The sequence below is a fragment of the Seriola aureovittata genome, chromosome 6, assembly GCF_021018895.1.
Source record: "Seriola aureovittata isolate HTS-2021-v1 ecotype China chromosome 6, ASM2101889v1, whole genome shotgun sequence".
NCBI classification, from domain to species: domain Eukaryota; kingdom Metazoa; phylum Chordata; class Actinopteri; order Carangiformes; family Carangidae; genus Seriola; species Seriola aureovittata.
This window is the reverse complement of record NC_079369.1, coordinates 20,215,460-20,321,837: the sequence shown is the minus strand read 5'-3', so window position 1 is coordinate 20,321,837 and position 106,378 is coordinate 20,215,460. Positions and strand designations below refer to the sequence as shown.

At 40.9% G+C, this 106,378-nt stretch overlaps 1 protein-coding gene across 2 annotated transcripts; it reads left to right on the top strand.

The window, feature by feature from the left end:
* The first annotated feature begins 15,869 nt into the window (after positions 1–15,869).
* cachd1 (cache domain containing 1) lies at positions 15,870–102,768 on the top strand. 2 transcript variants are annotated; one of them, XM_056378744.1, is made up of 27 exons: positions 15,870–17,057; positions 48,483–48,545; positions 56,361–56,509; positions 65,373–65,479; positions 71,232–71,358; positions 72,969–73,113; positions 73,271–73,487; positions 73,639–73,788; positions 76,107–76,385; positions 77,124–77,273; positions 80,280–80,403; positions 80,486–80,603; positions 82,124–82,292; positions 82,436–82,578; positions 83,516–83,697; positions 84,352–84,462; positions 85,540–85,662; positions 86,354–86,453; positions 86,645–86,761; positions 87,327–87,487; positions 87,737–87,823; positions 89,008–89,124; positions 89,624–89,775; positions 90,373–90,534; positions 92,238–92,315; positions 92,470–92,571; positions 98,983–102,768. In XM_056378744.1, the coding sequence occupies exons 1-27, from the start codon at positions 16,809–16,811 to the stop codon at positions 99,225–99,227; spliced, it is 3,927 nt and encodes a 1,308-aa protein (XP_056234719.1). In that variant the 5' UTR covers positions 15,870–16,808; the 3' UTR covers positions 99,228–102,768. The 2 variants fall into 2 exon arrangements, with proteins under 2 accessions (XP_056234719.1, XP_056234718.1); XM_056378743.1 differs by having other exon boundaries at positions 15,871–17,057; positions 90,370–90,534.
* Positions 102,769–106,378: the final 3,610 nt, after the last annotated feature.

The window sequence follows — 106,378 nt, the reverse complement described above, 5'->3', positions numbered from 1 at the left end:
CTTTGAGGATGGAACACTGTATTATAATCATGGACTGTGCATTTATAGAACCCACCCCTTTTTTAGAATTCACATTTCTTGTTCCTGTGCTCCAGGGCAGTTTGGTGAATATTTGTGAACAAGCAGCACTCTCCTATGAAGTTAGAAACCAAAGGGAGAGGCTTAAAATGTGAAATGTCATCCAAGTTTGCTCTATAACAATGAATAGGGCTCTGATGCTGTGAGGCCATAAAATATTTTTGTAATTTCTTACACTAAAATGAATGTTTCACATCTTAAGCTTTATATCCAATTCAAAATCTGGATGAGTCCTGTTGGGGGGTAAACTACACATCCACTGTAGATTATGGGGTTAGTGAGGTAACTTGGGCCCCTGGGAAAACATCCGGGGCTGGCACTAGCTGTGGATCTCTGGAGTACCTTGAAACTGGTGGAAGGGAATTGTAATGCACTTGCTCATGTGAATATATTTGCCAACGTGCATATTTGCCTCATAGCACTGTTAGTGGTTTAAAAAACTCCACAAGGTAGCTTAAAGACCACATAGCTGAGTGTGGTCTTTCCAATTGTGACCACACCCAGGTGTGATGCTGGGTAATATGAGGTTCAAGAGACTTTTACCTTTCAGCCTGTAGATCTATGTGTGCAGCTATGTTTTTTCCTCCATTCAAAAAATCTAGTCTGGAGCTGGCCTGTTTGACTGGTTTATGAAAACCAACAATAAAATATAATTCAACAATGCATAATGCAGTAACCCTCATCTCATCAGTACATTATATTAAGTCGGAGAGTCCCTAGTATGTTTCACATTGATTCTTCTCATGTATTAACAAGATACTCCTGGCTGTGGCAAATATGAAGGCTTCTGCTTTTGACGATAAAATGACTGAGAGCATGGGCTGCAGAAACATGGTGACGGGGTGAGTAGAAGAGAGAGGGATACAGTTTCACTGCCATCTCACTCTGTCATGATGGCGCTGGAAGCCGCCAACAAGCCCCTGATTGTTGGGGAACATGAGCTGTTTTTGTTGAGAGGCTGACAGGCGCTTGACCTCCGCCGTCCGTGCTGCCGCATACTGACCTTGGAGAGGGGAAGTGAAGTGAAGCCTTTGAACGCTGTCAAGTGAACTATCAGAGTCTGGTTTAATTTCCCCGGGGGCCTTGACAGAGTTAAGATGGGTCATGTGGACTGTATATGCCTGGTTCATGCAAATTATTTTCTATGGCGATACATTCAAGTCTGTTTTCTTTATGAACCAAAACTGTTGGTTTGTGTGAAGATTATTTGCAAATTACTGACCTAAAGAGTTTATATAAAATGGCTTATAAAACTGAAAAGAAGTGACTTTTGACATCTGCTCAGGGTGATTTGAAACTTTCTTAATCTCACTTTGACACCTATTTTTTTTTTCTCACTTGGACAAATGCTTAAAAGAATAGAAATCATAATATAGATGTTATCACCAAGATGTTGGAAGTCTCTATGAATGTCACCATTGATTGTGTATAAAGATGAACGTAGTCTCCTTGACGAACCCCTCAATTATGCATAATTTTAAGTCTTTAAGTCAAATTTAAATGGGTGTTACATAAAAATTCACCCCCCGTACAGTTGTCATGAAGGAGACACGAAGGAAAATATCAGTAGCCTAACTGTGCTGTGTATTGATAAATCCATGGTGCTGTCTGTGGTGCTGAAGTAGCAGACGGGTTTGCAATTGTGCCTTTTTCTCTCGCCCTTCTTAAAGGTTAGTCTTGGATCTATAATATTCTCATAACTACATATACTATTAATACACTAAGTCATACTACATTGTGGCTGTACTCTCTGCACTCTAGAGATAAGTGTCATCTTCCTGATCAAAGTGACAAGTAGCCATCTGTAGTCTCAGAGGAGCAAAAGAGTCAAAGAGACCCACTGCTGCCTGTAGTATTCCTTTACTATTTCTATGATTGCACCTCTATAACAGAATATTTTAGGGGAGACAGAACTACAGATATAGTTTTTATTACATCAGTCCTCATGTACCTGGTGATGTGACTGAGGAAATTAACCTGCACTGGCCACACTGCACTCAACTGCTACAGTTGCACTTATACTGTCAAAACTGTGGTGTCTTTTGGAAAATAAGTGATTAAAATGCTTTATGTCCACATCCTGTAAGAGAATAGGCTCATGTAAAATACTTATTTAGCTTAATAGCAGCTATTAAACTGAATTTATAATCACAATTATATGATCAAGAATTAGGCTAGGCCTATGCGTGGGTGTGTTGGTTGGTGGTGTGGGAGCAGAGGTGTGCTCTCATTGGGCCATGCCCCTGGTTCAAAACAAACAAATCATATATTGAGTATAGGTATTTTAAAGCTAGCAATATAGTGCTTCATAAACGAGGTGGCTGCAAGGTGACAAATTATAACATCATAAATCATCATTATGCTGTGTCCATGTTTCCACAACGTGTCAAAGTTGTTTCTAATGCTGGTTATGAATGCTTTTATCTTTCAGACCAAAATGGCCCTTCAGGTACAGGAGGTATATGGACACAGTATCACTTTAAAAATCAAAAAGAAACTGTAATAAGGTAAGTGGACAGCCACACTTGTTGCCCAGTCACTGAAATCAAATCCTTGACTAAGACCACCGACCGAATAAACTCCCATCAAATATAAAACCAGTCACAACACTGCATACATGCATAATACTAAATCCTTAAACTTCCTGTCAGTAATATTATCTGGCGAAGTGCTGAAGCACGGCCGTGTGCTAGCTGTGTCTTTGACAGCTGAAACTCATTGTTCAGCTCAAAAGCATTCAGCTGTTTTAAACATTAACAGTCCCCTTCATTGTCAGACAGATATTCATATGGCTGCAGAGTCAGACAGACGAGTGGAGAACAATAGATTGAAAGATGGATCCACATTCCTTCGCTCTATTCATGCCTCACAGGTCTGAGATCACATGATCCGTCTCAGAAATGGTTAGTATACTATAACATTTGCCACATCAGCTTAACTTGAAAATGAATCTTTTCTGAAGAGTGTTGGAGTGGGAAGCAAAGGATCAGATATTTCATATGACCACTATGGTTCTCCTTTCAGGCTCTCCCCTGATGGAGTGAATAATTTGGGAAGGGCACAAAAGTTCTCCATTGTGAATAAACTAACCGTTTCATCATTTCTTTTAACATGTACTGTACATCATGTAATTAATTAGAAAAACTCTACTGTATCAATCCAATAGACTAGAGAAACACATTTCATGCAGGTGTTTATTCATTAATTTATTCCAGTAACATTATAATAATCATCCCCACTTGGCCTGTAATGGCACTAATTTGACCTTAAACTTTAAATGTTTTGAGTGTGACTTGTTTAGTCAACTAAATAGAGAGCGGACCAGTCTTTGCAGCCTGAAGCCTAAAAACACTGCAGCACAGCTTAATGAGATTTAAATGACTAGAGAGACCACTTTGATTGTTAAATTGGGTGTGTGTTAAGTGCTGCCCTCCAGATTTGGTGAACAAACCTCTGGTAGAGGATAAGAGATGGATATCTTAAGACATGGTGCATTTGATAGTAAAGTGAGAGTCTGTATTTTTGTACAGAGAAGTTGTGTATAAATAGTTCTGGGATTAAGGACATAAATAGCCCACAGCAAGTACCACACCTTTAAATGGTGCATGTACACAAAGAGGGATTTGTGCATATATTTCTCCACAAGATTATTAAATCAAATATCACTGCATGCTCTCAACAATGTGCATATACTCTACCTGCCATCAAGAGGAGCTTGCTGCAGTTGAGCACTAAATGATGTAGAAATTAGAAGAATTAGTCAATTAATCAACTGAATCAGAAAATTAATCAGCAACATCATAATGAAAGAATAATTTTCCTCCTATGAAATTATTCACTTTTTTGTGGCATTTTTATAAACTAAAAGGATTAATCGCAAAAAAAAAAGTAATTGCAAGGATTTTCAGTAATGAAAATAAAACAGCTTTTTGGACATTCAGTATCAGTGAAGAAGCACGCTGACCCCATTGGTTCTCTCAGCCATTACTTCTGTTTGGCCGCTGATGAAGGCATAAGTGGAAATGATGGACTTTGATTAAGCATAATGCTCAGCCCTCCTCCTCCAAACACAGTGTCTCTTAAATATTCTTGGGTACAGTTTATCCAATATGTATTTTTAGTTGTTACATGTGAATATGTATTCACATATACTCCTTCCCTCTATTCTTTTTATTCTCCCCCTCTTCACTCTCCCCTTTCATGCCTTCCTTTCTACACTTCTCTCGATCTCTTACCCTACAGTCCTTCCACTTTCTCCTTTTCTCCCTCTCCTCCCACTCCACTCAGACTCTCTATCTAATAATCCATCCATCTTTGTGCTGGAATGGAGGTCTAATGCTTTCCATCTGTGTGTGTTACTGGTGGGGCTCCAAGGGCAAGGCCTGCCACTCTTTATTCACTCCCCTCTCTCCACTTCAACTCCTTTCCAACAAAACCCAGAGTCTGGTTCCACTCAGCTCTAAAGTCTAAGATCTCTCTCCACGCTGGGGCCCCTCCTGGCCTGAGGCGGCAGAAGGTCGTCACTTGGGCCCCTGGATCCGTGCACCCTGGATCCTGGAGATTCTGGGTCATGATTAAATGAATGAATGAGCCAATTAATCCCATGCCTTAAGTTTCACGAACCAGAATAATTTACCAGACACCAAATATTCCAAATAGAAACAACATGAATGGAAATATCTACAGATTAGAAGCCACATACAGTATTTTAGACCCATAACTCTCTTCATTCTCTCTTCTAACTCTCTTCTTTCACTTTTTCTCACTTCAATAACATAGAAGTTCACCCTCTGTACATGGCTGCACAGGGTTCCCATATTTATAATATAATTGTGGACAGTTCTCAGGTTTCTTCAGAAAATTAAAGTCTTGCATGGGGTTTAATGTTGAGATTACTGGAGAATTGGAAAGATGTCTGTTTAAGTGTTGATTCTAAATCCTAAAATTTAATAAAATGATGAATTAGTTGATTAGAAATGCAATACTTCAGTCATTGACCTTTTGTCAGGTTACAGTTACAAAAGGCGCATGGGAGATCAGACAATAAGCAGTCTAGATTTCAGTGTATTTGAATGTATGTGATGTCAGTATAAATGACCTTTTGTATTAAAAGTGAAGCACAGAACAGAAGGCTACATTAATTAATTTTATTCAAAACTACTCATTCATCTAAGGTTTCTCTACAGATGTTTTTTATATTCTATGTTAAAGATAAAACGAAGACAAAGGGGGCAAAAGAATGGATTTCCAGAAAATGTATGATCCAAAAACAAAATAGGCTCTTTTTATATTATATTATATCATTTATATAGAAGCTTGTATTGATCTGACATAAGTAACAAATCAGTTGAGAGATAGATTTAGCATTTCATTTTCATTCTCATCCAGATCACACACAAGACACTTTGTCTCGTTTCTGCCAGATCTTATTCGGACACAAATTGTACTCTGGTTATACTTGTGAAAGTTCCACTTGTGAATTTTGTTTTTTATATTTCTTATGTTTTAGATATACTATGTTTGTTGCTTGAATCTCATGCAGCTGTCTGATAAGCTAATTGTCCTTTCATTATCTTTTAGCATTTATAAGTAAACTATCATTAATTATTTATTTCTCGAATAGAAGCCAACATTTTGACAAATGTCATCTGTTTTCAGCTTCTCAGATAAGAAAATTTGCATATCATAGTTAATTCAATACATAAAATAAGCAATCGGAAAATGTCAGCTTAGACCTTGGGAAATCATGGTGGATATGTATTGCTGAGTATAAACATTTAAAGGGGCTATATGTAAATTTGTGTGTGATTGAATGCTCAAAAACTTAGCACTAAATGCTAAAAAATATTCTTATAGCTGTGTACAAATACATTATAGTGCATTATAAACAATTTATTAAATGTTTATACACTACTTATGATTGCTAAAATGATCATAATTATGTGACTATGATAGGGACCACCCAGTGTGGCTACATGCAGCATGTGGATTATGACAGTGATGTTTAAAGAAGAACTAATTGTATAGAGCAGCCCAAACTCTGCAGGAGATTTTACAGTATAATGACATCTTGTCATGGTGGAGGAATGCACTTGTGCCAAAAGAGAAGGTCCACCCTAAAAGTGAACACAGCCTCATCTTGTCCTTCTGATCTCGGGACATTTTAATCAGAGCTCGTGAACATGATATGAGCTTACCTGAGAGTATGAGTCCAGAGAAGCAAAAACTTGAGACTGATCATGATGAAACTACAGCTGCACTCCAACATTAGCCCCAACACCACATGAATTCTTGTTTAGGGTGGAATTCTGCTGGAATTCTGCGGCAACAGAAGTCATTCATTTTAGCAAATTAATGTCAGAAATGGTTTGAGGGAGATTTTGCTTTGTGTGGCTGGCAGTGAGACATTCATACAGCTCTGTGCTCTAAGAAATGCTCCTGCTTTTATCTTCCCTCTTACATTGTGACCAAGGCAATACTGCAGCCTCAACAAAACTGCCTTTGTGGAAAAGTCCTGAATTGGATTAAAAGCAGTGAGTGAGTTGTGCAAATTATTTCCTCCGCGCTGTGCAGAATCACTGTTGAGATCAGATGTGTGATTATGATCACTCTCCTGTTTCCTGGTGATAAAGGTGTAAGTGGATGCCTTTGCAGTATAAAGAGACTGGAGAAGGACTTTTCTGTGTATTCTAAAAGAAATAATTTGAGATTTTGGAAAATACACTTATTTGCTCTCTCACTAAGAGTTAGATGAGAAGATTGATAGCTCATATGTAGTGTACAGACATGAGAGAGGTAATACCAGCAGTTGGTTAGATAAAGCATAAAGACTGGAAACAGGCAAACAACTAGCCTGGCTAACACCTACCTTGTACCGTGTACGGTGTGTAGTTAGCTTCAGTACCCTGCAAAAAAGCCTGTATAATTAATCTAATGGTTTAAACTTTAGGAATATCTTTGGAAAATACATGTATTCACTTCTATGAAGCTTTAAGAAACCAAAGATCTGTAGGTAGAGTTTGGTGTGAGCTGTATGTGGATGTTCTAATTAATATTTCATCTTTACCTGTGTGAGACACAAAAATTGGAAACATGATGACACAACAGGCCATGTTGCAGTGCTCCTCTCCTCTTTTCTTTACCTCCTTCCATCTACCTCTCACTGTCTCTCTCCTCTTCCTCACCTTCCACCTCTTCTCCTTTCATCTCCTCGCCTCTTCCTCTGCTCCTGCCGTCGTTCTCTTTTCATCTCCTCCTCTCTCCCCTCCTTCTGGTTTTGATTTTTTTTTTTTTTTTTTTTTTTTTTTTTTTTTTAAAGGTCTGTGTCTGTACTTGCATGCAGCGCACACTCATACACGCAAATTTGCTCACATTCACACACACTTAAAGACATGAAACAACATTTCTCATTATCAGTCCCAGCCAGCAGGCAGCTTTGTAATCACGCTGTTTGTTTATGTTTGTTATGCTGCAAACACACACGTACATATACCTATCTCTTCTGGTTTTCTACACACATCTTTCATACACACACAAGCACACTGAGTCATATTTTTTTTCTCTCTCTCTTTCACACACACACACACACACACACACACAGATGTCAAACACAGCACTGCAACAAAGCCACAGCCCCAGTCTTGAATAGAGCCAGAAATAGCATTGGGTTTGACTTGGAATCGGCTTAAGTCTTCAAAGAGAAAATTTTTGATGTAGCAAAGGGAGCGAGAGGGTGAGAGGGAGATGGGGGGGGATGAAAGAGGGAGATGGGGGAGTATACTGGGGGAGAACAGAGCAGATCTGGTTGTTATATCCAGCTGTAAAAAGGGGGCAAAAAACTTCAAAGACTCACGTTGCCATGGTAACTGTATGGTGCCTGCTTTAAAGCCCCACCCCACCCCACCCGCTCAGACACACATGTAGAAAATGTATTCATAAAAATTGATGGTGGCAGTAGTGTATTGGGTGCACACTTACTCCCTATTACTTTTCTTCTTCTTTTTCTCCCATCTCCATCCATCTCTGTTTTATAGATACTGTTGCTCTCCCTGTCCAGCATAGGATCATATTGATGTGTGTAGTGATGGGTGCTCCTGCAGCTAATTAAAACCCAATAGGGTTAGCAGTCTTATCTGGCAGCACTGAGGTCGCTTCTTCATGTTTTTCTGTATTGATGTTTGGGGCTTGTTCTCTGTAATTATGACATGCTATCACTTCATAGCCAGTGGAACTAAATTCCATTTGTAATCAGATCCATCTCCCAGTCTTTTTCTTCTCAGTGATGGTACAGACCACCCTTTGTATGTGTTGCTGCCCTTTTATTGACTTTTAAATTGATTTTCAAGCACCAGTTAAACTTTCATCCTTTCACAGATACACAGTGGTAGAAGAAGTACTTTCTTATCTTTACCTGGATAAAAGCAGAAATGCCACCATGTAGAAATATAAAGTAAAAGTCCGGCATTTAAAATTTGACCTTACTGAAAGTGCATGCAAGTATGTGGTCCAATTCTTGAATGTTGCCGCTGATAAATGTGGGGCTAATTACGATGGGTATGGGTGGCTTAATCTATAATAGATAGATCGTAATTTATTATCTGATTTATATTTTGTATGAAAAATTTGACTCAGTAAAGTAACCAGAACTGTAAATATAGTGGAGAGAAAAAGTACAGTACATGTCTCCAAAATGTGGTGAAGAAGTATTAAAAAAAATGGCATTCAAGTACATCAAATCTGTAGGTAGGCTACAGCACTTGAGTTAATGTGCTAATTTACCTACCTGATATTCCCATCAGCCTCAGAGACACAACTTTTTTTTTTTTGACAAACAAGCGACATGGGTGGTTCAGTCATGTTATGCTGATAGGTTATACTTACTTTCAGTCATGCTTAGATTATTATTGACATGTGCAGTATTATGACAAAAAAGCTCACCTTACACACCTGTAGGTATACTGACTTTGTAACCAATTTAATTCTTTGTTTTCACCTTTTGCTTCATGCCTCTTTTCATTCTAACTGTTGGTGAATTCTTGCTATCTGTATAAATCTAGTTGTGCTATACTCTTTATTATCATGTTGTTTTTAAAGGCAGGAGAGACGTAGTGGGAGAAATATTCAAATATAAAAAACCAGAGGTCAAAAATGTGAATGGCATGAACATTTTAACAGCCTGCAAATTGAATTTTACTTTACTTTTTAGTAGGATCATAATTTATATTGGTTGAACAAACACATACTTGCTTGAACACAGTAATCATTTTTGCAGTGTAGAGGACAGTAAAGAATGAAGGAAATAATGCTATATAATGTTCTCCAAGCAAACCTTATAAATGATCACATGGTAACTATACATTATGTTGAGAAACAAGGGCTTAAATATATTTATAAAACATATTTAGTATCATAGGTTTTATTTTATATTTTTATTGTACTTGCATATCTTAATGAAGTAAAGAAGTAAACTGATGTGTATATGAATGAGGCCCAGATTTCTGTGCTACACCGCTGGTTACGGGTCCGATAGAACTTTTTTCATTATTCGTCTTATAAAACGCATTGGTAATTATGTAATAAGGGGTTTCAAGGTCACTCGGGTCAATAAATATTATGTCCAGCTGCGTCTCCGTGTTTGTCTGTGACCCCTGAACAATGTGAGCCTCTCTGTCTTCCATCCATTTCTCATCTCTTTTTTTCTTTTCTTTTTCTTTTTCTTTTTTTTTTCGCCTGGCTCTGTCCTTCTTTCATGGCCATGTGAAGCGCAGGGGTCTGTCATGCATTAAGAAGAACTGGGCCCAGCTAGTTTGTCCCCGGAGCGTTTCCTGTCTGCAGATGGATGGCTGCCCAGAGACTCTGAAGCTGAAGCTCTGAAGCTGCCAGTGAGTTCACGTCAGCTGGGAACTGGGAGGTTGTTTACGTCTAAAGCGATTTCTGTTTTTACCACGGGGTGATCACCGAGGCGCCATGGTCATCAAGAGAGAAAATCAGGTTAGTCAGTCAGTATCCCTCCTCTGTACTTGTATGCTATCTGATGTAATTGGTGTTTAGAGTACTTGAGAGGGTAATTTTCTACATATCATGTTTGATGTTTTTACAATGGTTCTGTTGGACTAATGTGTTCATTATGTTAACATATATCTACTGGAATGACATGAATGATTATGGATGGATGAGAGCAACAAAACAGCAACTTTTTTTTTGCATGTTGAACCATCTTTCATTCTCCTCCCTTCATCTTTCTGATGGGCTCACTGATTAGACATGAACAGAAAATGAATGATGATTTTCCTTGTCATGATGATGCTGGTGTCTAAACCAGAGAGGGTATTAGGAGCAGCTGTACCCAGAACATTTCCTCTGAGTGGTTTTGAGGCTGACCCAGGACCAGCTGGGGGGAAAAGATGGCAAGAGCTGTGGTGAGGACACTTAGGCAATGTATTTTGACCGTTGTCATGCAACCTCATACCTCAACGTATCCATAATTCATGAAAGCAGGTTGATTTCCATGTCTATATATTTTATCTTGTACTTTGTCATTTTTACTTCTAAGCGTGATCTGTGTTATTCATCTGTTTTTAACATGAAAAGTGACCAGACTCCTCTCATCAAAGGCATATTTGTGGATCTCTAATCCACCATTGCATGCAGTACACGCAACAAGAAACAGAACTACATCTGCAAGATCCACAGAGCAACAAACAACAGTCAGCACAGAGTGAAACTATAATGTGATGCCAGCAAAGTTAATCCCTGGTTTACCACAACAATGTCCTCCTGTACATCTAAGGACAACACGGTTTAATTTTGCTCAGCTAAGCACAATTTTCACTAAAGGACCCCATCTCATCCCTTTAAAGAAAACATTTATTTAATCAACAGAAAAAAACAGTAAAATGAGAGTTAATGCAATTTTGACCCAGCCAAAATGAACCTTAAAAATCAGACAGATCCACTTTTACTGTACATTAGCAGCTTGTTGTGGCTGTGCTTTGACCTAAACGCTCTATGTTCACAGTGACAAAGCCAATCTGCTGAAGTTTATCAGGTACACTGTCTACTGTTTATTTGCTAACATTTGCTAATTCGCAGTAAACATCAACAACAAGTACAAGTGAGGATATTTGGCCATAATCCAAAGTGTTGTACTGAATAACTGAATTAAAATCCTGACCTGGTGATGGTGCTGGATTAAAGGTTAAGGTATTACCAAAGTTTTCCTGAGAGGAACAGGAAACAAAAGATCAGAAGATGTGATCAAACAAGCTGCTTTCCGCTGCGTGCCTGTCCCATAGGTAAAGAAAGGGCTGATTTAAAACTGCCAACTAACAATTTAAATGACAACAAAAAATGAATGCGTAAGAAAAATGCTGCAGCAGCTGTATAGACAGTATATTTTGTTTTCATTCTCTCGCTGTGCATCTTCGAGTGAAGGAGTTCATTTAAGAGACTTTCTCCAGCAGATGCTCTGTGTGCCGCTAGTGTTTCCGTGGTCATTTCCACCTATTATTTCTCACTTGCATACCATACCTCCTATGTTATGTAAGGCCCTTGTTTGTCGGGAAGAGTGTTGCTGTACAAGTCTAACAAGCCTCCACATGTCAGTATCAACCCCAGTGTTTACTGATTATTGCAGTGGGAAATTGTCATGCTCTGTCAGTTGCATTTGCTTTTGGCTTCATTTACACGGCATGAGAAAATCCAGTTGTAGCACACAAAGATACCAACCCTAACTCAACTGTATTTTTATACTAAGAGTTGTGTAACCTCACATAATCTAGCATTGGTGCACCACTTCCGCAGGTAACTAAAGTAATACTAGATCCTGAGCCAAATATATCCTGTTTACATGTCAAAAGAAATCTCAGTCACAGTCTTTGAAGCCAGATGTGAAATGCCAGTCTTCCTGTCATGCTTTGAAGAGGACCTCCACGCATCTCAGCCCAGATCTCATTTAATATATTCACAAATCCTGAATCCTGGACTAATCAGCCGCACTTTCTCTTCTTCTACCATTTATCTTCCCAAACCAGGTGGCTCTGTGGGTTTATGTTGTAATTAAAAAAAATAAAAAGGCTAAAAAGGCTAATCCTGTAAAACAAAATCCTTCTGTCTCCGTTAATGAAGACCCCTAACCGTTTTCTCGTGTAATGACATATTTGTCTCTGAATAAACCAGCAGTGCTCTCTCCACAGAGATACGCCAGTCAGGATTAGTCATTTCACAGACAGACGCAGCGTTTTGGCTGAGCTGCAGTCTGACAATGATCCAAGAGCTAAAGTGAAAAAACAATAAGTGCAACTCAAACTGGTGCTGCGGTTTCTATTTGTGGCCTAGACTCACACCTGTGTTAGCTCATATGTAGTGGCATGGTTTACTGCTGTACAAGCCTGCCTAAGATCTCTGCAATTAAAGGACCAGTTTGGTGACATTGTTTCCTCATGATGCTTTTCTTAGAAGTCAAGCATGAGCTATTTGGTGCTCTTGATGAGATGAATGCTCCATATCTGAAAGATCTGTTTTCTTCATGTCACTGACCTTAAACTAAAATGGTACTCGGAGAGCACCGACCTCTGCTAAGGCCAATGTCAAACAACACAGACCCTTAACGGGTTCTTCTCTGGCTCATGCCTCATCCCTCCACCGCGTTTGGTGCAAATCGGTTCAGTACTTTTTGCATAATTCTGAGAACAAACAAACCGACCAACAAGCAGACGCACATGAGAACATAACCTGGTGGAGGTGACAAACAGTCTTTTGTATTAATGGAAATCTAGAATGCAAAACATGTCAAATCTTTTCCTCTGAACATCTCTTTGCCTGCGCTGTGAACAGGGTGCACCTGCTGTAGCACGACACACATTCATGTACAAGAACACAAACACATTCATACACATACACACATTAACAGGTGTGGCGCAGAGTGAGTTGAGTATGTTTTTAAAAATCCTGCAGACTCATAAACACTTCTCTCACTTAGCTTTGATGAGGTCAGCTCTTCCTCTGTGGCTGGGAGGAGAGAAATTGACCATGTGATTTTAAAAACTTGTGGTGTTAAAATTATACTTTGAGTTATTTTGGTGTGCTTTAAATTATGTTAATTTATACATTCTTTCAAATGTTTGCACAAGGATCTTTAGCAATTTTCTCCTGCACAAATATCTCAACTAATTCAGGAAATGAGTTCCCTTCAAAAAACTTATCATTTCTGCCCTCATAAATAAAGAACACCTAACACAATGTGCAAATAAACTACAGGTTTGAGAGCTGAAGGTGAAACAACACAATCCCTAGAAAACAGGGATCTTCCAGGGAACTGATAATGTATGTGGTGCACACACTACATCTAACCACTTAACAAACATCCTTGTGTTTGCAAGTGTCTAAAAGCATCTGACGGCCGTGCAAACATCTGATGGAGTCGGCAGCCAAAGACCCAGACAAGTGACCCATTCAGGAACATAGCAAAGTCTGAAGTCAGGGACTCTCTTCCTGCTGCAGAGCACAGTCTGGAAAGCTGTGTGTTCTCCGACTGCATCAATCACACTTGCCTTTTATAAGCAGAGCAATCCATTTGTATTAAGTCATGAGAGGACAATTGGAAGCAGCAAAAGAAAAAAAAGAGTTCAGTAAAATAAAATAAAAAATCTTATGAGAGGTACAGCCTGAAAAAGCAGTTTCAATAAATTCAGCATTCAATAAAATGACTGTTTACAGATCTCACAATGAATTTCACTGCAGGCCATGTAACAAATGCAAGTTTTTCAACTTGATTTTTCCTTCTCTAAATACCACACACCAAAACTATTTCTCTATTTGACAGATGATATTTCACTCAAGAGGCATTGAAGTTATTTTGGCTCCAGTGTGAAACAATCGTGGTGGGCAGGCTGCTCTATCCTCACTATGATCAAAACCATGACTAAACCTGGTTGACTGGCTGACTAAAACATAGAAATTATGCATTAATTATATATTTATATAAGCCAACTCTCCAGCAATTGATGTATCATGAATATGAAAAATAATCATCACACAGTTAATGGTAAAAGGACATAGCGTACTGCTGTTATACGTAGCTGCTTTAGACCAAACATTTACTGTGCAAAGACTTGTGTAACAGAGTCGTGTACAGTTACTGCGGCTCAAACACTTCACAACTACATTTGTTTCTTCAGTAGACTCCCATGACTGTCATGACGATATATATTGACCATTGATATGAGCTGATGGATTAAAAACCGAGAGGACGCTACTTTCAGGTCTGGTGTGATTGACACATAAAGCAAGCAGTACAATGCCACCAGGGGCCTCATTACATGACTAACAGTGTTGGGCAGAAGGTGTGTTTTTGATCTCAGTCCATCTGTGTATCGCGTGCCTCTGCAGGCAATCCTTAAAAGTTAAGGATAGATCTGGCACAGAGTAACATATGTAATTACTTCTGGCAAATATGTGAAATGTGAATAAGCATGAATAGACACTGAGCTGCACAGTGGTATCAGGTTTTATGATACATCAAAAACAGCAATATCATATTCTGTAAATCATTTGTGATCAGGTGCCACTGATAATCTCACCCCTGAACAAACTCAGTCATTTAGTCATTTCCAGAAAGCTACAGTGTCCTGTGATTCAATCTGACAGTCACACAGCAAACATAAGTTTCAAGCTCAGTATCTGGCAACCCTGGAGTTACATGTTGCGACAGCAGGCGTTCAGAAGAGTGTATGTATCCTAAGGCGCCTTCAGTAAGAGGTTACCAAACCAAACCTCATGAGATGTTACTCAACTGATAGTAAAGTCTTCCTTTAGTGAAATTGAATGTTTGCATATCACCAAAAAGTCATAAAATGTCCTAAATCCAAATTTACAAAAGAAAATGTAAAACCTGGCGTTTGAAATAAGCCCACAAAGTGAACCTGGATAATACACTTTATGACAGTTTGTAAGATGATGTTTTTTGTGTGTTTGTGATTCGATATTTCCCTGTTCCAGCAGCCATGGAACAGGCCTTTTGTGCCCTAAATGAAATGTTGGTTGACCATAAAGAATCTCCCCAAAAAGAAAAAGAAAAAGAGAAGCAGTGAGATGGCTGAGAAGAGACCAGCTGTGCAGCTGCAAATCAAATACACTCAACACGACGAAGTGAAGGAGAGAGCAAGGGAGGGAGAGCAGCGATTAGAGGTCAGCTGTTGGATGGGCTGAAGTGCTGTTATGCTTCAGAACTTCACGACATCGGACTTGACTACAAGACTCTTTACCAAATGAGCTATCTGTCACTGGTTTTTATTTTGCAGCCAGCAATCACAATGTGGATCGCCCAAACACACACACACGCACACACACACACACGCGCACACACACACACACACACACACACACACACACACACACACACACACACACACACACACACACAAGCCTCTGCTCCGCCAAAGTCAAAGTGAAGCTGTAGTAAAACCATGAAGTGGATTATTACAGGAGCGGAGTCTCTGACGGTTACTACACCCTTTCTACTACTGCTTTCATTCATGTTCTTACAAATGCTGCACTTTGTTTTCCCACGCATCGGTTTCACGTACAGAGCCACAGTGGTACATGTATCACCAGCACAGCTTTCTATACGTACCTGTGTGGACCTTTACATCATCTGCTCTCCCGGATGGAAATAAAGAAAAAGTGTCTCTTTATTCATTTTATTCTATTTTTTTGGAATTTGAATGACAACTGTTGTTTTACAACTCTCTGTCACACAGAGACAGTGCTGTTTTCAAAAAACATCCAATGATCCTGCAGCCTAAACAAAAGGAAATGTGTAAGAGGCTGTAAGTAACGCCACATCTAGGGCTCATAAACGGCACTGCCGTGAATAGAATATTTTGAGGACTCATTCATCACAAAATGGACCCCATGACAAAAGAGTGAGTAATGCATGCAGTTGATATGTTAATGAATCCACCCCCCATTACAAGTTGGAGTGGAGTTAACAGTTAAAAGGGTTTGATGTTGCAAAAAAAAAAAGGCTGAACAAAATGTTAAAGAATGAAATGCTGAGGGGTCAGTCACTGATATGGTCTCATGTCCTTAAGGGTTTTTTTTTTAATCAGCCAAGGGGTTGTGGACGTTTTTAAAAACCTTGCAACGGATGATTCATCTGTAACTTAATCATAAAGATAAAAAAAAATCCCTGGCTGTTTATGGAGGCTACTTTGTGGGTTACGCCTCAAATGCAGGTTTTTATTACGATGGCTCCTTTCCCAGCAGTAGCCCGGTTGAAGGCATAATGAAACCCTGATCCATTGATCCAGAGATCCAGGCTCCGGTAGGACTCTTGTGTTTTCCACGCCTCCCACTTTCACCCCCACTGTGGTGATTCTCCGGCTCACACATACACACACACGCACACACACACACACTTTGCCAGACTTCCAGGAGTTGGAGCGACTGATCGAAGACGGAACACCGACAGCGTTTTAAAAAAAAAGAAAAGAAAAGAAAAGCCATATCCTCTTTCACGCATGGATATGTTTTCTTCTCTTGCGGGATTTCAAGGAGGTGCGATGGTTTGCGCGGCCAGAAATGTTTTTGGAGACTCGCACAGGAGAGAAAGAGCACACGTCCTCAACGCTGCAAAGTTGTAAAAGTAGTTTCCCTTGAAGTTTTTTTTTTCTCCCTCCGCCACCAGTTCAGACTCCCGTGTTTCTCCAGCCTGCAGAACCACAGCCATCATGGCGAGGCGGACAGGGGGGAGATCCGTGGTTTTGACGCCGAATACGCGCGCTGCTTTCCGGGATAAACACCTTCGGTTTAACACGGGCTTGTTGGCTTTTTCGTGGAGCTTCGTTTTAATCTGCTCAGCTCTTTCTTGTGGATATTGCGGAGCTGAGTCGGAGTTTTCCATCCTGGAAGAAGCGCAAGTTTTGGCCGATCAAATGAAAAAGCTGTCCTCTCAGGAGCTGGGAGTCTTTACTATGCAGGTAAAAGAGAATTGCCGTTGAATTTGTTTTTGTGTGAAACTGTGAGGTATTCATGTGGCACTTCGAGCTGTAGCCGGTTTGAAATCCCCCCCCCCCCCCCCCAAAAAAGTGGCTCAAACAGTTGGTGAAATACAGCTACACACTAAAACAATGTAATAATCACAGGGGGAAACTTTGTTGAAAGAAACGTTGCAGTGTTACGAAACAATAAGCTCTTTAGTTGCCAGTGTTGCTCCGCTCTGTGTTGCAGTGCAACAACAGGCGCTTTGAAGTTAGGACGCGTTTATCTGGGACATCAACACGCTGGAGGTTCGGTGTTCCTGGGCAGCTTGTGTTTCACCTTTCTTATTTCCTTCCTCATCTGGTTCCTTTTTTTTCTAATCAAAGATCACATGTATTTTGACACATTGGATGTGTGCGCGTTTGCCTGTGTCCGCTGGACAGGAAAATGAAACACGAGGATAAACTGTCACCCACAATGATCATCATGAGCAGTCAGCCATGAAGCAGCATTTCATTGTACTTTCTATGAAAGGATCGGCCTCTATCCTTCCTAAATAGCACCAGCTTGATACAGTTAACTGTGAGGTGGAGGTCAGATGATTTATGCCTCGTTATAAAGACTGACACATGCCATTGTACGGGTAAAAAAAAAGAAGCAAGTGATAATTCAGCTGGGTAGTCTGCATGAGGATCAGAGAAAATATAGGTCTCCTGTACATCGGTTTATGCGGTTAAATCCCTTTTTATTTGATTGCAGCCTGAAGTCCATTCAGAAAACCAGCGTTCGGACACAATGAGAACTGATGCTGTTTATGAATAAATGCAGACAATTAATCAGATCGAGTTTGCACAGCATGTGAACAGAGACATCAGCTGGGGTTTGATCAGATTTCATTACAACTAGCTGCAGCCAGCGTTTCCTTTGGTTAAATGTTAAGTTGGTAAAATGTCAGAAAATGCCCTTCAGAAGTTCCCAGTTCTCACAAGGACACACCTTCAAATTGCTTGTCATGTCCATCCATCAGTTTAAAACCCAAATATATTCAGTTTACAAGTATGTCTATATAAAGGAGAAAAGGAGCAGATTTTTGATCTGAGAAGATGGGGCCATTCTTTTTTTTTGTCTTTGGCATTTTGTGCCTAACACATTAATTAATCATCAAATTATAGATTAATTTAGTTCATACTTTCAGCTTCTACTGACATGATTTGTGTTTTTTATTTTGAAGTAACATGGTTCGTGGTTGTGTCATTTTTCTGCCTTGTTGGAGTCATGACCAGTTTCTATGACCAGAAACCCCACATTTTGAAGAGCATATTCATATATTAAACACTGATTGATTATGGAGTGTTGAACTGAGATGTTTAGTTCATTAATTGATTAGTTGATCCACAAAAAGTGTCAGCAACAATTTAGTGAAGATACCAAAAAATACCACCTTTTTGTAGCTTCTGAAAATATTTCCTTTATACATGCACTATGAAAACCTAGCAGAAACACCTCTCTGCCACGTCCGTCTGTGTCGAGCTGCACCGAGTCACCAAATGGCAGAAGGCGCAGGGTGCAGCAGTGCTGGGTGTGAGGGTTTTTTTTTTTTTTTTTTTTGCACTTCAGAGGCAGAGGAGCTCACAGGCCCTGAACACAGAGGCGAGGCAGCAGGGGGGCCCCAGCCCCAAATGGTGTTTCATCTTCTCTGCTTCCACACAGAGCCGCCTTCATCCCAGCTCTGGGAGGCGGCTTTGAGGGCTTCCTCTGATCCCCATGGATCCGCCTTTGTCACCACTCGTGACCTGAGCTTCGGTTTATCCTCAATTTCTGTCTTTTTCCTCCTCTCCCCATTTTGTTGCTGTTGTTGTATGCACAAAACATTGATCACTCCCCTTTAAATTTCAGTGTTCTTCTTTTCCTCCCATCTCTGCCATTTTTTCTTTTTCTTTTCTCTCCTCAGAGAAAAATTCTTCTATTAGCTTCAAAGATGCAATTAATGCAAAACAATTACGGCTTTTGTCACTCTCACTTAATATTTCATGACTCATTTAAATTTTATATTGCCCTGTCAAATCATCATGAAAAAACACGCATTCGGCATCATTCCTCTGTATCGTGGGAAAACAGGTTTGAGACGATCGTGTTGTACAAACTGTGAAAATCTGACTTGGCAAGAAGCTAATGAGAGTTTGATAGAAACGGTGCATTTCATGGATTTGTGAAGGCGGTTTTCCTCGAATGTAAGAGACGTGCATCCAGTAAAAACAGCCTGCATCTGCCCGTGAAAACAACTGCAGGAATCTGTCCTCCATGCTGGCTGTGCGGACACCTGCTCTGCTGCTCATATGTGGCCTGACTCTCAGACTGCAGGTGTGTCAGTTGAACTGGATTTCACTTTATCTTTCTGTCTCTTTGGCATTTCCATTTTTTCCCTGTGCAGTGCTGGAGGCTGATTTTTCCACTGTGTTTTTTTTTTTTTTTTCCTCCACATGTTTTTATCCAAACTGAATCATTGACTTTCAGCTGACATTCTTTATCTCTTAGTGCTGTACTGTTTCAGATGAGATCTGAAGGTTTTTCCTATCAAGTGAACATCCCAGCATCTCCATTTAAACTGTAATTCTAACCCTCTCCACTCCACCCCTCATTCTCTGGCAGATGTGTAATTTGAGGCTCGCCTTGTCAGTGCTTCACTGAGTCACTGGGTCAGCCTTGTTCAATCTGTCATTGAGTTACTCAATTATCAGGGGACATAAGGGTGTACAGTTGACACTTTGTTTAAGTTGATGGGTCAACTTTTCAAAGCTTTCAGCGTAGTATGTGTTTTCTCAGCTTAATATTTTAAAATCTTTTTTTTTTTTTAAAGACACACTTCTGCTACAGTTGTCTACAATTCATTTAAATCTGATCATGGATTAACTGTAAAGGGTACAGGTTCATAACAGTAACACAGCATACATATTTCAGAGCTGATTAGTCAATCAACATAAAAATAACTGGCTACCATGTTGATATCGGATTGGAGTCATTTTTAAGCATCGATGCCAAACATTTGCAGGTTCCAGCCTCTAGAATATGATGATTCGGTGCTTTTCTTTGTGTGGTATGAAAGTAAACGCTCATATCTGTGGGTGTGTGTATGCTGTTGGTCAGGCAAAACAATGGTTAGTTGCAGCCCTTTCTTTTACAGTTGGTGTCTTTATCAGTGTATTCTGTTGCCTCTAGAACAATTATTTCAGCTGTTTACTACAGTGGTGATGTCAGTTCTATTTCCATTATTCCATTATGTGGAAATATTCTACTTTCACATTATTTACAAATCACAATGTCCTTGTGTTTGATGTGTTATCTACTTGAAAAGGCTTCAGTGTAGCTTTTGTTGAGCTGCTGCTAATTCACACTATTTGTTGTATCTTTGATTCGTCGGTGTCCCGCTTTCTCTCTCAGACCTCTCTCTGTTTAATCTCCCACTCCCGGAAACTATATCTTATCTTTCAGAAAGATTTATGACAATGATTTCTTGTGTGCGACTCCTCTGTCTGGTTGTTGTGAAAGTAGACTTCTCTGATATGTAACTAATGAGCGTTCCATGACAGATTTTCTGTGGCTTAAAGCAGGAGGTTTTACATGGCAATCTGGATTTAGGATTGGGACTAAATATGAAATTCAACCTCCTTTCCCTTTTCCGTGTTATTAAAAAAAAAAAAAACGTGGTGCCTGGTGCTACTCTTGTCACGTGGGCGCCCGCCAGAGCCAGGACCACGGTACATGTTCCCACCTACAGCTACAGCAACAGGGGCTCCATCACTGTTGGAAACTTCATCGTAAAGGCATGCATAGATTGTGAAGCCAAGGAGAGATCACTCATCACTGTGTCAAAAGTCCAAGACCCAATTGCTTTTACTGAGAGGGTATTTACGCCTTATTGGCTGATTTATTTATGCAGGAAATTTCACTGTGTTAGTTTTAAGGGTCATAATCCACAGAGAAGTGTGGTTTGTTATTGAGGCCAGCTCGTCCTGTATCCCCGGCCCCCTAATTGAATATTGATAGTAATTTGAGGGCAGTGGAGGTTTGTGCAGGAAAAGGGAAAATTGGGGGCAGCTCTGGCGCTGTCATTAGCCTGTGATTTTCTGGTTTGGGTTTGGTCCAAGGGCAACAGAGCCCAGATTCCTGCTTTGTTGTTTTCTTTCACTTGGACCAGACAATTTGATTAGGTTTGTTTTACCATGTATGAATGTCTTCCTTCGTTCCACCTGCCTTTTATTTGAATCTCTCTCCTTTGTCTGTCTCTGGGGTGCGTTCGCTGCGTTTCTTCTCTTTTCCTCGCTTTATGTTGAATCCGTTGCAGAGACGGGCGGATAGGGAGGAGGGGGGTTTGAGGATGTACAGCGGGACATCAGGATTCCTGCTAGGTTCTCTGCAGCACAGCTTCAAAGTCTTCTTGCCTCTTACTGCATTGCCTACATGGCTGTGTGCTCAAACAGTCAAGGTTACTCTGAGCCTCGCAGGCCCTCTGCTACATGTGGGACTATAACTATCTCTCTCTCATCCTCTCTTTTCACTTAGAGTCTGTGTTTCTCTTTGTTTTGCGCCATTGCAAATGTCCAATTATTTTCAATTCATAATTATAAGCTAAATGTATGTATGAACCACAGCACATCTAATCTGCCATGTTATAGCACTCCATGCAGGGCTGGTAGATGTTGACTGCATGTTCAATTGAATATGTAATAGTATATATAACACAGGCTTTATGAAAGAAGAGGACATGTATAACATTTTTTCTTCACAAAAACAGTCATCCAAAGGGCAAACGAACACTTGTGTCAAATATATCTCTAAGCACATTCTTGAACTTGTCTTGTTGAGGATATAATGGAGCTCTTTTTGTTCCCCTCCCCTCAGGGCACAGAGGTTACATAATATAACCAACTATTCCCAGTTGGTGCCCTGTTGCAAATGACAGAATATGGGAACTTACCAATGGCAGAGGATGGATACTGCTCCTTGTTATTTGTTACAATCCATGTATAAAGTGGGATACTGAGCTAAACTCTAAGGTTGCTGGTGAAGTACCTCTTTATTCCCTTTCACAACTTCACACAAGACCCTGAAGATCTTATCACAGCTAAACCACAGAATCTAGGTTTTATAACATTTTGTGTTTTGTGGTCACATTCATTTAATAACGTTGCATTCAAGCGTCTTTGTAGCCAAGAAGGGTTTTTTCTGCTGAAAGGGATACTGTAGTTTTCCTGTCTGATTCTAGTAACCCGTGTTCACCTTTTAATACCTATGGTAGGTGTTTCGAAAGACTGTACGAAAAGTTATAGAGGTAATTGTGTGGAAGAAGAGCTTGATAAGTTCAAACGCTGCATAGTCTCTCACCTCCACACACCTGGCCGATGGCTGCGTGACGTGGGCATGGCATCATCGTTTGATTGACTCTTTCAGAAAGTAAAAGAAAAAAAAAAAGTTGCTGATTGACGCAGTTTTGATATTGGGAAGTTTTCGGACACTGTTAGACAGTCTGACAAACACTTAGTTTAAAGCATACTGATGTCTTTCAATGAGTAGTGAACCTTGTTTGGGATCAGACTTAGGAGCCATATTAGATACTATGCTTTAGCCGTTCATGCCAATGGCAAAATATTTTCCTCCTTCTCCACTAGCTGTCTGTGGAGTCTGAGATTGCCGCTTGGATACGACCCGTCGTCATGGTAACAATAATACGAACTTGATAAAGGTTGATGAACAGTCGCGGTTTGGTTAGGTTTAGGCTAAGATCATGGTTTGAATTAAAAAAAGCAAAGTACGTATTTCCTTACGGGGGAAAAAAACAACGGTCTTCCATGCGAAAGTCCTGTGTTTTGTCGACCCATCGATACACTCAAACTTCCTCCTACAGGTGTTTTGCATTTGTTGGTTTTGAGTCCAGCCATATATCTTGACGTACCTCAGTGGTTTATGAGCCCTTTGTGGCTGTGCTCAACTCTCTGCACCTTTTTCTATTTTAACTGTTGCTTTTGGTCCAAACTGGTATTAGCAGGAGACTTTTATAAAAACATTTTTTTTTTACACTTACTTGCTTTCTTGCTCAGTTATTGGATTCTTCGTCCCAAGTTGCTGCTGATACATGAAGAATTTATAACTCCATGTTTTTCTGTTCTGTTTGCGTGTGTCCTTTTTAGAGTTATGTCTTTTTGTTTCTTGTTTTTATCCGAGCTGAATTAAAAATGAACGTGATAACTGGGGTGATAAGTTGTTTGTATGTGACCTCCTTTCCAAACTAAACTTTTCTGTATTTTAAATGTTGCATTGTTAGACTGAAATTAAGGATCTTATTTATTCATAAAAAAAAAAAAGGCTCTCTGCCAACAGCTGCAAAGTCCCACAGCAACGTCTGCAGAGTTTTAAAACTTGGCATGACTTTCATATCAGTCTTTAAAATTCTTGGCCTGTTCAAAACCCAGGGAAACAGCCCAGTTCTGTCGACTGTTACCTTTATCTTCCCATCACAATGGAGGGGAGAACAGAGCAAAGGGCCACGTTTTCATTAAATGTAGGGCTGCTTGTATGTCTTGGCCTGAGTCCAACCGCCTTGCACCGCAGTGTCTCCAACCTCCAAACCGTACACACACCAGACACGGTGAAGTCCCCACACTTGTTGGACGAGACAGGGAATCAAGTGCTGCTGGCAGACAGAAACCTTGTTGCTTCTTAACTGAAGAAAGACAGCCTTATTTCCAATTTTTTTAGTCTTAAATACTTGTGTGAATGAATGAAATGAATTCTTGCATGAGATCACTGGTTGGTTTCATGGGCTTTGCTATTATAAAGTGTTGTATGAAGTCTTATAATCATAATTGGTCAGTTTTTCACTCTTGTCTTATAGCTGCCCTATTAGTTCAACTTGTACATCGGGATGACTGAAGAATCCAGTAGAAAATTTTGTAATTTTGTAAAATTACACCTACTCCTCATCCCTCGTTAAAAAACCAAAATCAATCAATGTGCCTTTATTTTCCGTTTCAAAACTTGGCCATACTCATTTTTAAAATTTGCCAAATTGCCTCCACAGAGACCTGAACAGACGTCATGTATCATCTTTCTTTGAATATACCGACAGCCAACTGTTTCAGTTAACTTTGTGCTAGAACTTTGCTGGAAGAAAGATATGGGGGGAGAAACATTTTGAGGGATATGTTGTTTTTTTTTTTCTCTTCAGAGCTTTTGGACGACACGACTCCCATTCATTTCAATCAGATCCTTTTTAATTTTTTTGCCAGTGTAAGTACAGCCTAGTGCACCGTCTCTTGGCTGCTGCTGGACTGCGGTCGCGATGGAGCATGAAACTGATGTTCTTCCCCTTCTGCACCAGCTGTTGTGGTTTAAATCTGTCTGTACTGTCGTGGCCAGATCATTTATCTGACCGCTTTTTGATCTGTTTCCCACATTTCTCAGTTGAAGTAGGCCTCCTCTCTGTTTGGCCTTGACTTAAATTGGTTTTGCAGTGTTTTTGCAGCTTCCTCAGCCTTTGCCTTTTTGTCTGCTTTTCCTTGCTCTCTATCTTTCCCTGCTCGTATCTCATACTGACCTGCCCTGAAATGCCAGGCTCCTCAGATGTTAGGAATCTAGACGGAACATTGCTATCTTAGTGCAATATAGTTAAACATGGTCTGATTAGGGAAAGTACTTTTTCTTTTTTTTTTTCCAGCTGCAAACATCCTGTCGTTATCAGTTTTACCTGAGATAAACATCAGGATGACACTTGCATGTGCGCATACATGCACGTGTCTACATCTGTGTATTGTATCATAATCATGCATAGAGCTGAATAATTGATTAGTTAGTAGTATTAATCAGTGCAACCGTTTGTGTGTTTCATAGCATTGTAAACTGAATATCTTTGAGTTGGAGAGTGTTGGTCAGACAAAATAAGCAATTTGCAGACGGCTTGGGCTGACAAACCACATCATTACCGATTAATCACAAGTTGTAATTATCTGTTTTGTGTCAAAAAATTGTGAAACATACCATCACATATTGAGATAGATATTCATTAAGATATACACTTTATGGTGACATAAGAACTGTTTAATCTTTCCAGCACTAATATTCTGTGTATTGAACTGAGCCTCGTTTATCTTCATACAGCTGAGCCCTCCAGGTTTTCAGTGAAAGTAGCTAACTCCGTCCTCTGCGTATTAAAGAGGAGAACTAATTAACTGGCAGTGTTTAATCAGCTCATTCTCCATTTTTAAAATGAATGATTCCCTCTTTCTCTATTACCTCTCTCACTCTTTATCTCCCTTTCACTATCACCCACTCTGCCTTGTCTTTCTTCACACAGGCTCACACTCTACTTCTTGCACACACTGGCACAGACACACACACAGACACACACACACACACACACACACACACACACACACACACACACACACACACACACACACACACACACACAAAGTGATAACAAATGCACTCAATGAGAGAGAGAAAAGGATCTTTATTAGTGATCCAGGCTTTGTGTTCTTCTTCTTTTTTGTTTCTCTCCAGATTCCTGCCAGTGTTACTTAGTTAGCTCCAACAGGGCTGACCTGGCAGTGTGAGCCAGGGGACCTCAGGCCACCCCTTAGCAAGTCAGTCCCTTCACTCGCCACAATGGGCCAGACTCAAAATGAACTTTCCCTGAAAGAGAGGGAGAGAGGGAGAGAGGGAAAGGAAAAGGGGGGGGGTGCTTGTGGTGAAGGCAAGGGGGCAGTGAGCAAAATACCCATTTGGGAGGGCAAGGAGAGTCGAGGGACCAGCTCCCTCCCCCAGACACTATGCATTTGTAAGGCCCCCATCCCCCTCAGTATGCACACACACTCGTGCAGAAGAGGCTTTGCATTCTCGATGAGGAGAGAGTTGGAGCTCCTACTGTGGAGAAGCAGATCAGACAGTTTTTCATGCCTCTTTTCTCTTTTCTCTCTCTGTTTATGCCTCTCTCCCAGAGCTCCGTGTTGCATACATAAACTCACAGTAAACCCAACCTTCAGTTACTGAGAAGCAATGTCTCGAATTTCCATCCAAGTTTATTTGCCTGTTTGCAGATTTTTTTTATTTGGATAGGTGCAGCCGTTTGGGTGAAGACCTGACTGTGCATATGTAACAGTAGGCTTTGGGGTTCTTCCTTGAGGCAAAGGGTGCTTAAGGGTGCAGGGAAAAATGCTAAATTTGGTGCAGGGGGTGGGAAGGACGGAAGAGTGGAAGAGACAATGTGCAGCGAGGGAAGCCAAGAAATGGCAGGTTCTCAAACTGTGGAGTCTTGTACACACAAACACAAAACACAGCTACTGTCACAGCAGTTTGCATCTTTGTCTCTGATGGTGAGGACTTATATGATGCTTCTCTCACACTGGGGTCACATGGTTGTGAGGGTCGGCTCAGTTAGCCAGTCACAAACATGAACTGCTTCAACACAGAAACCCTGTATCTCCAGAAGGTTGAATGTGAGTAGGAAATATTTGCACAAACTTCTCCTTCACTCTTCTGTCACCTCAGTGGCTGCTGAGATTTCAAGCTTTCTCAATAGGCAGTGGGGTCTGGCTCTGAGTATTTGCTGGGAAATACCCTCAGGTGCTTCTCTAGTTCTTTTTACTTTCTGTGCTCTTTGAATTGTTGATTGGTTTCTCACAAACCAATGTGTGCACCGGTTTAAAGGTGCAGAGCTCTGGCAGTATGAATACTTATGAATGAGTCGGTGTGTTTGTTGGGCAGGTAGGTCTAAGTAATCTATGATGTAGCTAACATTAGCCACATAAGCTAGGAAGTGTAGTGTTGCAATTGTTTGCTCCCAATGCGGGCTTTTAGGGTATTACCTATAACCCCTTTACTAATGGTTTCATTACTGACTGTGGTTTCATTGAGCTGCTTCCGGCTAATATTGTATGTAAACCATTTAACTTCAAGGAAGCTAAACAAAATTTTGGGTGAAGGAATAGTTTAACATTTTGGAAAATAAGCTTATTCGCTTTCTTGCCCAGACTTGGATGAGAAAATTGATCACCGGAGGCAGTTAGCCTTAGCGCTTAGCTTAGCATAGACTGTAAGCAGGGGGAAAAATTAGCCAGGCTTTGTTCAAAGGTCAAAAATACACCTAAACGCAAAACAATAATGGTAACAGTGTGTGGTTTTATGGAGGATTGCTTGCTTAAATTATTTCTCCCTCCCATACTTATCACTCTGCTCCTCCAGTTAAGCTAAGCTAAGCTAACTGTCTTCCGACTCCAGCTTCATTCTTTAACACAGGGAGGGGGGTGTCAGTCTTTTAACTCTCAGCTAGAGAGCAAACTGCTATTTCCTTAAATGTCAAAGAATACCTTACGCATTGTGGTTGTAGTTCTATTTTTGTTGCAGCTGCAGCTCTTTTACTGTCTTGGTCTGATATTATAACTTTCATGTATGGTTTTTGTTGGATTCAACATTGCTGGAATAGTTGAATTGAGAAATAAGTGAAGGCTTAAAACCCTGCTCCAATGGGGTTTGCAAGTTCTGTGGTTTATATGCTTTCATATTAAGATGATCTTACGGTATTGAAAGGGAGAAAAAAAGTGTCACAATGTGTTTTTCTTTTTCTTTTGTTTTCCTTCATGCCTTTAGGTCTCTTGAGCGGTCTGACAAGATGGTGTCTGCACTTTTGTTCGTAGTTTCTCCTTTGTCTGTCTTCTCCACCAGTGTCGTCTTCTCATCTCCTCTGCTACCCATTCCTATTTCTCGGTGTAACTGTGTCTGTGGGTGGTGGTATATGAAACTGTGTCCTGTGCCTTTTGTCTTCTGCTGTTTCGCCACCTTTGAAGATGAGTCAGGAAGTGACCGGGGCTAATGAGATGAACTTTGGACTTTCTGCCTCTGTCTCCGTAAGACAAGGCTGGTCGGAAGATGAAAAGAGATGCAGTGTTTTTATTCTCGCAGAGAAAATGGCAAGGGGGGAAAAAATGATACAGCTTGCTAATTAGGAGGCAAGGAGGAGTGTAAGAGCTTTGAGTGGTAGATGAAAAATGGGAAGACACTGAAATGACATTTTCGGCGCTTCAAACACATGTAAACACATAAAGTCACACTCTTACGCCATCTCTGTCTCTACCTATACACACACACACACACACCTCACATAAACACAGACACATATAAAGCTACATGCATGGAGTGGCTGCAGCTGTGTTTAGCTATCAGTGTCTCTGGGCTCAGTTATGTGTCTGCCAAATGAGTGGCTTATTTGATCTGGACTGACTCACAAGTAATGGAAGACGAGCCTTAGGACAAACCAAACAGGCTTTGTGTGTAACATGGAGACGGACGGTTTCTCCTGTTGGCATGTCAACATTAACCCAGATCACCAAAGAAAACAAAGAAAATCTGCTCTCTGTGTTTATTCAGAACTCCAGTATGTTTTTTTTCACATAGTTATTTCAGTGCAGAGATTCACCTGCACCTCCAGTTTGTGGACATGGTGGATTTTTTTTTTTTTTTTACAACAGCTAAGCATTCGGCACTGTAGTGGAGATTTCCTTCTGACTGTGATGTCAGCCCAGCAGAGAACAGAGCTCATTTATGTAAGGCACAATAAACGAGCCCTCAGGTTTTTAACTTATTCAGCTCAGTGCCCGAATGATAACCATAATGTCTCACACTGGGTCCAGGACTCATAAAAACATATTGCTCTTGTTGCGAAGGGACCATCTTGAAATCATCTTGCAGCACATTTTACCTCTTGGCCACTTGTTTAAGAAACCTGCCAGTTTTCCTCTGATTTTTCTTTCTGGCTGCCTCTGTCGGTGTTCAGGTTCTCTTTGTGGCGTCTCCAGTTTAGTTTCTCTGCCAAGATACAAAAAAAAAAAAAAATCGGTTGTTTGGTGACTGAGGCGGGTGGATTACCTTCTCTAAAACCAGTTGTCGTTAACATTTATTGATGCAATCTCAGTGGTTTTGCTTGAATCCCATGTCCATTTAAAATCAGATTTTCAGGAAAAAATCTTTCACACCAAGGACATTATGTGGGTTTTTTGGTTTCTGGCAGCAGCATCGGTTTGATTCGAACAATAAGACACCTGGGGAGTTAGCATTTACTGCTCTAGACAGACATCTGGTTGAAACAACCAATGGAAGAAAGCACCTAAAGAAACTTCATGAACACACAGTTGAAGGAAAAACCCACAAGACAAACTGTTTTACTCCTCTGGTTCAGGAGATCATCGTAAGACATACTCTGGCAAACATTCATTCAACATCTGCTTAACCAACAGCATCTGCTCTCGACTCTTTTAGACTGACTCTTGACCCGAGTTCAAATTTCATCAGTTTCTGTCAGAAAAAAAGTGTTTGATTTTCTTGCAATGCAGAAACACCACAGAGAGACAAAATATGTGGAGAACCATTCCAAAGAACTTCATTTTTTTTGGGTGAGGATGACTTCCCTGTTGACCTGGTGTTGAATATCACCAGATCCTCCCTTTAATGTTTTTCTTCTGCAGACTCGGTAGGCTATGGAAAACAGAACTTCATGGAAGAACTATCAAGAAGAAAACCCCTTTGACAGTCTGTCTTTGTGTTTGTGTGCATCTAAATTGACATCAGTACTTGCTTTCTACAAGAAACCTACATTATCATTCTCTCCAGTCTTATCCAGTCCGCTCCTATCATTCCAAACTTCTATCTCCCAGAATTTTTTTTTTTTTTCCAGACGGCCCGCTTGTTGCCAGGTTTGGCTGGCTGGTGCCATGCCAGCTTTTCTCAGTCTGTCTAGTCCAGGCGCTGGCACCATCAGCCAGCCAGGGTTTCTGCTGGCATCTCTTGGCAGCTGGCCAGGAGACAAACCCATCTACAGATGCAACCTTTTTCTGTGCATTTATTGGAACTTTTTTTGGGGAGTTTTAATATTTAAGTAAATGTTACAGTCAGATTTGCAGTAAATGAGCTTTGGCGATGCTCCACATTAGGAGTTGGACAAAATTTTCCAGTGAAGATCCTGACTGAAAAAAAAAAGACAGTATAATCGTTTTCATAAATGGAAGCTCCTGTGTCAGATTGTTGTGTTAACGTTTCAGTCAGTGCTACTAACTTTAAGTTCATGCCTTTTATAAATGAGACAATGGTGCAAAGTAAGTAAGACAATGCTTATATCACTGAAGATGTGACTTCTTATGTAAGATAAAAAGTAGCATATACAAGCCATTTACAGGCAGTTTTGAGCATTTTTCCACACTCGGTAGCTCCAAACAAATATCCCCCGTGGAAATCTTACAAATTTGATTTCACTGAAGCATCAAAAAGTATGATTTGTGCGGGTTTAGTGAGGTCCTGAGGGAAGAGGTTCTTGGATCAGTACTCTGCACTATTATCTCTGGCTCTTCCTCACATAACTACAGGAAGAACTTTGGACCATGCTGCATGTGTTATGGAGTCATTAAATTAATAATAATCACAAAAACACACTAAGCATTAATCACTTGGTTGATAGAAAAATAGGACTTTAACTGTATTTGGAGGCAGACTCCTAAATCTGGTGGTATTTCAGGCTATGTCACATTCTGAGCAGTTCTTGAAGTGAAGCAGGCAGCAGCCTTAAATCTGCTCTGTTTTCAAGACTGCCAGTCAGAGGGGTGCAACTGTTGATTGTGTGAACAAGGCAGATCTCTTACCTTTTCCGGACACGTTAATCCGTCAGTGTTACTTGGTCTATGTGTGAAAGGGCTCTCAGACCGATACTGAGCTCTGTGGGAACAGGAACCTTTGTGAATGTGATCATTTTTTGTGTTGTGTGTGCCCACTTGTGTACAGGCAGGAGTGTGTTGATTTTCATTTCATTGCCTGTGTGTGTGTGTATATGTGTGTGTGTGTCAAATCAGGACTTTATGGTACCACTGGATTTTTGAATCCATGTGATATCTGCTATTTAATTGACTGAATTAGCCAAAAGAAAATTTATTCTGATTGTATTAATAAATGATTTATTAGTTTTTCATCAAAATCACAAAAAAACTATGACAATGGAGAAATGAATGAATGAAGTATTGATTATTGTGTTATGCATTCTGTTATGCCCATCATAAATTCATATAAGCCAGAATTGTGGCACGGTGGTGCAGTGATTAGTATTGTTCCCTCACAGCTAAAAGGTTCTGGGTTCGGGGGCCTTTCTTTGTGGAGTCTGCATGTTCTCTTCATGCCTGCATGCGTGGGTTTCCTGCGGCTATTCCCACATCTTCCCACCACAGAGGTTAATTGGCGACTCTCAATTGCCCGTAGGTGTGAATGTGAGCGTTAATGGTTGTTTATGTAATATGTCAGCCTTGTAATAGACTGGCAACCTGTGTACCCCACCTCTCGCCCCAACGTAAACTGGGATTGGCTCCATCCCAAAGAATAAGTGGTATAGCTAATGGATGGATGGATAGATAAGCCAGAACTCAAAGTATACTATGGAAAAAAGTCCAAAAATGGGAGACCAACATTAACAACTTTCACAATCAAATCTGCAGACCTTCATTATGATCTAGAACAAATCTCATAAATCACTGATAAAAAATATGATCTATGTAATGCTGGAGAAACACGAGTAAAGAGATTTAAACAGGTAAACAATCTTATCTTATTTTCCAGGAATTTCAGAGAATGTTAGCAAACTAAAACACTTTAAAAAAAAAAAAAAAAAAAAGGGACGAACACTGTCTGTACACTGAAATATTGTTGGGTTATGTTGAGCCATGGAAAGTGAAACTCTCTTAAATCATCATAGTTTGTATACTACAAAAGAAAATGGGCAATTATATGAATATACTATATATATATATATATAAAAATGACATGCTGTCACATCACCCTCCCTTAGAATGTGAATATGTGAATATTATTTTGGTGTTTAATGAGGTCCCAAACCAGGTGTTTTGTTTGTCAGTTATAGCAGGAAAACCAACTGGAATATTCTTTGAGAGGAGCTGTCATATGTCTCCTGCATACATCATAACAGAAACACGGCTCTCCCTCTCCACACATTCAGAACAGCAAAGCCACTCATCATTTACATACCAGAAACTTGTGACTGTCCTTGGGGAACACTCCCTCTCTCTCCTTCCTCAGTCTCTGTTGCTCTCTCTCCCTTTTGAAAGCATTCACACGTTAGCTTCTGCACACAGCAATGATCGACTCATGAATCTGAATAGGAGAGGTTTCCGAGGTTTAGACAGCATAAGAAAAAAAGAGACTGATGCATATTCAGCTGACATCCCCCATAGGCCTGCCTGCTGTCTAAGAGCTCGATTTGACACGTCTGTGAAATGCAAACACTGTGTGTGTGTGTTTGCCTGTGGTTTGCTTTAGTGTTGATGAATGTAAACTATATATTTAACTACATATTGTGTAGATATGAGATATGTGTAAATCATGCCTTAGATTTGAATCCTAATCCCTTGTTAGTAAATATTTTTTTAGCTCGTCTAGTAACGAAAGTTCTTATATGACTCCATGCTTAGACCCTGCACTTCATGCTGTGGTGCTTAATGAGGAAGGGAGATGACACTTACAACCAGGAGAATTTAAATTCAGCCTCTCAGCTGTTGGACTTTACTATAGACCTGTAGTTCCAGTGTTGTTGACAAGATTAACCCGGTTCATTCTTTTTCTTTCAATGTGCTGTGCGCGGGCTGTGTATATGCACCCACCGCAGAATAATCTGACCTTGCCATTTATGTATCTCAAATTATCATATGGACAACATCCTTGAAAACTCATGTTTTTTGGGTGCAGTGGGAAAACGTGGGGCTCTATAGCCTTGACAAGAAACAGGAATCTGCCAGTGGCTTCAGTTTCTCTTATATGATCCAGGTTGGAGTATTTTTTTTTCCTTGCGGGTGCTTGTGTTTTCCTTCTGAGTGCAGTAGCCCTTGCAGGGCAGTTGGGCTTACTCACATATGGCTCCACCCGCTCTCCAGGGATTTATTTTAACATATGTCACTTCGTAGTGTAACTTTGATTTAAAGAGACCTGAAATGTGCCTATATATTTAAAACATTCCTTCTAGCAGCGTTGTGCATCATATGGCTTCCCATAAGAGGTACACGAGGGAGAAAAGTAAAGTAACCAACCTTGTCTCTTCAGTTAGCTAGCTTTCAAGGTAGTTAGCTGCCATCTACAGTCACTAGACTTGTAGTTAATTAGACTGTAAATTCTGAGATAATTTTATTTACCTCAAATGAAGAGTGAATCAGGGTTTTATTCGAGACGGGACATTTTTAAAGACAAGCTTTTGGTTCTATTTCTCCTATTGCTAAGTGTATTTCATCATATTTAAAAGGCTGAAAGTCTTTTTATCCTTACTTTTGTTGTTGCTTGTTGACTGAAATACTGATTGTACCTCACCTCAGACAAAACCGAAAACAGATTTGGATACAGATAGTGATCTCTCTTTGTTTGCACTTCTGTTTTCTCCTCTCTTTTTTCCCCCCTGCCTTTCATCTCTCTAGAGACCGTCAACCCCCAAGTACTTTTCTCAAACATGTCTCCAAATTTAGGCCTATCTGTTGGAGAAGTTTTGAGCAAGGAAGTTTATGAAAAGTCTCAGTCAGTATCCTCCTTTCCTTCATTCTTTATTTACCTTCCCACTTTTTTTTTGTTCCTTTGCACCTCTTCCTTCTCTATATGTGTCTCTTGACTTCTGATACAGATTGTATTTGTGAGTTACTCAACTGCATCTGCAGGATAGCACAGAGAAAAAGGAGATTTGTGTTTGTGCATGTATTTTATGTGTGTACTTTGGCATTGTGGTTTCCTGCCGCAAGTTAGGGTCACAACTCATAAACTGTCCTCCTTTTAAATCACTTGTGAGAGAGAGAGAGAGAGAGAGAGAGAGAGAGAGTATAGTTGCAGAGCACTGGTGATGTTGACAGGTCAGGTGTCAAATTAGATGGAAAAACTTTTCAGTGTGTGATGTCTCAAGCTGTGTTATTTGACTTTGAATGCATGATGCACTTCATGTAAATTCGTCATTTTTATGCACGAGTCTATATGGAGCTGTGCATGTGTGCAAAGGAAGGGCTGATGTTTTCCTCCCTCACCACAGTTCCCAGGTTGCCTCCCTCAGCACGTTGACCGGCCAACACAAATCCTGCATCTAGTTAATCATCATGTCATAATGCTGTGCTGTACTGCACTGTGTTACGCTTTGGCCTGCATTACTCCACTCAGTAATGACATTTTAGTAATGGTCACTAGTGTATTTTGAGAATTTGTTTTGCCATGTTGTCATTTAGGCTAAGTGTTATGGTAAAAACTTTTTGCCCTGATCATATGTCTGGTTATATTTGTGAGTTTTGTGCCTTTCTGCATTTCTGTCGACCGGCACAGAATCTTTGGGAGACCTTAGTATGAACTATTTTCTTCCCAATTAAAAGATTTTAATGGCGAAGTCTCTAGATTATCCTGATTTACTGGATTCAGTTCACTTCCAGTATATGGAGGTGACTAAAGTTGTCTCATATCTTAAGAACTTTAACTGAATCCGCAAAAGTGTTAGATCATATAGGATGCACTTTTACTGTAACTAAGCAACTGCAAAATCAGCTGTTTTCATTGCTTACCTAGCCTACTAGATGACATTAATTAATACTGTTAGCTGGGTAAATAGAAAACTTGTCCATTCAGATATGACACTCAAAGCCTGGTGTTGATATTAATATTGTCTGGTGTTGAAACAGGAAGGGAAAAAACAGTAACAAAGTGCATTTTTCTTCTTGGGGTTTAATAATTTTTACCTTTGGCCACTCGGGGTTTGTTCAAAAAAAAAAAAAAAAAAAAAAAAAAGAAGCATCTGATGCAGGAGCTGATACAAGTATGATGTAACAAATGTAGCACCTGCAATGCCTGCAAACTCTTTTTGGATATCATTTTAAAATAGTAGGTTACGTAGATTCTAGACATTTTTGAATTCATACTCAGTTCAGTGGAAATCATTTGTGTTCATGGTACAGAAGCCTTATATAACAGTGCTGCATACTGAATTAGTTTTAGTTACCTGTACCCAATAAACTGGCAACTGAGCATATGTGTAAGTAGTACCACTTTCACACACAAACCATATGCAACATGGATAATGAACATGAATTACTGTTGTTTCAGGCTGATTTCTCGTGATTAGTGTAGGTGTAGTTCATTAGCTACGCATTATCACATCATTAGCTACATTAGCTGAACAATAGTGTTCACTGCCATATTAACTCTGAGATTTGACACGGGTTGGGTTAATGTGTAATGTTGCATTGGGTATTTATTCCTCATTTAGGCGTCTTATGAAAGTTACTACAATCTAATCTTACTCGCATATCCCTGAGATATTTTCTTGTGTGTACGCTTGCCAACAAGGGTCAGCAGGACCACTCCGGGCTACGTTTAACTTGGCAGAGGGAAAACCAGTATCATATGTAGCGTAAGCCTCTGTGCAGAGCGACCCATGCCTTTATTAATCAGTGCGTGTAACTGGCCTAAGAGTACATGGAGTAGAACAAAGCACCCTGTCTATAGAGAGACCTTATAACAGTGTCCAGACATGATCTCACATCATGCTCAGAAACCTGAGAAGGAGACCACCCCGGGAACACCCCCCCTCCCCTCTTGTCCTGTGTCCTTTCTCTTCTTTATCTCTAACCCCATCTCTCCGTTCTGGTCGTCTGTCTGTTTTTTTTTTTTTTTTCTGCTTCTCCCTCACGTTTACCTGTGTATAATATGCACACATGATATTGTTGTTCTATCCATTACTGTCTTTTCCATCTTGATCTTTTTCCTCTGTGCCTCTGTATCCTTCAGTCTCCCCATTCCTTCCGCAACCCACGTTTAAAAACTTCTTTGAACTGTTTGAAACTCAACTTTTATCTTTTTTTTTTTTTTAAATGGCTGTTCAGAGAAGTATTTGAGTTAGAACTGGTATAAATTCAGCAAAACTGTGATCTGTAGGGTGCCTCTTGTATACACATATAGTGATGCTTGTAAACTGCAAGTAAAAGCCTTACAGATGAGTGCACAGCATAGGAATGTGAAGATAATCCAGGATAGTTTGTGCAGACAGAGCAGGCGCCCCATCTGAACATCTTTTCACTTGGCTGAGTGGGGGGCTGTCTTGGCAGGAAACGTATATCAAAGTTATAAATTTATTGGCACTGGGTGACGAGCCCTTTGTGCCGTGTCTCTCTTCCTCTGCGTTTTCTTTGACCCTGACTTACAGTTTATCAGTCTCAGTTCTTTCATACGCTCTTTCTGATCCTTTTGACATCTCTCAATCCAGCAAATGTAGGAGTATGAAGTTTTTTGCCTTGGCAGGGCGTACCACCAGGGTGTGACTGGGACTCTTGGTGCCAGAGGCTGCTGCCAGACTGGCATTGCGCCCTAGGGTGACTGAAGGTTAAGTGTTTTGGAGAATTTTGCTTGGTTTCCACCGCTGTGCTGCCTGTTTGCTTTAGTCGTGCCGTTTGTCATTCCACTCTAAGCATTTGGTCCTAAAAGGGGCAATCCTGACGAGTTTATTTTTATTTTGGTATATACTCCAGCTGTAAGACGAAACATAGAGAAGACGTTATCCCAACATGTTTTTGTAATTAAGTAATTTTCCGTTTCTCAGTTCTCTTACTCTCTGCTTTCTTTGAGTAAGAAGGAGCAAAGTACTGCATTTAAAAATTCATCCAGAAACAAAGTAGTGTCAGTATCCATTCCTATAGGGTATCCACTTTAAATAGACCTATGACCCAACTATAGGTCTCAACCAGTAGTTAAAGGAATGAGTGGCATACATTAGCCAACCAGGAGAGGCTGTTTTTTTTTTTTAGTTTTTTTTTTTAGTTTTTTACGAACTCCCTCACCCCGATCCCCACCGCAATTTACTAGCATTTGTGTCATGAAGTTGTTCATATGAAAAGAGCACAGCACTTGGATCCTGACTAACTGCCTTAGTCCCCAGTTATTTATGAGATTTTACACATCATCAGCTACGTTTTGTGCATGCCTGCATGGTGCTCAGTGGTTTAACTACGATCATTCTTTGGCCAGTCTCAGTCATGTTACGTGAACACAAACACCATCATTTATGGGCCTTTTGATATGGAGAAACATTTCAAAGCCCCTATAAAAACACAGCGTTTTCTCATTATCCCACATTCTTTTGTTGAACTAATTTGACCGCAATGTGTGAGGTTTTGTTTTCGTCCTCTTTCACTCCTAGATTTTATCAGTTTAATGGAGGTGCTCAGGTATGCAGCTTTGATCTGTCTTTTGGAACGTTTTCACATTGGCTCCACTTTAACGGCAAGTTATTAGTCCCATAATGCACTGCTGGCCTGCTGGTACTGCTGCTACGGAGTGTGTGTGTTACTGCTTTCAGACTAAAACCTTATCCAAGATCAGTATGATTTCCTATTAGAACCTTGTGCTGTATATATTAATATATTCAGTAGGTAATCCAGTCCCTAAAATCACAAGTTTTTCAAGGAGTTCAGAAAGATGTGTAAACTACCACAAAAGTTTTTGTACGTCTAATTAGTCAAGTATTATTAGTGCATGTTACTGTGGCCTGAGGCCTTGTTTTAATGACTCAACTGCTTTGACATTAAGGGCCTTGTGTGGAGAGGTAATAAGTTGGGCCCAATGCCTCTTACCACATTTACTTGACATATGTTCTTGCAGACACACCTCATAGGAACGAGGATAATCAGAGGTGTGACCTTTTGAAGCATGCATGCTAGGATATCACATTTATTTTTAAATTAAAACATTTAAGACAATTTAAGGCACATTGTCTTGGCCGTCTCCCTGTTTGCCTGCCCCCCTCCTTTTCCATCGTTTGATGCCGAGCGCTCATAACACTTATGCCATTGTTTCTTAACACTCAGGGGTAGAGAGAGAGAGAAACCTCATTTACATTCACTAAACTGCTAGATTATGTGTCTCAATTTATTCCAAATGCTTCGTTTTTGGACTGAAGCTAAGGCACGATTCAGATGGTTCATTACCATCCTTTGTCCCAGCAGGAGGGCTAAATGGGGAAACAATAAAACATGTTTTGAGTAAGTTTGATTCCATATAGTCGCCTTACTTAAAGGGGACCTCTTGTGCTTTTCCTTATTTTTGGTCATAAAAATGATGTTACAATGTTGATGTCCATAGTAAATGTGCCCGAAGTTTCAAATAATGAGCTAAATATATGCCAAAGCAATCTCTGTGAGACAAACACAGTCTGCTCTAAACACTTGGTTTTTCAATGGTTTTTCCTACTTCTGTATGACATCTGACGTCAGCAGATTTACTAATATGGCCATGTGCTTCAAGCACAACTCGTTCTCCGAAAAACATGAGTACTTTTAAAGGTATTTAATGTACTGTTGGCCATTGGCCTACACCATTGGTTATGCAAATAACCAATGGTCTAGGTTTACTATACAGGTGTTTGGCGGCAGCAGAAAAACATTTTCCTAGCAACGTTACCTTTTGTATCTCCTGACAGCAGATGTTTTCCACATCAGTCAGCTTTTTAGCGCATTTCCCACACGTACTAAGATAACTGAGATAAATAACGATTTTTAAAAAAAATTGTTAATAATGCAAAGCTACTCTAGTGAAGTACCAGAATAACCATGTAGTGTAGAGCTAGAAATGAACATAATGGGTCCCCTTGAAGTTTTTTGCCAATCTGTGTCTAGCGTTGGCCGCAGAACAGACTTTTTGAACTTACAATTGCAAATTAATTAAAAATGGAAACAAAATGAAACAAAAGTACAAAATGAAAATCTTTGCTTTTGCCAGAGAAAAGCTGTTTAGTTGCAACAATCAAATTAAATTTATGTGTTATCCATGCCACCAGTACCTCTGATTGTACCATGTCTCTTTATTACTGTCAAATAAAGGCTGAAATGCCATTAGATATTCCAATTTTACATCATTATTCATAGTCATAGCTTCAAATAAACATGAATCCTGGCTTTGCTGTGGAGACGTTACTATCAGACCCTGGTTCCTCTATCTGTCTCCTCTCTTTACTACTCTTGTCTGACCCCACCCCACTTTTCCAACCCCCCACCCCCTTTGCTCCCATATTCTCTCCTCCACCCTCCATTCCCTCCTTTTTTTCTCTCTCACATGTGGAAAGCATTATATGCTGTCTGGTGGAGAGGGAGAGCAAACATCCCAGGCCGAGACTTGAGAGCCTCTCGGGTAGGTGTAGGGGGCGGCGGGGAGGTTGTTGGGATCTGCGTGGTGGTGACTCTCTCTCTTTCTCTCTCTTGGCCCTGACGCTGTTTGGACAAAAGGGGGTCTTGTTATTTCAGAACCACAGCACCCGATAGTTGACTGGCTTCTCTCTCCCGCTGCACTGGACTGGATGAGACCTTGGTTGAAATGAGGGAGAGGGAGATAAAGAGACTCCAGTCGGAGCTCCTTGCTGACTGGTACATTTTGTGTGAATGATATTTATGGCATTTGTAGATGTGAGTTTGAAACACTTGCTGATCACAGTTGGTCACATATGGTCATACAACTTGCTCCATGGGATTGTGATGTGTTTTTGATGTATGTTTTTTGTTGGAGGATCTGTTTTGTTGAACCTTTTTTGAACAGTCTTGCCAACTCAATAAATCCAACAAAAAAAAAACTAAGAAATTGATTTTAACACTAAAATATGTGGAACCAATGAAAAAAAAACATGCAACCTCCCACTGTTTGGGATAGACTTGCAAGACAAATACTGATTAGGTGATCAAAAGAAAAGGAATAACCAGCTATTTTGATAATCAATTAATTGTTAAGTATGACAGTTTCAGTGACAGTGTGATAATCTCATGCTTTTCTTGGTCTTTTATACACTCTATTTTATAGTAAATTTTAAATTTTTGGATTCTGGCTGTTTGATGACATGGACTTGTTCTGTAGGATGTTGTGATGGACATTAAACAAAAACATTTTCTGATGTTTTATAGACCAAAGTATTATTTGAGAAAATAATCAGCAGATTTATCAACAGGAAAAATAATTGTTATTTGCAACTTTAACACAGAGCAAGAAGATCAAAGAGGAATTACTCAAAAGCCATACAGCTGCTGAACAAATCTTTCCATTGAACATTTGTGTTGTGTGTTCTTTAATCAAAGGATGTTGTTTTTATGGAATATTTCTGAAAACAGATTAATTTGCAACTCTCTTTCCGTGTTGCCTTTTCTAGCAGCATTATCCAAACACATTGCTTTAATACACTGTTGAATATATTGTTGTTCTTAGTGACGTTAACTAACTCCAGGTAAGGGTTAAATGAATGCTTCAAGTACTTCATCAGTAAGATGTCAAACCATTTTAGGAGCTGACTGGAATTGGACTGAAGGACTCTGGTGGAAAATGTTTAAAAACCATTGTTCTGTGTTGCTTTTTTTAGAAGTCCACACTGAAAAGCTATTATATGTGGTCAGTGTGACACATTTGTCCAGAGTCTTGGACAGATGTTGAACAGGTTCCCAGGCTTTACTTTATGTCCCGGAGCTGGATATCCTGACAGCAAGCTGAAACCACCACCACACCCTTGCTGCTTGGACCAAGACTCACTAAACTGCTATGCTGTGTCCACTTATTCAAAATTTCAGGCAGTCTTTTAGTGCGGCATTGATTTCCTCTTATTGATTATACTAGCACAAAAATCTAGTCCGTTATAAAGCTCTGACAAATCAGTGTGTATACATCGGAATATGATATTACTACACCAGATTGTGTGATTGCTCACAGAAGAGTTAATGAGTGAATTTCAGCTCATTCACAGTATGAGAGTGACAAAGGGAAAGTGCGGTGTCATGATGGACATCAGGCTTAAATGTATGATCATTCAGTGTTTCTGTGAAGCACCCAGTGCACCCTGGGATTTAGACTTTGACCTAAAAAAAGGGATGAAATGTTTTATCCATTACAGCATTAAGTCAAATTACTATGACAACCAAGTTATATTTTTATGAAGACATAAAGGCTAAGAGTCATTCATGCATGTGGCAGCAATCCTCCACATTTTTGCCTCCTTTTTTTTTTTTTCCAAGTGCACATAAATGTCCATGAGCACACAAATGCATGTAGAGAAGATTGAAAATGGAGCACAGTGAACCAGAGCTAACCAGGTTTTTTCTTTTTTCAATCCTTTGAGTAGAAGGCTGTACACAAACACACACTCCTTACTCTGACACAGTGTGTGGGCTGAGGCTTTGGAGCTATTGCCTCAGGTTGTCCGTTAGTTAGATTCAAGCAAATTAAATTGACCTGCAGCACCCTCTAAATGCAGCAGCAAGCAGTTGGCAGACACTGACGGCCAGTCATTTAATTAGCCAACCTGCTTCACTGGGTTGAAACGGAGACGCACTTAATTAGCAAGGGTTTGGCTTCTCTATGGCCATTATAGTGACATTTAGAGATTCAGATTTGACATGTCTCTTCCTGCTCAACCCCTCTTTCTTTTATTCCTTCTTTTTAATAGAGCCAAGGTCACGACCTCGATACGTTTTGATACATTTCATAGAACTAAAGTATGCTTCTGAAATCTGCACAGAATTGTCCATACTTTGTGCATTAATGTATCGTCAGACTTTGTTGAGGTTGTCTAGAATTAATGGGAAGGCTAGCTATTGATTTTCTTATACTATCAGTGAAATCAGTCGTTAAATGAAGATATGTCGAAAGCCCCCCCACCCCCCCCGTGAGTTCTAGTTCATGATTGAAGTGTTTCTCTGTGTTGGAACTGCTGTGGTAACACACACCTGCTTTCTATCCAATGGATGTGAAGTTGGAACAGACAATAAGGTGAAAACCAGGACACTAACTGGCACTCTTTTAGTTGTCATTTGGTTTTGATGTTCACCATTTTTAAGCTCAGACCATTGTTAAAATGTATAACACATGTTCACAAAATGTTCACACAACAAGCTGTAAACATGAACAGTTAGCTATTTCCAGCTGAAACAATTAGTCGATGAATTGACAGAACAATAAGGGGCAACTATTATGATAATCAATTCATTGTTTCAGTCCTTTTTCAAGCAGAAATTGTGAAAAATATCAAATATTTGCAGATTTCAGACTGTTCTTTGTCATCATTGCAAACTGAATATTTTAGGGGTTTGGGGATTTTGGGGCGTTTGGTGGAAAACAACAAGACATCTGAGGCTGCAAAGTTAATAGAACTGCCCAGTGAGAAGACTGGGGAGAATTGCATCTGTTATCTGCTTCAAAACTGAGCTGGGGTTGTTATTAATGAGGTTGTTGTTATAATTGATAGGAAACACAGTGAAACCTTTTTAAAGTAGATGTGAGTTTTTACATTAGTGCACCAGGTTTATCCCCACATAGAAAAAAGACTGAATCCAGATGCTGTTTTTCTTCTGTTGCTCTGGACTGTATGTCATGGAGCTCTAAACTGCAGGTGCAATTATTTCAGACTTTTTTTTTTGTTGTTGTATTCTGAAAATACAAAAACTGTATATGTACACACACACACACACACATACTCACTCTTTCTCTCTCTCCCCTTGCTTTTCCACTCCCAGGTGCCTGTTTCCTGACTCTGCTTTGTAGCGAGAAAAAAATTGAGATGGGAGGGTAAAGCAAAGGATGGAGACATGGCGATGGGTCTAGGAAAAAGCACGCACACACACACACACACACACCCCCGTCAGAGGTGAAGCTCTGATGTGCGTATCCCTGAGTCCAGCCTTTTGTAGTGCAATGAGCGAAGAGTTGGCTGGGAGCAGGGTAGGGAGGGAGGGGGAGAGAAGGGGGGGGTATTGCACTGATGGAAGGAGAGAGGCTGAGCTGTATACCAGCAGCATGGAGGAAGCAGCAGTTACTGTCCCTTGGGCTTTAGGCTTTTATCTGTCAGTTGTATTGAAACCAATCTCTCAGGCTCTACAGCTCCAAAACACCTACGCTGCAGCCCTGTGTGTGTGTGTGTGTGTGTGTGTGTGTGTGTGTGTGTGTGTGTGTGTGTGTGTGTGTGTGTGTGTGTGTGTGTGTGTGTGTGTGTGTGTGTGTGTGTGTGTGTGTGTGTGTGTGTGTGTGTGTATTTTAGAGAGGGACAGAGAGACACTCACATTCATTGAAATTTCCTACAATGAGATCAGCAGTGTGTGAACTACATACACTTGTAATAGGCCTGTGCATGTTTCCTTATGCATAGCCCACATACTTATTTGATTCGCAGTTGGCACATCGCTTTGACATGCTCATATACTCTCTCTCTCTCTCTCTCTCTCTTTCTTTCTCTCTCTCTCTCTCTCTCTCTCTCTCTCTCTCTCTCTCTTTCTCTTTTGAAGCGATGTGCCCTCCAGTGTGTTCACAGATAATACCTTGGACCACTGATCAACAAGCCCTAAAGACAGGATTAATGTGTGTGTGTGTGTGTGTATGTACACGTTTTGTGTGCATGCTCTCCAGTCCAATTACAAGTTAGTGTTGCTCATGTCTCCACTGTGGCCTTTGAAGATGGGTGAATTGCTTATATGTGTATTCCCAATTCAGCCCTACCACTGCAGTTGGCCTCCACTTCCTCTCTTCCTCTTTCCTACCCTCCCCTTTTTCTTTTCTGTCTCACTCGTACCTCTTCTTTCCCTTCTTCCCTCACTGCACATTTCTGTGCTGTGCTTAGTGGTCTCTCATTTCTCCATGTGCTTCCCCTCAAAGCATACTCGGGTGACTCTCAGTATCTCTGTCCTTGGGCTGGTCTGGGTCTGGATTTTATTCAATGCTCCACTGAGAACAAAAGAGTCACTTAAAAGGAGAAGAGCCTCTTGGGGTAGTTTATGGTATCCCCAAGAGAGCCTGACAGAAGAACTGAAGAGGCAGGTCCAATTAAATAGATGCCATATATATTGGGCAAGTTCCCATGGTTTAACCATTGCTATAAGCTGCTATAACAGGGTGCTGTTGTTAAAGGGAAACAACCGTTTTGTGTGGGATTCAACACATCAACAGTGCAACCTTAACAGCAGGTTCTGAAACTCATGGTATGCTCTTTTCTTGTGATTGGCAAATCTGCTCAATGTTAATCCTTCTCTTTTCCTATAATTGAGAGGAAAGCAGGTTTATTCATAAGTCTGGATAAAGCTGGGGAAGAGTTTAAAAGATAAGGCAGTTTTAATGTATGCAGCCAAATTTCTCTACAACAAATAAAAACACTGTATAATTACAATAGAATAAAATACTGCGGGATTAAAAAAACCACAGGTTCTGGTAGTTATCTTTGTAACTTGCAGTTTGAGCTTCCACTGAGGTTTAGCCATTCCTGTGAACCACTCATCTGTGGTTAGGATTAACCCCAAGGTGGGTGGATTTAAAAACTGGCCTAATGAGACAAAGACTGGTGCTCTGTGATCACTGGACAGGAGTTTGAATGCAGTTCTTGTGAGCTTAGCTCCTATTTGGCTGAAGTAGCTGTAAAATGTGTACTTTACGGTGCTCCCTTCGACATGGGAACAAAACAAATTTAGGATATTATTAAAGAGCTGTTATTAGTGATCCAAAAATATTGCTACTACATGTGCACTCCACATGCTGTTGCTGCAGAATGATTTTATTCCTCAGCTTGATAAATTAAGCCAATGGTTCATGAAGTCGCTGTTGAGTGTCTGTGTATCAGCGAAATGAGAGCATTTCCTGCTGCTTAATGAGCATCTGCAGAACATACATATGTACGTATATTTATGTTGTTTATTGTCTATCATTATCACTTTTGGTGGGATTCAATTTATAGTTGTGAATCACACTTCTTTTTTGCAAGAAGTTAAAGGAGGTTTTTGTAAGTTTTGCTATTGTCACATAGCGTGTGTTAGCATTTACACTTAGCAAGAGCTTCTGCCATTGTTGCGTTTACAGGATGAAGGGTTATAATCTGCCCTCCGAGCAGCGCTGCTTCTTCGGGGCAGCCTGGACACTACAATCTGACCCGTCCGGAGCTAGCTGGTTAGCATGCTAGCTTCAATACAAAAAAGAAGTGATAGAAAGGGAAACAAAAGGGTGGCTTTCCACTACTGGAGACAGGTCTTGCCGAGTTAAAGAATTAAGTTTGATGCTGAACTCGCAATGTTTCTTATCGACTGCTAAGTAAACAGCTGTTAATGCTAACGTCCTTTGTAGCAATAGTAAAACAAGCAAGTAGCTTCTTTAAACCTACCACATCTTGGATTAAAAAAAAAAAAAGGTTCCCATTTGTGTGCTGTACATCTGCTGAACAATTCAAATGTTTGTTGTTTTTGTCATCTTTTGGTGTTTGTGATATCTATTTTTTCTATACTACCCTGCCCGGAGGAGGAAGCTTGAGTACTTTTCTGACACTGTGTAACAGTCAGTATGTGTCTGTGTACATTTCAGTGTTTGGTTATGGGTCAGGGGAGGCCACAAGCCCACGGTGGCCCAGCCTGCCTCAGGCCTCTCAGGTTTCAGAGTCGAGCATTCCTCCCTGGCCTCTCCATAGCTGTGAAAACCACAAAGCAGCTCCAACAACAAACACTCAAGGCACTGGGGGAAAGACAGCTAACCTGTGGCTAATCAACAACAGGAGTTTTCTCTCTCTTCAGAATTTGTTCCCCGTTTTTCAGAATTGCTGGCTTAATGGAGACGAAGTATTTCTCCATTCGAGTGCCTATTTTTCCCCCCTTCTTCCCTCTTTTGTTAGTGTGGTGTTTTGAGAACACATGATTCCTGCTAAGTAGTGGCAGCTCTGTTTGTGTGTGCTTGTTCGTGTTTATTTGACAGTTCCACATCTTGGACCTGCTGTTTTTCCACTAGAAGGGCGTGGAACAGTAGACTGTCTAGGCTTGGTTTTGCACTTTGCGAATAACTCGGTAGTAAAATATGCAGCTCTCTGTGTGTGTGTGTGTGTGTGTGTGTGTGTGTGTGTGTGTGTGTGTGTGTGTGTAATGATAACATTATGCAATTGTTTGTATAGCACTCTACTGTTACTCTACTGTCCCATAGTCTGTAAAAGCAAAGCAACATGCACAAAAACAGTCATAACAAGGACTGCTGACTCCACTGAGACAATCCGGATTAAAACTGAGCTCTTTGAGATGCAACAATGCCAACTTATTTCTGGCTTTTAGGACTCATTTCTGCAGCATTCTATAGGCCACATTAGACATAATTGAATTCTTAGAAATAACATTTGATACTTCATCTGAAAGAGTGGAAGCTGAATGGTCTAGTTACCCAGAAGGGGGCGTTGTAAAGCGATATGAGTGACCAGTTGCATCTGTCACTGCCTGACTGTGTGTCTGTGTTTGCCTTTACGCTATGAAGATATATTTCAATTCGAGCTGCAAAGATTAGTCAGTTTAGTTGATCGAAGGAAAAGTCATCATCTATTTTGATAATCAATTAACCATTTAAGTCAACTTTCAAGCAAAATTGGCAATCATTTTCTGATTTTAGCTTCCCAGATTTGCTCCATGTCTAACTTTATAGTAATCTGAACATATTGGGACTTCTGCTCAGACATGAGGATGGACACTTTCTGTTGTTCTCTGGTGAATTACAGACCAAAAGATTAAGCAGTTACTCAGGAACGTATCTGGCAGGTTCATCAGTAAGGAAATGAATCCTTTGTTGCAACTCTGCCTTCAATACAAAGCCAATAAACTACATTTCTATGCAAAAGTAGATATGAAAAAGAGTCTTATCAGGAATAACTCAGGTTTCTGATGTTTAAGAATCCACTGCATCTTGAAAGACCTGCTCATTTTGCCCTTTGACAGCGCGAAACCGATGAAACTTTGCTTTGTTTTGTCAGCCTTTGTAGAGACCCGTTGAAGGGTGAGAAAGTGTACGTATGTGAGCAGGCAGTAACAGTCTGAAGTGAATCGGCTCCCAGGTTAGTTGGATGTGGTGCATTCTGGGTAATTGGTGTCCTCTGGAATGTGTGTAACAAAAGGTGTGGACAGGCAGCAGGAAACGGTTGTAGCGTGGAACCAGGCAATTTAAGGCTTTGTGAGCGGTGGGGCGGCTTACAGTGAACCACCTGCCTACCTGCTGCCTCAACACAAACATTAGTTTTACTCTGTTTGTAGCTGCCACATAGTACCGCTGCCTGTGTTTTAGGAAGTGTGTGTGTGTGTGTTTTTTTTTTTTTCTCTTGTGCATGTAAGAAAGCGAATATTTAGCTGATGGGACCCCAGAGACCATCTGAATAAATGCCTGTGTGTTAGTGTGTGTGTGTCAGGACCGTATTCAAGCCCGCTCTTAAAATGTTTTTTCTGCTGCTCTCTGAGCGCTGAGGTCACACCAGGACTCATTTTCTCCATGCCTTAATGTACTGCTCTGCTTCATATTCACTTAACAATATAAATCAATGACTATTAAAATGCTTCAGTTTGGAAGGTGAACGGGGAAATTTAGCATCACGCTGTGATTCTTGCTCATGAAAAACCATCATTTTGTGTTATGGCTGATCTCCATACTTAGACAGACGACGCATTTTCCTCCCCAACCTAGAAACTGATGGAAATGACAGGGCCATACTGTCTGGGTCTATGGGCTGGTTGTTTGGGAGATAAACAGGTTTATCATTCTCTCAGGACCAGTAATAAAAATGGCTCTGCAGAAATGCATCAGTGCTAATGCTAATGTCCACCTTACTTCAGAGAGCCAGAGTCAAGACGGTAACTTAGATTCAGTGAAGTCAGTTTGTTTGATGTTAATTATCTGTAGTTACACAACAGCTTGTAAGGCACTGTCTTAATACAACACCGCCCACAACACTGTCAACCTCCAAGTACATCACAAAACAGATATTTATACTTTATATCCTGTGTGTATTGTTATCATGTTGGAAATTATATGATTGATGACTTAATTAAACCTTTTCCGCTTTTGACTTGTCGTAGCAGGAGAAGCACAGGTTTAATTAATGACCTGTGACATGTGACTAATGCATCACATTTAGATGTGCCAATAAGGCCAGTGAGCCTAAATACACAATGCCAGAGCCCTGACAGAAGAACACCTGCATGAATGTAGCTACTATTATTATTATTATTGTTAGCTACACTTGTGCATGATAGATAAAAATATCTGCCATTGTAAAAGTCCATTAATGTGGTTTTTAGTGGTCATTTGAATGTTTTACACTAGTTACACTCAGTGGCGATCCTAGACTATGGGTGTTCCTGTTCATTACCTGTGTCATAATAATGCAATAGTTTGTAAATCCCCCTTTTTATAGGATGTCTCGCAGATAATATTTCAGGGTGTTAATAACAAAGCTCTCTGCTCAACAACGCCTGAAACCAAAATCGACCTGTATAAACCAATACTCGTCCTCAGCTGATTGTTTTCAGTTATTGGATGTACATGTTCAGCATTCCTCACTGTCTCTGCTTCGTTCCCTCTCTGTCTCTCTACAGAGGATTTTCAACTCGTTTGTGTACACCGAGAAGACATCAAACGGAGAGACAGAAGTGCAGCAGGTGAGTAACAAAGGCTTCACACTTCCCTCTGTGTGCGTGCGTGCGTGCGTGCGTGCGTGCGTGCGTACGTGCGTACGTGCGTACGGTGTGCGTGTGTGCCTGTGTGCATGCATGTGACATGGCTGGTGTCTGTTTGTGCTGTTGTCTTGTGTAGATTTCAATTCAGCCACAATAAACACACACACACACACACACACACACACACACACACACACTTGCCATCAGAGGAAAAATGGGGTTTATTAAAATTCTACGGCTGCTGTCTCATTGGCTTTGAAGTTCTGTTTTTCCACTCATCTGTGGTCTGTATCTCTTTCCCCCTTCGCTCATAATATGAGTGCAGAGCTGCAGTTGGACAGAATAAGACGGATTCAAGGAGAGAATGGTATCTTTTTGGAAACAAACATAGCAGCACCAGAATCGGGAGATTTGTTTTAAATGACTCAGAATTATGAGTCAGAATTTATGTGTAGCATTTTGGTCCTAGATCGGAAAACTATGTAGGGAATTTCTGGCGTCTGGTGTCAAGTCAATCATGATTGTGTGCAGACATAGCATGTTGCGTGCGTGCGCGTGTGTGTGCGTGTGTGTGTGTGCATGCGTGCGTGCGTGCGTTTGCACTCGTGTCAGGGATATTGGAGGAATCACAGTAAACAACAGACTGGTAAACAGCCACCAGCAAGAACAGACAGGTTGATGTTTGTTTGCATGTCTCCTGTGACTGTGTGCACCAGTGTATCCATCTGTGTCGGTGTATGCATGTATGTGCGTGTGTGTGAGGCATATATAGTGTCTCTCACCTTGCAACTATTCACTATTCCTGAGGCAGCTCAAATTGGCCTTGAAGCATTGCTGATTCGATAGAAATGTGGCCTTTTTCTTGACTTACCTGCGCAAAAATAATTTTCACAGAACTCCATGTGTTTCCAGGCTACAGAGTGAGACTCATCGTGATCATCATAACCTTTAGTGCAAGTCTCAATAATCGGCCTAGTCTAAAGATAATTCCTTTCACAGGAACCTCAGCTACAATAGCTAGTCAAAACTTTTGAATAACACTCCAATGGATGTGGTGTATTTTAATAAGTCCCAATCCAATCCAAGGGCAGTGCTGACTTCATTTATTCTGGATCTGTGCTGGAGGAGTTTAACTATTTTATATCCATGGGCAGGCAACTCATAGAGTGCCCATACATTCAGCCCATAACCCTTCTGAGGCAGGTGCCAACTCATTCAGATGACAGCTCTGGCAGAGTTGACTTGCTTGTTCTCTCTGGGCAGAGGGGCTGTGTGTCCCTGAGCCAAGGCGAGGTTCAATTAGGAGTGTATCTGCAGAGGAAGAGAGGGCTGGGACCGAGCAGGGAGAGAAGCCAAGGAGCTACGGAGAGAAGCCACTGGCTTCTCGGACGAGTTTCTCCTCTGGAAATTCATTATTCAGTCAGACGCTCAGACATCTCACCCTCTCTAATGACTGGAGCCCTCCCTCTCTCTGCCCGTCTTTGAGTCTGTTCCTGACTGTTTTATGAATGTATTCTGCTTGCTTCACTCACTCTGACATGTGCCATCAGAGTGCAGATCGTTAATTAAAACTGCTGCCTGCATTCCTGTTTTCATGTTGGTTCATGGTTTGCATGCAGACAGCTCTCCATCGTTTAAAAGCACAGTGAGGTGTTTTCATAGTTGCTCTGTATGTGGAGAACCCTGGAGTAGAACTATGAAAAGACTGTTTAATAGATCAAGCTTTATTTCTCTAATATAATCCATTAAAATGTCATGATTGGACCCAAGCACTGTAGCAGATTGATTCTGGAAATCCCTATCATTGTTATAATTTAAAATTGACTGCTCACATAAAGACATTGTTTATAAGTCAATGTAAATTTCACAAAAAAAACCCCAAAACAATTTAAGGACAGTGGATACTTTCCAAACTATGTATGATCTTTTAGAAAAACTGAATTTATCTTTATTAGCATTCTTCACAAGAACTTTAAGATTTAAAAAAATTTTAGAGAACCAAAGCTGCAAACACACACATTTACATATATATACAGTGGGTACAGAAAGTATTCAGACCCCTTTAAATTTTTCACTCTTTGTTTCATTGCAGCCATTTGCAAAAATCAAAAAAGTTCATTTTATTTCTTATTAATGTACACTCAGCACCCTATCTTGACAGATTAAAACAGAAATGTAGAAATTTTTGCAAATTTATTAAAAAAGAAAAACTGAAATATCACATGGTCATAAGTATTCAGACCCTTTGCTCAGTATTTAGTAGAAGCACCCTTTTGAGCTAGTACAGCCCTGAGTCTTCTTGGGAATGATGCAACAAGTTTTTCACACCTGGATTTGGGGATCCTCTGCCATTCTTCCTTGCAGATCCTCTCCAGTTCTGTCAGGTTGGATGGTGAACGTTGGTGGACAGCCATTTTCAGGTCTCTCCAGAGATGCTCAATTGGGTTTAGGTCAGGGCTCTGGCTGGGCCAGTCAAGAATGGTCACAGAGTTGTTCCGAAGCCACTCCTTTGTTATTTTAGCTGTGTGCTTAGGGTCATTGTCTTGTTGGAAGGTGAACCTTCGGCCCAGTCTGAGGTCCCGAGCACTCTGGAAGAGGTTTTCTTCCAGGATATCTCTGTACTTGGCCGCATTCATCTTTTCTTCAGTTGCAACCAGTCGTCCGTCCCTGCAGCTGAAAAACACCCCCATAGCATGATGCTGCCACCACCATGTTTCACTGTTGGGATTGTATTGGGCAGGTGATGAGCAGCGCCTGGTTTTCTCCATACATACCGCTTAGAATTAACACCAAAAAGTTAAATCTTGGTCTCATCAGACCAGAGAATCTTTTTTCTCATAGTCTGGGAGTCCTTCATGTGTTTTTTGGCAAACTCTATGCGGGCTGTCATATGTCTTGCACTGAGGAGAGGCTTCCGTCGGGCCACTCTGCCATAAAGCCCCGACTGGTGGAGGGCTGCAATGATAGTTGACTTTGTGGAACTTTCTCCCATCTCCCTACTGTATCTCTGGAGCTCAGCCACAGTGATTTTTGGGTTCTTCTTTACCTCTTTCACCAAGGCTCTTCTCCCACGATTGCTCAGTTTGGCTGGACGGCCAGGTCTAGGAAGAGTTCTCGTCGTCCCAAACTTCTTCCATTTAAGGATTATGGAGGCCACTGTGCTCTTAGGAACCTTGAGTGCTGCAGAAAGTCTTTTGTAACCTTGGCCAGATCTGTGCCTTGCCACAATTGTGTCTCTGAGCTCCTTGGGCCGTTCCTTCGACCTCATGATTCTCATTTGCTCTGACATGCACTGTGAGCTGTAAGGTCTTATATAGACAGGTGTGTGCCTTTCCTAATCAAGTCCAATCAGTTTAATTAAACACAGCTGGACTCCAATGAAGGAGTAGAACCATCTCAAGGAGCATCAGAAGAAATGGACAGCATGTGAGTTAAATATGAGTGTCACAGCAAAGGGTCTGAATGCTTATGACCATGTGATATTTCAGTTTTTCTTTTTTAATAAATTTGCAAAAATTTCTACATTTCTGTTTTTTTCTGTCAAGATGGGGTGCTGAGTGTACATTAATGAGAAATAAAATGAACTTTTTTGATTTTAGCAAATGGCTGCAATGAAACAGAGTGAAAAATTTAAAGGGGTCTGAATACTTTCCATACCCACTGTATATATTATATGGGAAAAATGGTAGATGGAAGGTATTAAAATTAGAATTGCATCTCAGTATACCACCCTGTCAGCTGCAGCTCTGGTGGATGCGTCTTTCACAAGATGACATTTAAGAAATGGAAGGAAAAGGACAACCAGAAATGGTTCTATTCAACCCAAAAATTTGATTTTGATTATTTCACCATTTTTCACTGCTGATATGTTGCTGTTGCTGCATTGAGGATATCAATTAGAGATGATAACTTTATTCATTATTCATATCTACAGGTTTATCTACAGGCTTAGCTTGATATCAGTCAAATACTTTATGGTGTATGTGTAGCTGCAATATCTGAAACATTTTTTATTCCCTTCCACAATCTAGTATTATCACATGATGACGCATTTCCATCATGCATTTACTGTGGTGCTTCCTCCATTGTAAACTGATACTGTTTTCCTTGACAGACCTGTAAGGAGGAGGTGTTTCCATTTGTGTGTAGAAAGACATTTTGTTACTTTATCAAATCATGCCAAATATTTACATCACCATCTGTACAGTGAACAAAGTCTGCAGTGTAAAAGCTTGATGAACCTTTTGACCATCATTGGAAGCAACCCGAGGGAAATGCTTTAATTCAATAAAAAAATCAGTTCATCCAAGGAGAAGCAAGACATGAACAGTCCAATTTCTTCCATGCCAGAGCTTCTTAAGCGTGCAGAACAGACCTGTGTCCGTTCCTCACTCGTTCATGCATTAACTTCAACCCCACGATCCAAAGTAAGACTCGCCATAAACACTACTGCCAGTGATTGTGGTTGAAGACTGCCCGTCCTGGTGAACCTTTAAAACTCCAGCACCCATTCCACCCACTCCTGCTCTGCGGCTGAACCAACCCCACTGGGTGTTGCAAACCCTCCAAACTGGTTGGATGGGTCAGAGAGTGGAGAGAGGAGCCCCGTGTGTTGGAGAATGTGGTTAATCTGCAGAGCACAGGTTGGCTTTGGCTGGACTGTGGCAGACCGTAACCCAAGCTTTAACTTGCATAGCTTAATGTTTCTGGTTTCTCTTAAGTCACTGTTAAAAGTTTGAGTCTTATTTTCTCCCTCCGTCTGACTCTCCCTCCCCCCAGCTATGGAAACACTGCTCAGCTGAACACTGGCCCTTTTTCCTCTTTTTAATACAAAGTCCACTGCAACTAATTGCCATGCTGCCGTGCATGGACAGTACTGTGTGTCGGGGTGTACAAAGTTTGTGTGTTTAAGTTGAAGTCTGTGTGTAAGAGTGCATATGTTAGTGTCTCGGTGTGTGTGTGTGTGTGTGTGTTCCTTGTGGTGGAGTAGCAGTAATTGTGGGGTGTGCCTCAGGCCTCTGTTAAACCCCTAATAGGAATAGCGGGCGGCTGATTAGGTGTACAAGCGGTCAGTGGGTCGCGGTACATTTCCCTGTTCCTGGCTTAAATCGCAGCCCTTTTACAGACACCGGTAATTATGGGATGTGAACAAAGGGGGTCCAGTTACTGTGGAAATAAGACTTTTTCTGCATTCAACAAGGCTGAGTACGTAACTTAAAATGGCTCTGGAAAGTATTCAGAAGACTGCTGTGAGAAATCACCTGCAGTTTTTGTTTTTTGTTTGATTTTTAATCTGAGATAGAATTTACACATGTATTAAAAATTCAGATCAGGTGCCTCCATTTTTCTTAAATCATTAAGTTGGGTGGACCCCACCTCTTTTGATTTACCTACAAACATAGGTATATTTTTCAAAGGTCAAAAAGATTTTGGCTTATATCCTAAAAAGATATTAAATTAACCTTTGCGGAACAAAAGCTACTGTGGCTCAAACATATAAGATAATGTCGTGAAAAGAAAAGTATAACGTATCAGTACACAAAAAGAAAATATTACTCCTTTTAGTGTGGATTGGTGTCAAGGTATTCCATGCGCATTACGAATCAAATCAAAATGGCGACATCCATGCAAGAAGAAGAAGAAGAGCTGCTTTGTCTGCTGTACAGTGCTGTTAAAGATGAACTGTAGAGATGAGGGTAGTGGCAGACCACCTCACACAGCCTCTCTTCAAACTCAGTGTCCTTTTTTTTTTTCTCCAGCTCATGCACTGTTTGTACCCTTTAACAGATCTAGGCACGTGGATGTCCGCACCACAGCCTCACATACACCCAAATTTAGGCAGGAAGATGGATTCACAAAAGTATACACGCTATAACTATATACACAAGTAATTTAAAGCTAAAATCAAATAAGAATGTCTGTTGTTTTAAGAGAAGACAGTTGGTGTCACTCTGAATTCAGCAGGTGGTATGTTCAATGCTATAGGTGCATAAACACTGACAACTCCAGATCCAGACAGAAACAGCTGTCCTGTGGCCTGAGAAATCTGTTGGGTTGAGAAACTGTGAGCATGTCGGATATGTAATGTGGAACCAGGCAAACCGGTGCAGGACCAGAACAGGAGCAAACCCTTAAAGTCAGTCCTAGCTAGTGACATTGAAGGAGCATTTGAAAAGGGACATCTTAATGGCCTGTATTAGAAAGAGGAATGATTACGACAAACAAAGCCTGTTTCGATGTTCGTATGTTTAAATGAATACTGTTTTAAGACAGACTTAAAAAATTTTGAATCTATCCTTTCAGTATTTCAGAGATGTTGGATGAAAATGTAATCCAAAAGTAACTTCAAGTGATTAGTTCTTTAACAGATCTTTAGTAAACCAGGGGAACATGTGACAGCTTTTAAATTAAGAGGATAATCTGTAACAGATTACATACATGTGAAGTCTCAGATTGAGTGGGTGTAAATTCCTCACAATCCCTCATAACATCCTTTTAAGGCATTTTGGCAAACAAAAAAGCAAGAACAGGGATCTGTTGTGAAGAGCTGCTGGTGCGCTGGTTATTAATGTTCCCCAGGGGGCTGCTACAGCGCTGGTTATTAGTTTCCCCAGAGAAGCTGGAGCCCCATTTTGAAAGAGCACTGTGAGATGTGTGCTCAACCAGAACCTAGTCCTTCAGAGGAAGAAAGACAAAGCATAATGTATGCATGTTCAGGGGCTTGCATTAAGGGTCCCAGTAAACACAGCTGAATTAGCTGCTCTGCCTTTGTTTAGAAACTCCATTTCCCCCTCCCTGCTTCCTGGTTTCCAAGCCTTGTAGAGGTAAACTACACTCTAAAACAGAGTTTCTCACTCACTGGAGACTTCTAGGAATCTTGTTTCTCTTTTTTAATGAAATGAATGATTAGAAAAATTACTTGCGAACAGGATGAAAAGTTGACTGTACTCTATTGTGCAAGATAATCACCAAATAAAATGTACATGAATGCACCACACAAGAGAGAAAGTAGTGGAATCCAGCACATGTTATTATAAGAGCTGTGTGATGTCTCTTTTTTTTCCCACATATGTTTACAATGCTTCAGCTCCCCAACTTCCACTTCTGGCTGGCACTCTGTTGTGTTTTTTGGGTGGATTTTCTTATCAAATGATGAAGGGTTTGCTGTGTGGAAGCGGAGAGCAGTTAATGTCCTCCAGCCTCAGACATCCATCATTCTGCTCTGTTTTTAACAGTGATGGATTTCACACTTAGCGCAGCCTGAGGTCTGGGCATCTTTGATGTTGTTTAGCATCACTTTTCAATATCAACTTGCAAATGTATGCAAGGACTGTGATGATTTTAGTTTCCACGGATGTTCATTCACAACTGACTGTGTGTTCTTTCACATGGACACCTGTCTATGTAACGTTGTGTAGCCACTCCTTTAAACCAGAATTGCTAGATTTATGTTCCTCTGACCATATTGTGATAAATTGGAAAAACAGCCATGGGTAAAAATAATGATGTGGGCTGAGGTTTGTAGAGTTAAATCCTGGCAATTCTGTCAATACCAGATGAGAAGTGTTTGAACTCAGGCTTATTAAAGTATCAGTAGTGTCTGTCTGACCGTGTGTGTGTGTGTGTGTGTGTGTGTGTGTATTTTAGGCAGACTGTGGGCGAAATAATGTTCCATACAGCCTTGAAAGTAAAAGTTTTCTTGGTCCATCTTGCAGATGTAAAACTGTTTTATAAGGTCAAACTCGGTGTCATCACTAATCATGGTCTAACATGTCTGTGTGTCTGTGCCTTGTGCAGTTGGCCAAGAAGATTCGGGAGAAGTTTAACCGCTACCTGGATGTGGTGAACAGGAACAAACAGGTGGTGGAAGCCTCATACACTGCCCACCTCACCTCTCCACTCACTGCCATACAGGACTGTTGCTCCATACCAGCATCTATGATGGAGTAAGTAATAACCCCACACACACAAAGACATGCTCTTGTCTTTCTCTTTCATACACTCTTTCACTTCAAATCTCTGCAGGAGCTTCATTCTCTGTGTGCAAACCCACCTCCCACTGTTAGCACCTGCACTCAGCTCTCTATACATTGCTTTATTCTCCAGCTACACATGCAAAACCCCCGTTTCTCCCTTGTTTAAACATGTTTTGATAATCCTTGGATTAGTTATAGCTGTGTTTAGATCAAATCATTTAGGGACTTGAGCAGTGCTGCTCTGGCCTGATACTTGGCACTGTGTTTAAACCTCTTTCAGAACCTATTTGATAGTTTGTGGTTGTGCCAGTTGATGCTTTGCTGCAGTGTAAGTCAACAATAATGAGTTTTATGGAACTTGGAGGCCCAGGAAGGCAGGGAGATGTTGGGTTTTCATAGGTAATGACGTTTTTTAATAGCCTGGAGATTTGATGGCTGTGTCGGTATCAACTCGTATTCACTAGTTTTTTAAAAATCATCATGAAATTGCAGAACTTCCAAACATATTGCAACACAAATGTCAATGTTAATGATGACAAAATGACACAAAATTCAATTTCAGCACATTATTTTCATTGTGTTCTTACGAACGTAATTTTGGGATCAAATCTAGGCATTGTGCTCGGCGAAGAGGGTGCCGACATGACGAGAGCGTTAGTCTATTTTTATGAAATTGGGTGTGAGACTTAATATGTCAGATTTAAATCCTGTGCTGAGAGAATTGCCCCAGTCTGCAGTATAAACTCAGCCTTTCAGCCAATCACTAACTCCAGCAGGCAAAAACACAGTTCAAAGCCAAGTGCAGAGAGAGAGAGAGAGAAAGAGAGAGCGAGAGAGAGAGAGAGCTGCTTTCAGTTCTAATCTCTAGAGCCGCAGCTGTCTCTACCCCTCATCCCCTTTCTCCATTTCTGTCTATCTCCCTCCCCTTTATCAGCCGATGTAACCAGTCATTGCTCTCTGAAGTTTTTGCACTGCAGACTTCACAGGCTGCAAGGTCATCTATGCAGAGGGGGGAGGCTGTCTGGCTGAGGGCCACTGGCCACCTGTAGCCGAATCATGCACACGACATACTGTAGATGCTGTATGTTCAACACTTGTTCACACGCAAACATGCTGTATTTATGTGTCAACATGTGCAGTCTAAAACAAGTCTAAAAGCATGGATGCACAGCTTTGGGAGACAGTTTGAGGCAGAAGTTGCAGAGAAAATGATTATATAAGGTCTCAGTAGGAGGGATGGAATGATGCAGAGGGAGTCACATGGGGGGAGGGTTGTGGTGGTGCAGGTGGTGGTGGTGGTGGTGGTGGTGGTGGTGGTGGTGGTGGGGTTGGACATACCAAACTGAAGCTGCGTTTGATAGATCCCCGAACTTCAAAGGATCTTCCTCAAGGGGGGAAAAGGCAGAGCTCTCTTGCTTTCATTTTTTTGGGTTTATGTAGGATCGTGAGATACTTTCAGGAGCTGTATGTAGAATAATTTAGCTCTGCCTTCATGTGCACTCTGCACCAGGGAAGCTTCTTAAGTTTGTCGAATGTTGCAATATTGCCTTTAATGCCTTAGCATTAAAATAAAGTTCTGATAACTTGCCTACAGTATATCTAAAACTCTAACACTAAGTATTTGTTGAATGTAAACAAAATTGTTGTTTTTCATCTTGTAAGGAATAAATGGTCAAACTTAAAGTAACAGTTAATCATTGTGGGAAATACGATTATTTGCTTTCTTGCAGAGAGTTAGATGAAAAGATGTATACCACTGATATGTCTTAATGGTAAATAATGTCACTGGAGTCTGCAGCTGTTTAGCTTAGCTTACCATAAAGACTGAAAACAGGGGGGAACAGCTAAGCTAGCTCTGCCCCAAAAGTAACAAATCCACAACTGTAAGAGTGGTATCAATTGTGAATGAGCATATTTCACAAAATGTCTAGTCCAGAGCTGGAGCCAGGAGGCAGTTAGCTTAGCATAAAGACTGGACACAGGGAGCCCCAGCTAGCCTGGCTCTTTCCAGCTGACTTATAAACAGGAGAGGGTCACGAAAGTAACTGCAACCCTACTAAGCTTTAAAGGTGCAGGTAGGTGTATTTTATGACTTTGAAAGAATCTTAGAAATTTGAAGAATCAAATCTAATCTTTATGCTAAGCTATTTTCTTCTTTGCTGTTCCTTCTTGCTTGGCTCATGAGAGTGGTATCAATTCTGTCATCTAACTCTTGGCAAGAAAACAAATGAACGTGTCAAAGTGAAATGTCATACTGTTAGCCGACCTACTTACCAAGGAATATTAAAAAAACACACACACACACAATAAATAAATAAATAAATAAATAAATAAATATATATATATACCATGTTGGCAAGAAACACTGTGCATTGCAAGCAGTTTGAATCAGGACGGGACTTTATCCTTCTGTAGTCCACTTCAGAGTGTCCTTCATTAGTCTTGGGCATCAGCTGCTTCTGGGGGTCCCAGTCAGGTCAGTCAGTTTAGAGGCGGATCAGGTGATTCACAGGGTGTCCATGTCTGTTAGCCATCAGGCTAGCAGGCTATCATTTCACAGGGAGGCCACAGAGGGCAGTGCTAAGCGTGCGCTGGTATGCTTTAATCACTGCTCGGTCTCAACAACAGGCTGTACCTGAAAATAGCAAAAGTATGTAACTGATGGAGTTGGTGTATGTATGTTTATATTTTTAACACACAATCCGAAGGCGCTCATTTCAACAGTTCCACTGATATGCAGTTGTAAAAGTGAGAAGTGTGCTTGGGAGCAGGCCAGATGGCATTTGATGGTCTCGTTTCACCAGTAGTTCGTGAAGAGATAAGCTGTGAATGGACTGTGGAAGAAAAACGCCGTTCATATGATCCTGAGGAGTTCTTTTAAGAGGGGAAAAAAAACAGCAATCTCGCCGAAATAAAAGAAGAGAAAATGTAGTGGGAGACAAGACATGGAAAACTTTGGCATAAACCACAGCATTAAGTTGAAGTAAAAAATTTGAGGTGATAATGGTGCCAGGTTAAAAGTAAAGGCACCACAGTAATCACAGTTCACCTTGAGGGAAACAAATTTCATGACAATCCATCCAGTTGTTGTGGAGATATTTCACTTCCTGCGTATCATAAAGTCTGTGCCATCGCTACCTCCACTGCTCTGTTTACAACATCTTCAAGAAATACTGTACTTTTTGCAACCTTGCTCCAATCTGTGACAAATACTGATCCATCCCCATGACTCAGGATTTTACTTGCCAGTACTGCAGACATAATATCTGTAACTTCTGTGTTTGGGAACAGTTTTCTTTCAATGGGAAGATCAAAAAATATAGTTGGAATCACCTTTGTTCAATCCTGACAACTGTTTTGTTTTTAACCTTATGACAAAAATATGTTTTTATTCTTTTATATGGTGATTTTTAAGCTTTGAGAGAACAACACATGAGTGAGACTGTAACAATGACTTCAACTCATATCATGGTATATCTGACAATTGTCGTTGTGACTGAAAACCTTCTTTACACCAAATCGAGTGGATGATGTTTTTTTGTATCCAGTAGCTTTTTGTTTTTTTATAATGTGCAGCGGTTTTGGGAAAGTTCATACAATTTTTTTATCCATCAAATGCAAGTTGCTCAACTAAAGGTATTACAGTTTACACATATGAGTTGCAGCCTTGTTTGTGCTCTGTTCCCACATGACAAAATCAATATTTCTATCATGGTTCTTGGTTGCTGAACACCACATGCCTAACTTTATCTCACCTCCATTGATCACAGCATTCCTATACAGTATGTAGTAATACCATATACGAGGGATGATATTGCAGTACCATCGCTCATAAATTAAACATAGAGATTAAAGACACCATAGTGCTAATTCTTAGCTCCTGTTTCTAAAGAAGAATTCTCACTATCTGAGCTGCTGGCAGATTTACAGTCTAGATCAAGAGTATATGCGGCAGCAGTGAGCAGCTACTCAGACTTAGTGCTTCAGATCAAACTGATCTTCTGGTAAAAATATCGTCATCGTCAGCATGATGATGATAGCTCTGTTTTCATATTAGAGCAGGACATGGCAACACACCAGGCAGGTTGGGAGGTGGTTTTGTTTAAGTGATCATAACAGGTGTAAATGCTTTGCCACCATCAGAACTTTTTTTTCTCTCTCTGTCCACATGCCACCGTTAATGTCACCCTGTTCCTCTTTCGCTCTCCTCTTCTTTGTTCCCCTCTCTTTGCCTCCCTTAAACTTGTCCCTTCCTTCCATGCTTCCATTTGTTTATTCCTCATTCCAGTCTCTGATATACTCCCTTCCTCTCCCTTGGCTTTTCAATCCCTTCTTTTTTTTATCATGACTTCCACCTTGGTTAATGTTCAAGGACAGATGAAGCAGTGAGTGCTCCGGGTCTCCTCTGTCTGGCCTGTTTACACTCCCTTTCTTAACCCAGTCGAACTTGAATCTGCAGAATCTCAGTCATCATTTAACATCCCAGCGAACAGAATAAACTTTTGATAATGGTAAATAGCTTTGTGTTTTGTCCAACACATGTTAAAAGTCAGATCCACATTCTAAATACATTATAAGTATGGTGCTTATTTAGGAGCTTTTTATTCCTTGTTTCCCTTCTTTTGAGAGGACTTCTCGCTTTAAGCCCCAGATGCCCTCTGAAGAGCTGCTGGACACCGTACAGGCCTCCAAAATCCACTCTACATATTGATATCACAATGAAATCTGTTTGGATAGAGCCAGGTTTATGAAAGGCTTCCTTTAAGCACTCTCCATTCTCCAGCTAGCATGTTGCCGGCTTCACTGCTGCTATTCACTGAGGGATTGCAAACACATTAGAAATGGTATTACTCTTGACACTGGAGCTTGCACAACAGCAAGCCTCTTCAAGGTAATTGTTCTCAATGGGCTTTTTGAATGGTGTATGATTGCCTCCTTTGTGGATATACATGGTTCCTGCAGCAGGGTGCAGCTTAATGTAATAGATTTTATATAAACAGTGAATGGCTGGTGTTGAACATGGCAGGTGCTGCCTTATTTAGAGGTGCCTGCCCATTTCACTCTGTACTATAAGACACAGGACTTCATGTCTTTTCTCTAGTGTAACTGAAGATTTATATTTCCAAAATTGGAAAAAGTTTTTCTCCTCTAGCAAAAGACCCCCTGTGGTTTTTCAGAATGAATGAATTGTACATATTTGTTTCTTTCTGGGTTAAAAGCATAGAAAAAAAAATGTCAATTTTAAGTCAATATTCAAAGGAACATGAATAAATTTGAGTTTGAATGTTTCTTAAGGACAGTCACAGGTCTGGGCTGTTAAATTGTCTCCAGGATCATTTTTAATTACTGCCTGGAGAACACCCCCCTTCTTGGAAATATGGTAATACAGCAAGCATTCCTACAATACATTATTAATATGCACATTCAATAAAGGAATTATTTAAAGCGTTGCGCATGGTGTTTGTAACATTCATGGATAAGAGTTTGTGTTAATACAATTATTTTTTTATTTTGTAAATCAAATCCAGTTTGTATTTGTGTTAGCTCTTGTGTGTTATGGGTCCAGTCTTTTTTGCGAAGCAGATTTTTCTGCCCTCATTAAGATGCCTGATCAGAATGGGAGCCCTCCCCTCGCTCTCTCTCTCTCTCTCTCTCGCTCTTTCTCTCCCTCGTTCTAGTATGTTTTTTTGATGTGGAATTCAAAGTGCCTGCAAATGTATTTTTTATCTGGCACACATTTTGCTGAGCGTCCTGCCCAACCCTTCTATGCAAAGTGGGTTGAAGGAGAATAGTAATGACTTTGGCCTTATGGGGCTCTAAACGAGTGAAGTTCAAACGCAGCCTGTACATCACAGCACCTGTCAATCAAACCGAGCGAATGCCAGGTCTGCAAGCAGACGGAGCCAAAAGAGGGGATGTAGCGTGTGTGTCCGTGTGTGTGGTTTTGTCTTAATATATTCGCGGGGTCCGAAAACCAGGAGTCTACTATACTTGCGGGTTCTGACGGCTTTGCCCCACAAGTTAAAATGGCCAGTTGAGGGTTAAGACTTAGGGTTAGGGTTGTGATGTTTAAGGTTAACGTAATGGGGGCTAGGGAATGCATTATGTCAGTGACGCCTCCCCACAAAGATAAGTGTACAATGACGTGCGTGTGTGGTTATGTTCGCTCACGTGTGTCTGTGTGTTGCTAAGCCAGAGAGGTGGTGGTAGTGGAGGGGTGGGGCGGCGGTGGGGGCAGGGGGTGGCGGGACTAGTTGGAGAGATGGAAGGATCAAAGCACCCAGGGTTGGTGCAGTGCAGAACAGGCTGCTCCTCTGCATACCTCCCCTTTTGTCAGCTCTTAACTCCAGAGATGAAGGCTCTGGAAACCGTGCCTTACCATCTCCACCGACACACACGAGAGGCATTTTAAAATAGCACTGCTTATTATGTCGCTTAACACTGAAACTGATCACTGAAAAAGGATAAGTCATGTGTGCGGATGTTTGTAGAAACTCAATGTGTTAAAGATGTGCTGATTGCAGCGCAGATCTCATTGCTCGGCACCTCTTTAACACTTTTGGGCGTGTACATGCTGAAGGACAACACTGTATTTTTCACGCTACGCCACAGTTCCTTGCAGGGACCAATTACAGTTCAGGCAAGCAGCTCTGCTGGGACTAGCATGACATTTTAACCGTTACATTTGTTCGTTATGAGCTCATTCGGATTGCCGATAAAGGCAATATTTCTGATCCTCTTTTTGTCAAAGCTTTGCAAGTGTATAACAGACATCAAAGACATATCCTCAGCCCTGTCAGGAATCATTATTATCTAATACATGAGAGAAAGAGCATGTTAGAAGATATTGCTGTTTAGGGCCCAATTTAAACAGATAATCGCACCAAAGAGACAGGACAGCAGTGTCTTTAGGTAATTGTGTGATTGTCCCAGATTATTACCCACAATCCCTGATAGGCTAAACATCCAATGTAATATTCTTCTAACAAATGCAGTATAATAGAATATAATACAGAATGTGATGTAGGACAGTCAACTCGATTTGCCTCAGGGGGCTTTACAATTCAAGGATCTCAGCCCTTAGACCCTTGAATCAGATGAAGAACATGACAACATTACAGATACACGTGAATGTGAGGAACATGACTTGAGATAACGTGATGTGATGCCAAACCGATAATATGCCACACATGAAGAAAGAACAACTCTAATTTGTATGAATTTAATTTCACTATTACTGTGTACAGTGATGCAAACATTAATAACTGAGTAGAATGACTCATATCCTGTCCTGAAATAGCCTTTTATTGCAGTGAAAATTTTCGCAGGGCAGTGCATTATAGCTACATCCAAATCCTGCCAACATCAAAAGTGGGCCGTCCTTATTTTTCTTGCAAGTGTGTTGATGCCTCCTTTTTAATTTATTTTTTATGCTCTTATGCGTCACATATCAATTGGAAACCACACTCCTCCCTACTTTTTTCTCTCTGTGTCCATCTATCTCTCTGGCTTCTTTCAGACCCTTAACAGATAGTGATTAGAGAGTACGTCTATATCAAATGCTGTGACCCACATAAGAATATCTGCTTTCTGGAGCTGTTGAATTGCATCTCCATATAACCGGCTGCTTTAAGCCTGGTTGAAGGGTAGTGTGGAAGGCTTGAATCTGTGGCTTATTAAATGTTAAGAAATAAATGAAAATTGCTCACAAGCTGAAGCAGAAAAAGCAGTTAGATTTTGGATCAGCCCTGTATTGTATTAATTGTGCGGCTGACTTGGATGACGTAAATGTTTGAAGCAGTTATTTTCAGTTTTTCTCTGATCATAAAATCCAGCCTTCTTCTGCTTTCATCTCCACAAATGCCATAGAACATAGCTCTGAATTTGTACAGTGCCTCACATTTCAGTTTTTTTTTTGTTTTTTTTTGAGCCAAAAAAGATTTGCTTAAGCAGAGACCTTTCACATGCTGAGCCTCCTCTCATCTCTCACGGTAAAACCCCAACATCGTCTCAGCCTCATCATTGTCTTTTCATTAGCGTTGTGCTGAGGCAGGGAACAACCAGAGGGAATATTAATATAACGATCAAGATTTGCCAGCTTTGCTAATAATCACCATAACCTTTGGGAAAACAGTGACTCACCAGCAAACAATCATTTGACTACAAATCGTCTGCTGTCAGTGTAACGTTCTGTCGAGAATGGCACTTGGGGAATGAGTGGGGAAAATTTGACAGAGACGTGACAATACAAGTTGAGGCTGCGTGACAGATGATTTCAATCACTGAATTAAGCAGGCAGCCATTCCTTCAATCACATTCAGATGTATTCAGGGAACTGGGTATGAGCTTTGTTGGGAGAAAAGCAGAATTCAGGCAGTTTTCCATGGAAAATATTATTCACCAGCCATAACTTTGACTTTAATATGAGGTCTGGGCAACAGATGATATAGGCAGTGATACAGTTTAGCTCAAATGAAATGAGCAGGGTCTGTTCGTTTCAACAGATGTTTGGTCTAATTGGATTAACGTCATGGTTTCATATACATTTCTTTACTATTTGTGTAAATCTTAGTCAAAGGGTTTTTTTGTTTTGTTTTGTTTTTTTTAGTTGAACATAAACATTACCATTAAGATATAAAGCCATAAAGTAAACCATAAAGTCAGAGGTATTTGTAAACCTGTGAGTTTGGTTTTATTGGACATAAAGCAGAGAAGTAGTAAATGTGTTGGTGCTGAGAGAAAAGCCAAAAAAAAAGAAAACGCTGCTCCACCAACAAATGAGTTGGACACGCTCTATAAATTTCTCAAATCTCGCCTGTTTGTGTGTGTTTAGGTTTGATGGAAACTTCAATACCAACGTCTCCAAGACCATCTGCTGTGATAGACTTTCCCCCACCGTTAACAGCCGAGCTTTCAACCCTGGACGAGACCTCAACTCAGGTTTGTCTCACACACACACACACACACACACACACACACACACACACACACACACACACACACACACACACACACACATCAAATGTAGCACAAATAATTTTCTATTATCTGAATTGACCTACTTTAACAAATGAAACATGGATACACTGTTTACACCATTCAAACTTTAGAATCATTTCTTTTTCTCTTTTCTTTTTTACAATGGTCTCTGCACCAAATACGTATAATTTAACAGCAATTGCCTTAGCAACCAGGTTTGATGAAGTAGTATTATCTCTTCTATCTATCTCCCTCTTATCTTCTTAAATGTTAAAAAGGAAAGGACAAAGATCTAAGATGGAAATAATGAGCTGTGCTGTGCTCCCACACTCTCACTGTCTCTTCCATTCCATTTCCTTTCTCTCCCCGTTCCTCCTCCTTTTTTTTCACCCTTTGATTTAAGATATTTTTTTATAGCCTGAGATCAAATTCACTCTCGTTTGACTTTGAACTCATGTCTGTGGTTGCAATCAAGTAATGTATGTTTTTAACATCCTGTTGTGAAGGGCTTGGTTAGTTCTGTATCTCAGTCTTCACTTTACTTCAAGCAGACACTGCATCAGTTGTCACAATCACCGTACATATATGTAACCTCAACACACTCCTAACAAATCACTTGAGTAAGAGCAATGGAAAACAGTTTGATGGTGTTCTCACTGCTCCCGCAATCCATTTTATTGAGACTCCAGGTTGTACAAGCACATAGCAGAATATAACCATGTAAAAAACCCACATGTGTCTGCACCACATATGTCAGTCTGCATTTGATTAAGAAGAAAATGTACTGAACTGACTAAAGACCAGGCAAAGGCCAACTTTCCCCTGCTGCTTTTTTTGTTCTTTTGCCATCGCTTGGTTAGCAGTGTGCTCCTCCTGCTTCCAGGAAAGAAATGTCAAGCTGTACTGAATGCACACGCTCATGATGCGCAGAGTGTTTTAGCCCAGCATGCATTGTGCAATCACCTCCGGTTTTCTCCAGGAATTTGCATTTGTATCATTGAATGAATTGAAACTAATTCTACCAAAATCCTTGTCTGATTTCTGAAGTTATGTTTTCAACCCCCCTTTTCTTTAAAAAATGGTCAGATTGAAAGAATGTTGCCAAGAACTGCATAAAAATAATCAAGTTTCATTACCATGTTTACCACTCAGAGTCAGATAAAAATCTAGCTTCACACTCCACTAACACATTTCTTTTTTAAGTACATGAGGGAGAACTTTGCTCCAACCAGAGTTCTCCCAATTTAAGTCACCAAACTTATTCATGTTTATTCTAATATCTTATTCTGACCATTTGGTTTGCAGAATTTTTGGACAGTGCTGTATGACATAGTAGGAAGCCCTATGGTTACCTTATAGACTGAACTCAAACATGTCCAAATTCCAGGCTAGATCTTTGAGGGACTACCTAAAGGTGTCAGTATGCTTCAAAATGAATGCTCGTTGGATTGTTCAGCAGAATTTTGGATGTCAGATTTTTTGGGGGGTGGGGCTGCATCAGAATATTTGTAACTTCTGAAATCCGACAGTCACACCTACTTTACGCAGCGGTTGGCTAAGTGCAATGTCAGGAATGTACCTGAAAAGAGACTGGCCCAGGGTGTCCACCGTCATCCTCGTTTGTATGAATCTTTAAGTCTTGCTCCTGTCTCTCACCACCCTCGAGTAAGGCCCTGCAGAACAGATAGAGATGCCAGGGTTGCACGATTGGACGAATATATCGGTCCTGGATGTTTGTTTTTTGGGGGGGGTCCTTTTGGAGCAATTTCTCTAATTTTATTTTTGCTAATTTAATGCTGTGCCTCCTTACCAAATTCAACTTGGTAAATTATTAACCTCTACAGCGCAGTTCAAAGCGTGCGCTAATAGGAACAAGCAGTTGGGAGTTGGGCACATTCCTGTTGCACTGATTGCTGTCTTTCAAAAAACAGGGCAGTGATGAAGGGACAATTGACAGAGGACACGGTGAAGGTGCAGGCGCAGCACTCACCTGTGCAAATATATATCGGCAATAGCCGGTTGTTGGACCGACGGTGGTTGTTTGGGAAAATTTCAACATACTGCCCGACCCTAATAGATGCTTTTGCTTTTAGACGACTTTGTACTACTTCCTGCTGGATCTCTGTGCTCGTTCATTCTGTACTTGATATTGTGATCACCCCACCACCACCACCACCACCACCACCACCACCTTCCCCTTTATACGGGAAACCTCCATCGGCATTTGTTCTTCCTCTGTCATACCATCGCTTGCCCCCACCACCACCACCACCACCACCACCACCACCACCATCTCCAACTCCTATTTCTTCCAGATATCCCAGCCTGCTCGTCTCTTTGCTAACCATTCATAATGACTGCCATTCATAACATGTCACCATCGGCGGGGTTTTATTTTCCTTACAAGCCAGTCACGGCGAGTTCAAGTTACCCCTCCGCCTCCCCTCTCCTCCCCCTGCCCCTCACACTCAGCCCTCCTTGACCCCCACGCTCCCAGCGTATTCATTCTCTCCCATTTGTCTCGGCCCAGTCTAAACAAGCAGCCACATAGGGGAGGGAGGGAGCGAGCGGGTGAGAGAGTGAGGGATAATTAAGAGGGAGAGAATGATGAATGAAGGGGAAGAAAGGAAGGGTGAGAGCTGATTGAAATGGAGTAATTGTATCAAGACAGCATTGTATTCCTTCCATCTTCTCTCCTCTCATCTTCCATTTTGCTTTTTATTTTTGGGAGGAAGGGGAAGATAGGAGAGAGATGGTGGATGTGGGAGTCATCAGTAGTGATACCAGCAGGTGGGAGTGAAAAGACAGGTAGATGAGAGATGAGTGGGGTGGAGTGCTGTGTGATTAGATGAGCAGTTTGATCCATCTTCTCTCCTCCTTCCATTTTCCCTCTTTCATTTCCCAATCGGTTTCTCTTACTTGTTGTGGTTTTGTGACCTCCTGTTTGCTGTTCTTCATCCAGTATTCTCTCCGTCAAACCCTCATCTTCAAGCCTCACATGTCTTGAATTGTTCTTGAAGGATGCATTGCCTCACACACTGAACTCTATGTCTGTGCATATATGTACAAAAATTTTCCAACTTCTCCATCAATTTCAGCTCCAACGTCAAAATGAAGATACACTTTGGCGGCTCTTTGAGTGCATTTTTCTTATGTTTCTGCATCATGGTAACGATCTTCTACTAGCATGCGATAGTTAAAGCGGCACATTAATGTATGGATATAAATACAGATGTATAGAGTGGGTCATTTGCGGATAGCCATGAGTAGTGAGGCTGTAGGAAATTTGGGTCCTATTTCTTGGCTTGTCCATCTGTTTCTGGGAAGATTTAAACATTGGTGGCAGAGTGGAGCACCGTGGCCTGACAGATGTATACAGAGCCCTTCTTCCACTGTCAACACAACTGAGTGGTTCCTGTTTATGTGAGCCCCAGAGATGGATGGAGTGACTGGGCAGGGAAAAATATATGATGAGCGAGCTCAGTTCATGTGCAAGAACCTGCCGTGTCTCAAAAAAAGTAGTTCTTTGCCAAGTACATGTAGCCAGTGGTGCTTTTTTTTGGTGCTGTTTATAATTTTTGGCAGTTGGATGATTTCACGGTTGTTCTGTAATTTATCTATATGCTTGTGTACGGTATATGCTTCATTTCTTTCAGATTTTAACGTTACTTGAATATTTGACTTTCAATTTCTTTTGGCTGGTAATATTGTTAGTAGGCTGGAAAAGGTGATTAATTCAATGTGATCATAAGCCAAGAACCACATTTTGGGATTATTTATAAGCAGCTGACATGCAAGAATGGCAAATCAAGCGTGTCAGGTAAAGACTGTAGACTTAATTAACAAGATATTTGATATCCAATTCCAGGTCATGAAAATCCCCATCTGACTCATATCAAATAGTCATCTAATTAGCAAAAGGCTTTGAATGCATACTACTGCTAATGAACTCCAGAAACCGCAAAGGATGGTTTATTAGAAGTGAGATTTTAAATGTTGGAACATGTGGCTACATCAAACCAAAACCTTCTCTTTGAAAATATTATATTGGGCGGAATACAAGACCAGATTCATTTCTAACCAAAAAGGGGAAATGGTAGTCCTATGTGGCTAATAGGATTTAAGTTATGACACTAAACGGACAAGTGTTTGAAATTTCAATTTGTATTATAGCTAGATTTTCTTAACTCTTTGCCTTTCATATCTAATGTGCATCCTAACAGAATGTCTGATCGACTGTCAAGTGAAAAGTTATTTTAACAGCTGCATTGCTGTTTATTTTAATGAAGCCTACTGTGATGGCTACAGTCTGCTTATTCCCTCTCTGTCTCTCTTTTAGCCTGGTTAAAGGCCCGAAGTTTCTATTTGTGTCTCCCTAACTCACCCCCCCCCCCCCCACCCCCCCCACCCCCTCCATCTCTTTGTGAAAGGCCGTTTTGTGTTGCAGTGAGCGGAAAGGAAGTTGCTGGCTTTGTGATGGGATCTCTGTGAAGATACTGTTTACTCTGTGACCCAGTAAAAAATCTGCCTGTTAGTGTTGAGCAAATACTTAGGCTCGGTGTCTCAGCAGAGAGTTTGTATTATAAGGCTGTTATTTCAGCTTTCCCCCGCAGTCACAGTTATGCCACGCGGATCAAAATCCGGTATCCAAATGAATGAAATGTACTGTACGCTTCCCAGTAGCCGAGTAGTTCAAACTTCTTTTTCCTCTTGAAGTTAATTTATTCTGCGAGAGGTGTGAGAGGGGAAATGCATTTACATGTGTATACTTTATGTCTAGCCAGAAAGGGATGTTTTTAATTCCTTGTCATGTCTGAATGGTCAGACTTGTATACACCTGCACTAGGTTTGAAAAGGCCAGAAACGGAAAACAATACACAAATGTTTGAGCGGGAAAGGAACGTTTGTGTGCAGCAGCTCACAAGATATTCTTTCTACTAAAACATGTTTTAATCCTGAAATGATTTACCTGTTTGTTCAGACAAAACAAAAAGCAAATTTTAGAGGCAGCACTATTGCATACACAGTCAGCTGAGAGACCTGTTTCGGCACGAATGCAACTTACTTTTTGTGTGGCGGAAATTTGCTTTCTGTCTGAATATGCTTTGAGCATGACATGTTGATACCTACTTTACTGCATGTTTCCACACTCGACATAATACTGGCATTTTAACTGAAGATACCCAACATCACGTCCACCGGTTCACCAATGTGTAATATATTATTCCCAAATGTATATTTAGGTCAAGTTAAGTCAAGTCAGATTTATTTGTAAAGCCTAGTCTTATTCATAGTGTCTCAAAAGGCTTCACAATGTGCCTTCCAAACCCAGCCCAAACTATCTAAAAGGCATTAAGACAGTAAATAATACCAATTTTTTATCATGATATTAATCAAGTGTTCAGCATGAACACATAGTGTGTTTGTTTTTCACATATAGCCATGTGAGTGCTTTCTGTCACACACTCTTTATTCACACAGGATTCACAGTTGACCCCTGAACTTGAGAGGTCTCCTTCCCTGAGGAGGTTAAATCTGAGCCAAAGAAAGATTCAGTTACTCGTCTGTTTTCTGTCCTTCTCTTCTGACCGTCCCGTTTCCCATTTTATCTTCCCTGATCCTTATGCTCCCTTTTTCCTCGATCCATGTCCAATACGTTCTGCTCACTTATTTTTAATTGTCCCTGTTCTCCCTGTGTCTCTTCCTTCTGCAGTGTTGGCAGACAACCTCAAGTCCAACCCGGGGATAAAGTGGCAGTACTTCAGCTCAGAGGAGGGCATCTTCACCGTCTTCCCCGCCCACAAGTTCCACTGTAAAGGAAGCTACGAACATCGCAGCAGGTCTCCAACAACCTCTCCTCTCTTCAAATCATTTGTTTTTTTCTTTTTTTTCTTTTTATGTCATTCAGATGAGTAAAGAGACATGATAATGAAGCTTCTGCCAACTTCCTGCCAGACATATCATCTGTCAGCAGGTATCACTCACTTAGACTCCTAGAGCAGACTGGCTGAGGTTAAAGCCACAACTACTCATTCCTGCCTCTTCCTCTCCCTCTTCCCTCTTCTTCCTCCTCCTCCTCCTCCTCCTCCTCCTCCTCCTCCTCCTCCTCCTCTGTCAGTTGCTGTGGGGAGGCCCAGAGGGCATGTCGATGGCATGCAGCCCCCACACACCCTGACACACATGCCCTTGGCAGGAATGTGGCTCTATACCACTAAAGCCGACTGGAATTTCACACCTTCAGTGTTGTGGGTTTCTTTTTTTTTTTTTTTTTTTTTTTTCATGGCCGTGGCTGAAAGATGTCTCTTTCTCTCTTGTTTTTTTTAAATATATCTTTGCCTCTCTGTTGCCTTTTTTTCCCCCCAATCATTTCCATTGGACTTTTTTTTTTTCTTGCTGTTCGAGTCAGTGAGCTGGCATACGGCCATGAGAGAAATTACGTTGCCTGGCTTGGTTCAAGTGTGAATGAGGCTTTGTGAATATAGTGTTCCCCTTCTCCACCCTGTGTTACTGTCTCCTTGTCCAGCGGACCACACACACAGAGCCGCTGACCCCCCCACCCCTCTGTACCCCACCATGCTGATAATACATGTACAAACAGTAACAGACACCAAACATAAAAATAAAAATCTTTAATAATCTTAATAATATTTTACTACCTCAACACTACTATTGTAATTACCTCAGAATAATAGATTTAGACCTATCATTATGCCGACGGTGAGCCACATATTCTGCTTTTTGTAAATCGGTTGTGTTGCCTTCAGAGGGTCATTCACTTTTTGTCATGAAAAGATAAGAGGTATCTGGGTTTTTTTTTATATTATTACAGTTTTCAATGTAACAATGAGCCTATAGGGAAATCTTATTTTATTGTTCAAAAAGACATGGGCAGAAAGTGAAAAGTAAAATTCCCTTTTGAGCCTTGAAGACGTCCCATATAATTGCTGGAAGTTGTGCACACATGGTGCTGGATACGTAAGTGAGCAATGACAACGTGAAACGCAGTAGGCATTGAATCTCCACCTAAAATGACAGTAAAGGGAGGAGAACCTCTTGTGAAAAGTGTAGCAGAGTGCAGGCCAGACAGGGAAAGACAACTCAGACAAAAGAGATCAGGGGAAGAAGATGAGGAGCGAGGAAAGAGAAGAAGAGGAAAAGACGAAGACGTTCTGTTTTATCAGCAGATTCACGAGACAGTTGCAGAGTCACGTTGCTGCTTTCGGTAAACATTCATTCCAGCTTATAGAAGACTACACTGTTTGTTTCCGTTGTTAATGCACTTAACTCTGTTTGTGATTCCTGTTAATTTCAGCATTTTATTATCACTGCACACTGTCACAGTCTGTGTTAATATTATCTTCAGTTTGAGGATTGTGTCTATATTTCTTTCTACTCCAGTATCTGATCTGGACACCAACCTCCGTGTGTATACATGTGTGTATTCCTGCAGGCCTGTGTACGTGGCTGCAGTTCGCCCCCAGTCTAAACACATCGTGGTGATGGTCGACCATGGAGCGTCTGTTACGGACACCCAGCTTCAGATTGCCCGAGACTCTGCACTCGTCATCCTTAACGCCATAGATGAACACGACAAGGTTAGTGGAAGGAAAGACACCTCATCGTGCTTACCTTGCTTTATTTATTTCCTTCTTTATTTACCGCGCACCATATCTGCTGAAATGCTTTGGGAAACGTTCAGCGGTACCAGTGGTAATCCCACTGCCTTGTCCTCTCGTCATCACTCCTCTCCAGATCTCCATTCTCTCAGTGGCGGAGACGGTGCGTTCCTGCTCTCTGGACCAGTGCTACAAGAGTCTGCTGTCTCCAGCCACCAGTGAGACCAAAAGGAAGATGAGCACCTTCATCTCCAACATCAAGGCTTCCGATGGCGCCACACAGCACGCGGCGGGCTTCCAGAAGGCGTTCCAGCTACTCCGAAACACCACCAGCCTCAGCAAGCAGGGCACCAGTAAGAGCCCTCCTAAACGATATTGTTAAACCGTGGTTGATCGTGCATGTCGTGCGTGCTGGTACAGGTTTTATTGCCTCTCACAGCTTTATCAACTCTCTTTGTCATCTCATTTGGTGTGAACTAATATGTGCGGTGTGTGCTCCTTCAGCGACAGACATGGTGATCATCTACCTGTCGTCCGGTATCACGTCTCGAGAGTCGTCGGAGCAGGAGAAGAGAGCGACGCTCAGCGTGGTCAGAGAGGAGAACCGACACCTTAACAACTCAGTCATGATCCTCACCTACGCCCTCATGAACGGTAGGTCACTCCTATTTAAGAAAGAGGGTGGTTTTTCGATTGAGGTTCACCTGGATTTGACGTCCACACCTTAAAAAATGGTTGTTTTCTGCTGCAAGACACGACTCACAACAGGTAACATTTTCTCCTGAGGCTGCTGATTTCATTTCTTGCTCTGCACATATCTAGAGCTTCGTTTTCTCTTTACTTCTGCTGGGAGCTGTTTGTGTTTGTTCGATATCCTTTCTCTCGGGTACAATGTGCTCCAGAGAAGACTGAAGGTTGTAGAGAGGTGCTCAGAAACCTCAAAGGCTTTTTGTTTCCATCGTGTGTGTGTGTGTGTGTGTGTGTGTGTTGGTGTGTGTGTTGGTGTGCCTGTGTGTTGGTGTGTATGCTTCCTCTTCCTCTTTCATTGTGCTTGTCCATGCATCTGCCTCCTCTAATTCCCACCTCCCTCTGCAACACACACACACACACACGCACACACGCACGTCTGCTGTGCATGCATTAGTCCACCATTAATACAAATAATTTTTGCATTGGAGAATGGAAATGAGGGACATCTAAGAGAGGAGAGAGTGAGACTTCAAAGGGCGTGCTGCTCACTGTGTGTGACTGACAGAGGACCTTGGCTGTTTTTAAAGAGCTCCATGATGAAAAGGATGCAGAAATCTGTCGCCCTCCGAGTTTATTAGCATTGCATATCCAAAAAAACATTTGTTTTGTTGCTAACGCTGTTGCACACAGCTGAAAGGCCCACTGTGGGTTGTGTGCGTCTTAGTCCCTGCATCCCTTGCCAAATGTGAAGTGCTGATTGTTGAAGGAGATCGGTGGTCTCCTGGCAGGAGAATACAGAGTTGTTTGTGTGTACATTGATGAGGTGCCTGCCCCCCCCTCACCACAACAGTGTATGTTAGCCTGACTAAAATGCTGCCTTGTACCTTACAGTATGTTTTCTATTAGGTTCTCCTCCTCATGTGGTCTACCTGCTTACTCTTTGCATTTAGAACATACCTGTGTCTTTCTATTGATGATATAGTGTATAAAATGTGATTTTAAAAAAAATTGAAAAATGCTCACCACCAGACCCCAAAATGATGTTTTCACTTTTGTTTTATCTGAAAAAAACAAAACACTTTCACATTTGAAAAAGCTTGAGCCAGTTATTGGTGTATTTATCTGGTAAAATGACTTCTGCCAATTTCTTCTTTCAGCACTTTTTGAGATTTTGATGAGTTGATCTGATTGTTGGACCCTTCATCAGAGATCTCCGAAGGCAGCAGGTTTCACTGCAGTCAATTTCTCTTCAGTCCGGTTTACTTAAAGGTAACCTGTGGAGGTTTTGACCAGCAGTGGGAAAGGCTACTCCCGCAGATATGAAAGTGAACAGAAACCCGTGCTGTCAGCAGCTTTCCCCTTTGTGTTCGTTTGACATTGCCACCCATGACGACATGGCACCCGTCAGTCGCCCACAGCATGATGATCAGCAGAGCAGAGCCTTGGCATTAGAAAGGGATTCTGCTGTAATCCAGTCAATGATTGGATACTGGCAAACATTCTATGCTCTATCCGTCCTAATAGGTTGTGGGATGCCAAATGTTCCAGGTGACAGCTGTAGGGGCCAGCCGTAGTCATCCGTTCTCCCCTAAATGACCTTATGAAGCTTGGAAAGTTAAAGTCTCCACCATATACAGTATTTTCTTTCAAGTGAGGAGGGATTTATTCCTGTTGTGATTTCTCAGCGTGACAGATGAGAGTTGGGTCTGGCAGATGCATGGGATTGTATGAATAAAGCCTATAGAGACACAGGATGACAAGTCAGAGCCTGCGTGCGTGAAATATCTCTGCTGCTGACGTCATATCAATGTGGGAAATCCATGTGGCAACGTGTAGTATGTGCCTTGATTAATGATCCCTTTTAATGCGAGCGTCTTGCTGCTTGACCATGTGAACTGCATGAGTTTAATTGTTCTCAAAAACACACCTCTCCTCTCAAAGATTCTCCATGAGTTCAGCCTGAGTGTGATTTCTCTTTCTCTAGCTCCTTGAAGGAATTGTTTTTTACAGCTAGAGGGGAAAGAGAACTGTGGGTTTCCTTTTATAACAGGAATTTGAGTCATGCGCTCTTTAGTGAAGAGCTGTTCCCTCTTTTTACCTCCCTGTCAACCACTCCCTCCTCTTTTCATTTGCACAATTACCCCATTCAATAGCCCTTTAGCTATGCCATCAGTTACGGATTTGCTTTCAATATCCCCGCTTGATTAAATCAAACAAATTCCGTCGTCGTCTCTCCCTCCCCATCCTGAACTCATTCTCTATCCCATTCCCTCCTTCCTAAGAGGGAGTAACGGGCCTGAAGGAGTTGGCCTTCCTCAGGGACCTCGCAGAGCAGAATTCGGTGAAGTACGGCGTCGACAGAACGGCAGACAGATCCTCTTTGGTGTCGTCATCTGGATCAGTGGGAGCCTCGGTGATGCCGGTGGTGAAGGGAAGCATGATGGTGCTGAACCAGCTGAGCAACCTGGAGACAACAGTGGGCCGCTTCTACATCAACCTGCCCAACCGCATGATCGACCTGGCCCGCTTTAGCCTGCCCTACGCTGACCCCATGGGAGACGGTGAGTAGTCTGGACCCAGCTCGACCGCAGTTACTTGGGGCTGTTAACTCAACATTTGTCACGTCAGTCAAAGAAACACACAAAATTTAAGAGCCATACATGTGTAACTGTGTCAGTTGCATACTGACTTGTTGCCATTTTTATTCAGTTTTTACAATATTGTGCTAAACGTTTTAGGCACTTAAAGTAAAGTGAGAATGCTTTTAAAAATAAATAAAATTAATTAAATTTGTGTGATCACCCTTTGCCTTTAAAACAACACCACTTCTCTTTGGTACGTTTGTGCAGACTTTTGTTGAGATCAGGGCTCTGCGGAGGCTGTACCATCAGGAGAGTTTCGGGCTAGATGTCTGTAGAATTAATTTTGGACCGATCATTCACCTCCATGATAGTATTATGTGATGGTGGATAAGAATCTAAACATCTAAAGTGCCTAAAACATTTGCACATTACTGTATTTTTAAATTTTCACTGCTCTGGCAGCAGAAGAAGATGTTGGTATTCTAAATCCAAAACTATGGTTGGCATGGTGTCTTTTCGGGAGCTGTCATCACACATGCGGGAGGCGATTCTAAAGTCTGGAACAAAGCTAATAAACACTTTTACTCGACTGAGTTTGATTGAACTACACAGATATAAATGAAATTAACCCTATAAAATAAAATGGTTAACACAAGATGAGTTTGTATAATCAATGTGAGCTATTGTATGAACTGAAGTTAGATTCTTCTTCTCCAGGATTTATTATGACTGTGAGCCGGCCGTGTTACTTTGGTAACCTGCTGCTGGGCGTGGTCGGGGTGGATGTGAACCTGGCCTACATCTTAGAGGATGTCACCTACTACCAAGACTCACTGGCTTCATACACCTTCCTCATTGACAACAAAGGTCAGTCGCATGAAAACGGAAAGTGGTTGTAACCATCTCCGTTGTTGTCGGGCTCCATGACACGCACGCTCGTCATCACAGAAGAATTGGCAGGATTATCTACCGCCGCCATTTTTTTTTTTCAACTTGTGGTCAGCGGCACTAACAGCAGGTGTTAGTAGATGTATTAGCAAGCAAAGCTTTAAATTGTTACAGCCTGTTCTCTACAAAAAAGTTTTCCCTAGGTTATACAAACAGCAGAATAAATCAAAGTCACTCATTGCCTGTTGCTGAGATTGCCTAAGCCAGTAACCAAACAAACATGAGGAAAAATCAGTGCAGACTACAGCTCCGACAGACTCCAGTGGTATCAATCTTCATTAGTCACGGACTTGCAGAAACACTCCAAATAGTTGGAAAAGAGCGCGTTTTGGCGTTCTTGTTTCACATACAAGGGGAATTACACTTTATTTTGTCCTTCTCAACTTCCTCCACGTCCATTATCCCTTATTAGACTTAATTGACGTCTTCTTGGTAGCACTGGCACTTCTTTGGCATTTCATTCTCGGTTGAGCCATGCCTCAGCGCGTTGCCACAGTGCAGGGCGGTAGTGCTCATGTCCGGTCTGGGTTTGTCTTGGCCCCAGCTGAGGGGGTCTTGACAGAACCGCCGGTGCTGTACACTGGTGCTCTGTGGGCCTGTAGACAAGTGTCATTAATGGACAGATAGTTGTAGGAAAAAAAAGGTGACACTGCTCTTGGTGACATTGTCTTCCTGCCCGGTTGACGGGATAGCTGCAGCAAACTAAAAATCAAAACTAGAAATAAAGCTGTAACTTTTTTGAAAGCTGTGAACTGGATTTTTAATGCATTTGCAGCTAACACACACCTACACTTTTATACGTTTAATAGCAGTTGTTTTCAATCCAAAAGTGTAAAGGGAGAGCCAATGCAGAACTATTTGCTCCAGCCTGTTGTTCAGAAACATGATCCAAATTTCAGTTGCAGTATTTCTCTGTCTTTCCGGAACACACTCTGCATCTGCTGCTGCCAACACACAGGTGAAAATGTACGGTGTCGTAAGGAGGAATGTCAGTAATGTGAAGGGCAGAGTTTGTGGAGTGCTCGCAGGGCGTCTGATTTTCACACCTTTGTGGATAAATGTGCCTCTCACCTTGTATTTTCTACCTTTTTAAATGCCACCCCTTTTGAAAACTGTAAAATAAATAACCCTAACTAACTTGAAATGTTACGCAGGGGACACATTTTTACTGGAAACTAAAACTGCAATAACCAGGCTTGATTTGTAAATGGTTTGGAGCCTGGGAGGCTGAACTGTGGTGATTAAATGCAAGAAGGAGGAAGGAATAAAAAAAAATTAAAAAAAATGCATAAGCTGAAGAGAATGGCGGCAGAAGTTTCTGAGGAGCTTAGAGGAAGGCTAAGGTGAAGATTAAGGACAGGTGGGAGACGTTTAGAGGTGAGGTAAAATGTGGTAGAGGAAAGTCATAAAACATTCAGAATAAATGACATGTACTCTCCTGGACCTGGAGTGTGTTCATCATCAGAATTTTTCAGAATTAAAGTTAATTATTGCGAGTGAATTTTTGCAGCTGCGCGAGTTTTGTTCCTCTGCTGCGCTCATTCAGTGAGTCTCTTTTTTTCCCCTTTAAAATGTTTATTATTGTAATAAATATGCCATCAAATTATAGCTTATTACTGCACCGTGCTTATTAGTGCAGCAACTTGGTGAACACTGACAAATGACTACCATTAAAGTTATTAGCTGGCATTTAAATTGGCTGCTGCCAATTAGAGTTTACGTAAATATAATTAGGTAAATATGCCGCTGACAAGTGGCTTCTGAGGCTAAAAATAGTGGATGAGTATTAGACATATATTTGCATTTAGTTGATCTTATTCATCGACTTCATGAGACTGTATGTGCATTAAACAAGCCGCTACCTGAACAGAATTACGTAGAGATTTATGTATGACAAGCACTGCAGTCAGCTGTATTCATTAAGAACAGAGATGCCTTATACAGCAGATTAAGAGTGTGATTCACCACACCTGCTGCTACTTTGTTAAATACACACACACTCTCTTTTTCACTAGACAAACACAGTGTATTAGAACTGTGTAAAAAAAAAAAAAATGTTGTTTGTTGACTCCCTTCAAAACAGATGGGCTTTTTATCCAGTTTTTCTCGAGGGCTTTTTGGCTCCCAAAATGATTCCTGCTGCTGTTAGGAGCTGTGTTTATCACAGCACTACCCTCCTCAGCACTGTGTTGGAGCTCCATTAGAACAGGTTAAATGTTGTTGTTTTTTTTACTCAGTGAAATTTTAGATTTTGGAGATTAAAACAGAGCATTGTCCACTTTGATTTATGCTGTGACATTGTAGCATCAACAGCTTTATATTATTAGATTCAAATATCAAGTGTTGTAATGGTCATGGCCTATACATTGACATGCCTAACTAACACTTACTATGCTCTTTCAGTGCAGTTCTACTTGATCTCCTTGCACCTATTAAAAAGATGTAGTTGTTGGTACTTAGGCCAGCGCTTAGTGTTGTCCCTCACTTGTAGGTCACTTTGGATAAAAGCATCTGCCAAGTGAGGAAATGTAATGTAATAATGTAATGTGTATACTGCCTAAAGTAAATTTCTTTGCGATTGTGATCCATCTACCACCCACAGCTGGTTTTTGGGAGAGCCGGCAAATGTCTAAATTTATCAGGTGCTACAAACAAATAAGAGTTTGTAATTCCACACTCCAAAATAGGAAGAAGCAGGAGATTTTTCCTCCCTTTGAAATGTTTCACACTTCATTCAGAAAGTCTTCAGACCCCTTCAAATTTTTATTTTTTACATTTTGTTATGTTGCTGGTTCATAACAGTTTGTTGTTTTCATGAATTATGAAGATCCAGTTTTTCTTTTACCGGCATGTTTTTGTTTCTGTCTCAGTATGCGTGAGCGGTATTTAACGATGCTGCTGGTGCGAACTTGTTTGATTTCCCAGGTTACACCCTGATGCACCCATCGCTGACACGGCCTTACCTGATGACAGAGCCTCCCCTGCACACTGACATTATCCACTACGAGAACATCCCAGGATTCCCTGCTGTCCGACAGAACATCCTCAGGTAGGAAATTATCACTGAATTAAAGCTATTGATACAAATATAATATATTTCGTGACTGATACATGCTGTGTGTTTCTTGCAGCCTCCCCCTGGGCAGTCAGGTCATCGCTGTTCCAGTCAACTCCTCTCTGTCCTGGCACACCAACCGGCTCAGGGACAACAGCAAAGAGGCATACAATGTCAGCTACGCCTGGAAACTGGTACGCGATGGTGTAGACAGCTGAGACAACATTTAGTTTCACTGTCTCAACATTTTGCCTTCAGCCCAGATTGGACCACAAACTCTTTCCTCTGTATTTTCTGCTCGCAAAAACACACACGTAAGAAAACTTGCATACATTTAAAAGCTATTTGCAATAAGAAGTCCTTACATACAGTAGTACACGCAACATCATCTTGTTCTTATAGCAAGAGCATGCCTGTAGAGGAGTCAAACAAATGATGCAGTAGGATACAGTATTTTCTTGCCAGAGAGTAATTGTAAATTGACACATGTGAAGATGGAAATTATAAACTGGCAGTTGCTTATTTTTTTCTTAATTTGTCCCAAAAGGATCATATCTGTGAAGCAGAACACACTCAATACCAGAAACAAATGATCATCTTTGGCTCAGGGCCAGTGAGGCTTTATCATGCTGGGATCATAACTCACTCATATACTTTCTCTCCAACTCTTCCATTTCTGTCCATAGCTCTTTGTTATTACTGTACCGCTGTCTAAAAGCGGTATAGAGATTTATGTTCCCAGCCTTTGTGTCTCCACTAAACCCCCCCCCCGCCAACTTAAATCAGTTGGTGTAATAAAGACCAAGTGCTCCCACACCCAGAAACTGTCTATCCCTCCGATCTGCTTTTCCTCTCAGGGCTTGAAGTGTCGTGTTTTAGGAACAAATGGCATCAGGACAGCAATAACATCACGCCATATTGACTCTTTTTGCTTTCTGACATTTAAACTTTTGGCAGGAGCAGAAATATCACACTTAATTCAGGCATTTCACTTTTAGCCTTTTTTAAAAAGCTTTTGACATTTTGTTTCTTTTTTTTCCCACACAGGCGAGTTCAAACGCGTCACCTTTGCCATGAGTTTGGCAGCTGTCTCGGTTTTTTAAAATGAACTTTCCAGAGCCAGTAAAATAGTAAATTGCCTGAGAGAGCATCAATCCAAAAGAGTTTGTTGTTTCCCACACCATTCTGTCCTTTTGTTGGCCCGATGATATCAGGTCATTCATTTATGAGTAGTTAATATTAGTTAACATTCTTGTGATTGTGACCAGAATTAAGATTTGAAGCTAAGGCCATTTTCCCCTGTTTCCTGTTCAGGGACCAGAAGCTCCTGGATCTTTCTGAAAGCTGCATGGTTTATTTAGAATCAGTTGGGTGAAAGCAGTTGTTAAACTGGACACATTTATCTCCTCTGGAAGACGCCTGCAGCCTATAAAACACCAGCTCTGATGTCTGACACTAAACACTGGAAAAAAAAAAGAAGAGAAGACACATAGGGATGGAGAGTGTGTGTAATGTCACGGTCTCCCTGGCGTCTAGTTTGGACAAAATATGTTGGAGTGGATCCTATAAATTACATTAACAGCCTGTATTTTATTCGTAGGCTCGCCATGGACACGGAGCATGTTCTTGGGGTGAAAGTTGTTTTTTATCATGAAAATGAACATACTTACAGTCAGGGAGGGTAACTGTCCTCCGGTCCTGTCTTGTCCTCTAGGTTCAGGACACGTCGTTCATCCTGTGCATTGTGTACGTGCAGCCTGAGATCCCAGTAAAGCAGCTGAAGAACCTGAACACAGCTCCCAGTTCAAAGCTGCTCTACCACCGTTTAGACCTGCTGGGTCAACCCAGTTCCTGTCTGCACTTCAAACAGCTTGCCACTGTTGGTAAGAAAAGCACCACATCCAGAGACCTGGACTAATGTACAATAACTTCAACTAATAACTTTATTTCCAAACTTTTTTTCCCCCCGTAACCAGCTTTAAAACATTGATTCAATTGAACACCTCTCACTGTCTCTCTTTCCCAGAGTCCCCCACAGTGATGTTGGCAGCTGGTAGCTTCTCCTCTCCCTATGAGCACCTCAGTCAGCCAGAAACAAAGCGTATGGTGGAGCACTACACCGCCTACCTGAGTGATAACACCCGGCTCATAGCCAACCCAGGCCTCAAGGTACACAAGCACCCAAGCCTGGAAACTTACATATGAGTCGTGACGAAAACCAGCCTGGCAGCACACACACTCAAAAGCAAGAATTAATGTTGTTTACCTGACAAACATATGGCACACAGCCATCCCAGCGGTCAGGTTACAGGCATGTACACAAATATTCCCGCATGCAAATATGTACAAACACTATTAAGCACAATTTATTTGCCCCAAGACAGTTTTTTTTTATGTATGAGTTCTTTTAATGCACCTTTTACTTCTGTTCCATCTGACAAGCATATCTAGATTTTTTTAGGCTGCTTAAAATTCACAAATCTTAAACGAAGTTCTGCATCTTTAAGTCAGGGATAAACACCCACGTGGTTTTGGCAGTCTGTGTGCATTCCTGTCCTGGGGGGAGAAGGGGGTTAGAGTTTAAACTCTAAGCTTCAGTCCCAGCTCTGATTCCCAGGCTGGTCTTAAAGGCCCCCTCCAGTGACCTGATCACCTCTTTCAAACTTTGAAGCTTCTATGAAAATGGTACTGAGATGTGATTTTTCAGGGTGTTTTTCAGGGCTTTAGGACTTATGAAGTCCAAATTTATTCCTGAATACTGGTTGCCTAAGGCTTGTTATTTGTGATTTCTTGATCAGAATGATCGTATATCTTACAATGCAGTACAATAAGTTCAAGTTTAGATGCAGCATCATTGTGCCTGTTTCAAAACAGGATGAACTTTTTTCTCATATTGTTTGTGGTTTGACTGGAAGCCAGAAAGTTTCCCAGAGTTTAAGCAGACTTACATCTCAAGCTAACCCGAGATTAAATCTCTTACTTCTCCTCTCCTCCTCCCTCCTTACCTCTTCCTCCCCTCCTTATCTCCTCTCACCTTTCTTTCTACCCTCAACGCCTCTCTCCTCCCTCTGTCTGCCTCCATCCCTCCATCCCCGCTCCTCTGCAGTCTTCTGTCAGGAACGAGGTTATGGCGACCAGTCACGTCACGGATGAGTGGATGACACTAATGGAAATGAGTAGCCTCAACTGCTACATTGTGCGCCGTTACATAGCAACCCCCAGTGGGGTGCTCCGGATTTACCCAGGATCGCTGATGGACAAAGCCTTCGACCCGACCCGCAGACAATGGTGAGGCTTACTTTGGAGGGTGTGAAGAGGGGGAGAAAAAGAGTGAAGGGGTGTGTGTGTGTGTGTGTGTGTGTGTGTGTGTGTGTGTGTGTGTGTGTGTGTGTGTGTGTGTGTGTGTGTGTGTGTGTGTGTGTGTGTGTGTGTGTGTGTGTGTGTGTGTGTGTGTGTGTGTGTGTGTGTGTGTGTGTTTTAGGGAAGCAAAAGGATTTATGAAAGAGTGTTGGGTAGGAAGGAGTTAAAGGGAATGAGTATGTGTCCAAACTGCAGGTGCATGTTTGTGCTTAATGATCTACTGCCTTTACTGAGTTCAATCCGGTTAAGGTTCCTCATCAAACTGTTGAATTGTAAGGGGCTTTTATAGTTCAGCCTACAGTATAATACATTTTTTTCAAAGTAAAGTAAATTGAAGTCAATTAAGATCATCAATAAATGACAGTTTGTGTGCAGTCAAAACCAAAACTAATGCACCAGCAATGCTCGGATTTCCCCTCAAAAAGTACAGTTCACATTCTCAAATGTCTCGGGGTTGAATGAATGAAAACCTGTGAAGCATCTTAAAAAATGACCTCATTGACCTCTTGTTAGTCAGGGAAAGGGTATGAGATGGTTTTAACTATGTGAGATAACCCCCTGCCTGTGTGATGTGTTGTGCAGGTACCAGCATGCTGTGGCTAACCCTGGCCTCATCACCTTCACGGGGCCATACCTGGATGTGGGTGGGGCGGGATACGTTGTCACAATCAGCCACACCATCCACGCCTCCAGGTATGTGTGCTTTCCCCACAATAAACTTCTCCGCCATGAAACCGTTTGACCGGTCTCTTCCTGAAGTTTCTGTTTAATGGAAGTATACACTTAAGCATTTTCATGGTTGAATTTGGGTGATTTTTTTTTTTTACACTTAGGCAATAAAATGATCAGCTCTCCTTATTAGATAATTGCTCATCAACAGATTCATTGTTGTTATGAGCCCAGACATCATTGTGGGCAGTTAGGATCTCAGCCCGGAAATCACTTCAGCCAGATCTCACCATCTCTGAAGAGAGGAAATAATTTGAGGGAAACTAAAGGAGACCATTGACCAGTTTTGCTTGGGGGCTGTGTAGTGAGTGACATAATATTCTTCATCCGAATGGTCTGGGTTCAGTCACAGTTATCTTCAAGTATGTGCTCTTCCAAAGTCCCCTCGGGCGAGTCATTGTATTCCTACCAACTGAAGGAAGAAGAGCCAAATAACAAATTGAGTGTCACACCGCGTCCCTTCGGCCAGTTTTAAAAGTTATAGTATAAGTTATAGCAGTGATGTTTTCTACACAGCCGGTGCGAATGGGAGGATTGGAAAAGTCTGTGACTGTCGCTGAGATTAGCATGTTTATGTTTCTAGCTCAGTGACCTTAAAGTGCAACTCACCACAATGGCCAGCGTCACTGTTTGCATCCGCACAATAAGAACTGTTTACCATGGTCCATGCAAATGTTCAGTGTACACACAAACAGTCAGTATCAGCATGTGATAAACCAGGATTAGTGTGCTGTTGTGTGCTGGCTCAGTGAGCATACAATCACGCAGCCTGTAATCTGTAAACACAGATTTACAGACCGTGCAGGTGTATGTGTGTGTAGTGTGTATTTTGTGTTTGAGTTTAGGCGGGATTTTCATTCATGTTATCCTAAAGGTCTGCAGAGTAATGAGCCATACAGTTTCAACATGCAGCTCACCACACAATCACAGCAAACAGTGTCACAGATTTTTTATTTTATTTTTTTTTAATAATTTCTTCTGTCTGTTACTTTTCTCTGGACGTCTTCTGCTCTGTCCTCTCTGCTCTTTCTCTCTCTCCAGCTCTCAGATGGCTCCTGGTTATGCAGTCGCAGTGATGGGCATCGACTTCACCCTTCGCTACTTCTATAAAGTCTTGCTCGACCTGCTGCCCATCTGCAACCAGGACAAAGGCAACAAGATCAGGTAAAAGAATGAATGGATGTGATGATCGGACGACCGTCTCTTGTTCTGTTCTTCTCGCTTCTTTTCGCGATATCATTGCTTCTTTTTCAGTTTCTTCTTCTTGATTTCCCCCCTGATTGTCTTTTGGGGTGGCAACATTTCTGTTTTACTGAGCAAGAATTCAGCTTCCAGAGAGATCAAGAAGAAAAAAAGAGAGAGGGGGAAAAAGAGATAAGCTGATTATCACAGCATTCCTGCTGGAGATGTGGCGTTGCTGCTGCCTCAGTCCTACATACTTTCTCCAGCTTTAATGTCTCCCTTTTTAATTTTTTCTTCATCTTTTCTTTTCCACCCCCTCCACTTCCAGTCCCCTCTCTCTCTCTCTCTCTCTCTCTCTCTCTCTCTCTCTCTCTCTCTCTCTCTCCTTCTCCTTGATATGCTCTCTCTGTTGGTGTTCTGAGGCCATATAAGACAGGATTAGCTCAAAGGGGGTGTGGGGCGGAGAGGAGCAATATTTGGCAGGAACAGAGGGAAGCAGAATGGAGCTGTATTATACATATGATTTAAGCTGAATTTAGCACTGGGAAAAAAAAAAATTAAGGATCCAAACAAATAATCGACATATATTCTTTGAATTGATCCAAACTGTTCTTCTCCCGTTAAACCTTAAAGAATTAAGAATCACATTTACATTTGTGTGTGTATATTGCAGGTGCTTCATAATGGAGGACAGAGGCTACTTGGTAGCACATCCCACTCTCATTGACCCCAAAGGTCATGCCCCTGCAGAGCAACAGCACATCACACACAAGGTAAAGCACCCAGAGACAATTACACAGATGTAACACAACCACACACAGTGTATCAGTCACATCAGATATAAATAAACCATTCAACGTTCCTTTCATTCTAAACATGTCCTTTACCGATGGCCAAACATTAGAAACTGTCGCCTTCTTAATATTTCATTCCTCAATTTGTCCTTCTGTTTTCCTGATGGCAGGAGCCTCTGGTGGCTAACGACATCCTTAACCATCCCAATTTTGTCAAGAAGAACCTGTGCAACAGCTTCAGCGACCGCACCGTGCAGCGCTTCTACAAGTTCAACACCAGCATCGTGGTAAGTCAGAGACGCACAGAGAGACTGGATGTATGGATGGCAACACAGGAGACATACAGACACACACAGGCTCCTCACTCCTCAAGGCCTTTGTAAGCAGTATGTTAATATTTGATAGTATAACACTGCTTCCTAGTGGTGACCATTGGTGTCGCAACCATGAATTATTCCTACACTATTAAAACTGCAGTGTAGTGTGCAGTGTGTAGTTAAGGAGTCTGAGAGTATGCTGTATATCCCAATTTAAAAGGTGTACTTTTATTGTTTTTCAGCACGTCTTCATTTCCCACTTTTAGGTTAACAAGGAGCAGCTTTAATATAATGTCACAAATTCAAATCTGAGTTTGTCTAAATACCTCATGTTGCTTACTGGTTACTATACTGATTCCTTGTTTATTTATATGCTCATAGATTGTTTTGTTCCTAGATAGATCCTAATGTTTTGAATTTTTGGTGAACTGGGTTTTAAATAGGATTATAAAGTACTATAAATTTCCAGTTCCCCCATGGGATGATGTGTTGATCTCTCTCTCTCTCTCTCTCTCTCTCTCTACCTCTACTCCAGGGGGACCTCACCAATCTGGTCCATGGCAGCCACTGTTCAAAATACCGTCTGACCAGAATCCCTGGTACCAACGCCTTCGCCGGTATCGTCAACGAGACGTGTGACTCTCTGGCGTTCTGCGCCTGCAGCACCGTGGACCGGCTCTGCCTCAACTGCCACAGGTCTCTGCTTTACCCACACACCAGTGAGGGATTTACTGTTAGATGATAGCACTTGGGAAATATTAAAGAACAAGTCTGATTTTGTGCACATTTGTTAAGTAAAGCTCCAGATATGACAGTATACTGCAGCTGCAGAGTCATCACAGATTGTGTGAATTGTATTTACAGTCACATCATGCAACCAAACAAAAACTCTGCTAATGAAGCGTTACATATGTGGACAGAGCTCATGGTATATGTGTCTTTCAGGATGGAGCAGAATGAGTGTGAGTGTCCATGTGAGTGCCCTCTAGAGGTCAACGAGTGCACAGGCAACCTCACCAACGCTGAAAACAGGTCCGTACTGAACCGCATAGACACTACATTTATATCCGCTAATATTGCTTTGCTCATGAGTTATGCTTAATGATGTAATAGGGAGAAAAAAAAATGAAAGGTAATTTGGAGCAGGCAGCATAGAAAAGTGTTCACCTTTCAGATGATGCCTGTGGACTGTAGCAGTAATGTAGCCCTGAGGTGTAGTCACATCCACATTGTCTCTTAAGTGCTTGAAGGGTGTCTAGCTGACTTCCAAAAAGCAGGGCACATAATAACAGAGGCCAATGGGAACTAACAGTTTTAAATACTAGCATTTACTTTCTATTAAAATCTTTGTTATTCGTGTTAATTTTACTATTTTGTTTGATTTGTTTGAAACCCCTTCACTGGGGATACTGATTAAGGCTACAAAGAGTTAGCATGCTTGGTGTGAATGTTGGAGCATACCAGGTTATGCTGAGTTGCAGTACTCTATTACTTATGTCTTCAATGTAAACAAGCTTTCTATCAGTAATATTCAGCACTAATGACCGAGTTTCAGTGAAAACGTAGTCTGTAGTCTCTGTACCTGACTGTCTTGAAATGCGTCCCTTTCATATTCCTGTCCTTATGAATTTAATTGTGGACACTTGCGTGCTTCAAACACCTTCGGAGCTCTGTAAATGTTTGTTGGTGTTTCCCTCTCTCTCTCCCTCTCTCTCTCTCTCTCTCTCTCTCTCGCTCTCTCTCTCGTTTTATCTGTCTGTCTTTTCCTCTACTGTTTTTGCCACTCTGTCCATCATGCTGTTTGCCTCTCACATCTCCCTCTCTCTCTCTTGTTTTACCCACCTCCGTTCATCAACCATCAGCAGCCTTTGACAGCTCGTCAATGTTTCAAATGCCAATTCCTCTTTTATTTCAGGAAGACGTGCAATTATCGTTTTTCACTGTCTATTTTGTGTCGAGCAGCATTGATGTTTGTTCTTTTTAGAGCTGATTTGCATACATTGACATGCCAAAGATGTTACTTTGCATGTTTATGCTTGGATTTTCTTTTTATGTCAGTTTTACTGTGTTTGCTTTTGTTGAGTGTAATCGTGTTTCATGCTAGGATTTGGAAGGATTTAGTTGGCTGAATGTTTTGACCAAGAACATGTGCTGTACATCCACCTTTCGGCATTTTCACCTTGTGTGTGTTATGATTGTGTCTTTGTGTTGTACAGGAACCCCAGCTGTGAGGTGCATCAGGAGCCAGTCAGTCTGAATGTGATTGATCCCAGTCTGCATGATACCCTGCCCCAGTGCATCAACACGCGCTGTAGCCAGAGATACACCAGCAGGTACACACACACACACACACACACACACTAAACCACACACATTCGCATTATATACCAACACATTCTTACAGAGCCGTATGCCTGCAGACACATACAATGGAGACACATAAAGCTACCATTTATATTACTTGCAAAGCATAGTGCCACCCAGTGGCAATAAATGGGAAGTGTAGATTCGCATTGATGTTAACATTGAATTCCCAGACACTTGACTTTGTCACTCTGCATGATACACACAAGTGTTTGGGAGCGAGAAAAAAGAGAGGCTAAAGCAATTTTAATGAAACTACTAGTAGGTATTGTGAATATTTATCAGTGATACAGTGCTGACTTCCTGTCTAAGTTTGTCCAAATAAATACATAAAAAATGTAGAGAAAGTATTCCTACATCTATAGGTCAAGAACCACTTGGCCAATCTCTAAAAAACTTCAGATTTTTTCAAGTGTTAGCTGTTCATGAGTATTACTTTCATGTCTTTTATTCTGCGCCCTGTTTCAGTGACTGTTTCGGCGTGTTGGACTGTGAGTGGTGCATGGTGGACAGCGATGGTAAGACTCATCTGGACAAGCCATACTGTGCCCTGCAGAAGGAGTGTTTCGGAGGCATCGTCGGCGCCAAGAGTCCCTATGCGGACGGTCTGGGGCTCTTAGGTGAGATGCTTACTCCAAAGAAAGATCAGATACATCATTTCCTCTGCAAATATTGTGATTTTTCTTTTGTGTGCAAAGTGGCTGAGCCATTCAGACTCATCAGCATGTCTCAATTCAGGAACTTGTGCTCACGTATAGTGCTTTAGCTTGATTTCCGAGTAATGAGACATTGTTCCTAGATGTACTGTGGGGCCTTATATCAGACAGTAAGGAAATAAACAAGCAACAACAGAAGAAGACAAAATTCTAATTATTTCCTTGGTCCTTGAGGCAGCAGAAATGTGACCTATGTAGGTGTAGACCGAAACTTTTCTGTTGCTTGGTTATTTTTCCTTTAGTTCTGTCATCAGTTTTTTTCAAAAGGGGAACTGGTTGTTTGATTGCTGTTGAATAATTTTTCTGTGGCATTTCTCTCTGATTAGAGAATAGAAAAAAATAATAGAAAATGTGCCAGCATCGCAGCATGAGTTGTGATCGGAGCCCGAGCTGTTTGATACTGGTTTATTGTAATGTCACCTCTCGAGCCATCTGAAATCTTTTGTAACTTCTTTAAACAACCTTCTGCCCGTGCTTCTCTCTTCTCTCTTTCTTCAGCAGATGAGGAGGTGGCGTCTCTGAACATGATCAAGAGTGCCCCTGTGGGTCCAGTTGCTGGGGGCATTATGGGATGTATCATGGTGTTGGTGCTGGCTGTGTATGCTTACAGACACCAGATTCACAGGCGCTCGCACCAGCACATGTCACCACTGGCGGCGCAGGGTACGTATGACTGATAGTTGGATTCTCTCTCACATATACACATATTTTTACAGTTAAAGTCAAACCTTGCCACTTACAGGTCAATGAAATTGAAATTGTAGTTTTTTGGCAACTAGGGCAACTATGAAAGTCTATCTGCTTGTTTTAACCTTCACAGTTTCTTCTTCACATGCTGACATTTCTGTAAATATCAAAGAAAGAAAGAAAGAAAGTTTTAAAGCAGCATGATTAACAAGCAGTGCGGCGAGTGCTGTTGCTGCTAAACAGCTGACATTAGCATAGCACAGTAGCAGCAGCTGCTGCTGCATGATTTGTGTAATTACTCAGCAATATTGACAAAAACATCAAACAAGATTACAACCTCATTAAAAATCTTCGGTCCAAGTCACTTTAAGTTTGATAGTTTGGTAAACAACTTAGAATCGATGGTGGTTATCTTATCACAAGGCGTTCAATTGAGGAATTGGCTCATAAAGTCACAATACTCAGCGTTGTGTTTGTGGGTGGTTGTGTAGGGTATGTTTGCAGCTGCAGGTTGCACCAACAGTACACAACTGTACGATCAAAGGCAAGGGCAAGTGAAATAATACGAATGGCAAAAAAATTGCTTCTATTTGTGGATAGTGGTTTTATTAATTGAGTGGAGAAAGATCTGATGACAGTGAATCAGTTGTTTAATGGAACAACTCTCAAGGCATTACAGGCCCAGTATGGTATTGCATCTAATGAACTGAAACTTACAGATAAGAGACTATTTGGAGACACACAAGGAGCTACACTAAATTAAAAGTACTTTGAATAGTATTGGTTAGAGACGTTTGAGAAACAAATACCCCAGAGGGCAATAATATTGTGTAAGATTTACATTGACTCAACAGACAATACATTAGATGTGAAAAGTAAATAGAGGTCAACAGGAGTGGGAGAAGGCCTCAATGTGGTAGAGTAGCTCAACTTGGAAAGAATTTGGTTGAAAGCTGAGAATGAGATTTTTTGAAACACCACCATTATAGCCAACTATGACAATAAAAGTAATCCTCTCTGTTTCTGGAATAAATCTCATGTTTTTTGAGAGGACGTAAATGAAGAGAAACTCTGAACTTACAGTCTGTTTATTCCAGGCAATGCATCTCTAAGAGAATAACAAATTATATGTGCCCAGAGCTCTTGTGTTATTAGCCCATTAAATGATTACTATAAACTGAATAAAGCCCCATCTACTTTGGGCCAATGGACCCAAAGACTCAAGGCTATCAACTGTACATAACCTCAAGTTTGCAAGTCTGGGCACTTATTCATAAAGATGGTCTTCTGTTATAGTGTACCAAGCAAAGTGAAAATAGTGTAAATTTCTATTGGGATGATTGGGGGGTGAATCTCAAAGTTTCTATAACCTGACTTATGTCTTTGTATTGTATTCTTCCATACAAACATTATTGTTTCATGAAAAGTTACGTGAGACTTGTTGTCAAGGAAACTGTTCTAATAAATGTTCTAAAAAAAATGTAATTAATCAAATGTAATTAATTCATTAGATGCAATTCCTCTGCCATTAGTTTGTGGCTTAATACAGAAACCCTGTTCACATATCATTCCTACTTGTCATGCTTGTAATACCTCATTAGTTTAAGAATAGTAGCATCTATCTCATCTGAGCCTTCTGCTTCTTTCCTCCCACTCTGCTCACCTCCATGTTGCTCCAGAAATGTCAGTGAGAATGTCTAACCTGGATAATGAGAGAGATGAGAGAGATGAAGACAGCCACGAAGACCGAGGAATCAGTAAGTTCTGTTTGACATGTGATGGAGAAACATTAAAATATAATGGCTTGAACGCTACAGTACTGTAATCACGTATGGCTATTTCACACTAGACATATTTGAGTACCACTTAACTGCGCTTTTGTGTTGACCTGTGTCTTCTCTTCACTTTCAGTCAGTAACACTAGATTTATAGCTGCGGTGATTGAGAGACACACACACACTCCTGAACGGAGACGGCGGTACTGGGGTCGATCCGGGACAGAGAGCGACCATGGTAAGACATTTTGTTTCTCTGCCCTATGCATAGATTAACATGAAGGTGGGGAGGTTTACAAAAAAAACAAACAAAACACAAACGTGTCGACACTCAAAACTAATAATTGTGCTCTCTGCGTACTGTCCTGCAGTATGTCAGCAGAGTAGTTTCTGTATGAAATGCCAATAATGATGTGTCAAACCAAAAATTACTACTTATAAAATCGCCCTTACTTACTAATAGCTACATGGATTTTATGTGGGTTGTCAATGATGGAAATCCTTTCAAACTGGACTAAAAATACTACAATGGATGGTGGTCAAGCTGAAGTCACCATGGTTGTTTAGGAAGTTGATATTCAGTGACAGCTGAGTTTTGAGTCACAACAAGCATTGGGTATTGTTTGGTTAAAAAAAGAAAATTACACTATGTGGGCTTAGTTTTACTTGCTTTTCACTCTCTGGAGATGAAACCTAATCATGATAAGTTTACCATGGAAGTGATTCTAGCAATATTTCCTCTACGTCACGTTCATGCTCTGTCATGGTGTTACACAATAGACAGTTAAATCTAAAATAACCTGCTCTGTGGAGAATGAGTCAGTCATCCACTGGTTACGAAACAGGCCCAATCCTGCACAAAATAAGTGTTAGCCACTTGAGTTGTTCGAAAATTTTGTTTATCACAACCACAACCACAACCACGTAGGCTCAAGAACACGGCTACAGACAGCAACAGGTGCCGTACCAAACTCCTGGATTAGGAGGTGGGCTCTCCTGAGTTGCCTAGGGAGACAAGTGCAGGTTCTCTGGGCTCGTTGTTGGGGACAGGGTGAGGAGTTCAGATATACAGGGGGAGCTTGGAATAGAGCCGCTGTTCCCTAGTGTGGAAAGAAGCCAGTTAAGGTTTCGGAAGGGTAGACTCAGAATATGCTGAAGGGATTACATACCCCCGTCCAGTCTGGGAAAGCCTCTGGATCCCTAAGAAAGAGCTGGAAGACACAAGATAAAGAATGTCTGGATTACCTTGATTAACCGTCTCCCACAGTGACTCAGGCAGAGAAGAGAAGAGAAGTGACAGAACATTGAAGTTAAATACTTCCTCTAAAACGGGCATCTTTTAATAACATGCAGAGTTTTCACATGCGCACTAGTATCCTGGTTATGATCAGATTTATCTTGTTGTCAGAAACGTGGATACGGTCTTAACCAGGTTTTGAGAGACCTGGATATGCCACCCAGAGAAATTAGGAGGGATACTGTGACATGATAACACCTTATCCAGGTTTCTGAAGATTCTTTGTTGGTACAGAGCGTAGTGGCTGAGATGGTCAGTAATGAATACACAAATATAAACAGATGATCATAAACCTGGAGTCTATTATGATCATGTGAACAGGCATCAAAACCAGGATAAGAGTCAAACCCGAGGTAATAATGTGCATGTGAGCATACTTATAATAGAGCGTAAAACCTTAACAAGATAGATTTAAACTACACTGTCAAAAATCTGATTTGGGGCTTAGATTTTTAAATGAAAATTATTCCCTTTTGAATGTTACAGTCTCAAATCCACAGTTAGCTCTCAATTCACTGGCAGCGGTTCAGCTCCTGGCTTGTTCTTTTCATTATATCACAGCTCAGAACCTCGTTTTCTCTCGTCTCTAGCTTTGGGAGAGTTGCTCGTGTTCACCGTAACCATTTGTGGAGCTTGTAAGTCTGACACTCGATGAGCGTGGATGGATAGTTTCACCCACATGGGCTCTTACCACCTACATGTGGCATCACTCCACTTCCTGGCGATGAGTGTCTCTGTTACTTGTTACATAACTGATGATGACAGAGAGGATGAGTATGAAGGGAGGAGAGTGGGCTAAAGTGAAACAAAGACGAGTCGGCTTAAACTAGGGAGGATAAAGACATGTGGGATAGAGCTGTAGAGGAATGGAGAAAATTAATTTATTAGTAAGATGAGCTCATCTGTAGTGATTGAAGTGTTATTTTCTCTGTAGTTCATTAAAGATTATAATCAACTCTCCTGCATAGCATATTTTTACAGTGATTTTTTACATAGCTACACATTTTTGAAGGAATGTTTTGAAGAAGAAATATTGAATAAATTTAAGTTTGTAATCTGGAATATGATTTATGAACAACACCTGAATTGTTTTTCTCGTATTATAAAATAACTAAAGAGAGAGCATAACTCAGTGATTAAAAAGGCCTAATAAAAAGGGCGATGATGAGAAATGGACGGGAAAGACTATCTCATGTTGTGTAACTGGGGATGGGAAAGAAAAAGCTGAAAATTAAGGACAAGTGCAGAGATGCAAACATGCAAAAATGATGAAAGAGGGGAAATTAGAGTGAAATGAAAGGGCAAGAGGACAGGGACAGAGAGGCAGATGAGTTTGAAATAATGGAGAGAGGGGGTGTAAGTCCGTCAGGGAGTAAAACAAACTCATAAGTTGACGCAACAAAGTTGCTGCTCTTCTCTGCTTGGTCAAAGGTGCCCTCCCACCACAGTCCACACACTCATACTGCATAAGGGTGTGACACACAGACACAAACCATCGCCGAAGGATCAGAGCATTAAATCTGTTAAGTGAGTGACGCACACATACATAGTGCTGTTTGACCATGGTGGTTTTCAGCTGCAGTATTAGCTTCCAGGAGATGGTTAGAACTACTCAGTGCAAAATGAGCAGTGTGCATAAATGCATACGTATATAAAATCTCCAACTTTAATCCACACACCCTAACATAATAGTGTTTATGTTTATACTTTCAAGGGCAATGTGCAGTATCAGTCATACGTAGAGAGAAGAGGAAGCACATATCATTACATTTGTATGGTGTTTTGTGCATCTTCAAAATAACAAAGAAATTCACTTTTACAAGTCACATACTTCCAGGAGTAGTTTGAGAGTTTTGCATTTTGGGTTGTATATACAGTAAAGCTTAGCCAGTTACTGGTCTCAGCTAAGAACACATAATCCTGTAAAACCACACATTGTCACTTTTAGAGTTTGTTTTTTATACAGAATAAACAGACAGAATGTAGCATGATAATTGAGCTTTACAGGTGTTGGTAGGTGGATTTTTTTTTAACCTTTTGGAGTTTGGTGTTTATTCTAAGCTAAAATAACCGACTGCTGGTGGTAGTGCACTCAACGCACAGACATCTAATCTAACTCTCTGCAAGAAGGCGAATAAGAGTATTCCCCAAAGATAACAAACTATTTTATAAATCAACATCTCATTCAGTTTGTCACACATCTAATAACACTGTCTTTCACTTGTCATTAAACTGTCTCTAGTATTTGTTTCCAGCTGTTAAAAGAAAGATCTCTAAATGTGCAGAAATCTCAAAGGTGCAATACTTTTTACTGATTCTCCACATCTCTTGGCTTTAAGAGGGATTTGATTTCCTTTCCTGGTTCAGCTGAGAATTGTCAACTGGACATGGTTAGCTGTAGACCTGCCTAGAACTCTGGCTCTTGCTTTGGGGAAAAGAGGGATAAACTGTGCTGAAGTTGGCATCTTCCAAGTCTGGAACTTCTTTGAAGTCTCCATCCCTCCCTTTCCTTTAATCCCCCCTTTCCTCTATCCCTACCTCAGCCCCCCTCCTCTCTTTTTCTCTCCTTGTCTCTCCCTCCGCTCATTTTTCTGTCTCTCTGTGTCTTTGTCTGCTTTCTTTCTTTTGGTATCAAAGCCAGGCTAATCTTTGGAGAATCAGGGAGGGAAACTTGTGAGAAAGCTTCTCAGTTCGACTGTAGTACAGGATTTTAGAACACCACGAAGGACATTTCCTTAGTTTACATGATGCCACCGTGTGGGTTATACATTACCTTCTATTGTATCACATTATATCACAGGATATACAGCACTAAAAATGACAGGAAGATAGGGATGCCAGTGTTGGTTGGTTGGTCTGTGACTGAAATATCTCAATAAATTAATGAAATTTGGTCCACATTCGTGTTCCATGTACTTTTCATCTAGCTCCATCATAAGTTTAATGAAAATTAAATTGTCCAATACTTTGTTTATGGCTACTATACTTTAAGTTTATGGCAGAATACTTTGAAAACTAACTCAGTTACACTTCGTTTTTATGCTAATTAGCAAATGTTATCATGACACATGCCAAACTAAGATGGTGAATATGCTAAACAAAACCTATACAATACATATTAGAATGCTAGAGTGCTAGCATACGGACATTAGCATTTATCCCAAAGCACCACTAATTACAGCCTCATAGAGCTGCTAGCATGGCTGGGAACTCTTAGGTTTGTTTATAGTTTGACTTGGTTCTGGACTTACTAAGCATTTGCCTGGGGATACAGCCAATACAACACAAGGTTTCTGCTACAAAACCCTGACAAGAATCTTGAGGGATCAGATATGTATATGTGATGTTTAGACTGTATAGGATAGAAAAAGGTTGTTGGGAGATCAATTTGACACAAGGCCACACAAATGCATATACATCTGGCTACCGCCTTCAGCCTGCATGACACACACACACACACACACACACACACACACACACCGTCACGCACACATACACAGACACATCCTCACAAATCACTTGGTTCAGTATCTGTGGAGGTTTAATGTTTCATCATCCAAAATGGCAACGATTCTTCTATAAATATAATCGTTGAGGCACTCAGGCTTACAGGGTTATTTGCTCGAATAGTAATAGCAGATGTTCCCATCGTGCTGAATGTTGCTGGTGTCATTTCAGAAGCTAAAAAAACACGGTGCTAAAGGAATTAAGGAAAATGGGTTTATTTCCAGATCAACTACCAAATATTTTTTTATAGTCACACTATGTGTTTCAGATGAATTTCATGGCTCTGACGGTGACGAAGCCCACTTAGTAGATGAAGGGTTGTGTCGAATTTGAGTTCGAATGAAAAATGTAAGCAATTAAGCAAACTGAATAAACACAGAACTACAAGGCTTTCATGAAATTTTGCTTCTGGGAGCTTTGAACAGTCAGAGGAGTCGATTTATTATCTCAATCGTCAGAAACTTACAGTTAGGTTTGGCCTTGCATAAAGGTTAAAATTGTCACTCATCAGAATTTAGTATCATAAAATATTAGTCTCCTTATGTTCAATCTGTTATTTACTTGGTCTTTGACCCAGTAATCCCTTTTCACTGTGACAGCAGTACTGGCCCCCCCCCCCCCCCCCCCACTGCTCCAGTTACCCATGTATCCGAACTGCCATGTTGGCTTTGGGTGCCGTCTCCTCAGGCTAAACGTATGTGCAAGATATGTAGGAAAGTGGTCATAAATATGTATGCTCCTTTTGTGTTCAAGTTGTAGTGAGAAAGCTGAATACATATGGAGAAGAAAATGCCCAACAGGGATATTTAGTTGTCAGTGCACCATAAATGTAAGGCTTCAGAAACATTGTGTGTTAGCCTGTATCCACAAGCATGTTTCTGTGTTGAATGTCTATGACTGGAGGGCGTCATTTGCTGAGTAGTTTCTTTCATGCTGTCTTCCATTTCTTTGTACACAAACCTATGCCAAAATCCTTTCCCTTTCTACCCAGTGCTTGAATGAGGCTTATATATAATACTTAATGTGGTTGGTTTGTGCTGGATTCTCTACAAACCAATGAGGTTTTGTGTTTTTTGTGAATTTAAGTTGTAGAGTAAACGTGAAACATGAAGATAAAGGGATTTACTAGTAGGGGTTAACACTGGATTTCTCAAAAATGTATTACTCAGGACCCAACTTTCAGGCTTTAAAATTCTCAAGAGCCAAGTTGTACTGAAATGATAAGTGAGTTAAACTGATTATCTGGGTTTTTATATGGGTTTTAATACATTTTAAATATTACTACACTTTGGCAAATTACTTTTTTTTCTGACATTTTATTGACTAAATGATCAATTAAAAAAATAATAAAAATATAAATTTGGTAATAATGGCATTAGTTTGAACCTTGATTGGCAGTAGGGGAAAGACTTAAAAATGAATTAGTGTGTTACAGGTAACAAGTAGGGGCAAGGTTGCTCAACAATTTCAGGCTCATGATCCAACCTTTAGGCTTTTTAAGTCTTAAGTCATAAGAATGAGTGTGGCATACCTCTGTAGTCTGTTTTCATGAGTGTGCACGCAGCTCCAAATTGATTACATGGAAAACGTGATACAAGCCCATTAAATCAAATCTGTCAGTGATATCGGACAATCAAATTTTCCACAAATTTCGCACAGCCCCATCTGCACATTCAGTGAGCCCATGTGAGGTCATGACCCTGAGATTGAGCAACTGGTTCACATCAGGGCTGTGCACACTGAAAAGATTGAGGCTATGGAATAACTTAAAGGTTTTTTTTAGAGGAAAGAGTTGTAAGATAACAAGTCCAGTAATGCCAAACTCTGCATATTTTTTGTATCCAGGTTACAGCACCATGAGTCCGCAGGAGGACAGCGAGAATCCACCGGGAAACAACGATCCGCTCTCAGCAGGCGTCGACGTTGGTAACCACGATGACGACCTCGACCTGGATACACCTCCCCAAACGGCTGCGTTGCTCAGCCACAAGTTTCATCCCTACCGGCACACGCATACACACCACCACCCGCTGCACACGCACCACCTGCAAGCTGCAGTCACCGTGCACAGTGTGGACGCTGAGTGCTGATCCTCAGCATGGCATTGCACCTCCTGCCAAGGATGGAACTTTTTTTTTTATTAAAGACTATTTTTAAAAAAAACATTTGTGCTTGATTACACAGTGGGTACTGTCAGGATGGACAGAGGGAGTGAGACGCCACATCTGGACTCAAACCCCATGGTGCCACTGCGCTTCTGGGACCCCCGCCCCGAGTGGATCTTTTCTTAATATGGGCCTCATGGTCTCATTGTGCCAACATCTCCATCTCAGCTCTTTCTTCACTGATCCCAATCTAAAACCTCTGAAGTGTACACAGTTTTTACAAACACCGAAAATGAGGAGACCTGGGCCAGTGGAAATAACCAAATGGGAAATTTTGTTTGTTTTCTGAAGACATTTGGCATTCAGGACGCTGTATGTGCATACAACATTTTTTGGGAGCAAACACAGCACTGTTTGAGTTCATTCACTGGCCTTCAGTGAGGAGAGGACACAACTGGAACCTAAAAGCCTAGAGGGAGGACAAACTTGTTCACTTTCACATGGAAGGCCAGTGCAAACACTGTGTTGGATCAGTGGATAATCAGATTAAATCTAGAGCCTGATGTGGACGCTTGTTGCCTCAGGGCTTCATCCCAGTCCCCATACAGGTTGTCCACTAAGCCCACTTGTGATGAGGGGAACAGAACACTCCTTTCATTTGTGAAAACTGCTGGACGTCTCTGAAGAGAAAAAGATATCAACTTTCCAACACTTATGTGGATCTAATATGGGATTATACTATGAACTCTATTACAGCTTTACTCTCCTTGGTTCTGCAGATGGACACTCCCAACTTTTTGCCTTTATCCAAAGGAGTAAGCTGCTGGTCTCACAAAATGGCTTGGGAAGATATTTGGACATTTCCATGAATATCTGTGAACTTCAAAGTAGGAAAATTCTTCAGTGAATCACATAAAAACAGGAAGAAACACTTAAAAAAAGGAAAATATTATTTTTCTACTATTTATTAAAGAGGTAGATTTTCAAGACAGATGAGCAAACAGCTGTCGCCAACACAAACAAGACAGCAGTCAGGATAGTCACACGTACCAACCCCCTTCCCATAACCAGCGCATCATATTTAGGGCTCATTATTTTCAGTTTTTAATTCCCTAAAAAAACAGTGAATGGTTGTTTATTTCGATTTTTTTTTTTAATATTGGTAAAACAACAGACCATGTGAACACTTGACATTTTAATTATTTTTTTTTAAATATTTTTCTCAATGTTGTGTCACTTTGGTGCAGAATCAGCAGCTCATCTGCATTTTTCTTCCATTTGTCTGTCCACATATTACCAGAAGCATCCTCTCTCCACTAGAGGATCCTGTTTACCATATAGTGTAGTGACAAGTGTCCCCTTAAAGTAAGAAACATTTTGTAGATGAGCATGGACCTAAAATCCGAGTCAAAATCAGTTCTGCTCCTTTCAAAAAAATCCAGCTATATTTCATATATTGACATTGATTTAAAAAAAAAAAAAAAAAAATGAAAACAATGAGCCTTAACCACATCCTGTGTCAGAGCATTTAGGAGGAAGTGGTGTTTGAGATGTAGCACATTTTACTGTGTGTTTTCACAGTTTTGAATCACAGAGGTGCTTTTGTCTTCTGGTGAGGTAAGATGTGCTGTGCCGAACAAGTTGCAAACGTCCTCATTCTGGACATGTCCTCTGTATCAGGAGGCAGAACTTGTATGCTTGCTGGCCTTTTAAAGCCTCCTGAGGATGGAGGAGGGAGGAGCGACACTAACACCGGCAAAACATTCCTGGCTTTAGTCACTGCTGGGGATTTGGTGTGTGAGGATAATTGGGGACCATCACAGAGGTCCTACGAGATTTTCAGAGATTGAGTGCTGTCCTCTCTAACTGCCCCAGTAGAAAAACCAGAACAGAACAGAATGTTGTTGTTTTTTTTCACCTTATTTTACCACAAATTTTTGCCTCTGAGGCCAAGCTGATATTATACGTGTGTTGAGGTTATGTACTGGATTTTGTGCAAATCAATTTAAATTTCCATTCATGCCCGAGATGGAATCTCCTTCTTGTCAAAGAGAGTGAAAGAGGGAGAGATGCTGCTGTTGATGTACAGAGGTTACACCCATCTGTCAGCTCCTCTGTGGTTAACCACTCAAAATGTCTTTTCTACACATCTCTAGTTTAACTTTTGTTTTTTTGTGTACAAGTGTATGTGTGTGTGTGTGTGTGTGTCTGTCTGTGTGAGTGAGAGAGAGAGAGAGAGAGAGAGAGAGAGAGAGGGAGGAAAGAATGAGTATCCGCCTGGAATATTTTCATGCATTATTGTATTTTTTTCAAGATAGTATTAGAGAATTATAGGTGAAAATTATTATGATTGAGAAATCCACTTATTTTTATTCTGATGAAGAGTCACTTGACCCGATCTGTGCTTCATGGGTTTGATTGTTCAACAGGTCAAATCATGTCTGTGTGGCATCTGTTCATTTCTGGGTGCCAAAATGTCTATTGTTCTTCAGAGATTCAATATGAAGTGTAAATACAGAAATCACAAATAGCTATTAATGTCCTGTACACTCCATTTTTTATGTTGGTAAGATAACGTATGCTTCAAATGATGCTCAGATATTTGGGTTGATATTTTGAATTGTCTGTTCATGGTGTCTCACTATATTTTTGATGCCTTGGATGTTTTTTTTTTTTTTTTAGATTTATTTCTCTTTAGGTCCATATTGGATGGAAGTCAGTACTTGGAAAAATTAATACACACTTTTATGTTTGAGAGACTTCTAGTTTTTAAAGTTTTATTGTGTGTCTTCAAAATGTTAAAGAAAACCTTATCTCTCCATGAACTGATTTAGAATTGCAAAATAACGGTACAACATCTTTTCACTGAGGTAATGGCCAAAACAAGAACCTAGTAGTGGATTCAGGGTTTACAGGAGACTGCTGTAAGCCGTGCGATGGCTTTGTTGCTACTAAAGACTGTCAGCCATTTTCATTTACAATCATTTTAGTGTGCTTAACACTTCAGTAGAATATTTACATTTGCACACTCAATGTGAACTCATTAAACTTCCACCTGAAAATTGCTAAATAATTTAAAACAGAGTAGTCTTATTTGTAGTGGATTAATTATTTAATTTGAATTACAGAAAGGTTCATCACCAAAGTTGAAATTGATAATTTTCCTGTTTTCACCACTTTATATGGTACATAATTTCGGTTCAGTTGACGCAGTCTTGTAGCATTTCCCAGCTATCTGTAGATCAAATGCAGTCTTGCGTGTATCATCCCATATGTGTGTATGTTGGGCAAATTGTTTTCTCCGAAGTGGTTTGATGTTAAAAGCATATTTTCTGGAGAGCTTTTAAACAGTATTTACCAGCCGTTGTAAACAAGTATATGTGTGTGTCTATACAGAACACTCTGAATTTCATTAATTAATGTACTGAAGGAACATGTGTACATCACCCCCCTCATGTATCATATAAAGTTATCAAATTGAGATTTATTGCAATGTGAATGTGATAAAGTCCATTTTACACTTAAATTATCTGTCTTTTGTTATTCCTGTTTATTTTTTTAGCCACTATTGTGTATTTTTTAAAGGGCAAATCTAAATTGAATTATATAGCTTAGCAGATGTAAATCGATGTAGAAAATATATTTTTGATTCCATTCTTTCTTTTTTCCTTGTCAAAATCTGGTGCCTACGCTACCCAGAATGCAACTTGACCACTGACAGTTCGGTCTGCGATTTGGGTGCGTTATGCGTTCACGTCACAATGTTTAAACCCTAATTATCAACAGCTACAAATAGACTGCAAATACACCACCACTGGCAGGTTCATCAAATTAAATCCAATATTAACACTAATACAATGGATTTAGATCATTGTATAGGAGCTATACACGGTTTATTTGTATGTGTTCTAAGTTGGCTCCATGAACTGCTACAGATACATAACCCAACAAAGCTAGTTTAGGCTGTTTATCAGGTGTGACTACAAGGTCAACACTAGGGTTAACCACTTTCTGTGATTTGTCAACATCCCCTAGTCAGAAAAACAGCCCTAACCAGTGTTGCCTCAAGTGACATCATATTAGGCAGTTTATAAGAATTAATGCAGCTCCCTCTGGAGCCACAAAAACCTTCATCTATACAATTTCCCCCCCACACATTCAGTAGTACTTCCCAAGACCAGTTAAGAGACTTAAATGTATAAAATCGGTGTAATTACCCTTTAAAAGTATGTTGCAGTTCAAGCCACGCCCCAATGAGTGATGTCACAAGAAACGTTCTCCATAGTTAAAATCTTAACACCTGTTGCACCACCATTGATTGGGATGTAGCAAAAAGCTTGAAAGGTTTAAATCTTGGAAACCATCTACCCAGTTTTGACAACTGTCATTTATTTATATTTAGTTGCTTTTTAAGAACACGAAGAACGCCGCGACCGCCAGAGAAACACTAACTTAACACATTATCCTTTAAGAAGTTGTTATAGTTAACATGTTAGCAAACGTAGGACCTCACCTTTTAGCACCCCCAGGAGACAGGAGCAAGATTATACCATTGGAGTCGTGTTTCTGGGCACATGATGATGAATGTAAGTCAAAGATTCGCTGTTTTATTCATTTATTTCAACTCGTGAGAAAAACATGCATCCTAAACTCTCCCTTGCGTCCAAGTTAGGTGTTCGGTTTTTTGTCCAGCTAGCTAACGTTAAACTTTCGCTGTGCTAATATTAAAGTTTAGCTATGCTAAATCAACTCGTTCTGTCCTATGTTTGGTGCTGGGCTGTTTGCATGTAGTGTGTGTATCATAGCATATAGATGTAAAAAGCTACCCGCTGTTGGTGAAAATGGATTTGTTTGTTGGCTGTTTGATGTTTATTTAGAAATTTGAACGGTGACTTGTTCTGCCGGGCTTTTTTTAAAGCCTCAGTAGATTTTAGCTGGGTTCATAGATCCCCAAAATGAAGTCAAGTCTGATGTCAGGTTATTTTAACAAACAGAGCTATTGATCTCAGAGCTGCAAAGATTTGTCCATGGAAAGAAATCATATTTTGGATAATCGATTGTCATTTTGGTGTCGACTGTTAGTGGAAATTGACGAACAGTTGAAGAACAACCATGTCCATGCAGAACCCAAGAAAGTATTGCTTTGTATTTACAGTGCCACCGATTTCTCATTTAATGCAAAAACACAAATTCTACAGTTAAACAATAATCCCCTCATTGATATTTTGTCCCACATGTTGCTAATTGTGTTTTTCTATTGTCATTTGAGCCATTTTGTTCTTATTGTAAGAGGTTATGGAACAGGTCACCCACAACCTGCCCTGCACCGATAAGCCAGGGAGATTATCTGCTGGGGATTTTGTGTGTTGTTTCAATACCTGGCCCTGTATTCCTACTCGCTGACAGCTGAGTAATATTGTCTGATGCCTCTTCAGCCTTAATTATTCTCTCTGGTTCATGCAGGGACATTCAGGACACCTTCACTCAAAATTGCTGTTCTTTAGAGGGCTTTGGCCTTGTTTGGTAGGGAGCATTTTTAATGATTCGCAGAGCTGTCTGCTTCTACTGCTGTCGAACTGGGATAACTGTCTGACCCAATAGATGGAGAGACAATCCTTTAACATGAAGATCCATCTGTGTCAGTGTCCACCCTGTTGAAAGAGTACTACATCAGTAAAAATGATTTAATATGTTCTACAAATAACTCTGCAGATGGTGAGAATTTCTAACAGGAATTGATACAGTCACAATATGCGTTATTAAATAAAATTCTTCTACAGTTCATCAAAATGTCATTGGAGAATATTTTAAGATTTAACAATCAGTGGTTAAATCTCAGTATTGGGTCAGCAAAAGCCTTTGCTTTTTCTGCCAAGATAACAATACAGAAAGGGACCAAAGGACCAGAGGTCTATGGCTTTTGTAGAAAAGAAAATTTCTGACTTGGTAAAGTTTGAGAAATCCCAACCTCCTATATCCATTTTAGCTCTTCACCCCTACTTCAAGAAATGGGGCATTTCAGAGTATGAAATGGTTTTTCAGCCACAATCTGCACTTAGTTCCACAAGGATAGTGTTTTTTTTTTTTATGTTTGAAGCTGTTGGACATAGGTCATGCAATTTGTGGGTGAAGGAATAGTGGTACATACTGCCTGGAAGACCTATGATTTTTTTATGAGGGTTTTTTCTGTACCTACAGCGTTTCCTGCCAGGGGATCTGGGAAACAGCCACAGATGGAGAGGCAACATGGTGCTGATACAACGTAACAAGAGGCTTCTTTGGTTTGGGGGCAAAGAGCAGTGTGCTGTTTAAGTGTTTGTTTTCCTTTTTAGAAAGGAGAAATCAGGACTGCCCTCAAGACCTAGAGGTTAAGGTGCCAAACATGAACCTTTTAAAGCTCCAGTTGGTGTCTGACTGGGAACCTTTGGTGCATGTCCTTCCCCATCTCCCCATACTTAGTATCATAACTTCCCCAAAATAACACCAACATGTTACCTTATCCATCACCCTGTTATTTAGCATTACAACATTTTAGAAAAAGAAGGAATAAGATATTTATGTTCCTGTTTTAGACGCCATAGAGATGGAAGAGAAGACTACAGCTCCCAGTCTCTCTGCTACAGTATATGACATAACCATCAATGCAGTGAGCAAGTTATTTTAATACTGAGAGATACACCTGGACTGTGATTGTAGCATATTGAAACGATTTTATTTAATAATTTAACACAGAGCTTCTGTGAATTTGTATGGTCAGTCATCTTTGATACTTTCATCTGATCACATCTTTTAAAATCTCACATTTAATTTCAATGACCAACAGAATAGGTAAATATAGGTGGTTCCTGAAAAGGTACAGTGTCTTTGTCTATTTTAAAAGAAGGTCATAGAGTGCAGCTAAGTAAATTGTTTCTCCTTGAGGTGGATAGTGAAAATAGCGATGGCCACACTGGGCTCTCAGTTTACTGAACATCAGCAGGGAAGTAGTTCATCACTGTGGAGAGCTGAAGGAGAGACAGAGCTCTCCCCCCACGTCTCTGTCAGCCTGTCGACATGTCCCATAAACCCCATCAGTTCGTCGGCTTTCATTCATACCTCCTCTGCATAGCCCTGTCTTTGTCTCCTTTCCACTGCCA

Excerpts from the sequence above, each read along its gene's own strand:
- cachd1 (XM_056378743.1), top strand. The coding sequence starts at position 16,809 with ATGGCGAGGCGGACAGGGGGGAGATCCGTGGTTTTGACGCCGAATACG. Across the intron at positions 84,463-85,539 it reads CACACCATCCACGCCTCCAG|CTCTCAGATGGCTCCTGGTT; the intron begins GTATGTGTGCTT and ends CTCTCTCTCCAG. Across the intron at positions 86,762-87,326 it reads AGTTCAACACCAGCATCGTG|GGGGACCTCACCAATCTGGT; the intron begins GTAAGTCAGAGA and ends CCTCTACTCCAG.